At 44.9% G+C, this 144,179-nt stretch overlaps 2 protein-coding genes across 15 annotated transcripts; both read left to right on the plus strand.

Annotated features, from left to right (window-relative positions):
- The first annotated feature begins 43,878 nt into the window (after positions 1–43,878).
- On the plus strand, positions 43,879–104,986 carry INTS6L (integrator complex subunit 6 like). 14 transcript variants are annotated; one of them, XM_085006702.1, is made up of 19 exons: positions 43,890–43,925; positions 44,341–44,426; positions 44,567–44,644; positions 71,736–71,885; positions 72,698–72,787; positions 73,461–73,644; positions 73,907–74,035; positions 77,159–77,322; positions 80,662–80,814; positions 85,228–85,360; positions 91,049–91,143; positions 92,162–92,272; positions 94,475–94,693; positions 95,749–95,872; positions 97,536–97,678; positions 99,428–99,530; positions 102,123–102,497; positions 103,527–103,620; positions 104,019–104,986. In XM_085006702.1, exons 1-19 carry the CDS (start codon positions 43,910–43,912, stop codon positions 104,125–104,127), a joined length of 2,556 nt encoding a protein of 851 aa, XP_084862828.1. In that variant the 5' UTR covers positions 43,890–43,909; the 3' UTR covers positions 104,128–104,986. The 14 variants fall into 14 exon arrangements, with proteins under 14 accessions (XP_084862831.1, XP_084862828.1, XP_084862827.1 ...); XM_085006701.1 differs by lacking the exon at positions 92,162–92,272 and having other exon boundaries at positions 99,428–99,662; XM_085006704.1 differs by lacking the exon at positions 92,162–92,272.
- A 16,529-nt stretch (positions 104,987–121,515) lies between these two features.
- On the plus strand, positions 121,516–127,545 carry LOC100157667 (integrator complex subunit 6-like). The gene is made up of 5 exons (XM_085006709.1): positions 121,516–121,838; positions 123,497–123,599; positions 125,752–126,126; positions 126,494–126,587; positions 127,253–127,545. The coding sequence occupies exons 1-5, from the start codon at positions 121,605–121,607 to the stop codon at positions 127,350–127,352; spliced, it is 906 nt and encodes a 301-aa protein (XP_084862835.1). The 5' UTR covers positions 121,516–121,604; the 3' UTR covers positions 127,353–127,545.
- Positions 127,546–144,179: the final 16,634 nt, after the last annotated feature.

The following is a 144,179-nucleotide window of genomic DNA, read 5'->3' on the forward strand; positions in this document are numbered from 1 at the left end:
GGATCCTTAACCCACTGATCAAGGCCAGGGATCGAACCCGCAACCTCATGGTTCCTAGCTGGATTCGCTAGCCACTGAGCCATGATGGGAACTACTCTCTGTGGCTTTTTAAGGATATTATTTCTGTGGCTTTCTTTCAAATCTTTATTAGAAACATGTTTTCATTTCTGGAATCACATTGCATGTAGGACTTGCATGCCACATCCCACTCCATGTTTTAAAGTAAAATGTCAGCTTGTTAAAAAACACGTCCATATAGTTGTGAGTATATTCTCAAATCTGTTCTGGTCCATTGCTCTCTAAATCTACCTTTATGCCAATACCACCCTGCCTGGATTATTATGATGCTCTACTAAGTCTTTTTTTTTTGTTTTTTTTTTTTTTTTTTTTTTTGGTCTTTTTGCTATTTCTTTGGGCCGCTCCCGCGGCATATGGAGGTTCCCAGGCTAGGGGTCGAATAGGAGCCACAGCCACTGGCCTACGCCAGAGCCACAGCAACGTGGGATCCGAGCCGCGTCTGAAACCTACACCACAGCTCATGGCAACGCCGGATCGTTAACCCACTGAGCAAGGGCAGGGACCGAACCCGCAACCTCATGGTTCCTAGTCGGATTCGTTAACCACTGCGCCACGACGGGAACTCCTCTACTAAGTCTTAAAATGAGAGTAAGTCCTGCAACTTTGTTCTATTTTCTTTTTAGGGCCACACCCAAGGCATATGGAGGTTCCCGGGCTAAGGGTTGAATGGGTGCAGCCAGCCTACACCACAGCCACAGAGGATCTGAGCCACACCTGCAACTTATGCTGCAGCTTGTGGCAATGCTGGATCCTTAACCCAGTGAGTGAGGCCAAGGATCAAACCCACATCATCATGGATACTAGTCTGTTGCATTTCTGCTGTACACAATGGGAACTCCTGGAGGCTGGATTTAACTCTAGCCGTGAATGGGGGATGATGGGAAAGAAAGAGTTTTAGGAACGTGATGGGTTAAATGAAAGGTTATACTGATCTTGAGAAGTGAGAAATTCACCCAGCTTGAGACAGGAAAGGCAGTAACAAATTTTAAAACGTGTTGCGACCCTGCTATGCCACCTTTGTCACAAAACACTCTCATTCCTGAGCAGAGTGAGCAGAGTAACTTGGCACTACCTTTCTGGAGGGGGTCAAACCCCTAGGGCATGCATACACTTTGGCCCACTTGCAGGAGGCTAAGGTATGCAATTGATCATGACTGCGCCACAGCATTTATCCACAATGACATCTGTTACTGCATCACTGATAAAAGAACAAAAACAAATAAAGACAACAAAAGCAAATGAAACCCAGCAACAACCCCAAACTCAAATCTCCAACCAAGAGTTCCCGTCATGGCACAGGGAAAACGGATCTGACTAGGAACCATGAGGATGTGGGTTCCATCCCTGGCCTTGCTCAGCGGGTTAAGGATCCGGTGTTGCCATGAGCTGTGTTGTAGGTCGCAGATACAGCTCAGATCCCACGTTGCTGTGGCTGTGGCTGTTGTGTAGGCTGGCGGCTGCAGCTCCGATTAGCTCCCTAGCCTGGGAACCTCCATATGTCGTGGGTGCGGCCCTAAAAAACAAACAAAAGCTCTAACCAAACAACAACAAAGGAAGACACGGAGAGGTAGTAAGGTGCCAGGCATTTCTGCACCGTTCTTGTCAGTTGCACCCCCTCTACCCCCAGAGGCAGGGCTCCGGGACCAAGCCCCTGTCTCAGGTCCTTGCCTCTAAACCCATGACGTGCTTCCTTACCAAGGTCCTCCAGAACTGGGGTCATTCCGGGTCCCCATTCTTACCCTCTCCTCTGCACTATTCCTCACCACCGTCTTTTTTTTTTTGTCTTTTTAGGGCTGAGCGGCATACAGAGGTTCCCAGGCTAGGGGACTAATCGGAGCTGTAGCCTGTAGCTGCTGGCCTATATCAAAGCCACAGCAACGCGGGATCCAAGCCGTGTCTGCGACCTACACCACAGCTCATGGCAACACCAGATTCTTAACCCACTGAGCGAGGCCAGGGATCGAACCTGCAACCTCTTGATTCCTAGTCACATTCGTTAACCACTGAGCCATGACAGGAACTCCATCCTCACTGCCATCCTTGCTAGAAACCGTCTTTGCAGCCTAATGGGGAAAAGTTAGAAGGGTAGGCATTTGGCATGGTGATGTCCTAAGCTGGTGGGAGTTCAAGGCTAGGAAACCAGTTTCTGGCAAAGACTAAGGTGAGCAGTGTGGGGACTGCTACCCAAGTTTTTGGACATGTGAGCACCAATTACTTCTGCTTCTGCCAAAGCTGTCAGGCAGGGCAACTGCTGCATGCAATAAACATTTCAGCTTTGTTCCTTCTAAAGACCATGTTAAAATATAATGGACACACCAAAATACTTTTTTAAAATTACGCCCAATAAAACGATTTTATTTTTAATTTTTAAATTGAAGTATTATTGATTTACAACATTCATTTTAGATGTGCAATCTACTGCTTCAATATTTTTAAAGATTATACTCCAGTTAGAGTTATTATAAAATATTGGCTATATTCCTTGTGCCATACAATATATCCTTGCTGCTTGTTTATCTTATGCATAATAGTTTGGATCTCAATCTCTACGCCCACCTTCCGCCTTCCCCCTCCCCACTGGGAAACACTAGTTTGGTCTCTATGTCTGCACACACAGGGACATTCTCTTTTTTTCTTCCGTATTTCTTTTTTTTTTAAATTTTATTGCAGTCTAGTTGACTTTCAAAGGCATGCTAATTTCAGGCATATAGCAAAGTAAATGTTATACACATACATATATCTGTTCCTTTTCAGATTCTTTTCCCACTCAGGTTATTACACCGTATTGAGCAGATTTCCCTGTGGTGTACAGTAGGTCCTTGTTACCCATTTATTTTATGTATAGGCGTGTGTATATGTCAATCCCCTAATTTATCCCTCCTTCCGACATTCCCCCTTTGGTAATCCTAAGTTTGGTTTCAAAATCTACAAAAACGCTCTTACATAGGAAGCCTTCGTTTCTTGATTCCTGATCCCAGAACCACTCCCACCGAGGCTGGGAGCGCTTGAAGTAGCTCTTGTCCTGGGCCGCGCCGGCCTGGGTAAAACAAGGAGTAGGGTTTCATGGTGGTTGTGGTGTGTCCTGACCCAGGACTGCAGGAATGGATTCCTCTGCAAAGTCCCGGCGAGGGCTGGCCCTGTACACTTACCTGGAGTCTCCATTCACATTTGCAATGCAACGCTCTACCAGCAGATGGCGATGAGGAGCAAAGAAAACAAATCCCACGCCCTCTTCCGGGATTTTAGCCAATGAAATCTGAATATCTTGAGTCCTGAAGGGGCGGCTAGGGCCGGTGGGGGAGCCTTCTGCCTGGTGTAAGGTATGTATATTTTTTCTCAGCGTGACGTGGGTATGGATCAGGGGAGGAGCACCCTATGTTTTGAAATGGCTTAAAGCTTTTCTGGACAAGACTTGCTGAAGAGGAATGATTTATGTTAAAGCACTGCTGAGAACATTTCCAAAGTTCAAGTCCATGCATGGGTCCAGTCGTGGCAGTAAGAAAGATGGCTGGCAAAATTGGAATGTTCGTGATTTTTTTCCTATACCTTTCCTGGCCGTAATAAGATGTCTCATGTACAGTATCCATGCATGTAAAGATGTGTTACTCTGCTGGGAAGGAAGGCAACGGGCCTTATACTTGTGAGATTAGCCAGGGTGGTTTGTTACTAGCCACCTACGCCTGCTGATCAGCATAAGAAGCCTTCATCTGTCCAGGGAGGTTTTAAGAAATGGAGGACTTCTCTGGTGGCTCAGCAGATTAAGGATCCGGTGTTGTCACTGCAGCAGCTCGGGTCACTGCTGTGATGCGAGTTTGATCTCTGGCCCAGGGAACTTTCACATGCCGTGGGTGCAGCCAAAAACAGAAGACAAACAAATGAAAAAGTATTGAAGCTAAAGCCTAGGATATCTTAGGGCGTCCTGCTGGATTTCCGCACACGCAGCAGCATGGGACTGGGGACACGAAGTGTTCAGAATTCTTTGTGTCCCTTGAAGTCTGTCAGGTTATTGGAATAACAGGGAAGCGCCTGCTGGAATCTCCACGGTCCCTGGGTGAAGCTGAGGAACAATGCTTGCTTAACTCGAGTAATTTCTCCAGGACTTGGTCAATTACGTGGGGTCACTTAATCGGGGAGGGGGGAAGGTAATAAGCACTAGGCTGAAAAAGAAACGCTTTCCTCACCAGCTGGCCACTCTCCAACAACTACCAAGAACGGAAGACTTCTGGTTTCTGTGGATGCCAGAAGATATTTGTGAAAAGTAACTCCATTAGCACAAAGCCCCTTAATTGTCCAGGATTAAGGGTGTTGGTTCTGAACCGGGGCCTTGGCAGGAAAAAGGGCAGGCCCAGGAGAAGTAGAGCAAGAATCAGGAGTCTGGGAACAGGTTAGCTGGGTCCTGAGCTCTGGTTCCATCCCAGGCTGCGGGTTTCATCTGAGGCTCAGGATCCTCTTCCAAGATCTCGGGTGGTTAAGAGAATTCCTTTCCTTGTGGTTTTATGGCCTTCTTGCTGGCTGTCAGCTGGGGGTGACTCTCAGCTCCTAGAGGCTGTCCACGGTTTCCTTGCCAAGTGGCCTATTTTTTTAAAAAACAGAGAAATACACAAGGCTGGGACGGTGATGGGAAGTCCAGAATGGTAGGGCGAGGACCTCCATAAACCTGCTTCTCCATAAAAGCAACGGATCGCTGGCAGAAATCGTCAAAGTCCAGTTGTTCAGAGGTCTGGAAAGTAACCAAAGGATTGCAACATTCTGAGATGCTTTTATTCTAGCAAAACTGCTGAATCTCAGAAGAACAGTAAGAACAGCAGGGTTGATGGTTTTTTAACTTGGATTATTCCCATCCCCTTCTCTCCAGCTTCATGGGAGCCTTAAAATCCAGCAGCCTCGGAGTTCCCATCGTGGCGCAGTGGTTAACGAATCCGACTAGGAACCATGAGGTTGCGGGTTCGGTCCCTGCCCTTGCTCAGTGGGTTAACGATCCGGCGTTGCCGTGAGCTGTGGTGTAGGTTGCAGACGCGGCTCGGATCCCGCGTTGCTGTGGCTCTGGCGTAGGCCGGTGGCTACAGCTAGATTCAACCCCTAGCCTGGGAACCTCCATATGCCGCGGGAGCGGCCCAAGAAATAGCAACAACAACAACAAAAAAGACAAAAGACAAAAAAAAAAAAAAAAAAAAAAATCCAGCAGCCTCGAAACGGCAAGAGCTCTGAAAACCACCAACCTGAAAGATGGACCCAAAAGGAAAAAGAGCCCCAATGGAAACAGCCCAGATGTCCTTCCATGAATGGCGATTAGCTGAGTGCGGAGTGAAATTTGAGAAACTTTTGCTTTTTACTTTAGAGCACTTCTATACGATTGCATTGTTACAAGAGTGTTACTTGAAAAATAAATAAGAGTAATAAAGACAAACCAGAGGAAGAGTTCCTGACAATGCTCTAATGATGGAGGGACGATAGCTGGAAATCGTACAGAACTATTCATTGCTATGTCTTTTTTTTTTCCCCACTGTACAGCAAGGGGATCAAGTTATCTTTACATGTATACATCACAATTACATTTTTTCCCCCACCCTTTGTTCTGTTGCAACATGAGTATCTAGATTTTTTTTTTTGTCTTTTTGCCATTTCCTGGGCTGCACCCACAGCATGTGGAGGTTCCCAGGCTAGGGGTCCAATCAGAGCTATAGCTGTCGGCCTACACCCCAGCCACAGTAACGTGGGATCCGAGCCGCGTCTGCGACCTACCTCACAGCTCACGGCAACGCTGGATCCTTAACCCCCTGAGCAAGGCCAGGGATCAAACACAAGACCTCATGGTTCCTGGTCGGATTCGTTAACCACTGAGCCACGACAGGAACTCTGGCTATGTCTAATTTAAAACCTATATAAAACATTGATGTTCTTTTTATCTGATGTGCCATCTTTTTTTTTTTTTTGTCTTTTTGCCTTTTCTAGGGCCACACCTGCAGCATAAGGAGGTTCCCAGGCTAGGGGTCTAACCGGAGCTGTAGCCACCGGCCTACACCACAGCCACAGTAACGTGGGATCCGAGCCGCGTCTGCGACCTACACCACAGCTCAGGGCAACGCCGGATCGTCAACCCACTAAGCAAGGGCAGGGATCAAACCCGCAACCTCATGGTTTCTAGTCGGATTTGTTAACCACTGCGCCACAACAGGAACTCCTGATGTGCCATCTTTAACATTTCATTTTCATGAAAGCCAAAGAATGTTTCTAAGGGCTTTTATAGACCTGCATTTGACCTTTGGTTCCTGTTTCTACTTTCCCCATAAGGTTCTAAGTTCATCAACTGTAAATTCTCTGACCATGATGGTTTTTTAAAGATGTCACCATAGCAATGGGGAGAAACAATGGCCCAGGGCTTTATCTTGCAAGCTTAGTTTACTATTGACTACTCTTTGTTAAAATAACTATGAGTTAACTCAGCTATAATCTAGAAAGCTAACCCAAAGCCATCACAAGCAGCTTTTTGTCCCCAAGTTAAAGTCCGACCTGTGGCCTGAAAGTGGTTTTGACCGTGCAGGATAATACATCCTGTACCCAAGAAGCACATTAGCAGGAACCCTTTAGGTAGCTGCCTGCCATGACAACATCCCCGCAATTCCTCAGGAGGCCCTCTAGGTGAAGGAGCCTGGGAAAAAGATCTGCCATGAAAAACACCCCTCACCTTCCACTCCAGACACAACACTCATCCGCGTTCTATTGAGACGAAGAAATAACCCGTAGGTGAGTTTTGCGCAAATGACCCTCACGAGCATGTAGCATTTTGAATTTCAGGTTTAAAATTGTATTTATGTTTCCACAACTCGGAAAAGCCTAACTTAGACGCTAATTCGAACCAAGTAAGATGTCACTAAGCCGATCACCTATAGGGAGTCCCCACCTGGGACCCCGTGGTGCCTCACACCACGTAGAGTAGATTTTGATGTCTCAGTTGCTGTCTTGGAGTGTTCGCATTTGGATGAGATGCTAGAGAGGAAACAGCAGGAACTGGAATGGTGCTTAGAGCTGCAGCCAGAAATTCGCTGTCCTAGTAAGAGAAATAGATGCTTTAATCCCTCCGGTGGAGACAGCAGAATTGATCAGAGGGAAACGAGAAGATCCTGCTGGGGGGGGGGGGGTGCAGCTTTATCACGGGATCAGAAAAACCTCGGAGTCAGTCTATGCAGAAGATAACCATAGGGGCTCACCTGTCGGCGCAACACTGAAGGCTGTATTTATGGAGAATTAAACTTCTGACATCATTGATGACATCTACAGGAATAGTCTCCTCTATAGACCGGTGGGAATGGTCCACTGCTTTTGGGAAGCAGTTTTCAAAGATTTAGTAAAAGCCATGAAGCTCTTTGTACTCTCTGACCTAGCAATTCCCATCTTGGACGCGCCTCTAAGGAGATGCTCCAAACGATGGACAATTCATGGGACACAGATGGTCATCAAGGTGCCACGGATCTTACCGGCATATGAAAAAAGGATGCATCAAGTATGCAAAACAGCTGATGTTGGCTGTCATCTAACCCCTCCCCCCCTTGCCGGGCCCCCGCCGGCAGATGCTCTTGAACGTGATGTCACCATCTCACGGGCGTCATGAGATACGGAATCCCTGCCACACAATATCCATTTAGAAAGGGGAAGGGAGAGACCACCCTTGGTGGTCCCCAAACTGTCACCCATGTCATGTTCTGCTGGAGAGGAGAGGCAGAGGCTCTTCACTCTGATGAAGGAGTGAGTTTCTTGGGTGGCTTTTCGGCTGTCCCTGGTTTCTGCTCTCTGGCAAGATTAACCTCGTCCATATTCGTCGTGGACGTATCTGAGCAAGGCCTGGGGAAGGAGTCCCCTTCTGGGATGCAGCAGTCCGCTTCCTGGTGGTAGGCCACGTGCATGGTGGGGTTGGCACTCGCAGGTCCTTGATGCTGAGACTGGAAGTTTCTCCAGCAAGAGGACCCCTTTACCCATTTAAGAGGTTAGACATCTCTTTGCTTCTGGTTAATTCTATAGACTGATGCCTGCAGCAGACAGTTACCAAACACTGGATTCCAGACTGGGTGGTTTTGTCGCTTAGCATTAATCCACGTCACTAAGCCCATTCCCTTGTCTCTGAGTTTAATGACCGCCTTGGTTTCTGCTTTAGGCTAAAATGAAACAACACGTGGGAAGGAGAGGCTCCGGGAGGACAACTGGTATCTTTCCCAGGCAGGGACTGTCCAGCCTACAGTGTTTCTGAAAAGCTGAGAGGATCAGGCTTTGGCTCCTCCAGGGTCTCTGCCTTCGCTGGCCCTGCCTGAAAATTTTAATGGCTGTGTTCTTGTGATGAGTTCAGCTGAATGGACGTCAAGTAACGCTGGATTGTGAGGTGGGGGTGGAGGGGTGAACGTTTTCCATACTTTATTTTTGGTCTTTTGATGTCTATCTGTGCTTCTTTTTTTTTTTTTTTTTGTCTTTTTGCTATTTCTTGGGCCGCTCCCGCGGCATATGGAGGTTCCCAGGCTAGGGGTTGAATCGGAGCTGTAGCCACCGGCCTACGCCAGAGCCACAGCAACGCGGGATCCGAGCCGTGTCTGCAACCTACACCACAGCCCACGGCAACGCCGGATCGTCAACCCACTGAGCAAGGGCAGAGACCGAACCCGCAACCTCATGGTTCCTAGTCGGATTCGTTAACCACTGCGCCACGACGGGAACTCCTATCTGTGCTTCTTATGCCCCCATATTTGGGTGATTTGAAAGTGTCAGTGCCCTTCAGGCAATGCCCACTGGGAGCACAGCTGAAGTCCAACAAGTTGGGGTCATTACTCATTGCAGTGAGGAAGAACCAGCACCGCGGGGGAGCAATGAGGTGTTTCAGTATAAGAAGCGCGATGGAGTTCTTCCAAGAATGTAACACTGAAGGGTCAGGGGGCCAGAAAGTGATATGACCAAGAAAGAAACTGAAGGATTGGATCTTGCTATTCAGGCTGAATAAGAAGTCAAAATTACATGAAAGATTGGAGTGCCCGTCGTGGCGCAGTGGTTAACAAATCCGACTAGGAATCATGAGGTTGCAGGTTCGATCCCTGGCCTCGCTCCGTGGGTTGAGGATCCGGTGTTGCCATGAGCTGTGGTGTAGGTTGCAGACTCAGCTTGGATCCCGCGTTGCTGTGGCTGTGATGTAGGCCGGTGGCTACAGCTCCAATTCAACCCCTAGCCTGGGAACCTCCATATGCTGCGTGAGCGGCTCTATAAAAGGCAAAAAGACAAAAAAAAAATTGTATGAAAGATAATTTTGAGAGTTGGGGAGAAGAGGACAGCAGTCAATAGTGTCCAATAGGGGGATGACCGGAAAGAAACAGACTGAATTTTGTCACGACTATACTAATTGAATGACGGGGGCAGAAGCCAGATTGCAGTAGTTGAGGAGTGAACAGGAGAGTAAGATGGGAAGGCAGCAAGTATAGACAATGCTTTTGAGAAGCACGACCTTGAAGGTAGAAGAAAGGCAGCAGCTAACAATGCAGAGTCAAGGGTGCTGATTATGTTGGTGTTATTTCAATGGGACAGGCTTGAATTTGTTTAAAGGTTGCCGATAAACATTAAGTGGAGAAGGGGTTGAAAATAGAGGGGCCAAGGGAGGAATGGAGGAAAGAGATAGGAGAGGATTCATTCACATGTTTGAGAGGCTACCATTTGCCTCACACTGTGCAGGTCCTGAGGATGCAGTCGTGATCAACACGCAAGGCACAGATGGAGAGACGGCGTGGGCTCCGAAGGAGTGAGCCCTCTTCCTTTGCGACAAGAAGAGAGAGGGCAAAGATGGCTTCTGAGGTGAGGAGGGGGCTGAGTGGCTTGAAACTAGAAAGCTAAGGGACTTCCTGCTTAAAAATGTCCCTTTTCCCCAAAGAGTGGGAAGCAAATGCCTTTTACTATGACTGAGGAGTCAACGTGGGACATGGATAAAAAAGATGATGGTTCATTTTATGAGTCGATTCGGCAGAGCCACACCACCCAGATATTTGGTCAAACACCAGTCTAGATGTTGCCTTGAAGGTATTTCTCAGATGAGAGTAACATCCACACCAGTAGATTTTGTGTAAACAGGTCAGCCTCCTTTGTGTGGGTGGGTCTCCTCAGTTGAAGACCTTTCCGAGCAAAAGACAAATCTTCTGAGGAAGAAGGAATTGTGTCAGTTCAAAGGTATCGAGCCTTTGGACTCAAGCTGCAGCATCACCTCTTCCCTGGGTCCCCAGCTTGCGGGCTTGCCCTGCAGAATTCAGACATGCCAGCCCCCCGAGGGCTGCATAGACAGATATATACATACAGACGTATCCTATGGGTTTGTTTCTCTGGAGGACCCTGACTAAGACAGAGAGAGACTGAGACGGCTGGCTTGGGATGCAGAGAAGACTGCTAGATGGCGTCAAGCCCTGAGTTGGGGTTGGAGACCTTGGTGGATGTGCAGCGGCTGGCACCCCTCCACCTGGTAGTAGGCTTTCATCTAGCAGCACTCAGCAGCCCTCCAGCAAGAAGGCAGGTGCAGTTGGATGGCTTCAGGATGGGAGTTCTCCTGGGGAAGCGGAGCAGAAGTATAAGGGGACACAGAGTTGTTGAATTCTGTACCAGAGGTCTATTCTGGATTGGGAAGGATCTGAAGACAGAAAGAGGAGAATTGAGTAGGAGGACACGGATGGGTGAGGGGACTGCAATCTGGTGAGATTCAAAATCAGACCCAAACAACAACAACAAAGAGGTAGGTTATGGGTTGAATTGGGACCCTCCAATAAAGATACGCTGAAGTCCCAATGTCCAGTACCTCAGAATGGGATCTTATTTATTTACTTATTTATTGCTTTTTAGGGCCGCACCCGCGGCATATGGAGGTTCCCAGGCTAGGGGTCAAGTCGGAGCTACAACTGCCGGCCTACACCACAGCCACAGCAACTCGGGATCTGAGCCTCATCTGCGACCTACACCACAGCTCACGGCAACACCGGATCCTTAACCCACTGAGCAAGGCCAGGGATGGAACCTGCAACCTCATGGTTCCTAACCAGATTCGTTTCCGCTGCACCATGATGGGAACTCCCGGGATCTTGTTTAGAATGAGGATCTTTTTGGGAGTTCCCATGGTGGCTCAGGATGCAGGTTCGATTCCTGGCCTCGCTCAGTGAGGGAAATTTGGGGAAATTTGGACACGAGGGAAGAGGAAATGTAGACACAGAGGAAGAACACGTGAGGAGAGAGGGCTGCAGTGATGCATCCACAAGCCAAGGCATTGCCCAGGATTGCCCGCCGGCGGTTAGTAAGAGGCAAGGAAGGAATTGCTTTGAGGTTTCGGAGGGAGCACAACCCCACCAACACTTTCATTTCAGACTTCTGGCTTCCAGAACTGGGAGACCATAAATTTATGTTATTTTAAGCCCCCCAGTTACAGAGCCCTCGCAAATTAATACTCGCTATTTGGGGCGTAGGGGAGTCCAAGAGCCTGAGTTTTTTAGAGAGTAGATTCTAATTGAGTTCAGACCCCTGAAGCAGGTAGGAAATTTTGAGGGGGTGAATAGAATAATCAGAATAATCAGTTCCCCCCGGAGTTTCTGAAAAATCCAGATTTGTAGAGGTTGATGGCGTGATGTCAGGTAACTGGGGGCTTCACCAGAGGCCACTGGACTCTGTCTTTCCTTCTTTTTTTTCTTTTTTTTTTTTTTGGTTTTTAGGGCTGCACGTGCAGCATATGGAGGTTCCCAGCTCCAATTGGAGCTCTAGCTGCCAGCCTACACCACAGCCACAGCAATGCAGGATCCGAGCTGTGTCTGCAACCTACACCACAGCCCACAGCAATGTTGGATCCTTGACCCACTGAGCGAGACCAGGGATGGAACCTGCATCCTCATGGATCCTACTTGGGTTCGTTACTGCTGAGCCACGACGGGAACTCCTTGATTCTTTCTTATCTCAACCCCAAACCTGCTGGTGGTCCTAGGGTACCCCAGAGAAAGCCAGGGGTTCAGAATGTAGGGCCTCCGCAAGGTAATCATTTGGGGATCCAAAGAGCACTCTCTTGCTTTCCCCAAACATTGCTACAAGGCATTTTGTGCGAAACTGTCATGGCAAACAGACTTGCGGTTCACCATAGGGTAACTTCCTTGGGCCGTCACTAGGCAACAAATCAAGATGGTTCCATCTGTAGCCAATTACATGCTCTCCAGCAAAAGACACTTTCTTTAGGAAGCAAACGGACAAGCTCTGTACAATTCCATACCCACAGCAGAGACGCCTTACTTTGCTCAAAACACTTTCACCGTTTGGAGTTTCTTCAAAACAAAGGCCAAAACTTCAGGCCATATGCTGGGTTATAAGAGCCTCATTATTGTAAGAGGAGTGTCTGGTTTTGTTTGATAAAGCTGGGGTGGCAGGTGACCCATTTCATTGACCTACTTTCAGTCGACATTGAAAGTATCAACTGAAGCCACCTCATGTCAGTTGCAGAGATCTGTCCTTCAAAATTAAAGAAAAATATTACTTTGGGTTTCCTCATATTCAACAACAAATGTCTGTTGGAGGTCAGCTCCAAAACGAACAGGACACAGCTCCTGCCCTCAGTGATACGTGCTACGACCTAGTTGGGGAGACAGTACATGTAAACAGAAAGATAATAATGCAAAGTAGCATAGAGGTGATTTCATTTAATCCTCAGAAGAACCCCACGAGGGATGTACAAGAATAGTGTATTATCTATAGTTATAGCTATTTTACACACGAGGAAATCAAGGCACAGGGAGGCTAAACAAATTGTCTAAGAAAATATAGCTAGTACCTCCAGTATTTGAGTCCAGGTAGTCTGGTTTCAGAGTCCACACTCTTTTTTTTTTTTTTTTTTTTTTTTGCCTTTTCTAGGGACGCTCCTGTGGCATGCGGAGGCTCCCAGGCTAGGGGTCTAATCGCAGCTGTAGCTGCAGGCCTACACCACAGCCACAGCAATGTGGGATCCGAGCCGAGGCTGCGACCTACGCCATGGCTCATGGCAACGCCAGATCCTTAACCCACTGAGCAAGGCCAGGGATTGAACCCAAAACCTCATGGTTCCTAGTCGGATTCGTTAACCACTGAGCCACGACAGGAACTCCCCTGCGCCACGACGGGAACTCCTAGACTCCACACTCTTAAAACTATGCTAGAGTAAAAATGAAGGACTATGGAGTTCCCGTCCTGGTGCAGCAGAAACGAATCCGACTAGGAGCCATGAGGTTGTGGGTTCGATCCCTGGCCTCGCTCAGTGGGTTAAGGATCCAGCATTGCTGTGAACTGTGGTGTAGGCCGGCAGCTGTAGCTCCGATTTGACCCCTAGCCTGGGAACTTCCATATGCTGCGGGTGCGGCCCTAAAAAGCAAAAAAAAAAAAAAAAAAAAAAAAAAAAAAAGTGCAAGATTTATGTACAAGGATGTTTATTGCAGTATTGTTTATAATAGAAAAGATGGAAATGACCCAAATGTCTATTGATAAAGGAACTGACAAAATATACAATAGTGCATTATTTAACAAAAACTAGATAGAGCTACATGTATGAATATGGAAAAATGTCCTGTTGTACAGATCATTGAAGAAAGAAAGTTTAAAAATAGTATGAGTAGGTTGTTTAAAAATTGTTTTGTCAATAAATGTTATTATACATGCAAGAAAAAATATTTGGAGGAATAGATACCAAACTCAACATAGTTATCTTTGAATGGCTGGGACTATGCAATACTTTCACTTTCGAGAATACTCCTACGGTTCTGCAATGTTACAAAATTTTGGAATCAGGAAATGACATTACATTTTTTCCTAGTTAAAAAACAATGTAAAACCTTCCTCTGAGAAAACACATGATAACATTTTTGAGTGAAAGCTAGCTTCTGAGAAAATCTTGGTTTACTCCATAGCTCAGGGAATAGATTTGACAGCTCTTAACTTGACCAACCAAGTGTAACAGAGTGGAGTTTAGCAAAAGGCTCTGAGCAATTAAACCTGCAGAATAATTACCAGCCATCAGAGCTTCTGATGGAACCCAGGCCTTTGCACTGTCGTCTTTGATCTGCTCTCAGGGCCTAATGCTCTAAGCACTTAGTGCTTTGGTGGGGGCAGGGGGTGAGAGCTCAGTTCACATAAGACCACCTTCTTAAAAACCTTCCATGGCTACCAATTGCCTACAGACCAAACCCAACCAAATCCAAACCATTTAACATGGCCTTCAAGGTCCTATGTCACTTCCTAGCCCTAAATTCCCAACCCAGTCAAAGGGCTTATATAGCATAATGCTAAAGAGTTCAGGCTTTAGATCTTTTTTTTTTTTTAAACCACCTTTATTGAAGTGTCATTGATACGCAAAGAACTGAACATATTTAATGTGTACAATTTGATGTTTTATTTTTCAAATAATTAATTCATTATTTTTTATTTTTTGTCTCTTTTTTTTAGGGCCGCACCTGAGGCATACGGAGGTTCCCAGGCTAGGGGTGGAATGGGAGCTGCAGCCGCTGGTCTACACCACAGCCGCAGCAACTCTGGATTCGAGCCATGTCTACAACCTGAACCACAGCTCATGGCAATGACAGATCCTTAACCCATTCATCAAGGCCAGGGATCGAACCCACCTCCTCAAGAATGCTAGTCAGATACCTTTTTTTTTTTTGCTGAGCTATAATGGGAACTCCTCAGGCTTTAGATCTTTAGCCAGATCTAGGATAGAATTTTCTGCCTCATCTCCTTTTCAACAAACCCTAAGCTATTTGTTCTTCAAAGCCAAGTGAACTTGTCCTTTCTCCATGCCCCACCCTTCCCAGATCCCTATCAGAAAGCATTCAGCTGTCTTTCCCTTAAACTCCTGCATAGCTCTGTACTGTGCTTACAGAGTAAGTTTTTTGTAATGCCTCTCTTAAAAAAATGTCAGCCCCATTAAGGTAAGAAGACCTCGCAGTGCACAGCATATTGCTTGCACAAGCCAGGCTGATAGCAAATATTTACGGAATGAATGAATAAATGAATGAATGGATTTCCTTGTTCATCAACCGCCCGGCCCTATTATACCTGCCACCACCAGGTGGCAGTATTCTCCCTTTCAACACACTGCCACACATTAGAGCCTAATAACGTCTTGCAAGTAGAGCAACTTCCAGTTTAAGATAGTTTGGTAGAGATGAAAGTTCTGAACTCAGGGTCAGGTAACTTGGCCTTTTATCTTCAGATCTTCTCCTAAGTAGATATGTGACCTTCAAGTCGGCCCCTTCACTTCCTGGATCTGTTTCTGTGTCTTCAAGATGAAGTAGTAGGATGGGATGATTTGCATAGTCCAGCATTCTATGACTTTCATTCTCTGCAAACTCCAGATAACTAGAGCTATGAGATCCTTGGATAGTTGCCATCATTATTTCTCATTTATTCTAGAATGTTCTTGCGATAACAATATGGTCAGAGGCATTTCCTTATAATCCTCTCCAAACAGTCTTTCCTTGTTTGGATATGATGGGTTACACCAGGACCGGATCTTCCCAAGTCTTTGACTAGGGTTGACCCTCAGGAGGAAACTGGGTAGTGATCCTTAGAAGTGAGAGAAAGAGGTGGATGAGGGGGGAAAACTCAGTTTAAGGGGATCAGCCAAATCCTATATTAGCGGGAAGGAACTCTGAAGTATTTATTTTGAAACTATTTTTCTTCTGTATAAATGTGTTTCAAAAGTCATATTCAGGAAAAGGAGTACTTACTTCTTTTTTTCCTTGTCTTTTTGTCTTTTGTTGTTGTTGTTGTTGCTATTTCTTGGGCCGCTCCCGCGGCATATGGAGGTTCCCAGGCTAGGGGTTGAATCGGAGCTGTAGCCACCGGCCTACGCCAGAGCCACAGCAACGCGGGATCCGAGCCGCGTCTGCAACCTTCACCACAGCTCACGGCAACGCCGGATCGTTAACCCACTGAGCAAGGGCAGGGACCGAACCCGCAACCTCATGGTTCCTAGTCGGATTCGTTAACCACTGCGCCACGACGGGAACTCCCAGGAGTACTTACTTCTTATCACTACTATTGTAGTTCAGCTATCCAAATTTTTTTAAAAACCACAGTTCTGTATCAATACAACACTGCCGCTGCCTTCCCAGTTGGGGAATAGACAGGAGGCCAAGGGAAGTACAGGCCGACATAGGAGGAGAGAGACTCTTATTGTCTAAATTAGGTTTTAAAGGCAAGAAAGGACAAAGGGCTGCCAAGTTTATTTCGAAAAAGATGTACATAAGCAGGGGTTTACATTTACTTAACAGATTTAACGGGCATTGCGTTTAAAGTTTTGATACTTATTATTATTATTTTTTTTTGTCTTTTGTCTTTTTAGGGTCGTGCCCACGGCACATGGAGGTTCCCAGGCTGGGGGTCTAATCGGAGCTGTAGTTGCCGGCCTACACCACCGCCACAGCCACGCCAGATCCAAGCCACATCTGTGACCTACACCACACACCACAGCTCACGGCAACACTGGATCCTAACCCACTGAGTGAGACCAGGGATCGAACCTGCATCCTCATGGATACTGGTCAGGTTCATTACTGATGAGTCACAATGGGATATGTTCTTTTGGTCAAAAGTTGAACTTAGTGTAGAAGTCTGATTCTAGCTCCTGATGAAATTTAGAATAAGGATCTTCTCTAAGAGGGAAGCTGACAAGTGGGGGAAAAATGCTTCCTGGTTACAAAGAACTAAATGTTAGTTTAGGAACTAAACTTCCTTTAAGTTTAAAGCTTAAACTTTAGCTGATTCAATAATCTTAATGCCTCTAAAGAGATAATATCTTCATAGACAACAGCAGGAAAGGATGGGGAGATTTTTTTGGGTACATGTGCAGCATTAAGGGACAGTGGGACTGAATCTCATAATATTTTTTTTCTTTTTTAAATTCTTTTTTCTTGAATCATAATATTAAGTGAAAGAAAAATAGATTTCAATATCTATACACAATATGAGCCATGGTCTTTGTGTGTGTGTGTCTTTTTGTTTTTTTAGGGCTGCACCCACAGCATATGGAGGTTCCCAGGCTAGGGGTCGAATTGGAGCTGTAGCTGCCAGCCTACACCACAGCCTCAGCAATGCGGGATCCAAGCCGAGTGTGCAACCTGCACCACAGTTCACGGCAATGCCAGATCCTTAACCCACTGAGCGAGGGCAGGGATCCAACCTGCATCCTCATGGTTCCTAGCTGGGTTCGTTTCCACTGAGCTGCGATGGGAACTCCCGAGCCCTTGTCTTTAATTGTAGTGCACACACATAGAAAAATGAATGGCAGACGATATAAAAAATATGTTCATGGCAGTTATGACGGCAAGACAGGAAATAAGCAATTTTTGTTTCCTTCTGTATAATTTTCCGTATCTTCTCAATTCTCTTGGGAAATGAATGTCAAGGGCAAGCAACTATGTTCGGACTGGAAATGACAGTTCTGTGGATCCCTGAAGCCCGTCTTGCTGCCCAGCCCCCACAGAGGATCCAGGAAAAAGCCTCCTTGGAGCTGAGCTACTAAGGAGTCACATGTCCCCTAGACTGGCCTGCGTTACGTGTCCGGTGAAAAGAGCTCCTTTGCCGCTTGAGCTTAAAGGAACTTAGGCCAGAAGTAGCCTAAGGTAGGGCTAGTTGTTTCTCCTCTTTGGGTAAGGTCATGGGTGCTTGCTGGGGACAGAAGGCGACTCTGGTCTGTCATGTCCTAACAGACCATGAGATGCAGGGATTAAGGGATAACGCGGCCCCAGTCCTGTTCTAATGAAAATCACTTCACTCCTCCTGGAAAAAGCCCCAGCGCCTAGTGGGGGGGGGGGGACGCATCAGACTTTGAGGACACCCCCAGTGCCTGCAGGGTGCACATGCATGCGCACGCCTGAAATAAAATGTCCACACATAGCACCCTATGATTGGGGCCGGTGGCCTTGGCGTTGACCTCTAAGGTCGCACAGGGCTCCGTGCTCGGGCTTGCATGTGGTTTACTGGTCTGCTAACACTGTCTTGAAATTCTTTTTTTTTTTTTTTATTTTTTTGAAGAATAGTTCCAATGTTGTGTTACTTTCTAGCATCCGGCAGAGAGATTCAGGTACACACAGGCACACGTGTATATTCTTTTTTATATTCTTTTCTATCAGCATTTATTACAGCGTATTGACTACAGTGCCACGTATTCTATAGACCTTGTTGTTTATCTGAAATTCGGAATCATTCGGTTTTTTGAAGCTTGTGCCTCGCAAGTGAAGTCCAATGGAACAGTGGAGCCATGGCCACAAGCAGATGGGACGAGGTCATCGCCATGCGTCCGCTGCTGCCTCTCACTGTCCCTTGGGCATACGGCGTCTGTGATGCCCGTGAGCGCCCCTGGGCCCCGGCTGCTGGGAGTTCAGGCAGATGGAGAGCGGAGCTCAAGGCCGGTGTGCTGCCTCTAGAGCTGAGCAAGGCGGGGGTGAGGTGGGCGCGTGGCAACGGTGACAAAGCAAAGAGGCCCTCCTTTCCTCTCCACCCAGAGCGTGTTTCCAGGGCAGAAAGAATGCACGAGGGCTCTGAGAGCCCTGAAGGCCAAGGAGCCGGATCATAGCCTATTGTGTTCCTTCCTGTATAAGCCAACCTGCTGAAAATGAGGACAGAGAGGGAAAGCGAATGATAAGCCAAGACTTTCCCTCTCCCCCTCGCTTACTCATCAGTAAGCTGAAGCGAGAGTGTTAGGAGAAGGCATGGGTAGGAAAAAGTGAAATAAAAACACTTATATTTGGGAGTTCCTGTCGTGGCGCAGTGGAAACGAATCTGACTAGGAACCATGAGGACGCAGGTTCGATCCCTGGCCTCGCTCAGTGGGTTGAGGATCTGGCATTGCCGTGAGCTGTGGTGTAGGTCACAGATGCGGCTTGGATCCCAGGTTGCTGTGGCTGTGGCGTAGGCCAGCGGCTGTAGCTCTGGTTTGACCCCTAGCCTGGGAATCTCCATATGCCAAGGGTGCGGCCCTAAAAAGCAAAAACAAAACTAAACAAAACAAAAAACCATTTACATTTATTATGTAATTTTGGTGATTTTGCGTGTAAGTTAAATGCTCTTACATTTGCCTTTTACACTGGCCTTGCAAGACATAAAGCTGTAAGGTAAAATTCATGCTAATAATTAAAAACATTTTTTATTTAGGATGGTAAGAAGTAGCAAATAGTAGCAAAAATAATATGATAATTCAAGAGACAGTGGGAGAAGGGAAAAAACTTTATATTTGAATACCTTTTTTTTTTCTTTTTTCTTTTTTTGTCTTTTTGCCTTTTCTAGGGCTGCACCCATGGCATACAGAGCTTCCCAGGCTACGGGTCTAATCAGAGCTATAGCTGCTGGCCTACACCACAGCCACAGCAACGCAGGATCCGAGCTGCGTCTTCGACCTACACCACAGCTCATGGCAATGCCAGATGCTTAACCCACTGAGGGAGGCCAGGGATCGGACCCGCGTCCTCATGGTTCCTAGTCGATTTGTTTCCACTGAGCCACAATGGGAAGTCCCTATATTTGAATACCTTTAACGACAGTTTTTTTCCTGCCTTTTGATCAAGGAGTCTCACGTTTCCATTTTGCTCTGGAAATTCTGTAGCCCGTCCTGCTTATAAGGTGGGAGGCTTTGTGATGCTTTCTGCTGTGGTCTTCTCTGTTTTCCAGTGTGGCTTGTGATCCACTAAGTTGACTGCCTGACCCCGAAAGGTTTGTGATGGGCGCCGGGGAGGATCCTGCCTCGAAGGTAAGAGCGCATGCTCAAACCCCAAACATTTTTCTCCTCAACCAAAGCAAAGGGCCTAACAGCTGGGCCTGGGGTCAGTCAGAGGTGGTACTCTTTCCCCTCGAGGGAGATAATCAAAGGCATCAGAAGAGTCCTGCCAGCACCTTCACAAGACTGCTTGATTAATTATTGCCATGGCTTCTAGAACCAATAAGATGGGTAATTTGGTGCCTCAAGGCCTTATACATGTCTCTTTGATCTTATCTCAGAAGTCTCTGTAATCCATCAAAGTGATGCTTCAATTAAGTGTATCCCAAAGCTATTCCAGGTACCAGGTCAGGAAGTCACCCCCTCTTCTATTTCCCATCTAAAACCATGCATGGGAGTTCCCATCGTGGCTCAGTGGAAATGAATCTGACTAATATCCATGAGGACTCAGGTTTGATCCCTGGCCTCGCTCAGTGGTTAAGGATCCAGTATAGCTGTGGCTGTGGTGTAGGCCGGCAGCTGTAGCTCTGTTTCGACTCCTAGCCTGGGGACTTCCATATGCTGCAGGTGTGGCCTTAAAAAAAAAAAAAAAAAAAAAAGAGACAGGAATTCCTGTTGTGGCGCAGAAGAAACGAATCCAACTAGGAACCATAAGGTTGCGGGTTCGATCCCTGCTCTTGCTCAGTGGGTTAAGGATCTGGCATTGCCACGAGCTGTGTTGTAGGTTGTAGACGAAGCTTGGATCTGATATTGCTGTGGCTGTGATGTAGGCCACCAGCTGTAGCTCCAACTGGACCCCTGGCTCGGTGGTGAGGCCATAAAAAGCAAAAAGAAAAGAAAAAAAAAGAGACAAAAATAAAATCATGCAGGATTCTGTTCCGCCAGTACGGTCCGCAAATATTACCGTCTTGCAGAGGACACTACATTGATTTCACAAAGTCACAAAGTGCGTAATAGGGCTTAGTTAATGATAGCTGTTGCTGTTGTCACCAATTGTATTTTCTTTCCTTTTTTTTTGGTTTGCTTTTTAGGGCCACACCCATGGCATATGGAGCTTTCCAGGCTAGGAGTCTAATCAGAACTACAGCTGCTGGCCTACACCACAGCCACAGCAACATGGGATCTGAGCCACATCTGCGACCTACACCATAGCTCACGGCAACGCAGGATCCTTAACCCACTGAGCAAGGCCAGGGATCAAATCCGCAACCTCATGGTTCCTAGTTGGATTCATTTCCGCTGTGCCACGGTGGGAACTCCTTGACATTTGTATTCTCAACAGAGGAGTTTATCTCCAAAGACATATTCTTTATATAACTTTCATCCTGAGTTGTTCCGTCCAGCCGAAAGGGTCTTTCTGGAGTGTCTGTTCAGGAGTCCTTAATCAGGGGTGACTCTGCCCCACTGCGTGATATTTGGCCGTGTCTGGAGACCTCTTTTGTTGTCACAAGCAGGGGGAGGTGCTACCGACATCTCGAGGGTAGAGGCCAGGGTTGCCGCTAAACATCCTACCACGTACAGTACACCTCCTGTCCACCCACAACAAGGAATTGTGCAAAATGTCGAAAGCCGAGATTGAGAAACTCTCCTCTGGTTGAAGCCTGGACCAGAACCTACAGGAAAGTACATAGATTGTCAACCCTTCCACGATTGGCTTATTCCAGCCCCATCAGTCCTACCTTCCAAAGTTCCCAGAACTATCAGAATACAGGGAGCACGATGTAGTGACAAAGAAGATCCATCAGTATCCGAGAAAGCTATTAAAATACTCCTTTTTTCCCAGCTTTGTATCTACATAATTCCCAATTCTTTTCACATACTGTTACCAAAACAACATATGGCAACCAATTGAACGCAGAAGCGTATATGATAATCTCTCTGTCTTTTATTACACCAGGCATTAAAGAGATGTTCAAAAAGAGAGGTTCAAAAATGCAAAGCAGTGTCACATTTCTCACCAATTTTTGGGGGGGTTTCAGAAAATGTGAGGTTTTGAAAAAAATTCATTTTACCAGTTTTGAGAAATACCTAGACATTATATGAAATTAACATTGCAAATGAGACACAGCCCTCATCACCTACCTGGATTGCTATGGCATCTAGGAATCATCACTCCAGAAGGGAAAATATTCTAAATCAGAATCTAGCTGACTTTGATCATCTGTTTTTGAGGGGTAGACACAACTGGAGTGAGAATATGAAGATTCCTGGAAAATGTGTAACTGGGACTGTTGGAGATAAAAACAGAAAAGTACTCCCATAGAAAAGGTTAAAAGGTTTTACGGAAAGGAATTGATGGAGAGAAGGGTAAGAAGAGGTGGAAATTTGAAGTAGAAAATGATGAGCTAAGGCTGAAAAGGGAAAAGTGAACTGAAGCTGGCTCTTGATCTAGTCATGAAACTGGGGTCAGACGGACAGTTAATGAACGAGAAACCACTCACATTTTCATCAGCAGCCTGATGGGTGAGCAAATTGCAGTGTATTCATATGACGGAATGCTCGTCAGCAACAGAAAGAAGTGGATACACAACATGGGACGTATCTCCACAGTGATGTGATGAGTGAAGAAAGCCAGACACAAAAGAGAATATACAGGCTTTTCAGACATACTTTTGGCGGGCGCTGTGTGGGACCTTGAGGATGAAGCCTAGAAGGTTCCTGCCCAGAAAGCTGCAGGCCAGAAGGCTGCACCTCCTCCACAAGCTCAGAAGGTTCAGAAAGCTCCAGCCCAGAAAGCACCTGCTCCAAAAGCATCTGGCAAGAAAGCCTGAGAGCATAAGAGGCTATTATAAATGTAATAAAAGTTCTTTTTGACATGCAGGCAAATTAAAAAAAAAAAGAGAGAATATACAGTATGACTCCATTTATATAAAGTTTAAGAACAGGCAGAAATAACTGGTGAGATATAATTCAGGACAGTGGGTACCTCTGAGGGGGTAGGGGTTGCCTGGAAGGAGGTACCAGGGGACTTTCTGGAGTTACCTGGGTAAATAGTAACACGGATGGAGATATTTTTCAAAGATCCTAAAACTGTACACGTAAGGATTGAGCCTTTAACTGAATTACATTCAACTTCAATAACATAAAAATAAGTTGGGAGTTGTCATGGTTCAGTGGTTAACGAATCCGACTAGGAACCACAAGGTTTTGGGTTCAATTCCTGGCCTTGCTCAGTAGGTTAAGAATCCGGCGTTGCCGTGAGCTGGGGGGGTTCAATTCCTGGCCTTGCTCAGTAGGTTAAGAATCCGGCGTTGCCGTGAGTTGGGGTGTTGGTCGCAGACACGGCTCGGATCCCGCGTTGCTGTGGCTGTGGTGTAGGCCGGTGGCTACAGCTCCAATTCGACCCCTGGCCTGGGAACCTCCATATGCCTCTGGTGTGACCCTAGAAAAGACAAAAAAAATAAAATAAAAAAATAAAAGCAAACTGGGGCTGATTGAGAGAAGTTTTTATTTAAAAAAATAAAATAAAAAATAAAAATGAGTTGAATCAATCATGCTTTGAACGAATCTGTCACTGATTTCACCTAAGATGCTAGCTTCTTTCCAATTAGGGTTGAAACAAGGCTTGGTCTCGGGCGCTTGAGACCATCTCCCCCCCCCCCACCCCCGCACCCGGAGTACTTCTAGCCTTGCAGGTCTGAGCCCCGTGTCATTCTCAGCATACAGAGAGGGCCAGAGTGGGGAAAAACATCCCAAATCATTTCTTTCTCCCACCTCCACTGTGCCACCTAGCGTACACTAGGAGCCTGCCATGGGGACCCCCTGCTTCCCATCCTGCCCTGCTTTGGTCTACACAGCAGCTGTGTCAGTCAGATCACAAGCCATCCCTCCCACAACCCCACCAACTTTCCACTGGCTTCCCACCACATTCAGGAGGAAACCAAACTTTTTTCCTCTCTCCTGTAAGGCCCTGCATGAATTGCCCCTTTTTAAAAGAACCAGCTTCTCTTTTCATTGATTTTCTGTAATGTTTCTTCTATTTTCAATTTCACTGATTTCTGCTCTTCCATTATTTCCATTCTTCTTGCTTTGGGTTTACTTTGCTCTTCTTTTTCTGGGTTCTTACAGTAGGACTTAAATGATTAATTTGAGACTTTTCTTTTGTTCTAACATAAGCATTTAGTGCCACAAGTTTAGTGCCCCTTTAACATTGTTTTAGCGGAGTTTCAAAAATTATGCATTTTCGGAGTTCCTGCCGTGGCTTGGCGGTAATGAACCCGACTAGTATCCATGAGGACTCGGGTTCAATCCCTGGCCTATCCCTCAGTGGGTTAAGGATCCGGCATTGCCTTGAGCTGTGGTGCAGGTCACAGATGCGGCTTGGATGTGGCCTTACTGTAGCCGAGGCATAGGCTGGTAGCTGCAGCTCTGATTCGACCCCTAGCCTGGGAACTTCCATATGCCATAAAAAGCAGCCCTAAAAAGACAAAAACAAACAAACAAACAAACAAACAAAAAAACAAAACCCAAAACAAAAAATAAAACCCACCAAAAATTATATATTTTCATTTTCATTCAGTTCAATGTATTTTTTAAATTCCTTTGAAACGTCTTTGCTCTATGACTTTATTTAGAAATGTGTTTTGTAGTTTCCCGGGGTTTAAAAATCTTCCTATTATCTTTCTTATTAATTTCTAGTTTTATCCCATTGTGATCAGAGAATACACTCTGTTTGCTTTTTTCAAAAAATGATCTCACAAACTCCATCTTTTATTTAAAATTCAGAGGACTCTACTAGAAATTTCCAAATAGGCTGTGCATCAAAGTTAGGACACTCATATATTGATTTGCATAAATGTAGCACTGATTTGCAAAAGATTCGTCAATGAAGTGAAAAAAATCAACATAAAATGCTATGTTCTAAAGCCATATTCTGTTTGCTTTCTTAAATTCCTTGAGGTTTGCCTTATGGCCCAGAGTACGGTCCATCTTGGTATTATGTTCCATGGGTGTTTCAAAAGAACATGCATTCTGCCATTGTTGGGATAGAGTAGTCTGCGAATGTTGATTACATCTTTTTTGATGGTGTTGAATTCTGTCTTTGCAGATTTTGTGGTTCTATCAATTGTGAGAGAGGAGTGTTGAAATTTCAACTATAATTGTGGCTTTGTCAGTTTTCCCCTTCCAGTTCTATTTTTTTCATTGCTTCACAAATTTTTCGGCTCTGCCATTTGGTGCATACACATTTAGGATTCTTAGTGGATTGGCTCTTTTTTTTTTTTTTTTTTTAAAGGGCCTCACCTACGGCATATGGAGGTTCCCAGGCTAGGGGTCGAATTGGAGCTGCAGCTGCCAGCCTACACCACAGCCACAGCAACGTGGGATCTGAGTTGAGTCTGTGACCTACACCACAGCTCACGGCAACACCAATCCTTAACCCACTGAGCAAGGCCATGGATCAAACCCACGTCCTCTTGGTTCCTAGTTGGGTTCGTTAACCACTGAACCACAAAGGGAACTCCCTGTGGATTGACTCTTTTATCATTATGTAATGATCCTCTATTGCTGCTACTTTTTTTTCTGTTTCATGGTTCCTGCCTTCCTGTAGGTTATTTAAACATTTTTTAGAATTCTATCTTGTTAGCTATAGTGTTTTTAGTGTCTCTATTTGTATATTTTTTTCTAGTGGCTGCTCTAGGTATTTTATTTTGCTTATTACAGTCTGCTGGTAGCATCATTTTACCAGTTCAGATGAGTGTAGAAACTTCATCTCCCTTTCTGTCCCTTTCACTTCCCGCATCTATAATTGTCTTCGATAACTGACAACCAGGTCAAGGTGGTGTTATAGTTTTTGTTTCAATCATCAAACATAATTTCGAAAACACGAAAGGAGACAGAAGTCTTGTATTTACCCATATTTTTTTGTTCATTCTGTTATCCTTCCTTCCTAATCATCTGAGACTCCTTTTATGATTTCCTATCAGTTTATAGAAGTTTCTGTAAACATTCTTTTCAACCGGCATCACATTCTTTTAGCTTATCTTCATCTGAGACTGTCTTGATTTCACCTTCATTCCTGGGAGATATTTTTGCTGAATATAGAATTTGGGACTGTCAGTTCTTGTCTTTCAGCACTTGAAAATGCTGTCTCTTCCTTCTGCCCTCCACGGCTTCTAATGAGAAGCCTGCTGTTATTTGAATTGGTTTTCTCCTATTGCTAAGGTGTCATTTCCTTCTTTTAGATTTCAAGATTTTCCTTTTGTATTTAGTTTTTATGGTGATTTATCTTGGCCTGAATTTCTTTGGATTTATCCTGTATGGGGCTTGTGCAGCTTCTTGGAGTTGTAGCTTCGTTCGTTTTGCCAAAAATGTTTTTGCATTATTTTTAATCCTTTTTCAAACCCTCCCTCTTTCTTCTCTGTTGGGACTCTATTGACATAAATGTTAGATCTTTTGTTACAGTTTCACAGATCTCCATTATACAATTTGTATAAAAGGAAATTTTTATTGCTCTATTTTCAACTTCAATGTTTCTTTCCTCTATCCTGTCCATTCTGCTGATTGGCCGTCACTTGCCTTTATAATTTTTGTTTTTGTATTTTTCAATCCTAAAATTTCAGTTTACTTCTTTTTAATATCTTTCATTTCTTTTCTGGGATTTTCTATTTCTATTTGTTTCAATTGTATCTGCAGTTGCTCCTTGAAGCATTTTTATGACAACTCTAAAAATCTTTGTTGGCTATTTCTAGCATCTCTGTCATCTTGGTGTTGGCATCCACTGACTGTCTTTTTTCATTTTTGGAGATCTTTCTTCCTGGTTCTTTGTGTAACGAGTGACTTTTTTGTTACGGACATTTTCATATGATGTTGTGAGACTTGGGCTCTTCTTTAACCCTTGGGTTTTTAGCTGCTTTCTTCTGGCACTGCCCTGGCAGGGAAGGGGTGACACTGCCTCCTTAGAGGCAGGTGGAGGTGGAAGTCCAGATTCTCTACTTGGCCTCCATTGACCGCTGGGGTGGCTTCTCAGGACCGTTAGGCAGGGATAGTAGTTCTGCCTCCTCACGTGGTCCCCACGGATGACTGCTTGGCTGACAGGGGTTGGAGTGCCTTGTTATTGCTCCTCGAGTGGCCTTTACTGACACTGGGGCGGTGTGGGTGGTGTGGGGTGACCTATTTTCCACTGTGAAGTGGTTAAGTCCTGACTCTTCCCTAGGCCTCCTCGGACTTCACCCCAGCAGGGGGGTCAGGGGACCTACTTACAGCCTTACAGCCTGTTAAGGGTGGAAGCCTAGGTTCTGCACTAAGACCTCACCAGCTTGGGCGGGTTGGGGCCACAGTATTTTCTGTGCGGTTTGGCTGGAGGAGAGCGGTTACTGTCTGAAAGGTTTCTGTCTTGCTAGGTTGCCCCTCTCCTCGTCCTTTGGTTGCCCCTCTCCTCGTCCTTTGGCTAGAGAGAGCGGGCTTTCCCGGAGGCTTTTCTGTCTGTGCCTTTGGCATTTGGGGTCACCAGCTTCACCAGCTGGGATGTGGGAGGCCAAAAGAAACCTGAGACAACTCACCATCGTTTATTTATTTATTTTTATTTTAATTTTATTTTTTTTGTCTTTTTGTTGTTGTTGTTGCTATTTCTTGGGCCGCTCCCGCGGCATATGGAGGTTCCCAGGCTAGGGGTCCAATCGGAGCCGTAGCCACCGGCCTACGCCAGAGCCACAGCAACGCGGGATCCGAGCCGCGTCTGCAACCTACACCACAGCTCTCGGCAACGCCGGATCGTTAACCCACTGAGCAAGGGCAGGGACCGAACCCGCAACCTCATGGTTCCTAGTCGGATTCGTTAACCACTGCGCCACGATGGGAACTCCTCACCATCATTTAGGACCTTGCACCCCTTAGGTTCCTACTCTATCTGCCTTTTTCTCTCCAACTTTCAGTGTCTTCTTGGGTTTGTTATTTTATTAAAATGCCCAGAGATTTTTTTTCCTTTTTTTTAGGGCCACACCCACGGCATATGGTGGTTCCCAGGCCAGGGGTGGAATTGGAGCTGTAGCCGCCGACCTATGCCGCAGCCACAGCCACACCAGATCCAAGCCGCATCTGCAACCTACACTACAGCTCATGGCAAGGCCAGATCCTTATCCCACTGATCGAGGCCAGGGATCGAACCTGCATCCTCATGGATACTAGTGGGATTCATTTCCGCTGCACCGCCACAGGAACTCCAAAATACTCAAAGTTTTTAGCTGTACTTAGTGGGAGGAATAGGGGAAAGCACATCTGCTGCATCTTTCTGGAAACGTGTTTTGATATTCAGAATTTAGGGGATTTCAAGACGATAATTGGATTCACAGTGGTTCTCACACCTGAGTGTGCATCAGAATTGCCTGGAGGGCTGATGAAAGCACAGGTTTCTGAGGGCATCTCCCAGGGCAGACGTGGGGTAGGACTTGAAGATTTGCATTTCTAACAAGTCCCAGACAATAATGCTGGTTCAGGGACCATATTTTAAGACCACTCCCTTAGGGATATCTAGCTTGATTATTCTCAGTTCTGGCTGCCCATTAGAATCACCTGGTAAGCTTAATTAAAAAAAAAATAATGTCCAGTCACCACCTAACTGCTTCCCACCTCTTAAATACTTTTATTCCATTGGTCTGAAGTGAGAACTGGGAATTTGGTAGTTTTAAAAGCTCCCCAGACATGAATGTTCACAGCAGCATTATTCATAATGGCTCCAAAGTGGAAATAACCCACATATGTATCAACTGATGAATGGATAATCAAAATGTGGTATATCCATTAAATGGAATAGTATTCAGCCATGAAAAGGGAATGAAGTACTGATATATGCTGCAACACGAATGAGCCTTGAAAATATTATGTACAGTGAAAGAGATCAGATACAAAGGGCCACAGATTATATGATTCCATATGTCTGAAATATCCATAATGGGCAAATCCCTAGAGCCAGAACTTAGATTCGTTGTTGTCAGGGCTGGTAAGACTGGGAGGAAACGGGGAGTCTCTGTTAATGGCCATGGGATTTCCTTTTGGGGATGATGAAATCTTCTGTGAATAGGCTAACTGCCACTGAATGCTATTTTTTTATAGTCACACCTGTGGCATATGGAATTTTCCAGGTCAGGCACAGCCACAGCAACACAGGATCTGAGCTACATCTGTGACCTACACTGCAGCTTGTGGCAACGCTGGGTCCTTAACCCACTGAGTGAGACCAGGGTCAAACTCGCATCCTCACAGAGACAACATCAGGTCCTTAACCTGCTGAGCCATGACGGGAACTCCTGAATGGTACTTTTTAAAAGAATTAATTTTATGGTGTGTGAATTATATTTCAATAAAAAAAGCCATCCTCCTGGTAATGCCTCACATGTTCCAACAACTGGCAGCCTTATACTTCACATGAAGTTGCAAATGCTGACAGGAGTCACAGAGAGTTTTAGTATCCAGGTAAAGAGTTTGTGTTTATTTCCAAAGATCACAAATTTAGTTTTCTGGGTTTGTCTGATTGGAAGAATCACCTGGGAGTTCCCGGTGTGGCACAGTGCAAATGGATCTGACTAGTATCCACGAGGACCCAGGTTCAATCCCTGGTCTCGCTCAGTGAGTTAAGGATCGGCATTGCTGTGAGCTGTGGTGTAGGTTGCAGACATGGCTCGGATCCTGAGTTGCTGTGGCTGTGGTGTAGGCCGGCGTCTACTGCTCTGATTAGACCCCTAGCCTGGGAACCTCCATATGACATGGGTGTGGCCCTAAAAAGCAAAAACAACAACAACAACAACAACAACAAAATTACGGCTTGTTAGCTTGTTAAAACTACAGAATCCCAGACCCTTCAGTGAAGATTTAGATTCTGGGTTATAATTAGATTCAAGTCTGGGGTGGGGCCTGAAACTCTATTTTTTTTTTGTCTTTTTGCCTTTTCTAGGGCCACGTCCACGGCACATGGAGGTTCCCAGGCTAGGGGTCAAATTGGAGCTGTAGCTTTTGGCCTACACCACAGCCACAGCAATGCAGGAATCGAGCCGTGTCTGCGACCCACACCACAGCTCATAGCAACGCCGGATCCTTAACCCACTGAGCAAGGCCAGGGATTGAACTCTCAACCCCATGGTTCCTGGTCGGGTTCGTTAACCACTGAGCCATGACAAGAACTCCAGAAACTCTATTCTTATAACAATACCTGGAGGGATTCTGATGTTCAAGCAAGTTTGGGAAACACAGTCTTGAGTGATGAGAAGCCACTAAAGGTTTCTTCTCTCTTCACCGAAATGTATGTTATTTTCTAAAATGTCTCATTGTTTCAGTAGCTTATTAGAATAGCACTAATTTAATCAGAATTTGGATTTACTGCAGGTGTTTGCCACAGAGCAATGAAGTGTTTGTGAGGAATGGTCTGTGTATTTGTAAAGTCCATTTGATGTTAAGTCTAATTATGTCTCTGTAGTCAGTTCTGACAGTTAACAGATGATGTCAACTGTAGATTTCTATTTTTTATTAAAGTATAGTTGATTTACAGATTTCTATTTTTTATTAAAGTATAGTTGATTTACAGATTTCTATTTTTTATTAAAGTATAGTTGATTTACAATGTTTCTGCTTTCTCATTTCTACCATTCACATCATTCATGCAGTCTTTCTCCAAACAAAAAATATTCTTCCTTTCTGACAATGTTAGAACAATTTTTTTTTTTTTTTTTTTGCTATTTTAGGGCCGCACCTGCAGCATATGGAGGTTCCCAGGCTAGGGGTTGAATCAGAGCTGCAGCTGCCGGCCTACACCACAGCCACAGCAACGCCAGATCCGAGCTGCATCTGCGACCTACACCACAGCTCATGGCAATGCCGGATCCTTAACCCACTGAGCGAGGCCGGGGATCGAACCTGCGTCCTCATGGATACTAGTCGTGTTTGTTAACTGCTAAGCCATGAAGGGAACTCCCCAATTTTTTAACTATAAAGAAAAAAATTAAAGTTCTCCATAGTCTTGCCTACTTCCCAGAAAGAATTCCTTTTAAAGCTGCGGCGTATATACTTCCAGACAGCTTCTCATACAGACAAAGATGGACTCATGCATGCCTTCTGTCTTTTTCACTGAATTTGGTGAACAATTTCTCAGGTCAGTGCTTTAAGCATCTGCCTTAATGACTGTCCAGTATGTACGTACACACCAACACTGACCTCATCGGTACCCTCTTGAGAGACTTACGTTGTAATCCATTTTGGTGCTAGTGTGATCTTTTGGCCTTTGGAATACAGATTTAAATATTTGAAAAATAGGACCATGAATGTACTAGGAGAAAATACAGAACATTTTTGTAATCATGGATCAGAGAGCTTCTTAAACCACAGCAATAAACCCAGAAGCCGTAAAGAGCATGTCAATCACACTTGACAGCAGAAAAGTTAAAACTTTTAACAGACACCATGAACAAAGTTAAAACACATATCAACAGGTTGGATTAAATAGTTCCAACACACAACAGAATTAAAAGTCAGACTGTATAAAAAGCACATGGAAAGTATTGTGAAATACTCAGAATTCAATAGGAAACTGGATCAAGGCTATGTGTCAATTCATGGGAAGGGAAATAGAAGGGGCCTATAAACTTCAGAAAAGCTGTTCAACTGCATCAATTATTACTATTTTTTTTCTTCTTTGAGCCACACCCATGGCATGTGGAAATTCCCAGGTCAGGGACTGAACCTGTGCCACAGCAGTGACCCAAGTCACAGCAGTGACAACGACGGAGCTTGAACCTACTGAGCCACCAGGGAACTCTCCAATTAAATAAACAGAAATTAAAACAACAGTGCAGAAGTATGTTTGCCTATTAGCTTTGCAAAAATTAAAAATGATTAAGAGTACTCTGTTCGGGCTAGAGCGTGGGAAAATGGACTCGGACACACTGCCGTGACGGTAAAAAGTGGTACACCACATGAGAAGGACAATGCTGCATGCCCTATCAATACATAAATCGTCCACACCTTATGATACAGCGGTTGTATTTTCTTGGACTCTAATCTACAGACATGGCACAAGTACATACAGATATTTGCACAACAGTAGTCATTGCAGCACTGTTTAATAGCAAAATGTAGAAACAACCAAATATTTTTCAATAAGGAAATGGTTAAATAAATGATGGTGCAATACTGTGCAACTTTTAAAATGAAGCAGATCCTCATTATGTGTCATGAAAAGATAACTGGGAAGGAATGTTAGGTAAAGACCAAAATTGCAGAACGATATGTGTCCTGTGATGCTGTGTTTATAAAAAATGTTTCTTAAGTGTATCTATCATATACATATATGTAACATGTAGTTCTGTCTCCCTCTCTGTCTCCCTTTCTCTCTCTCTCTCTCTCACACACACACACCTAGAATACACGCAAACACTCACATTTACCTAGAAAAATGTCTGGAATGTAACATAGCACATTTTAACCGTAATTACCTCTGGTGAGCGAAACATTCACTTTTTTCGGTACACATTTGTACCGTAACAAACCTGAATTTGTTACAATGAAGAAGCAAAGCATTATGTCTCTAAATATATATGTAGAGAGAGTATCTACATTTCGACCGTATCTATATATTCATACATATATTCCAGGTGGAATTATATAATTCATCTAGAAAGTGTGTTTTTGTGAAAGACGACAGTTTCAGAGCAGGGGTGTGAAAATGCTTATAGAGCGGGGCTTTGGTTTCATCGAGAGAGAGACAAGAACCAAGGCAAAGGCGAGATGGCAGAGACGCTGGAGGAAGGAAAATCTATAGGACCTGACAACTAATTATACGTCAGTGGACAGATAAGAGTGAGGTAAAAATAGCTCTGTCACTGAAAGAACTTGGAGATGCCATTAACCTGGGTAGGGAAGCTGGAGGAGCTGATTTTGAAGGGAAAATCATAACTTCAGAGTCTAGACAGATGTAGTAGTTATCTACTGCTCCCAAAGTTGGTGGCTTAAAATAGCAATAATCACGTACACGTGAGTGAAAGAGCCATCAGATGACTCCTGCTCCCGGGATTCAGACGAGGCACGTAGGGAAAGCTGCCCCGGGACGTCCGCCGGGAGCGGGAGTCATCTGATGGCTCTTTCCCTCACGTGTCTGATGACTGATGCTGGTGTCGGCCGGGGGCCTGGCTGGGACTGTCTGCCCGAACACCACCATGTGGCCTTTTCATGTGGCCTGGCTTCCTCACAACATGGTGGCTGAGGTCCAAGAAGAATCCTTCTGACCCGGGGCGGGGGCGGGGGGGGGGATCGATCCAGGGGAAAGCCACGTTGCCTTCTAGGATCTTGCCTTGGGCATCTCCCAGCGGTGCTTCCCCTGCATGCCACGGGCCAGGGCAGGCACAAGCCCCCCCCCCCCCCCCCCCCGTGCGCAGGTTCAAGGGCAGGAAGCATAGACCTCATCTTACAGTGCAAAGAATATTACTAACACTGTAAGAGTGTGTGCGATAAACACAGGTGTGGCTGGCCGCCTTTGGAAAATATCATCTCTCACACTCCATCATATCTTTGTTGTTGTTGTTTTTATTTTTTTTTTTTGTCTTTCTAGGGCGGCTCCCTTGGCGTATGGAGGTTCCCAGGCTAGGGGTCCAATCGGAGCTGTAGCCACTGGCCTACACCAACGCGGGATCCGAGCCGCGTCTGCAACCCACACCACAGCTCATGGCCATGCCGGATCCTTAACCCACTGAGCGAGGCCAGGGATCGAACTCGTGTCCTCATGGTTCCTAGTCGGATTTGTTTCTGCTGCACCACGACGGGAACTCCTGCTTTGCCATTCTAAATGTAGTAGTTTGCATCTGCTAACCCCAAACTCCCCGTCTGTCCCACTCCCTCCCCCTCGCCAACCACAAGTCTGTTCTCTATATCTGAGAGTCTGTTTCTGTTTTGTAGGTAGGTTTCCATCATATCTTAAGGTGAATTCGACTACTGATGGCTCTAATTAATAGATGATCACTTGCAAAGAGATTGGGAGTTAACAAGGACTCCAGGAGTCCCCCACATCTCAGTCTAAAATGAACACGTCATTAAAGGTGAGGAGGCTACATCATTCAGGGTGGGAAGCATGATGTGACGAAGAGTATTTTAGTCTTTAATATAAAAGACTCAATATATAAAGACTTAACAGAAACATTTTAAAGACTCAATTCTTTAACATGGCATACAAAGGTTTCTATGATCTGGTTCTTGCCTAATTCTTAGGTTTAATCGTCCAATTATGCCTTAACTCACACCTTAAATACAAGGTATGTCAAAGTACCAGAGTTTGGAATTCCCATCGTGGCGCAGCGGAAATAAATCCAACTAGGAACCACAAGGACGCGGGTTCGATCCCTGGCCTTGCTCAGTGGGTTAAGGATCCGGCATTGCTGTGAGCTGTGGTGTGGGTCGCAGACGCGGCTCGGATCCTGAGTTGCTGTGGCTGTGGTGTAGGCCAGCGGCTACAGCTCGGATTCGACCCCTAATCTGGGTACCTCCATATGCTGTGGGTGTGGCCCTAAAAGGACAAAAAAAAAAAAAGTACCAGGTCTGCCAAATTTCTAGAAGTTCATCCAACATGCTATCCTAGGTCAGGTTTCCCGGAAGCAGAGCCTGGGATAAAGACACAGGCCCTTGTAATTTACTGGAGGCAAGCTCTCAGGAGGAAGGGGGAGGGAGAGAAGCAGGGGGAGGGCACGGAATGGTTCTCAGCAAGAATGTGGCCTCATTTGGAGTCTAGCTTTGGCCACATCCCTAGAGCTGTGAAGTAGGAATGACACCACGAGGCGATCCCATTCCCAGGCAAGGGGGCTGTGTCACTCAGTCCTTGGCTGCAGGTTGTGGGAAGGGAGGCAGGCATGCCTGGTGCCTAATCTCTGGGCCAAGGCGGCTCTCCCTCCTGAAGGGAATTTTCTGGAGCAGGGGGGCAGCTGTGAGCCTTTAGCAGCCCACATTCACCATAGGGGACCTGGACAGGGCACCGGCAGGGGCCACCACCCACATTCATCTGTTTCAAGGCCTCAGACCCTGGCTCATCCTTTATCCTGAAATCCAACTGCCTCCTTTTCTTCACTGATATCACCTCCTCCAGGAGGCTTTCCCTGATAACATACTGGCTACAGCCTTGAATAAAACCCTGTGCCTCTCCCACTCTAGCTCAGCAGTTACCACATTGTATTGAATGTATCTGCATTTATAACCAGCCTCCCCCGCGAAGGAGAAGCTCAGATGAACAGGAACCATGTCCTGCTCATCTTTTGGCCCCAGGTAGTTAGTGGAGCAGAGCGGGACTAAGGAAACACCTGGGGAAGTGAACACTACGTATGTGACTTCTTCAGCGGCGGGACAGGACCAGCCAGCTCTGCCATCAAGAGCTCTTCCATCCCCATGTAGTAGGGGGAGGGGAATGGAAAACTTGGCAATATATTTGGGACGAATTCTGTGATTTACGACAAACAAACTCGCCATAGAGGTTCTTGCTACACCTAAGTACAAACAGTTCTACTACTGCTCCATTGGAAAGGATATGTTCTAACATGGTTTCAATGCTGTCAATTGAAAAAGAAATAGCCTTAAGAAGGGGAGCGAAAGGAGTTCCTGTTGTGGTGCAGTGGAAACGAATCCGGCTAGGAACCGTGAGGTTGCGAGTTTGATCCCTGGCCTTGCTCAGTGGCGTTGCCGTGAGCTGTGGTGTAGGTGACAGATGCGGCTCGGATCTGGCGTTGCTGTGGCTGTGGTGTAGGCCGGCGGCTACAGCTCCGATTAGACTCCCAGCCTGGGAACCTCCATATGCCACAGGTGCGGCCCTAAAAAGATGAACAAAAAAAAAAGAAAAGGAGAGGCAAGAATGATGGAATCTATGCCTTAGCAGGAACAGAAATGTATCTCTTTTTATCAGCGGAAATAGCATTGGCGCAAGGGCTGCTGAAGAATTTTCCAGAGCACTAATCCTCCCCAGAAGTTAAAAAAGAAACTAGAGGTATGTCAGTGCCATGGGCTAAGATGCAAAGGGCCTAAACCAAGGGCACAGGAGTGAGCTGACTTTGAGAGTCCCTCCAAGGTGAAAACTCACCAGTCCCTGACAGCCGGTGGCTGTGGGGCAGGGGGGCGGAGGCTCCGGGTGGCAGGAGGCAGGGGAGGCCAAGACGGGCTGCGGCGGGCACTGCCTTCCCCGCCGCTCTCCTTGCAGTCACTCCCTGTGGCTCCGCAGGCGCGAGGATGCTCCCGTCCAGCGCGGTTTCCGGACCGTAGGCCAGAGGGCAGGGCGCATGCGCGGTGGCCTCTGGGTCCTGAGGTAGGAGGCGAGCATCACGGAAAATAGGAAAGGAAAAGACGGAGATTCCAAGACCTTCACCCAGAGGTTCCTACGCCCTGGCCGATGACAAGAGTTTACCCAAGCGGCAAAACCCGCTGCGGAGCTGGTCCTGGGGCTGCCCTGGGCCAAGGTACATCACCAGCTAGTTTTCTTTTCAGGCGATGCCACCTCTTAGAGTAACCAGGTTTAAAAATGTCCCTACGCCTTTCTGTGCTTGAGCCCAGGGCAGACGGGAGCAGCTCAGAAGGCTTGTGCTAGGCCTCAGGCTGGGCAGACGCCTGGATCTCTGATGCCCCAGGTTACGTCCTGGGCATGGCCCTCAATTCTCTGGCCATCTTACCCTCGCCATCCCCCCTCACCCGCTCTCCTCCAACCAGGTTTCAGGCAAAATCCATAGTGTCAGTAGGCAGATGACAGCAAACCCAGGTCCCACACAACCCCACGGGGTGGGACGGGTTATCCAAGGCCCATCTTTTGGGGCATAGGAGGGCCGTCTCCAGGCCCGTGGTGCTGCCTGGAGCTGGTGGACCCCCTCTCCGCCTCCTCTCTCTTCCCATCCCTCTGCACCCTGCTGGCGAGCTGCTTCCACGCCCGGCTGCTTCTGATGTGTGTGTGTGTGTGTGGGGGGGGTGCTTTCAGACCCCCCCATACACCCCTCTCTTTCTGGAACTGCAGAGTGGGGGAGGGGCGCTTGGGCTCCCGCATCGGGCAGCTGAGGAACCTGTTTCTTCCCCAGGAAAAATGGGAAGAAAAGTAATAGGCCTTACCTCACTTGAGAAATGAAGGTCTCACGATTCTAGTGTATCCCCCCAAAAAATCTGCTGGAGGGGGCCAGCCTCTCCCCACTCTGAGACTTACTTACTTTTTTCTTATTTGGCCGCCCCGCTGGTATATGGAGCTCCCGGAGCCGGGGACCAGAGACAAGCTGCTCTGGAGACCCAAGCCACAGCGTGGCAACTGCTGTCTCTTAACCCACTGTGCCAGGCCGGGGATCAAACCTGTGTCCCTGCGCTCCCAAGACACTGCAGATCCCTTTGCGCCATTACAGGAACTCCCTGGGACTTATTTTTCTGCTTTGCTCAGCCAGCATCTGCACTTGCCCTCAGACCGACTTTTCAGCCTCTTAAGGTTTCTCCACTGCATTGATCCCATCTGACATATTAGATATTCACATTTCGTTTTTTTTTTTCTTTTCTTTTCACAGCTGCACCTGCAGCATATGGAGGTTCCTGGGCTAGGGGGTCGAATCGGAGCTGCAGCTGCAGGCCTACGCCACAGCCACAGCCACGGGGGATCCTTAACCCACTGAGCGAGGCCAGGGATCGAACCTGAATCCTCATGGATACTAGTCGGGTTCTGAACCCTCTGAGCCACAACAGGAACTCCACGTGTTTAGTTATTCTCTGTCCCCGAGGTGGGGATTTGGGCCTGTCTCATTCACCGATGGCTATCTGGCTCTTGGCACAATGCCCAGCATATAGTAGATGTTTAATAAACGATTGTCAAATGAACCCCCCTCCAGATAGGCATTTTTTCCTCCATCCCCTGTCTCAGCGAGTGGCCACACAACTTCCCCACTGCTTGAGCCAGAATACTGGTCCTCCCCGACTCCTCTTTTCCCAAGCCTTATATTCAATCAACGGGTAAGACTTGACCATCCTACCACCTCATGGTCCCTGGGATCCACATGCTTCTTTCCATCCTTTCATCACCCACTACAGTCTGGCCCATTTAGGTGAAAGAATCAGACACCTAAGTTGTCTTCTGGATTGTGTGTTTTGCCCTCATCTCCCCCATTCTCCATGCCAAAGATAGAATGATATGAGCAGAACATGCTCTGCTGAGAACCACCCAGAGGTTCCTCATTGCTCTCAGGATAAAATTCCGACCCCTCAGCAGGACCAAGCAAGCCTTGCACCACCTGACACCTCTCACCTCTGCAAGCTCATCTCTAGCCGCCTTGCTCCCCATCCTACCCCCCGCCCCCAGCTCCCCTGCACTCTAGCAATACGGAACTTTTTTTTTTTTTTCCATTGGGTTTCTTTCAAAGTTTCTCAGCATTGGACCCACCTCACCATTTCCTGCCTAGAGCACCTGCCCTCCTCCCCTGCACCATTCCTCTCCTCCAGCAACCCTCTCTCACCAGGCTGCTTCCTGCATTTCTTGCAAGCCATCAGGAAACCTTCCCTGTGTGGCCCCCAGACCTCTCTGCCCCCGGGCCAATATACCTTCTTTCCTGTGCTCCCGTAGCACTTGGTATAACATTGCATCCACACTTTTGGTTATTATTTTCCCCACGAGAGTGGAATCAATAAGGGTGTGGACTACATCTAGTCTTGCTTTTATTTAAAGCTTACACAGAGCTTGCTCTGTGCTAAGCACTTCTATAAACTCTGTAAATATTAACTCATTTGATCCTCATAGCAATCCTATGGGGTATTATTGCTATTCCCATTATACAGAGGATGAAGCTGAGGCAGACAGAGGTTACAAAGCTAGTACATAGCAGAGTTGGGATTTGAACCCCCAAATCCAAGATCTTAACTGCAATAATATGCCCTGCCCCCTGTTCACCAATATATTCTCATTGCCTGTCGCATAGAAGGTCCACCCAAGGAATATCTGAATAAAAAAGAATGACTAAATGATGAGTTTCCATTGGGGCTCAGTAGAAACAAACCTGACAAGTACCCATGAGGATGCAGGTTCAGTCCCTGGCCTTGCTCTGTGGGTTAAGGATCGTCGTTGCTGTGAGCTGTGGGGTAGGTCACAGACTTGGCTCGGATCCCGCATTGCTGTGGCTGTGGTGTAGGCTAGTGGCTACAGCTTGGATTCGACCCCTAGCCTGGAAACTTCCAGATGCCGAGGGTACGGCCCTAAAAAGACCAAAACAAACAAACAAACAAACAAAGAACGGCTAAATGAATAAAGAGGGTGGAAATAAAAAAAAGTCCTGGAGTTCCCATCGTGGCTCAATGGTTAAGGAATCCGACTAGGAACCATGAGGTTGTGGGTTCGATCCCTGGCCTTGCTCAGTGGGTTAAGGATGCGGCATTGCCGTGAGCTGTGGTGTAGGTCGCAGATGCGGCTGGGATCCTGCCTTGCTGTGGCTGTGGTGTAGGCCGGCGGCTACAGCTCCGATTAGACCCCTAGCCTGGGAACCTCCATATGCTGCAGAAGCGGCCCTTGAAATGGCAAAAAAAAAGAAAGAAAAAAAAAATCCTTCGCGGGAGCAGTGGGAGGAAAAGCAGTAGCCACAGACGGAGAGAGATTAAGTTTAGGAGGCAGAGAAGTTGAAAGCAGATAGTCCACGGGGTAAGAAAGACGCCAGAAGTGGCAGGTGATGAAAGGCAAGGTGGCGGGGCAGGGGGAGCTCAGAAAGGCAAGTGACAAATAGCTCTGCAGTTGACAAAGGAAAATATAGAACAGACCACTGGATTTGGCCAGGAGCTGGCCCCTGGGATCTCAGAGCGGTTTGCACAGAGCGCTTGGGAGCAGAACTGATTGAGGGGGCTTGAGCAGGGAGCGGGCGGTGGGGACACAGCAGCGGTACTGCACTCCCCTCGGAACCAGGAGCGGCGAATTCGGGAGAGGGTTGTGTTCAGGTTCAGTAAGGTCTTTTCGTCAAGATGGGGTGATTAGGGCCTGCTTAAAGGCAAGAGGTAGCCCACGTTCGGCGAGTGAGAAGTCAAACCAGCCCTCACCAAAACAGTCTGCTGTATGCTGGTGACCACGCCAGGCCGGCCACACGCAACGTAAACACGGGCACAGTAGGCTAACTTCTGTCGCAAAGGGAATGGGAACGGAGGCCAAGGGAGCCGTGCGTGGGAGGAACGCCTTCCTGAGAGATTGCTGGTAATCTCGGACCTGAGGTAGAAAGTTCTGGAAGGGGGGAGGACGGTGCAGGATTAAAGTGAATTGGTTGAGAGGCTACAGTATGTCAGAGAAGAGCACATAAAGTGTAGAGACATGGAGAGAAGAAACTATTTTCGAAAGCTTAGGAGTTTCAGGAGTTCCCGTCAGGGCTCAGTGGTTAACGAATCCGACTAGAAACCATGGGGTTGCGGGTTCAATCCCTGGTCTTGCTCAGTGGGTTAGGGATCCGGCATTGCCGTGAGCTGGGGTGTAGGTCACAGATGTGGCTGGGATCCCGAGTTGCTGTGGCCCTGACCTAGGCCGGCAGCTACAGCTCCGATTGGACCCCTAGCCTGGGAACCTCCATATGCCACAGGTGCAGCCCTAGAAATGGCAAAAAGACAAAAAGACAAAAAAAAAAAAAAAAAAGTTTAGGAGTCTCAGAGTTCCCTGGTGGCCCAGTGGTTAAGGACTCAGCATTGTCACTACTGCGGCTTGGGTTCGATCCCTGGCCTGGGAACTTCTGCATGCTGCGGGCATGGCAAAACAAACCAACAAACAAGGAGTTCCCATCGTGGCTCAGTGCTAACGAACTTGACTAGTATCCATGAGGGTGTGGGTTCGATCCCTGGCCTCCCTCAGTGGGTTAAGGATTTGGCTGTTGTGTAGGTCACAGATGCAGCTCCAGTGTGACCCCTAGCCTGGGAATTTCCATATGCTGTGGGTGCAGGCCTAAAAAGCAAGCAAACAAACAAACAAACAAAAAGAATTACCTGCCCTGTTAGGAAAAAATACATTAAAAAGGCATTCGCATTTGAGGGAAATGCATCCCAAGGGCCTGCGTGTCCTCAACCTCTGGAGCACGGGGTGACAGATCATTTGCCCTTGCCTAGTATTTTCTCGGTAACTCTTTCAATAGTATTCACCTTGGGATATTTTTTCTTTTGGAAAATTTGTAATTTGCATTTAGAATACTTTGTAATTTGTACTTTGTACTTTTTAACAAAGCTCCTTTTCTGATTGTAAAAGTAAGGCACACCCACTGTGGAAAAGTTACGGGAAAAGTATAAAGAAGATTTTTAAATGTCTTAAATACTGCCTGTGAACTGGGGCCTATCTCAGTCCATATGCATATTTATGATATATAATATACATAATATATAAATATATATTTATGTTTATAATTACAAATCTTGATTGTTTATTTATATAAATAAATATATGTTTGTTTCTATATATTGAAGTATGTAAGGACTGTGATATGTCCCCGTTCACATATGTGTGTGTGTGTGTGCAAAGCTCCTGACAGGAAATCTTGTATTGCTTCACCAAAGATAGTCTAAGCAAGCAGTCAACCCCATGCATGGGATCTGCTGGGCTGATAATTCTATATTATGATTGGGAGCTGATGTCGACAAAAACTGTGCAGGAGGCCAAGTTTGTTTCCGGCACGCCCACCTAATGCTCGGCAGAATTCTTAGATGGCCCCGTGATCTCTGCTGCGTGGTGTTGCCTCCTCCTGTGTAATCTCTCCCGGAGCGTGGTGAGATCTGCGACTTGCTTCTAGTCAATAGGATATGGTAAGGTGACGGATGGCAAGCTCGTGATTAAATGATGTTATAGATGGCTCCATCTTCACAGACTGGAGGGAGTGGTTCCCCTGCTGGCCCTGAAGAAGCCAACGGCCTACTGTGAACAGCCTACAGTGGGAGGCCTCCCCCAGCAGATGGCCACAAGGAGATGAATTCTGGGAGCATCCATTCAGGATTCAGGATTCAGCTTCATCTTGGAAGCCGATTCTTTTTCAGATGAAAACACAGCCTGTCTTTTGTGTTGTTGTTGTTTAATGGTTTCCTTTGCTGTGCAAAAGCTTCTAAGTTTGATTAGGTCCCATCGGTTTATTTTTATTTGTATTTCTATTGCCTTGGGAGACTGACCTAAGAATAAAATAATGCCATTTGCAGCAACATGGAAGGAACTAGAGATTCTCATACTAAGGTCAGAAAGGGAAAGACAAATGCCATATGATATCATTTATATCTGGAATCTAATATATGGCACAAATGAACCTATCTACAGAAAAGAAACAAACTCATGGACATGGAGAACAGACTTGTGGTTGCCAAGGGGGAGGAGGAGGGAGTGGGATGGACTGGGGATCTGGGGTTAGTAGATGCAACTTGCATTTGGATGGAGAAGCAATGAGGTCCTGCTGCAGAGCACAGGGAACGACATCCAATCGCTTGTGATGGAGCATAATGGAAAATATTATGAGAAAAGTGTATGCATATGTATAATTGGGTCACTTTGCTGTCCAGCAGAAATTGACAGAACATTGTAAATCAACTATAATTAAAAAAAAAAAAAAAAAACCCAGAGCTTGGCTGACACCTTGATGGCAGTCTTGGGGGACTGAGCAGAGAATCGAGCTAACCATGCCCGGACCCCTGACTCACGGCAACTGTGAGGTAACCAATGTGTATGTTGCTCTAATGGCTGGATTTGTGGTAACTGGTTACACAGCAGGAGAAAAGGAACACACTGGCCATCGCCGGTCCTGTGCTTTTAGCCGCCTAGCCCTTGCTGGCATTGCCCTTCTCTCATAGTATTTGTATCAGAATGGAAATGGGGGCTTAGAGTGTCTTCTTCATCCATTTATTCCTACCAGACGGGCCTGCTTTGGGCCAGGCACATGTCCACCTCTGGCTGAATTTCGGTTCACATCATTCCTTTCAATCCAGAACCCCTCCCTTCCTGCTTAGTGCCTCATCCAGGAACCCTCCTGAACGTCTCGATCTTTGGTCCAGTGCTTGCACTGCATTTTTTATTTGCATCACTTGTTTGTCCCGGATTCAAATATTGCTGTATGGCCTCTTCTGAAATCTTATTTTTACAGAAATGTTATTGAATTTATATATTATATATTATATTACAGGGAACACATCAAGTGAAGTTGTGAACTCATTCAGGATTCCACATTGTGTATAACATACTGCTAGGAATACACAGGTCTTTCTTTTTTATTTATGGCCTGGCCCACGGCATGTGGAAGTTTGGAGCCAGAGATTGAACCTGTGCCGCAACAGTAACCAGAGCTACAGCAGTGACAACGCTGGATCCTCAACCTGTTGAGCCACCAGGGAGCTCCCACGCCCTTATTTAAAGTTGATGTTACTTGAAGCAGTCAGCCAAGCGGGGTGGGCCACTTATTGAGCCTCTCCCTAGAGCCAGATCTGAGAACATCCCTCAGTGTTGGCCTCGTCTCGCTGAGCTGCACTTTCCCTTACTGAAAATTGAATATAATGGCATCTATCACAATTATTTCAAAGACTAAATGAGAGTAAGGTGGGTGGCTGACACTTCATAGGTGCTTAATAAATGAGTCGAATCAGAATCCAGTGCGACAAACCTTCCATGTGTAAAGACCGTGCAGACCAATTATTGCAGGCAGGCCAATACTTCAAAGTGCTCAATGAAACCGAAGAAGTATGTGCACACAAAAGGCCAGTTTAGGTAACCGTGTCTAAGTTTTCGTTTCCTTTCTAAGTAGATATATGTGGAATGCAGGGCCAGAAACCGACTTAGAAATACTGACCGCGAGTGGAGTGGGATATGAAGGAACGCGAGTAGAAGTTTGCTGCTTCTCGAAAGCACGGGCAGGATTGATCGATTGCAGTTACCAAAGCGTTTTCTGGGCTGCCTGTCCAAGCCTCGGTTTCTGTACTTCTGCACAACTGTTGCTCAAATTCACTCTTCCTTTCGAATTATCGTCTTTGAAGAAGAGCAAGAGAAAAATCCATTCAAACCACCCTAAGTGTCCTAACAGCTTCCAAGTCCTTTAAAGGAGGGTCCTTAACATTTCCCCTTACCCCCTGCCTGGGTTCAAACTTCAACTCCCAGGGTTCGCCCAAACCCCTCCCCTTGCCCTGTCATCTAATGAATATGCAAATACCACATAATTGGCAGCCAATGGCGTGGGTTCTGGTCACATGGTACCCGTGGTAGGTGAGCGGACAGAAGTTGTGTGTCGGTGAACAGAGACAGCTCTCAGTCTGGGGCGAGCGCTTCAGTGAGCGTGGATGCTTGGGCAGTAGTCCCTGCGGCGGCGGCGGCGGCAGCGGCGGCGGCAGCAGTAGTGGTGGCAGAAGAGAGGAAGGGGGAGGGCCCCGAGGGCTACACACGCTCACACTTTCAAGTTCCCCCGGAGGGAGAGGAGGTGGGGCTGCAGAAAAGAGGAGGCCAGGAGCAGTTCCATCCGTCCCGTCCCGTCTCCCCCTCTTCCTCTTGCTCCCTGCACCCTGGCTCTGCAAGAGTTGAGGGTTCGGGTGGCAGTACGCGGCAGTGAGGGCAAGAGGGCCAGGAGAGTGGGGAGCGGAGCCAGGGGTGCGGGGGAAGATGCCCATCCTGCTGTTCCTCATAGACACGTCCGCCTCTATGAACCAGCGCACTGACCTGGGCACCTCCTATTTGGACATTGCCAAAGGCGCTGTGGAGTTATTCTTGAAGGTAAAGGGAGGGGAGGGGAGCGATGGAGAGAGTTCCCGAGGGATGGGGGGGGGGTGGATTTAGATGCTTCTGTAACGTTGCTATCGCCCCCTCCTCCCTCCTTCCCTTCGCGGCCCCCTCCGTCATCCCTCGTCCCGCAGCTGCGCGCCCGGGACCCGGCCAGCCGCGGAGACAGGTACATGCTGGTCACCTACGACGAACCCCCGTACTGCATCAAGGTAAAGGGGCCATCCAGGGGGTGGGCCGGGCGGGAAGCGGGAGCTGGTCGGCCTGACCAGCCGAGCCCTCCTGCCCCCGCCCGAGGCGGTCCTGCGTCGCCCGGCGGGGCGGGCGGGGCGGAGTGGGGGCGAGGGCGGGAGGAGTGGTGCCTCCGCGGCTTCGGAGGAGCCGCGGCGCCGGGGGTCGGGGAGGAGGGCGGGGGAAGGGCGGTCCCGGGCAGAAAGCGCCGGGGAGCCCGGCCGGTGGCGGCGACGGGCGCAGCCGCCTCGGAAGATGGCGGACATTTTGCTTTTGTATGAGCCGGAGAGGGAGACCGAGGGCGCTGCTGAGATGGAAAGGAGGGAGGGGAGGGAGGAGAGGGGAAGGAGGGCCCGGAGGGAGGCTGCGGGCGGGCCCGCCCCTTCGGGGCGCACGGAGAGCGGCGGCAGCCGAGGGGCCGGGCGGAGCCGGCGACTCCGCCCCGAGGTGCGGCGGACTCCGCGCGCGGGTTTTCCTGGAGTCCCGGCTCCTCCCCCGCCCCCCTCCGGCCCTCCCGCCCTCCGCCGCGGCTCCTCCCCCGCTGGAGCCCAGGCTCCTCCCCTGCCCCTCCCCTCCCGCCCTCCGCCGCGGCTCCTCCCCCGGCCCCTCCTCCCCCCTCCCGCCCTCCGCCGCGGCTCCTCCCCCCCTCCTTCCTCCCGCTCCCCTCCCCTTCCTGCTGAGAGCGTGGCAGAGCCGGCCGCCGGCCTTCAGAGATTAGACTCCTGCTTTTGCGCTTCTGTGGTCGCTAACCCACCCCACCCAATGGAAAATCCGTCCGCGGAGCCAGCCTCCCAACCCCCGACCGGGAGAAACTCTTTTCACTTCTCCTCCAGAATGAGTCCGGTTAAGCCCGGCTCTGTTACCTTAGCTACTGTTAGTGTCTCATTGGCGATTCCACCCGAGCCGCGACGGGGCGGGGCGGGGAGATGCCGAGTCGCAACCCACCGGGACAGAGCTTTTTAGGGACCTGGCCTACCTATTTACATCAGACATTGGGTTTGTGTTAGTCACCTAGGGATTTGTCCAGGGAAAAGAAAGGAAGGAAGGGAAGGACTTGGCTGCGTGCTAGTAAAAGAGTCAGATTCGATGACTTGATCTGCAGGGGTCTGACCTACAAGAGGGAAGTAGGGGGGACTTCATCTCTGTGGGGTAGTTAATTTACGTTCCTAATGGCGAGGAGATAAAGGACTGCTTTGCTTGCAGTAGCCCCATAAAGCAGAACTCAGACTATTAAATCAACCTGCACAAGTGTCCTGCTTGCATATTGAAATTTTAAAAATATATTACCATAATCCGCGACGTCTTTTGCTAGATGCCGTCCTTCAGAATGATCTTAATAGTGCCGCGGAGGCGCTGGAAGTGTTGTAATCCGTTTTAGCCGAGTGAAGTGCTTAAAATAATGGAACCTACCAAACTGAATAGTTGGCTAAAGAGAGCGTTCCTTCAGAAGTAAAACCAAAGAGAGGCTTTACTTTTGTAACTCGTAGCTTCAGTTAACAGTTTGATTAGTAGGTTCCCCTTAAAACCGTTCTGGTTTCTCTGGTTTGTTTTCAGTTTTTGATTTATCTAGTTAGAAAAAAAAATGGAGCAAGGAGACATCTTTAAGAATGCCATAAGCTTTTTAAACATGTCAGTTTCCTACAGGGTGTGACCATTTTTTTTTTTCCCACATAGAAAAGCAGATGTTTGTCCATCCTAAGTCTGAAAGTCTACACCCTTTGAGGACTAAGACAGATAAGAACCCACCGTTTGTAGTGTGGCCATTTGAAATCCTCTTTAGTTTGAAGTAGTAAAAAGAATATACTACAAAGCAGCGTGCTTTGTTTTTTTTCTTTAAAGGAATAAATTATTTAACATTTTCCTGAATGCTAAGACTAGTCGTTGAAAAACGACTTTTGATCTATAAAACTTTCATGGAAATATTTACAGCCATCTAATCATTGCAGCTTTCTACCTAGCATTGTCATCGTAGTGTACACACTACTTTCAGTTCTGCCTTTTCCACCTATTTTGTTCTATGAATTATTCCGTGTTGCCACATAGTCCTCATACTTAAAATTTTTAGTGGCCGTGCAGCTTATCCATGGTATTTTTTGAGGCTCCAGATAGTTCTGTGAAGAGAGGGGAAAAGTTGGATTTTGTTTTTAGTGGAAATTTTATCTGGTAGCTCTTTTTATCTAGCCATCTTGTATACCACATTTTTTCCTAAAGTAAAAAACATTCCTCCAAGTTGAGTTTGATCTTTTTTTTTCCCCTTATGCAGCACAGGTATGGGAAGATACTTTGTATCATACTTTTGATTAAAATCATTAGTTATCTTCTTATTTGCTCTTTGTGCTTTTCCAAAGTCATTCAGGTTTTTTCATTTTAATCTTACATGCTAACTACCTGTGTCAGGAAATGGTTCCCAATCTTAATGATATTCGTGTCATTTTGCTCTCTGTACCCGAATTGCTAATGATATGCCATATTTTCGTAGCATTTTCTTTCTCTTGCGCCTCTCTCAGTCCCTTCCTCCTGCCCACCCCAACCCTCCCCTCAGCATGTGGTAACTATTTGTTCTTTTGCGTTTAGGAGCTAGCCATTTTGGAAGGTCTGAAATTTTAGAACATCTGGTGAATTTTTCTTAAAATTTAGTCTAATCTTTCACTTGCTAATAGCTGGGAGCCATAAATGTCTGTTTTCTGTCACACTGATTATCAAATAGGTCTTTATTTGATTGTCAGCAGGCGTCTTAGTTCCTACTTAAAACTGCATTCTTCACTAGGAGCCTGAGGTCCTTTCAGCAAAGTGATGTTAGATAGGGTTTTATTTGTAACTTACTCCTCTGCAGAATAACATGAAGTGCATTTTTCAGTTCTCTACGGTTAGAGGGCCATTGTTTATCTCTTCTCAAAGTAACTGCTTACTTATTTCTCAGGGTCTTGGTTATATCCGACTCTAAACGCTGCAAAACCAAAATTTTTTTTCTCCCTAGTAGACGATTCAGTTCTATTGGTGTTGTAACAGGCTCGAGCTGTGCATTTGGTTGGGAGGTTTTTTTTTTTTTTTTTTTTTTTTTTTTTTTTTTTTTTTTCCTAATAGGCGTGGAACAATTCCCAGTATATCCACTTACAAGCTCGGACAATAAATCTTGTTGTGAAAAGTTACGGGGACTGGAATTTTTCACTCAAGTGTACTGTGGAGTATGTGAATACAGTATTTAACCCAGGACTTAGTAGCTTCTTGCTGCATACCCCTTAGGACATGGCTCTGTGCGCTTTTAAAATTAGTCATACCTGTTATTTGCAGTCAGCTTGACATGGATGGAATTAAGTTTGATTTTGGGGAACCATATACAAAGCATACAAAAATGCAAGTATTTTGTGCTACATATGTTTCAAGTGTGGCTCTGAAGACAGGTTTTATACATAGTGTCACAAGTGTTAACACTACATTTATACAATGGTATCTTTAGTGTACACAGCTAGGAGAAGCTGTTAAATATTTTAAAATTTCCAGTGTATCCTTATGAGACTAATACATGGTTTTTTGTGGGTTTTTTTTTTTTTTTGGTATAATAGTTCTTAGTAGTTTTGGCCGAGGTTCTGCTGTCTTGTGTGTTTTGTTTTGCTATGAGTCATAATTTCCTTTTATTCAGTGAATAGCAGAGGTAAGCTTGTCACTACTACTAACTTTGAGCAAGTTAAGGGCACCAAGAAGAAAGTGAGCCACGAGGCTGGATATATAATAAGATTCACAATAGTTTGATGTTTGAAGCTACTTTCTTAAAATTATTTCTTTTTTATTGAAGGAAAACTTTTGAAGAAAAACATAAAAATTCATTTTCCCACAAAAATTTTTTCTGGGAAAAATTCATTTCCCCAAAAATAGCCAAAACACATGTGTAAATTGTGGCCTTTTTAAAAAAAAAAATAAATAGGAAGGGGTGTTTCAAAGAAATATCCCAAGTCTGTAATTGGAAACAGAGAGCATTTGAAAAAGTGAAAATTTCCCTTGAGAGTTACTTTTTTTTTTTTTGCTTTTTATGGCCACTCCCACGGCATATGGAGGTTCCCAGGCTAGGGGTCAAATCAGAGCTATAGCTGCCGGCCTACACCACAGCCACAGCAATGCTGGATCCTCAACCCACTGATCGAGGCCAGGGATCGAACCCGAAACCTCATGGTTCCTAGTCAGATTCATTTCGGCTGAGCCACGATGGGAGTTCCAAGAGTTGCTTTTTCACATCCTGCAGTCATCCTTGCTTACTGCTGTCGGCCTGCTTTTGTCCACATGTGTCAGCAAAAGGCAGCATTTTGGCTTACCGATTTAGGAAGCAAACCTATGGTTTTTTTTAAATGATCTGTATCTCAAACATTTATTGGTGTTTTAACTAAGGCTTTTTTCATATGTCCAAGAGTATATTTTATGTGCCTTATTTGGAAAATAAGTGACTTCTAGGGGAGCCTTTCATTGTGGTTGGAAGAAGGGAAAGTGCTTCCGGGGGGAAACAGTAGCAACGTGGCCTGTGACAACAGCCTGAGGCAAAGGACATGGCATTGAAAACGCAAAACGCCACAAACATGGTGCATCAGCCTTTATGATTAATTGTTTCCCCCCTGAACTTTCTTGTTTTTCACCTTCCTCGCTGGCCATTTGAAGCATGTGATCGATGATAGTTAACTGGAAATTTTAAAAAGGAAAAGAAATCATCAGCAAAATGAAAAAGGCAACCTGCTGAATGGGAGAAAATCTTTGCAAATTTTATCTGATAAGGGTTAATATCCAAAATATAGAAAGAACTCATATAACTCAATAGCAAAACCCCCAAAAAAAATCCGATTAAAAAATGAGCAGAGGATCTGAATAGACATTTTTTCAAAGAAGACATACAGACGGCCAACAGGTACATGAAAAGATGCTCAGCGTCGCTAATCAGCAGGGAAATGCAAATTAAACCACACTGAAATATCCCCTCACACCTGTTAGAATAGCTATTTTTAAAAAAGACAAGAAATAGTAAGTGTCGGTGAGGCCGTGGAGAAAAGCGACCCCTCATGCTCTGTTGGTGGGAATGGAAATTGCTGCAGCCACTATGGAAAACCGTGTGGAGGCTCCTCAAAAAATTAAAGAATAGGACTCACATGTGACATAACAACTCCACTTCTGAGTATTTATCTGAAGAAAATGAAAATGATAACCCTACCTAAGTAACTAATTTTATCTGTAACGATAAACCTACCCCCGTGTTCATTACAACTTGTTTACAATAGCCAAGATATGGAAATAACCTAGGTATCCATTGATGTATAAATGGATAAAGGAAATGTAGTGTATACATACATACAATGGAATATTATACAGCTGTAAAAAGAAGGAAATCTTACTTGTTGTGACGACATGGATGCACCTCAAGGGCATTATGGCAAGTGAAATAGACAGAGAAAGACAAATACCACATGATCTTATGTGTGGACTCTAAAACCAAACCAAATCCAGACAGGCACATATATACCGAGAACAGTTTGGGGGTTGCCAGAGGTGGGGATTGGAGGCTGGGCAAAGTGGACAAAGGTACAAACCTCCAGGTATAAAATAAATAAGTCATGGGATGAAATGTACAGTATGATGACTATAGTTAATAACATGATATTGTATATTTCAAAATTGAAAGAGTAAATGTTTAAAGTTCTCATCATAAGAAAAAAGAAAAAAAATGTTGTGACTGTGTGTGGTAGTGGATGTTAACTAGACTTATTGTGGTGATCGTTTTGCAGTATATACAAATATCAAATCATGATGTTGAACACCTGAAACTAATACAGTGTTATCTCTCAGTTATACATAACATACATGAAAAACAAATGCTTACAGACTTTTATCCAACCGATGGCTTAAATATAGTTTACTGGGAAGAATTTTAGGAATGAGGTCCTTCTTTTTTTTTTTTTTTTTTTCCCTTCTTTTTAGGGCCTCACCCGCGGCATAAGGAGGTTCCCAGGCTAGGGGTCAAATCGGAGCTACAGCTGCCGGCCTACAACACAGCCACTGCAATGCGGGATCCGAGCCTCGTCTGCGACCTACACCACAGCTCACGGCAGTGCCGGATCCTTAACTCACTGAGCGAGGCCAGGGATCAAACCTGCATCCTCATGGACACTAGTCGGGTTTGTTACCGCTGAGCCACAGTGGGAACTCCTGGGAATAAGGTCCTTTGATTGCGCTTTTCTTTTATATAAGTAAGAGTGGAAGATGGAGGAATTAGCACTTTAATGAAAGCTTACACAGATAACCCTCCAGTGGTCAAATATACGCCACTATATTTATCTGCACTTTTGTTTGTTTTGCAGTGAATAAAATATTCCTTATTTTTAAAAAAAGGAAAGATTAAATAGTTTGCATCTACCAACCCCAAACTCCCTGTCCATCCCACCCCATCCCCTCCCCCTCGGCAACCTCATGTCTGTTCTCTATGTCTGTGAGTCTGTTTCTGTTTTGTAGATAGGTTCATTTGGTCATATTTTAGATTCCACATATAAGTGATATCAAAGTATTTCTCTTTCTCTTTCTGACTTACTTCACTTAGTAGGATAATCTCTAGTTGCATCCATGTTGCCGCAAATGGCATTATTTTGTTCTTTTTATGGCTGAGTAATATTCCATTGCATATATGTGCCACATCTCCTTAATCCATTCGTCTTTCAGTGGAAATTTAGGTTGTTTTCATGTCTTGGCTACTGTGAATAGTGCTATTACATTTAGAATGGATAAGCAATGAGGTCCTACTGTACAGTTTAGGGAACTAGATCCAATCTCTTGGGACAGGACATGATGGAAGATAGTATGAGAAAAAGAATGTATATATATGTATGCCTGGGTCACTATGCTATATAGCAGAAATGGGCCCAACATTGTAAATCAATTATACTTTAATAAATTACAAACTTTAAAAGAAGAAAGAAAAGGAAAGAGTTATTGAGAGAAGACTGGGTCTCTGGGCAAGGGAGAAACTGCTGTTTTCAGGCCAGGCATCAGCTGGAGGATGCCTGGGCAGTGCTGAGAAGACGATGGGCTCCTGTCTGTTCTGTATCTTAAACCCCTCTTGTGTGCATTCCTTCCTCTTTGCTCTTCCCTTGTTTCAACGTTTATCATTCCTCGCCTGGCCCATTGCTGCAGCACCCACTCACTTGGCCTCCCAACTTTTGGTCTTGCTTTCCACTTCACCCTCATTGTCACTGGACTGGTCTTTTTTTTTTTTTTTTTTTTAAATGGCTGTACCCACAGCATATGGAAGTTCCCCGGGCCAGGCATTGAATCCCAGCCGCAGCTGCAAGCTTTAACTCACTGCCCCAGGATGGGGATCAAACTCGTGTCTCCACAGTGAGCCACTGCAGTCAGATTTTTTTTTTTCCCCACTGTACAGCAAGGGGGTCAGGTTATCCTTACATGTATACATTACAATTACATTTTTTCCCCCACCCTTTGTTCTGTTGCAACATGAGTATCTAGACAAAGTTCTCAATGCTACTCAGCAGGATCTCCTTGTAAATCTACTCTTTTTTTTTTTTTTTGTCTTTTGTCTTTTGTCTTTTCTTTTTGTTGTTGTTGTTGTTGTTATTGTTGCTATTTCTTGGGCCGCTCCCGCGGCATATGGAGGTTCCCAGGCTAGGGGTTGAATCGGAGCTGTAGCCACCGGCCTACGCCAGAGCCGCAGCAACGCGGGATCCGAGCCGTGTCTGCAACCTCCACCACAGCTCACGGCAACGCCGGATCGTCAACCCACTGAGCAAGGGCAGGGATCGAACCTGCAACCTCATGGTTCCTAGTCGGATTCGTTAACCACTGCGCCACGACGGGAACTCCCATAAATCTATTCTAAGTTGCGTCTGATAAGCCCAAGCTCCCGATCCCTCCCACTCCCTCCCCCTCCCATCAGGCAGCCACAAGTCTCTTCTCCAAGTCCATGATTTTCTTTTCTGAGGAGATGTTCATTTGTGCTGGATATTAGATTCCAGTTATAAGTGATATCATATGGTATTTGTCTTTGTCTTTCTGGCTCATTTCACTCCGTATGAGGTTCTCTAGTTCCATCCATGTTGCTGCAAATGGCATTATGTCATTCTTTTTTTATGGCTGAGTAGTATTCCATTGTGTATATATACCACATCTTCCGAATCCAATCATCTGTTGATGGACATTTGGGTTGTTTCCATGTCCTGGCTATTGTGAATAGTGCTGCATGCAGTCAGATTCTTAAGCTACTGCACCACAGCAGGAACTCCTAGATTGATCATTCTTAAGGCCAAATACAAAGTCATTCCCCTACTGAAAAGTCTCCGATGGCTCCCCATTATATTTCAGAATAAAATCCAAACTCCTTAGCCTGGCCTGCCCAACAGTGGCTCTCCACTGTCTTCTCCTGGACTTCGGGCTCCAGCCACAATAAGTACTTAGCCATCTTCTCTAAACTCATCACGCCTCTTGCTTCTGTGCCATTGCGTATGATGTTCCCTCTGCCTGGGACACACTGGTTGGCCTGACGTGCCTCAGCCCTTCATTTTACATTGGCAAAAGCCATCCTGTCCCTCTGCCCAGCCCTACTGCAAACAGTGTCACAACTCCCACTCTGAGCCCTTAACACTCTGTCCAGAACTTAACTCTGGCAATTAGTACATCATATGGTGATTAGCAGGTTCATCTAGGTCTCCCTAATGTGAGGTCTTTGGGGACTCATGTTTGCACCCCCACCCCGCACCTAAAGGAGTGCCTGGATTTTAGTAGGTGCTCAATAAATAGAAGATTTCAAGCAGTATGTAAGTGTGAAAACTCTCCAGCCCCCCTCCCCCATTTCCACCACTTTCCCCAGCAAGCAATCACTTTAACAATTTGATGTGTTTAATGTTTGTTACAGTGGGTGTTTTCACGTAGGTTCAGGTTTATAATGTGGTAGAATTGTATTTTTACAAGGCTAATATATATGTGTCCCTCCTTTTTTGTTTATTGAATTATAACTGATATATAGTGAAATATATCCGTCTTAACGACTTGATGTATTTTTATTTATTTTTTTTGTCCTTTGTCTTTTTTTGTTGTTGTTGTTGTTGTTGCTATTTCTTGGGCCGCTCCCGCGGCATATGGAGGTTCCCAGGCTAGGGGTCGAATCGGAGCTGTAGCCACCGGCCTACGCCAGAGCCACAGCAACGCGGGATCCGAGCCGCGTCTGCAACCTACACCACAGCTCACGGCAACGCCGGATCCTTAACCCACTGAGCAAGGGCAGGGACCGAACCCGCAACCTCATGGTTCCTAGTCGGATTCGTTAACCACTGCGCCACGACGGGAACTCCCTTGATGTATTTTTAAATATTTACGGCTAAGATACAGAATGTTTCCATTAACCCAGAAAATGCCTCTTGCTTCATCCTCAATCCCTTCATCCCCTGAAGGTAGCTGTTGGTCTGACTTTGATTACCGTTGTAGTGATGTGATAAAAGTGATGCGATGTTTCTGGAAGATCAGTCTGACGTTGTGTCACTACTCCAGCCATCTAGGTTTTCATATATGGTATGTTCATTGAGCACCCTCCCTGGGCCAGACTTTGTTACAGGGGTCTAAGGTGACACAATCAAAGACTTGGCCCAAGGGGAGATTGGAATAGTAACAGATGTGGACCTGGTCATCAAGGGTCTTGAGAATTGGCATTGGGAAAAGGTGACTGGAGCATAAGTAAGATATAGGAGACATCAAGAACAGTGGACTCATGTGTTTTGTTTTTGGTTTTTTTGTCTTTTTAGGGCCGCACCTGCGGCATATGGAAGTTCCCAGGCTAGGGGTCGAATTGGAGCTGCAGCTGCTGGCCTACACCACAGCCACAGCCACAGCCACGCGGGATCCGAGCCTTGTCTGCAACCTACACCACAGCTCATGGCAATGCTGAATCCTTAACCCACCGAACAGGGCCAGGGATTGAACCTAGGCCCTCATGGATTCTCGTCTGGTTTGTTACCACTGAGCCACGATGGGAACTCCAAGAACGGTGTTACCTTAACCAAGCAGCGGATCAGAGGTGAGGGCGGGAGGATGCACAAGACACAGTGATAATTCACTTTATCCAGTCGAGATTGCAGTTCGTTGAGGCTGGATAGCCAAACGGCATTGAAACCCACAAGCCGGAGTTTGCGCATTTCTCCGAGATGAAGAGCCACGAGGTGGAGTTGAGGAGAACTAGGGTGAGGCGTGAAGTCGGTGAGCTTGTTTGGTTCTTAGGCGGAAGCGTGCGTTGACGTGGGCTGGGGACAGGGCGGAGTGCGCTGCGGGGAGCTCTCGAAGTGTAGTTGAAGCTGCCAGGCTTTGCATTCGTGCTGACCATTTGATGGCCTTTGACCTCGAGGTTGGGGTGGAGGAAGGAGGCATGGCAGAAGGGCAGGGCACGCATGAGGGAAGGACAAATAGTGTCCTTTTCCAGTTGGTCTGTGCTTCCCGACGCTAAGTAGAGCTGCTCCGAAGACAGAGGGCTGTTTCACTGAGCGCTCCGCCGCCGCCGCCGCTGCCGCCGCCGCAGCTGTTCCGCGTCTCAGGGAGAAACCTGCTTCCCAGGGAGGGCAGAATGGGGGACCCGCTGCTCTGTGGGGGAGGGAGGGGGCGGGGATGAAGAAGGGAACCAACTGGTTTAATTTAAATACTTAAATGAAAAACTGTTTGTAAGCAGGTCTTCGGCTCCCTTTTACAGGGAGTGTGGATGAGAGATGCAGGCGGTCCCTTTGTGTGCCTATTGGAAGCTTGGAACACATGATCTCCTGGATACAATGTTCTAAATGGTGATTAGGTTCCCAGACCTTCCTCCCCAGGAAAGCCTATTTAACCCTTAATGTCACTTAGCCACAGAACTATTGTTTGCTATTGTTTCTACCGGGAAATGGATTTGGGTTTCCAAGGTGATTTGTGAAAAGCACATCCTTTCCCCGCTTCTTCCTCCAACTCCAGGTGGACGAGTGGTCCCAGAGAGGGGTGGGGACACTGGGAGAGCTCCAGCCGAGAGGGTGAAGGGCTGAGGTGGCAGTGAGGGTGGGCAGGCTCTCCAAACCAGTCATTCATACGGTAGATTGGCTGTATTTGCACCTCAGTACAGCAGTCACTGGCCACGTGTGGTTACTGAACCCTTGAATCGGTGGCTAGTTTGCATCCATAAGTGTCAATGAAATGCGGGAGTTTGAAGATTTCATACCAAAACTATATGAAATATCTCATTAACGACTTTCATATTGTGTACAAGTTTAAAGAACATGGTTGGTATATTTTTTTAAATTAAATATATTGTGAATCTCACTTGCTTCTATTTTTTTTACCGTGGCTACTGGAGCATGCACAATGATGTCTGTGGCTTGCACTGTATTTCTATTAGACGGCAATGCTGGTCTGCGTTTTTCCTTAAGATGTTTATGATGTTCATATCCTAGAATTTGTTTCTGAAGGTGGATCCTCTCTCTCAGCGTTCTGTTCAAAATGAATGTCGCCATAATGGAGTCATTTGTGCCTGAAAGGTTATCGTACAGTTCAGAGTTGATGGGTTGATAACCCTTGGCCCTAGGGCAAAAATATGAAAGCATCCCATTCTTGTTTGTGTTGAAAGCCAGTTTGGTTGCTTAGACTTTTGGATGCAGTTGGTGATACAACTGGTTGGGTTAGAAGGTTTTTTTCCTGGGCTCAGTGCTATATATTATATAAATATATAGTTATATATATACATAGTTATATAATATATATATATATATGAGAACACCTAATGTACCTATAGTCATTCAGAATTCTGTTTGTAGTATATGCTCATCAGTGGCACAAAGTGTTCCAGGCTTTTAGTGTTATTAGAAATATTAAAAAAAAAAAGAAATATGTAGCATATCCCTTATTAGATTTACGTAGCTACTTGGCCCAAGAATTCCCAGGAACTGTATTCTCATCAAGAAAAGTAGGATAAAGGATAAATTCTTTAGCTTGGCATAGTGGAAAACCTAAGAAACAAAGAGGGGTTTGTATCGCTGCTCTTATCCGAGGCTTTCTTGAGGTTCCCTGGCAAAGCCCTCATCTTCTATCATGGGAAGTCATCAGCAGCGCTAAAAGGAGGGGGAGGTCCAAGCGGAGCCATGGGAGGGCTCCCATGATGATTGCTTTCTCGAAGCTCAGTCTCCCAAGGAGGGTTACAGGAATGACAATGTTATTTTTTGTTACTGTCATGGCTTCCACTGAAGGAATAAGTGCCAATGTCTAATTCTGGGCCTGGGCGAGTGTGCAGATAGACTGATGCGTAGCATGTATACAATGTGGAACCATTTTATTGCCCCAGGTTGGGATCCTCTGAAACCTATCTTGTAGGCAAAAGTGTTATCTGGCTTTTACAGATAAGATTCAACTTATACCTACTTCTTTGTAATAATGAGCAATAATATAATAGCCTTCTAATAATAGCAGCTGACATTTATTGAGTAATGCTTATGTACGGGGCAGTGTGCCAATGAATGTACAGAGCTTATTTCATTTCTCTTCCCAACCAGCCTACATCATAGGGACAATTATTATCCCCACTTAATAAGATAAGGAAACCAGGGCCCAGAGAGGTAAAGTAACACAGCCTGACTAGTAACCCAGGCCTGTCTTAAATGATCAGCCCCTTCACATTTCCTATCAGTCCTCTTTGCTACCACCAATCATGGAAGAACATTCCTTTTGATAACTTCCCAGCGGTATTTTCTCATTATGGTATATATCCTGGAATCATGGTTTTTAGACAGAATTATGCTCTTATTTCTTGTTGCTTTAATATAACAGTGTCTGATATTGGAGCAAGCACTCAATGAATGAAAAGCATTACTGTCAGTCTTCCCGTTTTTATTACTTCTCAGACTCTCGGTGGCTGAATATCATGGCGCACTGGTTTGTGAAACACTTTGGCCTTTGATGGCCCACAGTTAGGCCCCCTACTCAGGGAAAGAGATGGAGTTGTTGGGACTCAGTTGATGGAGCTCGAGATGGCGTGTCCGTGTTGGGGAGTAGAGGTGGAGGACGGGGGCCGAGGCCGGGCAGGCCCTGTAGGGAGAACAGTAGACTTGAGAAAGCAACCTGGTGGCCTTTGGCTAGCTATCTCATGGTCTCCAGAAACTGATATGCCAGCTGCACTCCATTTGTCAGTCTCTTGGCAAATGCTCTTCTTGCAGGGAAAAGAAAGACCCTCAGTGTCCTAAACAGTAGGCCCCTAGTTTCCTGTAATCCACAACCTCTGGGCGAGGCGGAGGTGGTTTTGTCAGAGGCCCGAATGCACCCTACCGCCTAAGCAGAGTTTTGGGTACAAGCCTGTGTGCCTGGCGGCGCTCCTCATGTCACTCTCATCTACTCTCCTTAAGCCACGTCCCTGCCAGGGCCAGAAAGCCTCCCCCCCGCCCCCCGCCCCTTGCTGCTTCGTTAGGCTGGTAAGGCACGAATTTCAGAGGACTGGAGGTGCTGCCAACTTAGCCCCTGGGGTCTGAACCAGAGAAAAGTTACATCAGGACTGTTGTGCTGATGTGCCAGATGTTCGGAGAAAAAGTCAAGTTCTGTATCTTCAACCATATGTGCCTGATTCATGGCACTTGCTCTCTTGTTGGTTATATCCTGCCCCGTGGGTCAAATGGTTCGGTAAACTTAGTACCAAGAGCCAAACTCTGGGCTCGAATGTTATTGAACCAAAGATTGGAAACGTTTGTCTGTGCGAGGGGGGTGGGTAGTTCAAATGAGGAAAGTAGAGACAGTTTCTTAGGGTCTTGGGGTTTTTCATATAGCTACTTGGGCTCATTTACTAGTGTTTGTTCTTTTTGTCCTCGCCTGTATTTGAGCGCGTTAATGCTCTTTCCTTCCAGAAACGTATCCCCTCCTCCGCTGGGTCGCTCTGCCCTCTCTGATGATTCTCTCACCCTGTCTCCCACATTCTCTCCCGGGGTAATGCCTCCCTCCTCGCTTGTGGTTTCAGATCTTCCTTCCCCTCTCCACCTTGCGCATCTCAGCCAGGCTCCGCTGGCTGGGCCACAGGGCATGTCCGCTTGCCTCTCTTGCCGTCAGCATGTCAGACAGACCCCCTTATGGCTGTGAAACCGCCTCACCTCTCTTTCATAAGTCCCGTCTTTTTGTCACTCACGATTGCAAGGGGGGCATTATTCAGCTTTGATCCTGTCCTTCCATCTTCTTTGAAGGCTCCTCCCTTTGAAATGTCACTTACATATCACTTTTCGCTGCCATCACTTTAGTCACAGGTCCTGACGTCTACGCTGTGGCCACTCTCAGCCGTCTTTTTTTTTTTTTCTTTTTAGGGCCGCACCTGCGGCCTATGGAAGTTCCCAGGCTAGGGGTCTAATCAGAGCTGCAGCTGCCGGCCTACGCCACTGCTACAGCAGCACATGATCCTTAACCCACTGATTGAGGCCAGGGATCGAACCCGCATCCTCATGGATTAAGTCAGGTTTCTTAATCCACTGAGCCACAATGGGAACTCCTATCACAGCTTTCTTATGTAGTCTCCCCAGTGCCTCCCGGATTCCTACCTTCTACCCACACCTATCGCTAACTTTCTAAAGAAGCTGGTTTCATCCTGTCACTCCACTCCTCGCATGTCTTCAAAGACTCCTCAACGCCCATGGAATCAAGACAAAATTGCTCAGTCTGCCGTGCGGAGCTCTCCGGGCGGGATCTGCTCCATGTGTCCGTATAGATATATTTTCCATCATTTTCCCCCCGGAGCCCTGCACTTCAGTCAGGCCTCTCTCTTCTGCCCCCAGAGGTCGTCTCCCCGTTCCTGATGCCAACCCTTAGCGCATCAGCCAGAGGGAGGAGAGGTGCAGCCCGGGGAGGAGCCTGGGGGAGGCGAGCAAAGGAGCTGCAGGCAGCCCAGTAAAGGGCATGACTTGAGGAAGAGGATGTGACCCCTAAGGTGCTTTAAACGCGGTTGTAATGCTAAGAAGTTGCAGAAGGGAGGGGGAGCGAGCTGGATGGAGGCTGACCTTTCGTGGGTGATCAGCCTAAACCAAACCGAGATGTTTTGATTTAAATTGGCCTCAAGTTGCCTGGAAGCCCAGCCGTTTAATCGGAAGCCCCAGTCTCTCCCTCTCTGCATGCGTCTCTGGAATGGAGCCCACGTCACTGGCCTGTGGAAGATGAGATTCTAGGGAGACTCTCTGGGCGTGAACGGAGCCATGATGTTGAAAAGTTGGGGGTCCCTCCTGTCGTATGGCTTGTAGGAGAAGGTGGAAGATGTTTGGCATAAAGTGCTCCTTTTTCTCAGAAGCTTACGCATGGGTAGAGATGTTGTCAACTGCATCTCAGAGTGATGTTTTTGAGCCGTGTGTGTTAGAGTCTTCCTAAGTACTTTAATAAAAATGCGATTTGAAAAAATCGTAGTATAACCTATCCCGTAGATCACACCACCCATGTAAGTCTGGCAAGCTGTGTGGCTCTGGGCTGGCGGGCAGAGACCAGCGCTCTTGCCACAGTCTGCTGCGGATTAGGTAGACACATGGCCCTGGGCAAGTCACCTAACCTTTTAAGGTGTCAGTTTTCTTATCTGTAAAATGAAGGGATTAGACTAAATTATTTCCACTATTCCTTCCAAAAGGTCCAAGAGAGAATTTTATAACTGAAAGGCAGGAAGGAAGTGGAATAATTCAATCAGGGTGCTTTCAAAATTGACTTAAATTTTAGAAAATGTTTAGTTCCTGTAAGAGGCTAATGTGCTGTATCGCATACCCACCAATTAAATCGGTCTCTCCATCTTACTGGTAAATGTCACTTCATCCTATTGGAGTCATTTCTATTTGCTGCTGACAGTTTAATGTTCAGGACAGATTCCAAACTCTGAAGAGTTTGGAACTGGGAGTTTGGTGAAGAGATAGACTAACTTTGTATTTCTTGTTGGGATTTTTAACAACGAGTGTGTGGTACTTTTATAATGTAAAAAACAGCTCATAAAAATTTTTGAGAGAATTTTAAAAAAGGATTAGTTTGGAGGAAAGAGATGCCATAAAATCTTTAGAAAGTAAGGAATGGCTATTCTGCTTTCTCCTCCATTCAGTGAAATTTTGCAGATAGTTTAGACTAATTTGGGTAGCTTAGTCTCACTCCCGTCCTTGTGTATTTTTCCAAGGCCATTTTTGTTGATTCTTTTTTTTTTTTCTTTTTTTTTGTCTTTTGTCTTTTTGTTGTTGTTCTTGTTGTTGTTGCTATTTCTTGGGCCGCTCCCACGGCATGTGGAGGTTCCCAGGCTAGGGGTTGAATCGGAGCTGTAGCCACCGGCCTACGCCAGAGCCACAGCAACGCGGGATCCGAGCCGCGTCTTTGACCTACACCACAGCTCACGGCAACGCCGGATCATTAACCCACTGAGCAAGGGCAGGGACCGAACCCGAAACCTCATGGTTCCTAGTCGGATTCGTTAACCACTGCGCCACAATGGGAACTCCCATTTTTGTAGATTCTTAGTTTGTGTATGTGTTCATAAAAATGTCTCCTATCAGAACCCCAAATCTAAACAATTGAGCATGTGATCTGCACAACAGCATTTTTTGCTTGATTGGTTGGTTGGTTGGTTTTGTTTTTGTTTTTCTGATAATGGGTATTGGCCAATAAGTACAGTTGAAATAGACTGGGAGTGAAAGAGGAAACTTAACATTTATATCTGACCGAGTTTGGTAAATTTTTTGCAACTGTATGGTGTTTTTCTTTCAGTAACTGTTCAGTTGACTCTTGGACAGAGGAGAAAAGTTTGGTTTCTACATGTTAGCATCCTCTGGTGAAGATCAAATTTCTTTTGATGATATGCTTTCTTTTCACGTGAACTCTGAGAGGTGTGCTACTTCATAATTTTATCCTAATTCCCTGGGGTAAGAATTGAAAAGCTGTCAATGAAATTTTGCAGATATTTTAGACTAATCCTTATGCTTGTTAATCTGCTTTTATAAAAAAGTCATACTAGGTATCTTAACGAGATCAGTAGTGCAAAACTGACTGTGAGGGTAGAATCAAACTGAATCATTTTTTTGCTTGGTTTACTTAAAAATACGTAGTCATGAGAGTCTTAAACCATCTGCTGAAAAAAACAATTCAGCCGGCCACAGACTGTCAAGTAAGATTCCACAGTATATTAGGGGGTCAATTTCTAAGAACCTCTTTTAAAAAGTAGAAGACTCAAGTAAGCTAGATTTCTTTTATGTGGTCTTGGCTGGGAGTGTTTCCTGAAGCTTGTGCATGACAATTGGTGGATGGAACCACAGAATGATGGCATTCGGAGTTCCTGGGAGAGAACTGATGTCATCAAATAAAATGGACTTTGAGCATCTTAGGAAGATCAGGATGCTAAGGGCCCCTGGGGAAGTAACTCTGACAAAAAGGAATCCAAGAGAACTATTCTTAAAACAAGTAATGTTGTAAGGAAAAAACCCGATATTAGTACACATAAAACGCAGAATAATAGAGTGTCTCCTCTGGCCTTGGAGGTGTATCAATACCTTGAGTCAAGTGAGAAAACCACAAAATAGTGAAACCAGGCCAAATTGCTGTAGAGAATTAAGGGGAAAAAAGCATCAGATAGAGCCGGAAAATCTAATGCCAGAAGTCTTAAAAAGTTGATGCATTTAGAATGGATAAGCAGTGAAATCCTGCTGTGTAGCACAGGGAACTATATCCAGTCTCTTGGGATAGAATATGATGGAAGATAGTGTGAGAAAAAGAAGGTATATATGTGTATGACTGGGTCACTTTGCTGTACGTTGGAAACGGACACAACACTGTAAATCAACTCTACTCAAATAAATATTAATCCCCCCCCCCAAAAAAAAGTTGTGGCTCAGCAGGTTAAGGATCCGGCATTGTCACTGCCGTGACTCTGATAACTGCTATGGCACGGGTTCAATTCCTGGCCTGGGCAACTTCCACATGCCGCAGGTGTAGCAAAAAAAAAAAAAAAAGAAAAAAAAGTCGGTACAAGAAGCAAGACAATTCTATACTTTCAATGATGTAGCATCTTTCTAATGTGTATTTCGGCGCACTAGCTATAAACACAATTTTAAAAGACATTTGGATATGTTACAGTGATTCATCTTTACAGGGTTCTGCTTACCTAAGAGGGCAGGTAAACCTTGTTTTTATAGCTATCAGAATTGGAGTCCATCTTAGTTCTGAGAAGACAATTCTCAAAGTTTAAGACTTAACTCACACAAATATTCTATCTAAGGCTAAGGACAAAGACCAAGGAAAGTCATTTGTCTCCGCAGGAGACAGAGTTGATTGGAAAAGCAGGGCTTCTTATTTTTCATGTCATCCTGTCCCACTGGTCAGTTTGCCAACACAAGAACAGTGTGTGATGACGAACATGATAGAATGTTACGTTGGAGAAGAAAAGCAAAGTTGATTGAAAAATCCCATTGAAATTGATTTATTCAAATCATCTGGGCCGTTGCAGCAGAGCAGGGTTCTCCCAAACTGGTGGAGAGCAGATGGAAAAAGGAAAATAGTTTATCTTTCACCAAGAGGAATGATGGCCCTGCTAAATTTAGGCTCTTCGGCTTTTACTTGCAACATCTGGGAAAATACTCAAATCTGTTAATCCTCTCGTTTGTAACCACCGAGAAGAAGAGCCCAAGGTGCAGGGTAGCCCTCGATAGCGGTTCAGACGAAGGGCAGATATGGCCAGGCTGATTTGACTTCCTTGAATAAAGGATCAAAAAAGTCTTGTCAAGGAGAGGGAAACAGTGTGCGTTTCCCCTCTGGGATCCAGCGAGGCTTTTTTTTTTTTTTTTTTCCTTTCTGTCTTTTGTCTTTTTTAGGGCCACACTCGCAGCATTTGGAGGTTCCCAGGCTAGGGGTTGAATAGGAGCTGCAGCTGCCAGCCTACACCACAGCCACAGCAACGCCAGATCCTTAACCCACTGAGCGGTGCCCGGGATTGAACTCACGTCCTCGTGGATCCTAGTCGGTTTCATTAACCCCTGAGCCATGATAAGAACTCCCAGTGAGGCTTTTTATTCATGGTAAAGGGCTTGCTAACAAGCTAGGGAGCCTTGGACTGAACTGAACTCCTCTTCAGGGAAGGGTCCAAATAGGCTTTGAGGCGTATGTGCCCAAAACGGGTTGTGCAGTGGCTCAGCACCCAGGCAGAGGGACAGAGCACGTGGTGCCCTTCCAGGGAGAGGCTCTCGCTGCTGTGCGAGCGAGCCTGCTTTGCTCACAATCTGGAATCTGGAAGGATGATTTTTGCTCTTAGAAAAAGGTTCCCCGCCATTCCCTTTCAGTAGCTAGCCCCCTGGAGAATTGGAAGTATTCAACCGTTTTTTGATTTAAAAACATTCAATTTACATGTTTTTTTAAGGGGCACTACTCTTGTGGAAAGTTAAACGCAGCTGCCCTACCAAAATGTTTTTCAGTTACCTTGGATGATGAAATTAATACCATGGTCATTAAATCTGCACTGTATACTAAGTCTAATACTCATATAAATCATTTATATTTTGGAAAAGGATTACAAATGACCTTTAGAGATAGAGCAGGGTGTTCCAGAAAGGGCTCTAACACCACTCCCACATCCCCTTCAAGGACAGTTGATCTGTTTTTATCTCTTTGACTTGTTTATACTTCCTGGCAAGATTCCTTGGAGGAAAAGTTTTTTCCATTAAAAAATAAAATAAAATAAAATAGAAAATCAATGAATCAGAGAAACAGTCCTGCCGAATGGGCTGCAGTTCAGGAAGGACATGTATTAGGATGCTGAAATTTGGGGGAGCCCTACCTTTCCCTCCTCCATGAAAACCAGTGGAGAAAAAAACACAGGAGCCAGCCGGAGTTCCAGGTAACAGCTTCACTCCTGAGAAAAGCTAGACCAGAGGATATAGCCTAGGTGCATGTTCATAAAGTTTCCAAATAGCTCACGTGTTGACAGACCTCCACTCTAGGCCTATTGTAGGGCTGAACCTATCCTATTAGTACCATACGTCAGAGAACATTCCAGATAAGAAGATGGAAATACGGGTGCAGAGGGTAGTAGAAAATATTTCCTATTTAGGCTTTGGGGAATTTATTTCACTTGGGGGAATAAATGGCAAGTGGGCTGGTCAGTAGAGCTACGGGGAGAGCCCAAGTCATTGACAGACTGAAAGTCCCATTCTCTTTCTGCTGATATTCCAAGACATTTTGAGTTGACTATACAAATTTAAACCAGGCCTGAATTACCATATTTATTAATATATGAGGCCTTTTCTTTCTGTGCATCGGATTTTTTTTTTTTTTTGGTCTTTTTGTCTTTTTAGGGCTGTACCCATGGCATGTGGTGGTTCCCAGGCTAGGGGTCGAAGCAGAGATGTAGCTGCTGGCCTACACCACAGCCACAGCAATGTGGGATACGAGCCGCATCTGCGACCTATGCCACAGTTCACGGCAACACTGGATCCTTAACCCACGGAGTGAGGCCAGGGATGGAACCCGCAACCTCCTAGTTCCTAGTCGGATTCATTAACCACTGAGCCACAACGGGAATGCCACATTGGATTTATATAAAGGATTGATACAAGGCTTGGAATTAGAGGATGTGAGAACTAGAAGGGAGCTTAGAGTTGGTTTTCAGCTTTTTCATTGCCTCGATGAGGAAACAGCCTCAGTAAGGGATAAACGACTAACTCTGGACCACTTGCTTCGCTAGATCATTAGAGCCAGGATTAGACCAAGGTCTTTCAAGTCCTAATTCCCTGCTCCCACACGCAGTTGGTCTGCATTTTGACATCTGGGAAAGCAGGCTTCAATTAAATGAAATTTGGAAATGTCATTAGACTTATGAACGTTTAATTTAAGCTAACATAACAAGACATGTCTATGAGTCAAATATGTGGAATCGATGGAAGAATCTCTAGTATAGTGGTTTACATTGCTGGGTTCTAAGTTAGGCTACCTGGGTTCAAATCCTGGCTGTGCCATTTACTAGTTGTTGTGACCTGGACAGGTTGCTTATCCTCTCTGAGCCTCAGTGTGCTCACCTATAAAATGGAGATAATAATAGCACCTACTTCCTGGGGTGGTGATGAGGCTCAGATGAGAAGGGTACATATGAAATGCTTTCTTTAGCACAGTGAGTTCCTGACACATAGGTACTGATTAATATTATCTGTGATTATTATGTATCGTCGTCATCATTATCATATTTTACTTCTGGGAGACTTTGAAATCTTGACCTGTGAAGACAGTAAACTCTTAGTTTAGGGAGTTCCCTTGTGGCGCAGCAGGTTAAGGGCCTGGCTTTGTCACTGCAGCAGCTCGGGTTACTGCTGTGGTGCAGGTTCGGTCCATGGCCTGGAAACTTCCTCATTCTGTGGGTGTGGCCAGAAAACCCCAAACCACCCAACCAACCAACCAAACAAACCTCTTAGTTTAAGATTTCACCTACCCCAGGTTACTCCTTTGTCCTAAACCTCTGTTCTTTAGTTCTCTCGGGATGGAAGTTTTCTAACTATCTTCTACCCTCTCTCCTTTAGGCCTATAGTCTCTTTGTCACCAAGCCCTAGCTTAGTGGTTTAAAATGTTTCTCTGAGTTCCCTGGTAGCTCAGTGGATCAAGGATCCCGTGTTGTCACTGCAGTAGTTGGGGTCGCTGCTGTGGCACAGGTTGGATCCCTGGCCTGGGAACTTCCACATGCGGTGAGCATGGCCCCCAAATAAATAAATAAATAATTTAAAAAATGATTCTCAATTAACCCCTTCCTCTTCATTTCTCTCCTAACCCGGGCCCTGATTCCCTCAAGCCTGGATGACTCTTCACACCTCTGAGCTCCTTTTTCCTGACTACAGCTTCTCTAGCCTATAACTCACTGCCAGGCTGACCTTTCTGAGACCCTGCTTCGATCCCGTTACCCCTCTGCCTCGAAATCTGTAATGAGCCTCTTTTCTGTCTAAGCAAGGCCCAAGCAAGCTCTCCTGCCTGACCTGCAGCTCCCTCGAGATCATCCCTGTCCAATAGCTGTATGCTGCCAGCCACACACAACAGTCACAACTGTCCAATAGCTACATTAACAAGTAAAAGGAAACAGGTGAAGCCTTTAGTATCCTAACTGAAAACATTCAACACATTATCATTTCAACATGTAATCAATATAAAGGTAAATAATGAGATATTGTCATTCTTTCTTGTTGTTCTAAGTCCTCAAAATGCCATGTATGTTTTATTTACATCACATCTCAGGTCAGACGTGCCATGTTTCAGTGGCTCAGTAGCCCCGGGCTGCTGCGTGAGATACGGCGCCGTCGGACCGGGCCTCTAGCGAGCCACCATCACCCTCCCAAAGAAGACATACCCCGTCTTACTTCCTCCTGGTTTGTTAAAATACGGGAACACCATGCCTCTTTGATAGGGTGTCTTAGGCAAATGTGAAACGTGGAAGTGCTTTGCCACAAAGCTCCATAAAAATGTGTGGAAGTTGTTATCAGGAGTCAAGGTTTTGCTGACATGAGACTAAGACATCTTTGGAAAAATCTGAAAGCAGAGACTGTATTAAAAAGGTCATTGGGCGTTCCCGCTGTGACACAGTGTGTTAAGGATGTGGTGTTGTCTCTGCAGTGCCTCAGGTCACTGCTGTGGCCCAGGTTCCCGGCACAGGCATGGCTCACAGCTGTGGCTTATATCTGATCCCTGGCCTGAGAATGTCCATATGCTGCGAGTGCAGCCAAAAAATCTCCAAAAAACAAACTTTCCCCCACTAGCTCTAAAGAATAATACTAGTAATTTTTTTTTTTTTTGCTTTTTAGGGCCACACTCGCAGCATATGGAAGTTCCTGGGGGTCGAATCAGAGCTATAGCTGCAGGCCTACGCCACAGTCACAGCAACGCAGGGTCTTAGCCACGTCTGCAACCTACACCACAGGTTACAGCAACCCCGGATCCTTAACCCACTGAGTGAGGCCTGGGATCAAACCCGCATCCTCATGGATACTAGTTGGGTTCGTTAACCACTGAGCCACGATGGGAACTCCCTCTTTCTCTTTTTTTTTTTTTCAGATTTCTTTTTTGGCCCATGCCCACAACATGTGGAAGTTCCACAGCCAGGTAATGAACTCATGCCACAGCAGCGACCCAAGCCACAGCAGTGACAATGCCAGATCCTTAAGTGCTAGGCCACCAAGGAAGTCCCAGTTTAGTGTTTCTCTTGAAGGAGCTAGACTGCTACCAAGAAGTTTATTGCTTTGGGTAGCAAATGTAGCCCATACACTTTGTAGTACTGAGGCAGCAGTAGCATTTACATTTCTTGTGTTGTCAAATTTATTGCAAAGGATTGGGACTGACCTAAACACAGACTGCCGGGGATTCAGGTGCAGCAATGACTTGTAAAATGTCTTTTCATTCTTATAAAGAAACATTTAAAGGAGTTCCTGTCGTGGCAGAGCGGAAGCGAATCCACCTAGGAACCATGAGGTTTCGGGTTTGATCCCTGGCCTTGCCCAGTGGGTTAAGGATCTGGTATTGCTGTGGCTGTGCTGTAGGCTGGCAGCTGCAGCTCCGATTGGACCCCTAGCCTGGGAACCTCCATATGCTGTGGGTGCGGCCCTAAAAAGCCAAAAAAAAAAAAAAAAAAAAAAACAGAAAGGAAAAGAAAAAGAAACTTTTAAAGAGCATTTATTCTGACACGTTGAGCAGTAACAATTAGGACCCATTGTTTTGAATACTGATGAGTTATAAGGTGCTTGCTTGAGTGTAAGCAGATCTTATCCCAGCCCTTTACCAGATCAAGTCGTTCACTCCTTTTTCCTTAGTCATGGCTTGAACTATCTCGTGCCTCTCAGGAGTCCAACACTCGCTGCAGATATAACTCTTAAGTTTACAGTGTAGGAGTTAGACTGCTAAATAAAGTCACTGTGAAAAAAAAAAAGCAACTTTGTAAAGCGGCTTCTGGGTGAAGGACCCCACCATTCACAGGTTTGCTGAAGCCAGAAAACTCAACCTCATGTATGGCTTTTTCTCCCTCACCCATCCCCCTAATTAGCTACTAAATCCTTCTGCCTCCACCTCTGAAATACCTTTCATCTGCAGCCTCCTCTCCGTCCCCACTGCCCTCGCTCAGGCTTTCATCACTTTTCTCATAAGCTATTGCAACATTCTCCCAAACCAGTTTCCCCACCTCAAGCTTCAGCTTCCCCTCCACCCCTCAATTTATTCTCCTACTCCCAGCAGAAGGATCTTGCTAAAATACAGATCTGATCATGCCACTCCCCTAATTAAAAACCTCAAGGTATTCCCAGGGCCAACAGAGAACATCCAGACTGCTGAACGCAATGTCCAAAGCACTTGACAGTCCAGGCCCAGCTTGTCAACTTTGCCTCCTGCCACAGACCCAGAGCAATGACAATCAGATGACTTGCGGTGCTCCGGGAAGCCCTAACCTTTTATAGCCTCTCTGTTCTCTTTCCCAGGCCTGCCCTCTCCACTGCTCACGTCAGTGCGGGGAGTCCCACGATCTTCCCCTCGTGCCACCGGATAGCTTCAAACGCCCCGTCTTCTGTGACGAGCCCTCCCTAACCCCCTGGTCGTTTGCTCTTTCAGTCTCCACAACGGCATTCCTTAGTCCTTTGCGGCACGAACCCCTCAAGGGCTAATTCCTCTCTCTATCTCCGGCATGTGGTATTCTGCCCAGCATAGCATCGCTGGTCCATAAAAATTAGTTGAATAAGTACAGGGGAGAATTGATGCTGTCCCTCTCGGCTGTGTGCCTTTCCCTTCCCCGCCAAAGAAGAAAGCTAAGTTTTGAATTCAGTGTGGTTTGTGATCACCTGCTGATATTTCTAGGTATTTGATGAGGATGCTTTAAATCGTAATCCTTCCTTTTAACTAGAGTTTAGTTTGTCTGGTTCGGTATGGTTTTCCTTGGGCCACAAGGAATTAGTCTTTTTGCTTTTGAGGGCCGCACCTTGTTCTCAATTTTATGATAAAAACATTGTCTTTCACTATTACCTATGATATAAGGACAGGGTTTTTTGTTGATAATCTCTCAAGTTGATGTAACTCCTAACTTTGTGGGTGTTTTTATTTTATTTTATTTTGTTTGTCTTTTTGCCTTTTCTAGGGCTGTTCCCACGGCATATGGAGGTTCCCAGGCTAGGGGTCGAGTCGGAGCTCCAGCTACCGGCGTCCACCACAGCCACAGCTACGCCGGATCCAAGCCGTGTCTTCCACCTACACCACAGCTCACGGCAACGCCAGATCCTCAACCCACTGAGCAAGGCCAGGGATCGAGCCTGCAACCTCATGGTCCTTAGTTGGATTCGTTTCTGCTGCGCCACGACGGGAACTCACAAGGAATTATTCTCATGCTCTACTTTGCCCAGGTACTAAAAGTCATGGGTACAATCTGGCGAAAGAAATACGTGGACAGGTTTTACCTTTAGATCCTTTGACTTATAGGATATGTTAGGAAAAGCTAAGCACCTTTTCAACGTCACAGTATCCCAGACTATTGGACCAGAGCGGGTCTTAACTGGGTCCCCTGCACCTTGTAGTTATGGAGGTTGCGTACTGCTCGAGTCCAGGGGGCGCCATTCTCATGGGTCATGATGTGACTAGCTCTCCAGAGTTGTATGGTGCTCGCCTTGCACAGTGTCCCTGTTTATCTAATCTTCATTTTCAGATGATGAAACTTAAGTCTTAAGAGCCACCAGTTTTACTCAAGGTCACACAGATTCTTCAAAGTAGCCGCTTTTCTGACTCTCAGTCCTTCTGACCCAAATGGCTTCAGGAGACTATGAAACTAGACAAGATAGTGTTTGCTGGAGTTCCCGTTGTGGTGCAGTGGTTAATGAATCCAACTAGGATCCATGAGGATGCAGGTTCGATACCTGGCCTTACTCAGTGGGTTAAGGATCCGGCGTGGCCGTGAGCTGTGGTGTAGGTTGCAGACATGGCTTGAATCTGGCGTTGCTGTGGCTGTGGCGTAGGCCGGCAGCTGCAGCTCCCATTTGACCCCTAGCCTGGGAACCACCATGTGCCGCGGGTGCAGCCCTCAAAAGACAAAAAAAAAAAAAAAAAAAAGAAGAAGAAAAGGAAAGATAGTGTTTGCTCTTGCTGTATGGATAATGGTCTTTAGCTAAGTTGGAAATGTAAGTCATTTCATTTAGCGCTGCTTTATTCACGCCGGCTTCCCACCTCCAGCCGTGCCGCTCTGCTTGGCCGTCAGCATGTTACACGGCTGCCCTCAGGGTTCCCAAGACTCCGGTGGCTCTTTGTCCCACCAAGTTGCCAATCTGCGCTCTCTGCTGTCGCCCTTGCTGGCCTACTCCTCTGTGATCTGCATCAGCTGCCACTTTCTTTTGCCCTTTCTTCTTGGCGTTTTGTGCTGCTTTGTTTTTATAGCCATTGCTGGCCAGTCAATGGGATCCTTCCCTTCTCTTCTCCCAACCATTCAACCAGAGCATATTGGCTGTTGACTTTGGGTCTTTGGTTCTTTGCCGCTGTTCATCGCTGCCGAGGGTGCCCCGGCCACGCTGCCTCATCGTCAAAACTTGTTTGTTTCTTTTATGTCTCCCCCATCGTAGATTTGGGGTTTTCTGAATGCTTGAGGATGCCAGAAGGGTGGTCTCCCTATACTCTTGTTTAAAATGAAAGTATTGTTTGGGAGGAAGAATCTTGGTTAGAAAAGTTCACGTAGCTCACGCACTCAGTAGCTAGTTGTCTCTGTCAAGGACATTGACCATAACAAAATGTACTCCTTCCTCTCCCCCTTACTCCGTGCTCATCATCAGTGTCAAACGAAGGTAAATACTGAGGTGCTTGGGTTAGGTTTGATTGAGCCTGAATAGAAACCTAGACTTCTTGAGCCAAAGCCCTCGAGCTGTAATGGACTGAATGCATTGTTTGCATCTTTGCTCTTGATCATTAATCTTTCTTAAACTGTTTGCTTGCTTTGGTTCCACTTGATCAGTCAAGATATAGACTAGAAATAGGTTAAGGAGGTATTAATTTGTTAGAGGTTTGATACTTGTTATTGAGTGGTTGTTTGCACTTTATATATTGTTCATTGTATAATTGGGAATTTCTTTGTAAATGTTTGGTTTTCAGGCTGGTTGGAAGGAAAATCACGCAACATTCATGAGTGAACTAAAAAATCTTCAGGCTTCTGGACTGACTACTCTTGGTCAGGCTCTAAGATCCTCATTTGATTTGTTAAATCTCAATAGATTAATATCTGGAATAGACAATTATGGACAGGTAAAAAAAATTTTGAGTGAGTACAGCTAATTTATTTTGGTGACTTGGGGTAAGAACTTTAAATTGGGCATGGTTACCAAGTTTTCTGCTACTTTTCAGAACTTCCAAAAGGAGGTCCATTTATCTTTTAAATACATACTTTAATAAACATCCTTTTGGGGGAGTCTTTTATGTGGCTTGATGATAAAATAGTTAAATTGCCTACCCATCAGATCATCAGATATAATGGGATGAATGAATTGCTGAGAAATAGTGGAACAAGACAATCGAAGAGAAACTTCCAGAGTGTCCTTAACTCCTCTGCCCCGCCCGATTCAATGAAAAAGCTCTAGTGTAAGAAGAAGGCAGAATAGCATTTGCTGCTGCTACCATTTCACTTTTCTACTATAAAAACTCTGCTCACAATAACCAGAGTCACTGTCCAGGTCGCAGAGCATAAGTCACTAATGTCCCCCTCTGTGTCAAGATTTTGACTCAGGTGAATGGATTCACGGGTGTGGATGCTGCTGCCATTATAATCTCTTTAATGTCTTTCTTTTATGATGACTTGGAAAGCAGAGGGAGAAGGGGCTTTGGGTGTTACGAGATTGGGGAGTTCCTGGATTATAAGGATTCCTCAGTTTATTCTGAATGTCACCTCTTCAGGGATTGTTATTTTGATTCCCACCCACTTCAGTCCCTAATCTTTTCCTTCTTATTTATCCAGGCAAATTTTATCACACACTTGAGAGATCCCTGGCAAGGCAAATGTAAAAGTTGAAATACAATGTTATTGCTTTACCCGACTCTAATACTTTTTAAATGTATTTTAGGGGAGAAATCCATTTTTTTTAGAACCATCTATTTTAATTACCATCACAGATGGAAACAAGTTAACAAGTACTGCTGGTGTTCAAGAAGAGGTGAGATTTCACTTTTTAAAATTTCGTTTAAATGACAGAGAACATGAAGCTATTTCTGTGGGCGGCATACGTTTCCAGTTAAGAATAAGTTTGATTGGAATTCCCTGGTGGCTCAGCGGGTTAAGGATCTGGCGTTGTCACTGCTGGGGCTTGGGTCTCTGCTATGGTGCAGGTTTAATCCCTGGCCTGGGAACTCCCGCATGTTGTGGGTGAGGCCAAAAAAAAAAAAAAAAAGAGTAAGTTTGATCAAGCCTTCCATTTTGGTAAAGCTTGAAAGACCACCTCATTGTACTGAGTATATCAAAAAAGTGAATCTTGGAGTTCCCGTCGTGGCGCAGTGGTTAACGAATCCGACTAGGAACCATAAGGTTGCGGGTTCGGTCCCTGCCCTTGCTCAGTGGGTTAATGATCCGGCGTTGCCGTGAGCTGTGGTGTAGGTCGCAGACGCGGCTCGGATCCCGTGTTGCTGTGGCTCTGGCGTAGGCCAGTGGCTACAGCTCCGATTCAACCCCTAGCCTGGGAATCTCCATATGCCGCGAGAGCGGCCAAAGAAATAGCAAAAAGACAAAAAGACAAAAAAAAAAAAAAAAAAAAGTGAATCTTTTGTCTCTTTACCTTTTTCTGTTTTTCAGTGGGTTGTTATGATAAAACTTTTCAAATTTTGCCTTATCAGCTCCATCTGCCTTTGAATTCTCCTCTGCCTGGAAGTGAACTAACCAAAGAACCTTTTCGTTGGGATCAAAGGTTATTTGCCCTGGTGTTGCGTTTGCCTGGATTGGCTTCTACTGAACCCGAGCAGCTAGGGAGTGTACCCACTGATGAATCTGCCATCACACAGATGTGCGAAGTCACAGGAGGTATCGGCGATATTTACTATTTCTCCTTCTTTTTGAAAAAGAAAATATATTCAGTGTTTCTACAGGAAGCACTCAGGGCCTTTACTTGTTTCCCTTCCAAATCTTTTGACTCTGCTGCTTTAGCTCATCATCAGTGTGATGTTTGCTGCCAGTGTAGCTGGGATTATTTCACGTTGTATTTTAGGATTTCGAATATGCTGGTATTGTTAAGTAGTATTTTATTTGATCAAACTTGCACTGTTTGTTTTTCCTTCTGGTACAGGTCGCTCCTACTGTGTTAGAACACAACGAATGTTGAATCAATGCTTAGAATCCTTAGTTCAAAAAGTTCAGAGTGGTGTTGTGATTAACTTTGAAAAAACAGGACCAGATCCACTTCCTATTGGAGAAGGTACAGTACAGACGTTTTGTTTTGTTTTTTTTTAATCTGTAAGTGTTCTATAGGAGAACGTTCTGAGATTGAGACGACGTTAAAGTAATCATAGCAGATGCCGCCTTCACTAGCCACGAGCTCACACACATCCCCCCAAACCATCCCATTCATGCATTGGCTGTGGAGATGTGTCAGGCGGCCAGATTCTAGCTTTAATTCAACATCGAATCTTCCTGAGGAAATTCTTCCTTTTTCCCTACGCATTTCATATTCCTGGTCCCAGTCTTGAGATGACACTGAATCATTCCCCTCTCAATTCATGAAAAAGCTTAACTACAGAGTGCCACTTAACTAGCCATCTGGTCTTGGTCTAGTGAGAGCCAAATGTGCCAGGCTATCTGTGTGACATCCATGTTTGTTACCACGCACCAGGCAGAGATTGTGAATGTTTATCCAGGCACTGCTCATATTCCTTTTTTTTTTTTTTTTTGTCTGTTTAGGGCCACAGCCGCGGCACATGGAGGTTCCCAGGCTAGGGGTTGAATCAGAGCTACAGCTGCCGGCCTACACCACAGCCACAGCAACACCAGATCCAAGCCGCATCTTTGACCTACACCACAGCTCCCAGCAACACCAGATCTTTCACCCACTGAGCGAGGCCAGGGATTGAACCCATGACCTCATGGTTCCTTGGATTCGTTTCTGCTGCACCACAGCGGGGACTCTGGGACTGCTCATAGCCTATAAGATTCTTTCCCAGTATTTTCTTGGCCACTTTTTAACTGCAGAACCTCATCTTTCTTTCAGATGAGATTTTACAGAAAGTTCAACCTCTCAAAATATGAAAGCCGAGCTGCTTTTGTGTCGAGAAGGGAAATCATAGCCCATTGCAGGGCTTCCTCAGAGCACCGTTCTGGGCTCTGGCTTCTCCTCAGGTCCGTCCGTTCACACTCGTGTGTGCCTAGCCTCCCTCATCACCACAGTGTCTGACTGTCTGATCTGATCCATGAATTTAATTGCTGTGCCCACGGTTAGTGGTAGCTGCCTGGAGAAGCAAAGGGGGCGCATGCAAGAGGCAGAAAGACCCACATTTCCTGTGGTTCCTGACCTTTCGGCTATTTCGTTTCCGGGACCCTTGGAGAAGCTACTGGAACAATAGGGGCCCGCCTCCCTAGACGGGTGGACCCAGGCAACGCATACACACATAATTTTGTATTTAATTCCCATAGTTTTTGGACTCTAATTTAAAAACACCTGCCACAGAAAACTGAGGCCTCATGGCCTACTTTAAAGTAATGAAATTAATTGTAAAGCAACGACAGGTTATATTGCTAACGGCTGACCGCTCAATCCATAATTCTGTGTTCCTTGCGTTTATGTGAACGGGGAACTTTCATACTGAAAACCAATTGGCGTCACGTAACAAGCGCCGCTATTGTTTCTAGCTCCATTTCCCTTTTGTCCAAAGTTCTTAACCTTTGAGATTCTGATGACAGCTAAGCACTCTCTCCTGAGAAAAGGCCGTCAGAAGGCTTCTCTTGGTCTCCTGAAGCCATTACATGTATTCTCTCGAGCTCCACACACCTCAGTAAATCTGGTCGAAAGTAATTCCCCGTTTAGGAGTTCCCAGTGCGGCGAAGCGGAAACGAACCCAACTCGTATCCATGAGGATGGGGGTTCGATCCCTGGCCTCACTCAGTGCGTCAGGGATCTGGTGTTGGTGTGGCTGTGGTGGTGGCCAGCAGCTGTAGCTCTGATTCGACCCTAGCCTGGGAACCTCCAAATGCCGCGGGCATGGCCCTAAACAGACAAAATAAATAAATAAAATAATAATAATCACTTGTTTAAAGTAACGCTTAAATAAGCAAATCAAATATGTAATTTACAAAATAAGACTCAAATAATTAACACATATCTTTTACAAATGTAATTTAGACTAATGAATTGCGTTAAAAGTTATGTAACTCTGCCTTGCCCTGTTTGGGGAGGGCAAATGCAATATGCTAGTTTAAATAATTAAAATGCTTTCGGGCTATATTATTCAGCATTATACGATGCCCAGTTCCCATGGAATTTTAGTAGTGGATGGGGACACGGTGATGAATTAGTCCCCATAAATACGAAACGTTTGCTTCGCTTTCCCTCCCCAGCTACGTGCCCTGATTGTTTTGTCAGCATTTCTTCTGCCTTGGAGTGATTCTGCCTCTGTGGTCATCGGGTTTAACTGTTTAGTTAAGAATACTTGTTTTCATCCAATTGGAAATAGAACGAAAGTCTAAATGGGATTTATGACCTATTTTGTCAAATTCCCAAAATGTAAAACTATACCAGGGAATGGATAATTTTACACGCCCAATTTGGAAAAATAACTGTAGTGCATTAATATGTTTAAATTTTGTGTCCAAATTTCAGAAAATTTAAAACTAACTTTGTAACAGTTTTCCACATAACTATGTATTTCAGTTGTAGTTAAGAATGAGGGGGGTTGGAGTTCTCGTCGTGGCTCAATGGTTAACTAACCTGACTAGTATCCATGAGGACACGTGTTCAATCCCTGGGCTTGCTCAGTGAGTTAAGGATCCGGCGTTGCCATGAGCTGTGGTGTAGGTCGCAGATGCAGCTCGGATCCCATGTTGCTGTGGCTGTGGTGTAGGCCAGTGGCTGCAGCTCTGATTCAACCCGTAGTCTGGGAACCTCTGTATGCTGCGGGTGTGGCCCTAAAAAGACAAAAGACAAAAGACAAAAGACAAAAAAAAAAAAAAAGAATGAGGGGATGGTTCTGGTGTGGCTCAGTGGATTAAGGATCCAGTGTTGCCACAGCTGTGGTGCAGGCTGCAGCTGTGGCGTGGATTTGATCCCAGCCCGGGAAACTTCTACATGCTGTGGTTGTGGCCAAAAAAAAAAAAAAAAAAAAAAAAAGAGGGGGGGCGAGGTGTTGGCCTGGAGGGGAAGGGGAATGAAGAGTGTTGCAAGAGAGAACATTCAGAAATCCTAGTAGAATCACTTGTTTCTTCCATTTTTCATGAATCACTGTTTTTGGTTTTGTTTTCTGTTTTGCTTTTAGCTGGAAAATCTGTACAAGAAATCAGCAGCTGTAAAAAGGCATCCACACCTTAAGTTTGTCTTTTGTTTAACTTTTAGATGGACTTATGGACTCATCCAGGCCAAGCAATTCATTGGCTTCTCAACCATGGCATAGTTGTCATAAGCTGATTTACGTACGACCCAACTCTAAAACCGGTGTTCCTGTTGGACACTGGCCAATTCCAGAATCTTTTTGGCCAGATCAGAATTTACCTTCACTAGTAAGTCTCGTAAAACAAAACGGTAGATGTCATTCTGGATTTTCAATGTGCTGATTACAGAGAACCTTTTACGCTTGGAGGCTTGTGAGCCCTGTCTTCAGTCTCTTACTGGAAAGTCTTAGCTTCTAACCTTTCTGTTTTGTCATTCTTTCAGTTGCCTTTGCCCCTTGAACTGCCCTCTTCAGATGTTAAAGCACTGTTCTTTTTGATGCAGTTGTAATCTGACTTGGTTTTTATTTCAGAGCTGCTGATTTGATTTACACGGTAAACACAACGTCTAAAAAGCGCTGGCATTGATTTTCATGTACATCCTCAGGAAATTAGAACCTGGTTCGCACCTTGTGTAGGTTCTAGAAACACATTCAAAGCAGGTTTCATTCTCCTTTCTCCAAGGGAGTCGTTAGACACCTAGTGGGACTTTGTGGGCCTGCTTTCCGTAATCAGTGGACTTGGCAATGCGCCTTTCAATGATGGGTAATTAAGCAATATTTCAAAAATGATTTCTAAGCAAGGATTTGTCTTTTTGGTCACTGCATTTGGTAGAGGATTTGATATTGTAGTTGCTCCTAGCACCAGATGAATTGGCTTGGGAGGAAGGGGCAGTGTCTCTTAATAAAGGGAACAGTGTGAAAACCACTTTCCCTTTCTTTCTTTTTTTCTTCTTTTGTCCTTTTAGGGCTGCACCCGAGGCACATGGAGGTTCCCAGGCTAGGGGCCTAATTGGAGCTGTAGCTGCCAGCCTACACCACAGCCACAGCAAGGACGGGTCTGAGCCACAACTGTGACTCACAGCACAGCTCATGGCAATGCCGGATCCTTAACCCACTGAGTGGGGCCAGGGTTTGAACCCACGTCCTCATGGATACTGGTTTGGTTGTTGCCGCTGAGCCACATCGGAAAGTCCCAGTCTAAGTTTTAGACATTTTCGATGCATTTTCTCCTGGATTACTCTTTTGAGGCTCCTGCATTTTTTTTCAGAAATGGCCATGCAGGGCCTGAATGTGCGAGCGAAGGGCCATTTTCAGCCCCTGCCGTGGGTGAGGTTCCTCTCCTGCTCCTCCCCTCAGGGCACTCAGGTCGCGCACTTGTCAAACCTCCGGGCCCAGTGACTCTTGGCCCCCTTCAAACCCCAGAGTGAGGGTTTTAGGTACAAATTGACTTCACTATTGCTAGCAGCAGGGTTTCACTCATATCTTTATAGATTTCAATCTAATAAGCCAGAAATATTTCGCAAGTTTTGATTAAAATTAAAATCAGGAAAAACTGGAATAGAGGACTTGCCAGGAAACTTACAGGTAGCCATGTTACCATTCCTTCAGCTTTTAAAAAATTATGTTCACTTTTATGCTTATCTGTTTATTTTTTATGGCCACACTAGCGGCATATGGAAGCTCCCTCCCCACAGCTGCAGCAACGCAGGAGCCTTTAACCCACGGAGCTGGGCAACATGGAACCCATACCTCTGCAGCGGCCCCAGCTGCTGCAGTCTGCTTCTTAACACTCTGTGCCATAGTGAGAACGCCTATTAATTTTGATTTTATATTGGAGTATAGATGATTCACAACGTTGTGTTAGTTTCAGGTGTGCAGCAGAGTGATTCAGTGTTGTATATATGGATATACATATCCATTCTTTTTTCAGATTCTTATCCCATATAAATTATTACAGAGGACTGAAAGCACATTGGAAGGCTATTTTTCTCAGCTCTCGAAATGTCTTCTAGGTTTGTAAACCATGGAGGCAGATGAGCATATTTATCCCCCCCCCCTTTTGTCTTTTTAGGGCTGCACCTGTGGCATATGGAGGTTCTCAGGCTAGGGGTTCGATCCGAGCTGTAGCCACCTACACCACAGCTGCAGGATCTGAGCCACATCTGTGACCTACACCACAGCTCACGGCAACGCCAGATCCCTGACCCACCGAGCGAGGCCAGGGATCAAACCCGCATCCTCATGGTTACCAGTCGGGTTCGTTTCCTCTGTGCCACCACGGGAACTTGGCAAGTTTATCCATTTTATAAAGGAAACAGATGTTTTGCCAAATCCCCATCAGCCTTACAGATCTCTCAGAAAGAGTGGGTGGGGCCATGTCTCACTCTGGGCCCTGGGGCTGGTCCTATCTCCTTCTCTCTCCATTTGCCTTTGCTGCCACCATCTCCTTCTCTGATGCTCTGCATTCCCACAAGCGAAAGCTGTTAGTAAAATGGGCTGCTCCATCAATCTCCTCTGGTACCCCCGGCACACAGACCTTTCAGCCCAGCCCAAAGCACCCCAGCTCTAGCCGTCCAAGTGTGTGGGTGTGAGAAATGCTGTAAAAATTCAGCTGCAAAGAAAATTTCAATCGAGCCCTGGAGTGATGGGCTTTTTTTTTTTTTTTTTTGTCTTTTAGGGTCATAGCCTTGGCATATGGAGGTTCCCAGGCTAGGGGTCCAATCAGAACTGTAGCTGCTGGCCTTCGCCTCAGCCTCAGCAACACTGGATCTGGGCCACGTCTGCGACCTACACCACAGCTCGCAGCAATGCCGAGGCCAGGGATCGAACCTGCATCCTCATGGATGCTAGTTGGGTTTGCTAACCACTGAGCCACGATGGGAACTCCCTTTAAAGGTTTTCATCTTGCTTATTAGTGGCTCCAGCTTTGTCATTACCTCATTAGAAAGCTTCATGGATGTCTTCTTCCCCTGTAGTATCTGGACTGTCTAGAACCTCCAGGTACAAAGGAGCAAGGGTAGTCCTTGGAGGTCCTCCTTGGAGGTGGAAAAGCAGATCTCAATTTCAGGGTTCTTTTTGTTTGTTTGTTTGTTTTAGGGCTGCACCCATGGCATATGGAAGTTCCCTGGCTAGGGGTCGAATGGGATCTGTAGCCACAGGCCTACGCCACAGCCACAGCAACACCAGATCCAGGCCACATCTGTGACCTACACCATAGCTCATGGCAACACTGGATCCTTAACCCACTGATGGAGGCCAAGGATCGAACCCAAATCCTCATGGAAACTACATGGAGTCCTTAACCCACTGAGGCACAACGGGAACTCCTTAATGACTTCTTACCCATAGGTAAAGCGGTTGTATTTTTTTTTTACTTCACAGAAACTGTAGTTCAAACGTTGGAACTTACCGTTCCTCTTCCCAATACCAAGTAGACTCTAGAGAGAAGTAATCTGAGTCTCATCCCCGCATGGAAGCCATTGGTGATGCGTAGATATCAAGGGCTGTCTTTCTCAAAGCAGTAGTCTGTATCTCAGCGATGGTTTGACAAAACACGAAAGGGTGGCAGAACTGTCATACATGTAAAGTCTCTTGATAACAGACTGTGTTTCCCCCTCTTGTCTTTTAGCCTCCGCGAACCTCTCATCCTGTCGTGAGGTTCTCTTGCGTAGATTGTGAGCCAATGGTAATAGACAAACTTCCCTTTGACAAATATGAACTTGAACCTTCACCCTTAACTCAGTACATCCTGGAACGAAAGTCTCCCCATACCTGCTGGCAGGTACGTATGCTTCCTTGTTAGCCAAATGCCTGTTACCACTCTGAGGTCTGGGAGTCATTGAGCTGAGACTGTTAGTAATGTTTCTCACAAATGATATCAAATAAGCAACAAGGCCAAGCAAATAGTTTCAGACTGACATGAATCACTAGCTGACTGTACATTGCCATTTAAGGACGTATAATCTGGGGAAACCTATGTATTTGAAGATTTGGAGGACTCCCCGGAAGCCTATCCAGGTACCCCAGGTTAAGAATCCTTAAACTAAAGGATTGCTTCTTCTTCTTTTTGTCTTTTTAGGGTTGCAGCCATGGCACATGAAGGTTCCCAGGCTAGGGGTCCAGTGGGAGCTGTAGCTGCCAGCCTACACCAGAGCCACAGCAACACAGGATCGGAGCCTCGTCTGTGACCTACCCCACAGCTCACAGCAATGCCAGATACTTAACCCACTGGGCGAGGCCGGGGGTTGAACCCACGTCCTCATGGATCCTAGTTGGGTTCATTAACCACTGAGCCATGACGGGAACTCCCAAGCTAAACGATTTCTATTCAGCAATGGCTTCTGCAACAAGAGCAGTGTTCTCCGCCCTTGTTGTGAACTTAACAGATTGGAAGTACAAGACATTTTTGACCAAACCCCATAAGCCTGAAATGACTTTTTGTATCAGTGCAATGTAGTCAGACTCTTCTTCCTGCAGTCCAAGCCACGCTGGTGTGTATAGTGTGGATTTTACTTGCATGAGGCAAATCCTCAGGCAAATGCAGAGACGCTGGCTCTTCCAACAGTTAGACGTTAGCCAGAAGGACTTGCTATTTGTTGATCGACTCACTTTCGGGCTTTAATTTGTAAAAATCCAGACATGGCAGTCACAGCCTTTGTATTTGGATATAATAAGGAAGTCCTGCACGGTAAGAGTGTTTGTTCTATTTCCAAACTCCAGGACAACATAGCAGTAATTGTTAGATTCTAGTTATGTAAGGAGCGCTTGGAGTCTGCCATCTGCTTCATCCTAACACGTGAAGTCATTGCTACTAGTTGTCTTTAAGATACTTGAATTCTCCAAAGATGCTAAAACTGGGTAGAAAAAAAGGAACAGGCATAAAGCAAGGATGTAAGAGTGCAAGAAACAGAATGAGCTCATACACACACACACACACACAGAATATATTAATATATAATATTGAGCGAAAGAATTCAGGCATAAAAGAGCACATATCATATGATTCGACTCTATAGAGTTCAAAAAGAGGTAAAACTGCCTCACTCTGCTAAAAGTCAGGATAATGGTTTCTCTTGGGAATGCAGAGTAGTGACCAGAAGAAAGACAGGAGGGAGTTTTTGTCAGATTCTACTTCTTGATCTGGGTGCTGAGGACACATGTGCATTTATTTTTTGAACATTCGTTGAGCTGTATACTTAGAATTCATGCACTTTTTTGAATGTGTTTATGTTTCAGAAAGATACACCAAAAATGTGCTAGAAATGTGGAGATAAGGATAATAGAATGCTAAGTTAAAATCAAGGCAGGCAGCTCGAAGTTATAAATTAAAAACATTTTTGCCATAAAAGCAAATAAAATTATCCTTTTTCCCTAAAATAGACCTTCTTTTCTATAAAGTGCACTCGTTGTAAATCTTCTCTGAAGGGACTTAAGAAATCCTGTCCTCTCTCCCTGTACCATCCCTCAAATATGCTAGGCTTTTCTCTTGCACCTTTGCTTTAATGCGATGAATTTAATGGGAGTTAAAAAGAACCAGGAGCCAGAGAATTCGGCAAAATCATAACAGAGACTGGATTCTATAGGAGTTCCCGTCGTGGCACAGTGGAAACAAATCCGACTAGGAACCACGAGATTGGGGGTTTGATCCCTGGCCTTGCTCAGGGGGTTAAGGATCCGGCGTTCCCGTGAGCTGTGGTGTAGGTTGCAGACACGGCTCGGATCCCACGTTGCTGTGGCTGTGGTGTAGGCCTGTGGCTACAGCTCCGATTAGACCCCTAGCCTGGAAACCTCCATATGCCATGGGAGCGGCCCTAGAAAAGGCCGCTTGGAGTTCCCGTCATGGCTCAGTAGTTAACGAATCTGACAAGGAACCATGAGGTTTCGGGTTCAATCCCTGGCCTTGCTCAGTGGGTTAAGGATCTGGCATTGTTGTGAGCTGTGGTGTAGGTTGCAGACTCGGCTTGGATCCCGAGTTGCTGTGGCTCTGGCGTAGGCCGGTGGCTACAGCTGCAATTGGACCCCTAGCCTGGGAACCTCCATATGCCGTGGGTATGGCCCTAGAAAAGACAAAAAAAAAAAAAAAAAAAAAAAAAACCAGAAAAAAACAGGAGCCAGGGAATTCAGCAAAATCATAACAGAGACTGGATTCTAACCTTAGTTCTGCCACCAACTAAGTGGTCTTGGACCAGATAATTTCTCTAGACTAAAAGGTCTCTAATGATAGTCCCTTTGACCCCCTAATTCTATGAATCCGCAGGTGATAAGGAATTTGGAAAAGCTCAGTGGGCTGATGGGAATGAAGGAAATATGAAGGCGAGGAAGGACAAGGGCAGAAAGACAGGTCTTGGGAAAAGAACAACAACCAGTGCTTTTCCTGGTTTTGGGGAAACCATAGGTCTGACCCTTGCTGGCTGTAACTTTTTTTAAAATCCTTTATGATGATTTTTTTCCCCTTTTCTATCATATACACTTAGGAAATAGGGTGAAATCCAGTATGTTTTGTTAGAATCATCTGTTTCTATTAAGGTTCAAAGACATAGTAGATGAGTAATGTTTCAGCACAGCTCATTGTTTTGTGGAGTCACATTACATAGGAAAGATTTATTTTAGCTCTGCCTCTACTTAGCAGGAGTTTAGTGAACTGGTAGGTGATATTGCTAATTGCCAAGAATTAGCAACGTAGGTGGGTTCTGTTAACGTCAGGGTTTGGTTTATTGTCTTCTGCTGAGGGACTTTGGAAAAAGGTAAAGATCTAGGTCCCTAAAATTATGTACTGATGGAGTTCCCGTCGTGGCGCAGTGGTTAACGAATCCGACTAGGAACCATGAGGTTGCGGGTTCGGTCCCTGCCCTTGCTCAGTGGGTTGACGATCCGGCGTTGCCGTGAGCTGTGGTGTAGGTTGCAGACGCGGCTCGGATCCCGCCTTGCTGTGGCTGTGGTGTAGGCCGGTGGCTACCGCTCCGATTGGACCCCTAGCCTGGGAACCTCCATATGCCGCGGGAGTGGCCTAAGAAATGGCAAAAAGACAAAAAAAAAAATTATGTACTGATGCCCTGATTGGGGCTAGAGAGTGAACATGGAACACAGAGAAAACATGGCAGCTAGAGGACTCCAGAATAGCCTATCGAGTGTACGGGACCTGGCAATGTAATATATATCAACTCAGGAGTACCAATAAGGAATGAGATGATAGTCATATGGAATAGAGATTGCTTTCATTTTTATCGAATGTTTGCTCTATCAGCATAATTTACAAGAGAAAATGCCTTCCAGATTGAACCGAAGCATCTCCTTGCTCAATATATATTGCCTCCAAATAATTAGCACCAGGGTCTAGCTTATAATAGGTTTCTCAATAAATATTTACCGGATGAAAAATGAATAAACGGGTAGGGAAATGGAGCATCAAAGGGAAGTAGAGCAAGACTCAATAGTAGTACACAGGAGGAGTGTTAGCATAATCCTTTAGATGGGCTTTATTTTTTTATTTTTATTTTTTTGTCTTTTTGCCTTTTCTAGGGCTGCTCCTGCAGCATATGGAGGGTCCCAGGCTAGGGGTCTAATCAGAGCTGTAGCCACCGGCCTACACCACAGCCACAGCAACTTGGGATCCGAGCCACGTCTGCAACCTACACCACAGCTCACGGCAACGCCGGATCCTTAACCTACTGAGCACGGCCAGGGATCGAACCCAAAACCTCATGGTTCCTAGTCAGATTCGTTAACCACTGAGCCACAACGGGAACTCCCATAAATGGGCTTTTTTTTTTTGGAATTGCCCTCTTCAGGCACAGGGGCCTCGTGCCGTTTTCCTAACCGTCTCCACTCTGGTCACCACTTGTTCTTTCAAGTAGTCAATTTGCTTTAATGGCCGGTGTCACTTAGTGGTATTTCAGCCTTATTTTCCATTGTGCTAACTGGGTAAATATTTGGCTATTGCTGATGCAGCCTGTGGTCTCTGGATGGTTATTGCGTAGTACAGTTTCATTTCTTAACATCCTTTATAAAAGCACTGCAATCTGAACATTCGTATTTAGTGTGAGATGTTATGACATAACCATAATGAAAGTGCTCTTCCCATTGTAAAATCACAGTTAAATTGTGCTTGAGATGTCGGTGCGGAATGTTGCTATGAGTTTGGTTTTACATCAAATCCTTGTGGTCATAACCGTACATCACTTCATGCGCTTCTCAGGTGTTTGTTACCAGCAGTGGAAAATACAATGAACTTGGATATCCATTTGGTTACTTAAAAGCCAGTACGACTTTAACTTGTGTAAACCTCTTTGTGATGCCCTACAACTACCCAGTTTTACTCCCTCTTTTAGGTAAGTCCAGTGTGTGCCATTTAATTTTTAAAATACGATAGAAGAGAAAAATGGACCATGAACTAAGCATTTGAAATGTAGTCAGAGGAATGGATGTTGGGCTATATAAAAGTCTAAAAACTGACTTGAAAGGATAGAATTCGTCTGCTGTTTTCTGTTTTGTTCATTTTCCTTTGTTGTTTTTACATCAAACAGAAGAAACCCTTAGCCTCTGCAGTGTGATTTTTGTGCTGCTCTTTTTTTTTTTTTCTTTTGTCTTTTTAGGGCTGCACCCGTGGCATATGGAGGTTCCCAGGCTATGGATCCAATCCGAGCTGTAGCCGCTGGCCTACACCACAGCCACAGCCACGCCAGACCTGAGCCACATCTGCGACCTACAGCACAGCTCACGGCAACGCCGGATCCTTAACCCAGTGAACGAGGCCAGAACCCGCAACCTCATGGTTCCTAGTCAGATTCATTTCTGCTGCGCCACGACAGGAACTCCCCTGTGCTGCTCTTTACGTTGCACGACCCAATACTGCCACCCCTTTTCTCTCCAGTTTTAAGTGCACTTGACTTTTGGTAGCCTCATTTGGATCCCCCAAATACCACTGATCGGGATTAACACTTTAAGAATCTGATAGTTTTCTTCAGAAAATAGAGTTTCTGTGGGGCTCTTGGCTTGCAGTAAGTTCCTCCACAAAAGAATATGAGATGTTCTTAAGGCATCTGTTTTAGGCAGGGTGGCACGTAAAGGAAATAGGTGCAAGAGTGAATTCCGCAATGACTGCAGTCATAGAAGCTGTGGTTTCCATGGCAAAATTCTAAAAGGAACAACTCCAGAAGCAGTTATGCAGACATCACTGAAAATGTGTGTAGAGATTTTTTTTCTCATTTAAAGAGCCACATCTGTTTAGGGTAACATAGGGCCATGTGGTACCCTTCTAGTTGTAAAGTTGTGAACATTTTTAGTTGGTGATTTTTGCAAAAAAGTCAAACCTTTACAAAGTTTTAACATAGTCATTCATTAAAAGCATACAATTTTCAGGGCTACAAATATTATATATATTAAATGTGCTATAAAAGCAATTCTTTAATATGTTGCAAGTTAAGAAGGCTAAGAGTGGGTCATGATAAATGGCTGTTTTGTGTAGCCTGTTACAGTTCTTAGCCCCATCTATAAATATCCTACACAGCTCAGGGCAATGCCAGATCCTTAACCCACTGAGCGAGGCTAGGGATCGAACCTGAATCCTCATGGATTCTAGTCGGATTTGTTTCCGCTGCGCCACACCGGGAACTCCTCCTTGGTCATTTTTTTGAGGGGAGTCTGCTCCACCCTGTTTAGAGCATCACTGTCCCTTGGCAAACATCCAAAGCCAGAAGGTTCTGAACTAGCACTCTCAACACTTCCACCACTACTTCATGTCTGGCTTGTGTGGCCTCCATAGTGATTAGCAGTCTGGACTGCAGCACATAGCTGCCCTGAGATGAATCCTGGCTCTGCTGTTTGCAAGTTTTTCCCCCTTGGATGAAGATACTTAACCTCTCTGTGCCTCAGCTATTTCATCTGTAAAGTGAGGATAATGATAGCACCTACCTCAGAGGGATTTAGTTGGGATTAAATGAATTAATACACTTACATCGCATAGAATTCACCTGGCAAACAGTAAGTGCTCAATAATACTATCAGTGTTATTATTAGTGTTGTCATTATTAATATCACTGTTATCTCAGTAGCTCCGCAAGGCACTGCTATTCCATATGAAGGATGTAATGTAAAGATGGGGCAGTTATGCAGAGTCTTAGTAGGAAGGAAAAGTATTAGTAAAAAGTCATCAAGTTGAGTCATACACACTTTATAGTGTCTGGAACATCACTATTGTACTGTGTAGTGCAGGAACTGTCTCTGGGGTTGACCCCTGCTTCCTCTTCACAAATTCAATTATTTCCATCAAAAGTTTAATTATTTAAGCACTAAAATTTACCAGGGATGGGGAATTCCCATCGTGGCGCAGAGGAAACGAATCTCACTGGGAACCATGAGGTTGAGGGTTCGATCCCTGGCCTCGATCAGTGGGTTAAGGATCCGAGCAGCGCAGCTTGGATCTGGCATTGCTGTGGCTGTGGTGTAGGCTGACAGCTGTAGCTCCCACTTGACCCCTAGCCTGGGAACCTCCATATGCCGCGGCGGGTGCGGCCCTAGAAAAGGCAAAAAGACAAAAAAAAAAAAAAAATTACTAGGGATGGATAAGTGAGGCTTGATTATATCAATGAGCTACCATAAGAATCTTGTCAATAGTCAGTCGTCACTGCCAGATTATTGCAATTGGCAAGTTCCTCTTAATCAGGAAATTAGGAAATTATTTCTTTCTATTAAAGTTCAGTAATTCCAGAAATTAAGGCATTTGTAGCAATTTTTTTCTTTTCTTAATATACCACATTCAATCATTTTTTAAAAAAATTTAGAACTGGGGACTTGGTTGAAAAATAAAGTCCAACAGAGTTCCTGTGGTGGCTCAGCAGGTTAAGAACCCGACATAGTGTCGGTGAGGATGCGGGTTCGATCCCTGGCCTTTCGAAGTGGGTTAAGGATCAGTGTTGCCACAAGCAGCAGTGTAGGCCGGCAGCTACAGCTCCAATTCAGCCCCTGGTTCGGGAACTTCCATATGCTGCAGGTGCAGCTGTAAAAAAACAAACCAAACCAAAACAAAACCAAACAACCGCTTATCTCCATATTAAGACCAATTATCATCAGGAGGAGGAAAAGAGACTAATCGGAAGAAGATACTTTGATGTGTATTTATCGCTATATAGCTGCGCTTCACAGTTTGCACTATTTATGATTTTGCATAGGGGTTTGACGTGCATCATCTGGTTGCGCAGAACCAGCCTTGTGCTAAGGCAGCTCATTTTATAGATGAGATGGAGGCGCAGAAGGCCAAGTGATGTCTCGAAGCTCTCTGAGCTTGAACTCAGGGAGCCCCTGTCTTTCTTCTTTTGGAAGCAGGACATGGGGAGAGATGAGCTGGAAAAGAAAATACCTCTCGTTGTTGAGTCTGGGCGGTGCCCTTTTCCTCTCGCTCCTCTCCCTCGTGGGTGACGGAATCCTTGATGACACCTTCGCTTCACCCGCCCGGAGACTGCATGCCACCGGAAACCCAATACCACCGAGATCATTTTCTGAGCCGCAGAGATAGCGACTAAAGCAGTGTCACCCGAACTGCTCTCTACCCTAAATCTAGACGGGAAGATTTTCTTTCCTCCTCTCGCCCCCGTTAAAAAATAAATCCGACCCGAAATCATTAGACTAAATTAGCTCCTGGGCAGAATCGTCGCAATTGGCATTGTTAGCATATTAAGACTATTATTGACTCTCATTATCTAATCTATTTATATCTCAATGTCGCTTCGGTCTGGTGGTATTTAAATTTGTCAGTTAGTTTCCCAAAGCTGCCTAATTCCCCACAGACTTCACACAAAGACGCGGTATAACAGGATATTTCCATGGTCTGTCCTTCCTTCCTGAATGGCCTTTAAAGGCCTGCGTGCTGCAAGGAGCCAGAAATCTCTTCAGATCTTTTTTCCTTTGTTCCTTCTACACGGTACCAAAAGAACAAAAGACCTACATTTTATGACTTTGTAAATTCATTTAAATTAGTTTCAGCAGGAGCGAATAGCTTATTATAGCCGTAAAAGGAGGAAAATATGTAGTGGCCTTTCTTAACCAAAGTAATTCAGAATTTCAAAGAATAGCCCTATTGGTAGAGAAATTATGCATATGTCATTGGGGTGGATTCCCCCCCCCAAATAAAGCACTTGTTTTTTGGATAAAAGCCAATAAAACCTGAAGAAACAATATAGAGGATGAATTTATACTATTTTTGGTATTTATAGTAAGTGTGGCAGATTCACGTTTGTTGATGTATGCGAATATCAATTTTGAAGTAGTATATTAAAACTGTTTTCCTTACCCTCGGAAGGAAATAGATGTTTTAGAGACATTCTTTTCTTTCTCTCTTTCTTTCTCTCTTTCTTTCTCTCTTTCTTTCTTTCTTTCTCTCTTTCTTCTTTCTTTCTTTCTTTCTTTCTCTCTCTCTTCTTTCTTTCTCTTTCTTTCTTTCTTTCTTTCTTTCTTTCTTTCTTTCTTTCTTTCTTTCTTTCTTTTGTCTTTTTAGGGCCACACTCGCAGCATATGGAGGTTCCCAGGCTAGGGGTTGAATAGGAGCTGCAGCTGCCAGCCTACAACACAGCCACAGCAAGTCAGGATCCAAGCCAAGTGTGCAATCTACACCACAGCTCGCGGCAACACCAGATCCTTAACCCACTGAGCAAGGGCAGGGATTGAACCTGCGTCCTCATGGATGCTAGTCAGATTCATTTCCGCTGAGCCACGGTGGGAACTCCCTAGAAATTTTTGTGTAGTGTATAGAATGCATTTAGATTATTGAAATAATTAAATTTGAGTGTGAAAAGATCGGGGATATCTGCTTATTTAAGGAAAATATCTTTAGTTGTAGTAACGATGCACACGGTATTCAACAACCTATTTAGTCGCACAAAATTTTAAACTTCAAGCTACATCTCTACTTGCTTTTACTCGGGCTATCACCCAGTTGTTAACTAATGTTTGAGAGACCTAGAGTTTGGCTTAAAATGCCTGACTACTGAAATCCAGGAAATGAAGAGGGGGGAAATATGGATAGACAAAAATATACACTGATTACGGAGAGTTCAAAACATAATTTAGAGCTTGCCATTATTAGCTAGACATTATTGAGGTATAATTGACGTAGTCTTTTAGTTTCAGGTGTTTAACATAATGATTCAGTATTTGTGTATATTGCAAAATGATCACCAAAATAAATCTAGTTAACATCAATCACCATGCATAGTTCCAATTTTTTTTCTGATGATAAGAAATATTAAGCTCTACTCTCTTAATAACTTTCAAATATGCAATACAGTGTAGTTAACTGTATAATCCCAATGCTGTACCTTACGTCCCCATGACTTATTTATCTTATAACTGGAAGTCGGTACCATTTGACCCCCTTCGCCCATTTCACCCACCCTCCCAAGCCCCCAGGTCTGGCAACCACCAATCTGTTCTCTGTATCAATGAGTTTTCTTTGTTGTTGTAATTTTTGTTTTATTTTATTTTTTGCTTTTTAGGGCCGCACCTGTGGCATATGGAGGGTCCCAGGCTAGGGGTCGAATCGGAGCTACAGCTGCTGGCCTACACCACAGCCACAGCAACGCCAGATCCTTAACCCACTGAGCAAAGTCAGGGATCAAACCCGCATCCTCCTGGTTCCTAGTTGGATTCGTTTCCACTGTGCCATGATGGGAACACCTGTCATTGTTGTTTTAACATTTTTTATTTCCATAAAGGAAATAGTCCATCAACCAATGGCCATGGATTCCTTCTCAGATGAGATCAGAGTGTTTTAATGTTACATTTCATGTAGCTTCACAGATTAAAGATGACTATGTAACCTGAGAATTTCATTTCCTAGAAAACTATATACTTGGGTACATAGTACCCAAAAAGATCAATCAAAAAAAACTGCAATGAAAGGTTCATCTAATGTAACTGAAACTGGAAATTTCTAAGAAATTATATAATAGGTGTGGATTGCTTGAGTTAGATCTTGGAATTCAAGCCTGAAAAAATGTAATGTTTTATTGGATTTTCTCTTGCAGATGATTTGTTTAAAGTTCACAAGCTTAAGCCAAATTTGAAGTGGCGACAGGCTTTTGACAGCTACTTAAAAACTCTGCCTCCATACTACTTATTAGTATGTATTTCTGTGTATGTATGTACTAACTGCATCAGTGATGATTCTTGTCACAAGAAATGTCAATGAACCAAAAAGCTCACCCTTGAAATTAAATAGTTTTTTTAAATTTGTAAATTCGGGTTGCCATTGTCTTCTCAGATTATATGTTAAGTGCTTGAAGACGTCATGGCGGCACAAAAGAAAATCGTTTATTTCCTTTCACTGCCATGGTTCTCCTTATAAAACACATCTATGTTTCTCTTATAAAAACTAACCTTATGCAATTAGAATTTTGGAATTGAAGAAAAATAAGTCTGGATTCATGTATTATTTCAACTTCCCCTTTTTAACTCTAGAAATTCGCATTATGGTATTTTCCTCTGGGTGGGGGCGGGATGGGGGGCCCTGAAGATGTTATATTTACTTATTGCTTGTTAAATGTATCCTAGATGCAGCAAGAAGTCGGGGCACTGGTTTGGGCGGGGGGGAGGAATCCAAAAAGAGTGAAAAGTTACTAGGTGTCATTTGGATTTTTATAATTTGAGAAAAATATTCATGACTATATTAAACTAGTCATATAATCTACATCAAGATTACCAAAATCATTTCAGAGGTGGATGTGGTAAACTTTAAGCCAAGTTTCTAGAGGTGAAAAGGCAGACTCTTAAGTGGTACCCTTGGTGTCACTGGGAAGAGAAATTGGGGTGTGTTGGTATTTACCATGGCAGGAATGGGGTGCACAACAAAATGCAATGTGAAATGATTTTATGACTTGGGAATGAAGACTGAAAGCAATTGGCCTGTTTGCATTTGCTGTTACTTGCTCTTCTTATCCCACTCTCTTCTGATTTTTTTACTTTCTGCTCCTTACTTCTCTGCTATTTTCATTGCCACTTTTTAATGTTCCATGTTTGGTTTTATGTGCAGCACCTTGACTTCTAAGAAATGAATCATGTCCCTTTGCCCCTTATAACTGAACTTTGAGTATTTTAAGATTTATTCTATTCTTACTGTTGTGTATTTTGTTTCCTTATAGCCATTAAAGAAAGCACTAAGGATGATGGGAGCTCCAAATCTGATATCAGATAATTTAGATTGTGGACTTAGTTACAGTGTTATCTCTTACCTTAAAAAACTCAGCCAACAGGTAGTATTGGTAAAAACAAACAAACAAAAATCCTTTGCCCTCAGAAGTGCATTTCCTTATTCTTTAGTGTAATTGTAATTTTCAAATTAAATGTGTATATATTTCTACACTTTATGGATTAGTAATAATGTGATTCTCTATGGCTTCTAGCTTCACCATTAAACCGCAGTTAAGGGTCTGTCAGTATCATTGGATGCTGTGCCATTTCTCCTTTTGCTTGCCAGTTTGTTCTACCCACAAGCTGGTTGATATTTGTGGCCTAAGAGGGGCAGAGGCTTAGTAGCATTATCTCGTGGGTCACATTTTGTCTTATCCTCAACCTAGTTTCTCCTCAAACCTCATTGGGCTAGAACATCCCCCCTTTTTTAGGTCAGCACACCGAGGTGTGGTGTGATTAAATGACTTGCCTGAAATCAGTTTTTAGGCAATAAAGATCAGTATGCTTTTTCGTGGAGGGGGGAGATGAGACCAGTGTATCTCACACTGGAGGGTGATAGGCCCTCCGTCTGTTCCTTTATACCCCCACCTCATTTACCATTATTCACCTTGTCCCTTGCCTGCCCCTCTCTATTAGTACCTCATCCTCCACTCACCCCTACTTATCATACTTCTCACCTCTACCTAGCCCATTCTTGCAGGGTGGAAATGTTTGAGAACTACTGAGTTAGAGTTTTACCGCCATACCTATGTGTTATGTTATATGACAAATTAATGCAGCAGCTTTACTTTCTTCGTATGCACAAATGTATTCCCAGGTAGGGAATAGAAGTAGCATGTGCGCTGACAATAATGCTTCGAGTTGGATATGTTTCAAAGTTGGGCCTTTAGAAAACCGAGAGTAGCAGGCAAAAAAGTGTCAGATTTTTGACACTAAAGAATCACAATGACTCCACAATTTGGGATGCTGACACACCTTGCTAGGAACTGGCCAAAACTTAATCATAGTCTGGAGTTTATCAGCTCCTACCAGTCCAGTGTGCTCATAAATGCAAAAGAAAGTAAAGGCGAACCCTGATTTCTGGTCCGCCAAGTGCCCCTTAACCCCTTTTCTTCTCTGCTCAGAGATTTTGGTTGTTGTTAATGTTTTGTTTTGGTTATTTATGTATTTATTTTTTGATCTATTGATTTGTATATTTTTATTTGATCTTTACCTTAGGCCTTTAAGGCTGTGTCAGCAGGGTATGGCCAGAAGGAAGAATAGTGAACAGTGTTGAACCTCATGCAAGTTCTGGGACCTTCTGGGACCTTCTGGGACACATTGCATGTAGAGTTTTATAGATGAGATTTCAGGACCATTTATGGAAACAGACCCTTCATTTGCCCTTATGCCTTAGTTCATGAATTAAATGTTTAAAAAGAAAATAAACACAGTTAATACCAATAATTAGGGAAAATTAATGAATATCTCTGATCGAACCAGAAAAAATTCAAAATTGACTTGGGCTTACTGGACATTGGTGGAATGCCACCTTTTAGAGAAGGAGAAAAGATCATTACTAATTTGTACTAGCTCTAATTACTAATTTAATTACTAATTTAATAACTCTATGACATCAGTGTTCTTTGAACCATCTCAGATGTATGTAAATCACAAAATATGCCCAATATATTGCTACAATACATTCTCAAGTAATGTGTCTATTAATAGGATTTTTTTTGTTCTAAGTAAGAAACCTATCGAGTACATGTTACAAATTATTTACTTGGTAATACTTGTTAAATTAAGCATTACCTTTTCGGGGGGTGGCCCGATATTAGAAATAAACAGTGTGCATTTTTTTTCAGATATAATGCCAATCTATGTAATCTGAATTTTAGCACTAGCATACTTTTATAAATACTCTTTATGTCTGGGTCCAAAATGAATATGTTGACTTAGTTTAGATTTTACCGTAACAAAATATGATTTTTAAATGTCTATGGATGTAATTCTTACCCATGGTTTTCATTCTCTCCATGAGTCAATCATAATTTTGAAACTAGATACGAGAAAAAAACATAGTTATTTGTCTTTCTAGCCCCCTCTCTCTGTTTGCTGTGGTAGTACAGAGAAGCACAGGAAAATGTTTAATTATCTGTTTTTCTGTGATTTGCAATTGAAATTTGTTCAATGGGGTTCTTGAAGCATTACCTTTCTTAGGTAGTAAAAATGACAGTTATACTAAAAATCTTTTCATAACATACTATGTACTTTCATTTTAGACCAAACTAGAATCAGAACGAATACTAGCATCAGTGGGGAAGAAACCTCCCCAGGAAATTGGAATCAAAGTGAAAAATCATTCTGGAGACGGTGTGTCCTTGACTCACAATAAAAATTTTAGAAAACTATTGAAAGAAATCATAGGGGAAAGTGCACCGAGACTGACAGAACTGAATACCAAAGAATTTGCTGGCTTCCAAGTAGGGCTCTTAAACAAGGTAAGTTGTGACACAAATAGCTTGTATGTGTTTGAACTTGTCTGAGACATTTATGTCTTTCATATTTACTCTAGTTTTGAGACAATTACGATCCTGTTTTGGACATCATAGCTATTAATGGACCAGTTGCGGATTGGCAACAGATGCCGATAAGGAATTAAATGTACGTGATGTATTTGGGGAGTTAGGTCTGTGAAAGATAAAGGAGGAAGCAGGGAGAGCCTTCAGATCCCTGGCAGAACATTTAGTGTCCGTGCAGCCATTTGGTCCACGCTAAAAAGTCCTTGAAATTTGGTCCAATCCAAAAAATATTCATGAGTGTATCTGGTTCATGCCAGCGGTTCTGGACAGGACCACATATCAAGGACCTTTTGGTCTGGACCAGCTGTCTCCGTGGACATTTGGGACAGGACCAGATGTCTGTTAACATCCAGAAGGTTCTGCGGAGCTAGCACTGTGAGAGGGTGGAGGAAGGAAGGAGGAATGCCGCAGACATTGGATAGCTTCTAGAAAGTCTTGGCCAGCCCAACAGGGACCTCTGGCACCTCCATTTCCCACAGAGGAGGCCCTCGCTGGGCAGACCTGGCCAGGCCCCAACCCCCCGGCCACTCTCAGTCGCTGGCCGGGGGCAGCCTGGGGAGGGCGTGGCCTCGGCTCCAATGCAGCAGCAGCTCCCGAAGGTCCTGCAGCAGGGGGTGCTCGGCTCATCACACCCCTTGGAGCCTCAGCCATTGCTTCCTGGATGGCCATCCCAGCAGCTCACCTCCACGGCTGCCCGGGGAAGCGCCTGGTACAAGCAGCGGGCCGGCAAGGCGGCCCCAGGCGCAAACCTCGGGACCTGGTGTTTTCAGTGACGCCCTTGACAGAGGGAACCCCCGGCGGCTGTAGTACTCTGTGGCTGTACTCGCGTGCAGAGCAAGGCCAGCAAAGGCCACCTTCCCGCTGTGTGAGCTGTAATGAATAGCCCTCTCGTCACTAAGATTCTAAGAGGATTAAAAATTACATTTCTCTATTCAAAGCCTCAGGAGTAACTGAGATTGTTTCATCTCAAATAGGATTTGAAACCTCAGACATACAGAAATGCTTATGATATTCCACGTAGAGGTCTTTTAGACCAGTTAACCAGAATGCGATCCAATCTGCTGAAAACACACAAGTCTATTGTCGGACAAGATGAAGGTAAGTGAACAAGGGAGTATGTTTGCTGATTAGGAAAGTGTCAAGCCGGACTTACACAAAGACGTTTGTTACCTAAGAGTACATTATTTCGTCATACTCTTCCCTGAATCCCTTCCTCTACCCATGTACAAGTTTACTGTTTTGGGGTTTAAGGGGAAGGGTGCTTTAATCAGCACATACATTACTTTTTTTGCCTTTTTTTTTCCTAGGGCCACACCTGCGGCATATGGAGGTTCCCAGGCTAGGGGCTGAACTGCAGCTGTAGCCGCCGGCCTACACCACAGCCACAACAATGCAGGATACAAGGCGCGTCTGCGACCTACACCACAGCTCACGGCAGCACCAGATCCTTAACCCTCTGAGCCGATCCTTAACCCACTGAGTGAGGCCAGGGATCAAGAGGCCGGGGATCAAACTCTCATCTTCAGGGATACTAGTTGGGTTCTTAACCCACCGAGCCACAACGGGAACTCCAAATCAGCACATATATTACATTATACATGCTTTAGCGCTTGTAAGTCTCAAAACAGCCCCATGAAATTGATGTTGGGTTTTTTTTTGTTTTGTCTTTTGTGATTTTAGGGCCGCACCCACAGCATATGGAGGTTCCCAGGCTAGGGGCTGACTCGGAACTATAGCTGCTGGCCTATGCCACAGCCACAGCAACGTGGCATCTGAGCTGCATCTGTGACCTACACCAAAGCTCATGGCAATGCCAGATCCTCAACCCACTGAACAAGGCCAGGGATCAAACCTGTATCCTCATGGGTACTAGTCAGGTTTGTTAACCACTGAGCCACGATGGGAACTCTGATTGATGCTGTTTTTATGTCCATTTTATGGACCCTGGAACTGAGAGTAAGCATTTTAGCAGTTTGTTTGCCCAGGTTTAGTGAGTTGGAAAGTGGCAGAACCTAAGTCTATTAGATTTTGGAATTGCTCACCCCAACACTATACCACACAGCTTACAGTGATGTGTTAAATTCACATTCCTCATTTACATGAAAGAATGAACCGGATACGTTGTCCGGTATAATTCCTGATGGTGCGAAAGTCCCCTCTGCTCTGTTTTGTTCATTTTATTATTTTTTTAATTTTAAAAATTTATTTATTTATTTATTTTCATTTTGTTCATTTTAAACAGGGTTGTTTGTCCATTAAAATGAGTACACCTTAGCCAAGCCAACCTCCTGTATTTATATGCCAGGGTTTTATTGGTGGTGGTGGGGGATGGGGAGGGGAAAGGGCTTTTCTAGGAAGATAGCCTATAGATTTAATCAGATTTTCCAAGAGGATGAGTCCCACTAAGCAAAGTTCTCTGGGGGATACGAGAAAACCGTGGAGCCTGGGCTCTTCAAAACACAGAACACAGAGGGTGCTCTGAGCTGGCAGGGTGGTCTGAGGAATGTCAGCCCATTCTCAAACCTGGTATGACAAGTAAAGGAATTGTTCTTGGCCTAGTGATTTGAGCTTATAGGCAGTAGTGATGGTAGACTGAGTACTGAGGAGGATGAAGAGAGATGATTTTAGGACCTAGGATCCCAGATTTTAGACGAGGGGTTGCCAAGATACACAATGCTAAGCCAGACTGTGACCGCCTCTTCCTAAAAAGACCATACTCTGCAGCTGTCCAGCACCTGTTTCTTTCCTGGTGATTTTACAGATTCCCTTCATAGTGTTCCAGTCGCACAAATGGGGAACTACCAGGAATATCTAAAGACATTGGCTTCTCCACTTCGAGAGATCGATCCAGATCAACCAAAAAGACTACACACTTTTGGAAATCCATTTAAACAAGATAAGAAGGTGGGATATCTATTTCCATGTCTGCCTAAATCGTGATATGCTTGCTATCATTCCTTTCGTCACGGCAAGATATATATAAATCAGAGGTTCTCCTCTTTCTTTGCTTCCTTCCTTCCTTCCTTCCTTCCTTCCTTTCTTCTTTCTTTCTTTCTCTTTTCTAGGGCCACACCTGTGGCATATGGAGGTTCCCAGGCTAGGGGTCCAATCGGAGCTGTAGCTGCCAGCCTACACCACAGCCACAGCAAGGCAGGGTCCAAGCCACATCCACGACCTACACCACAGCTCACGGCAATGCTGGATCCTCAACCCACTGAGCGAGGCCAAGGAACGAACCCGCAACCTCATGGTTCCTAGTCGGATTCATTAACCACTGCGCCAAGACAGGAACTCCAATACTCATAACTCTTTTGCAGATGAGCATTACTATCTGCCCTATAATAGGAAGAAATCAAGGCTCCCAGTGCTCAGATGACTCACCCCAAGTGACACAGTTGATAAGGGTCAGGATTTAATGCCCCATTTTCCAGCTCCACAGTCTCTATTTGTTCCCACCTCCACAACCAAGTTATCTAATATCAAGGCCACCATTATTTCCTCTGTTTACATCGTTCAGATTTCTAATGGTCTATCTAGACAGTGCTGAAATGGTCCTCTTAAAATATGAAGTACTAGGTGATGTCACTTTATTGAATTGTCCTACCAGAGATATAAATGCAAGAGGTGTATATGTGTGTGTGGGGGGGGCTCTATTTCTGTGTATATGATGTGAGAGCTACTCTGACTTGACCATATACGTGTGTAGATGTAGGGGGATTGTATTTGTGTTCATGGAGGAGACCATGCGACAATGACTTCTGTAACAAAATGAGACTGAAAGATCTACTTTGCCCAAATCCTCAATTGTTTCTGCATCTTTGTGTGTCTTGGTTTCCTCATTTGTAGCACTGGAGATAACTATGACACCTAACTGGTAGAGCCGTGTGGAGTATTGCGTTAGCACACGTACGCCGTTTTGAACATTACCTGACACGGGGCACGTGCGCGATGAATGTGTTTTCCCCTTTCTGTACTGTTTTGCTTTGGGAAATGCTTTGGAAAAGTCATTGATCATGGTTTTATTCACATACTGGGAGTGCATATTCTTGGGTTATCCTTGAATGAGACCAGCTAGCTCTTAGTTAACCTTCTATACTGCGGCTCTCATCTTTTATCGATTCCCAAGGGTGAAAAGCCCCAGCCCTCGTTTCTGTCCAGCACCAAGGCAGACATGTTTGAATGTCTGTGAGGCTGCTTTTGGGGGAATGGCATTTCCCGTCTACCTGCCCTTCCCCACTTACATGCAGTGCTCTGTACAGTGATGATCGATATTTCTTAATGATGAGTTTAAAGCACAAAAGCACACCAAGGAGAATTAGTTCCCTTACCAAGTGTTGATGCAAAATGGTTTGTGCTTCTTTAGAAAGGTAATGGGGTTTATTCCCCTTTTGGTTGATAAGAGTTGCTCATTCCCCAGGCTTCCTGGTTAATCATGATTGTGTTATGTTTGACCTTGGACATGACCTTACATTTTGGTTCCCTGCTTATTCCTGGATTAAAACTGAGTAGCATTTTCTGTGAACCGTCTGAGTGGGGCACTGCAAACCTTTGGCCCATCATTAGGATCTAGGTTGCTGATGTCATGCATGATCGTATATGCATATGAAGAGTGCCTGTTGTCTTTAACAGAATATGTTTATTGATGTTTTTTAGGGAATGATGATTGATGAAGCAGATGAGTTTGTAGCAGGGCCACAAAACAAAGTGAAACGTCCTGGAGAACCCAGCAGTCCTTTGTCATCTAAGAGAAGGCGGAGTATGTCCCTGCTGTTGAGGAAACCACAAACACCACCTACTGTAACTAACCATGTGGGCGGAAAGGGACCACCCTCAGCCTCGTGGTTCCCATCTTATCCAAACCTCATAAAACCCACCCTTGTACATACAGGTATAGAGTAGTGGTTGTGATTTCCTTATGGCTCCTAGAGGACTAAGACACTAAACAGTTTTCTTTTCCTTTGTACTCATTTCTCTTGACGTCAGGTTTTGTTCATTAAGTAAACCATTATTATATCATCGATGGGGTAGGTACGAAGGGCCCTGTTGGGGGGGCAGAGACCCTGTTTCAAGGATCTCAATCTGCATGGGGAGGAAGAAGGGGGAAGATCCCTGTTGACATGGCCATGAATACAAGATGGAGAAATGGAGAGAGATGGCCGTGTCTGCTTGGCCAGGGCTGCGCACATCAGGGTGATAAAGTGGGCTCCCGAAGCAGCAGGAGCACATGGGCTGGAGAAGAGGATGGGGCTGCCCGTGCTCTCCCTGTCTGCATCTCTCCATGCTCTAAGCCGGTGCAGGCTGGCCGGGCCTTCTCCGCTGAAACAGGTCCCTCAAGGTCCTCAGGGTTGCCATCTCTTCCTAGTGTCCTTTGACCGTGGTTCACTCCCTCCACTGTGGAAACTTATTTGGGTCCCCAGACACCACAAACTCTGGGTCCTCTTTTGCCTTTGACAGTGGCTCCTTTTCATCCTCTTTTTGCTGGTTTCATGCTTACTTTCCTGCCTCTAAATAGTATAGAAACCCAAAGCTTGGGCCTAGACCCGTTCCTCCTCACTGTCCTTTATCCCTAGGCCATGCTATGCAGTCTCAGGGCTTTAGATAAGATTACACTTCAGCGGCTCATGTCTAACTCTAGACTACCTCTGGCTCTGAACTCCAGACTCAAATTTAACCATGGACATGGTGTCTCCACTTAGCTGTTGGACTAAAACACATAAAACTCAATAGGCATCACGTGTTTCAGCTCAACCCCCAACCTTCCCTCTCTCTAAAGCAGCTCTGCTGGCACCTTCCCCAGTGTGTTCAGTGGCGCCATCCAGCCAGGCGGTGGCAAAGCTCTAACAGCCATCAGTCTCCAGGTGTACTGGTTGGGAGAGTGGAGAAGTACCAGACTGCAGTGTTTGCAGAACTCCACGCTGTGCGTGATGCCAACATTACTGATGGCCCGCTCTTAGCAGGAGGTCACTGAAGCCGATCAGGAAGAGGTGGACACGATCCACTCTCCTGGGCAGTTGTGCTCCGGCACCTGCACGCCCTGATGTGATTATTTACCCGGTGATCCAGGTGGAAAAACTTACACCCACCATGGTTTCTCTTTTCATTTTCTCTCACTTCCATCCCTTGGCAAGTCCAGGCAACTTGATGCGCAATATAAGTCCCGCATCCCACCACTGCTCTCCATTCCGCTAGTCTTCGCTGCCAGCACCTGCCCCCAGGCTACTGCAGTGGCTTCTTATCTGATCTCCCTGCATCCCCTCTTCTCATCGAACCCATTTTCTGTCGCATAGCCAGAGCAGTCATGTCAGCACGGGAATCAGATGGCACCATGTCCATCCTGCAAGCCCACCGTCACCTTCCCCAGGCACTCAGGACAGAGTCTGAACTCCTGACTACAGTCTACCAGCTCTGCTCGCCCTGGCCCCGCCACCCTCTCCTAGCACGAGTCCCCCTTGCTCTCTCGGCCCCTGTCCTTGGCTCTCTGATCCCGGCTCCTCCACTCCTGGGCTCCCACGCTGGCCTTTCCCGCAGCCCGGACCTCTTCCTCTGCCTGGGCCCAGGCCGGCTCTCCCCGCTCCAGGCTCTGCCCACAGGACACGTCCTCAGAGGGCGCTGGCCGCCCTCGCGGTCACCGAGGCCCGCGTCCTGCCCTCTGTCCCCCGGCCCCGCGTGCTTCTTCCCTCAGACGAACGAACCCAGGCTGGAATTGCGGGCTTGGGTCACGGGACACTTGCTGCCTGGCGTCCCCGTGAGAATGAACGTCCCCCCAGGGCAAGGGCTGCTTCTGTGTGTCCTGCCGGCTGCCGCCCCGCAGCTCCTGGCACGGTGCCCGGCCCGGAGCAGGATGAGCCCCTGGAGGAGAGGTGCCAGGGCCGGAGCACCAGGAAGTGCGCTTTTCTGCGCCAGGAAAGATGCGGGAGAGGCCCCCGGGGCGATGGAGGACCTAAAGAGCCTCCAGACCTAAGGGCCGCCTCCTCGGGCTCCTCAGAACGTCTGCGGTAGGAGGAGGGAGCCTGAGCGCGGCCCGTATAGAGCGTGGCATTTTATAGGTAAATTCCAGAAATTTCATGACGCCACGTGAGACTTGCTGCTTTTCAGCTCGTAAAGCCCAAGCTGCAGCCAAACCCTCCGCGCCGCCGGGGATCTGAGAATGTCTGCTCGTCTCCGCCCTTTCTTGGTCTCCATTTGTATTCGTGGCGCCGCCGTAGAGAGAAGGCCGCGCTCTTGTCGCGTCGCCTTCGCGAGCCCGCTTCGAGGGCTCTCCGAAACAATGTCCTCAGAACTGAGGAGCCCCGGGATCTGTGGGGTCGCTCGGCCGCCTCACAGCGCAACGTCCGCCTTTGCTTTCCAGATGTTCCCGTCGCTCCCGAGCGCCCTGAGGAGAAGCTGGAAAATGGTCGCCTCTCGCCGGACGCCTTCTTGTCCAAACCTGCTGCGCCGGAGCTTTTGAATGTGGCCGGAGACGCCGTCCCGCCCGGCCAGTTCGAGTCTCTGGCTGATGGTTTCACGGACCTAAGGAAAGACCATCTAACTCACAAGGCCGCCTGCAATGCGCTCCTGGGAGGAGCCCCAAACTGCAGTGTCCCTGTAGACGATCAAAAAGCCCCGACGCCCTCTGCCTTGGAACCTGGGCCAAATACTTTGCAAATAACTCCTGCCATGGCCCAGGGAATCAATGCTGATATAAAACACCAGTTAATGAAGGAAGTTCGAAAATTTGGACGACGTAAGTAGTGAAAGAACATCCACCACTAATGTCATGTGAGGTCCCTTTCATGATACGAAGGCTCCCAGGCTAGGGGTCAAATCGGATCCGCAGCAGTCGGTCTACTGCCGCAGCTCAGGCCCCCGCTAGATCCTTAACCCACGGAGGCAGGCCAGGGATCGAACCCATGTCCTCCGGGATACTCGCTGGGCTCTTAACCCGCTGAGCCACGATGGCAGCTCCTCATTTTATGATTCGCAATAGACTCAAGGTATCTCTTGAGGTGCATTTTGGGGAAGTATTGGGTTTTCACATAATTGAAAATGATGCCTTTGCTTTACCTAAAAACACCCCGTACACCTTTCTCTCCACCCCCGCCCCAGCTTATCCTAACAGTTTCCTTTCGCTGTTGTAACAAGTTAGCACAAACTTTGTGGCTCAAAACTGTATTATGTCATAGCTATCGTTGTGGAAGGCAGATCTGCAGTGCTTTTCCCTGAGCCAAAGTGGAGGTGTTGGCTGGCTAGCGTTCCTTCTAGAGGCTCTAGGGAGGATGTTTCCTTGCCTTTTTCCAGCTTGTAGAAGCTGCCTGTCTGTATTCCTCAGCTGGTGGCCCCTTCCTCTATTTTCGAGCCAGCTGTTCTAGTCCCTTCTCTCCTCTCTAAGCTCTGCTGCCATCCTTGTATCTTTTCTCTATGGCCTCCTTGTCATAATGATGTTTGTGAGTACGCTGGGTCTGCATGCATAAACTTGGATAATCTCCCTGTCTCAAGATCCGTAAGTTAATCACGTCTGCAGAGTAAAGTGTCATTTGCCATATAAGGTAACATGTTCACAGGTTCCCAGAATTAGGACATGGACAACCTTGGGGGCCATTTCTCAGACAAGAGTTTCCCTAGCAGATATATGCAGATGTTTTGATTTGAGTGCTGAAAATACAAACTGTACCTAACTTACCACACATGAAGAATGATTTCTGAGGATGTGTGAAGGCTGAATTTTAGTTTTCTATCCATATTTTTAAAAACACTACTTTTTAAATATCTTCAGGGTATGAAAGAATTTTCGTTTTGCTTGAAGGAGTGCAAGGACCTCTTGCAGTCAAGAAACAATTTGTTGAATTTACCATCAAGGAAGCTGCAAGGTAGGTATAAGGGGGAACTCTTCATTGTGGCTTTTTTCTCTTTTAAGCAGTAGGGCCCACTGGAAGACAGGCAGAGGAACTGGTACTGCCTTGCGTTTCTAAGCCCTGGCCCTGCCTCACAGTTACACCTGTCTCCAGAGGCATTTAGATTGATATTATCTGAGTCCAACTCACTCATCTGAGTCTATGGAACCTTCTAGACTCTTCACAGTTGGAGGTGGGCTTGTGCACTCAGTTGGCACTGTTGGTATTGGCTAAGCCCTATCTTTACATGAAGATACATTTTCTATTTCCCACTTAGATTGTCAGTTCCACTTTGTACCCTGAACAGTGCCTTACACGTCATAAGTGCTTTAAGGACCTTTTGGTTAATAAAATTTCTTTTTATTTATTCTTAGGTTCAAAAGACGAGTCTTAATTCAGTACCTTGAGAAGGTACTAGAAAAAATAGAATCACATCACCTTCTCCTCAACGTCAATCACATCAACAGCAGATCATCATGTTAATGCAAAGAGCAAGGAGAAAAAAAGAACAAGCTTTCTGTGCTGCAGGCTGGAGCAGGATATTGTTGAATATCCTAGAATATTTTAGTCAAGGGAACTGCCTTCCAGAGGCTAAGAAAAAGCAGTGGAGCTTTTTGGCATATGATTCTCTGGCAGTAAAAGCTGGCTTTTGCCCCATGCGTTTTCTTGGAAGGTATTAATTTGTAGTTTTGTGGTTCCTTTTCCCAAGTGAGGAAGGTGATGTGATTCATCCAGCAGGTGAAATTCAGTCAACACTGTCGCCCCTACCACACTTTTTGGGATAAGGGTTCACTCTTGAACTTGGCTGTCCTGGGCATTTCCAGAGTGACTTGGTGCTCTTAAATGGTGTCCTTTCGAAAGAATAGGTGTTCAGATTCCAACTAGTTATCTTGTGTGTGCTGAACAAAGTTTTCAACAATTCCTAGTTGTGCCTTTTCAAACATGCAATATTCAGGACAGTTTGGATCCAAGAGCAAGAAAGCTGCTATTCAGGTAACTTATCTCGCCGTGGGAGGGGCAGGGAGAGTCAGTAAACAATCTACCTCCAACTTTCTTCTATTTTGTCTAGAGACATTGCAAAGTGCACCTGAGGCTGCCCCAGGCCCTGACGTTTGTTCTCGTATGTGACAACAGAGAATCTTCAGGTGGACTTAGGCATTCTGTGCTTCAGAAGCACTAAAAGAAAAAAATAGTGTATATATTTCCTTTAATGTTTATACAAAGGTTTATATGGAGCAGTATTGTGATGTTTGTATTCATTTGCAAAAAAAATTAAGTGTACAAAGAGATTTTGACTTTGCATATATAAAATAAATCATTTTATTGATTTTTCACAAGTTCATTAACGCTCAAGAAACTTCTTGCTTTCTCTTTCTTGTGATTTGTTATTCCTTTTGGGGGAAAGAAAAAAGTGCACCCTGGGTTAAGATGTTAGTGTAAGGACTTAAACGTCAAAACGTCACTCGTAGAACTGAAGGATATTGGTGAAAATGGTGGGGTAGCGTACTCTCGGGGTTAGCCCCTCTCCAGAAATACTGAAAACACTGGTAAAAATGAGCAGAATCAAGTTGGTTGGAACTCTGGAAGACAGAGGTTTACAGCAACCGAGGGAATGTTGAGTCATGAGGAAAGCCATTGAAATTGCGTTTGTCTGTTTCAACCTGTCTAGAGGGCTCCCTGAAGGACTGACCCAAGGGGATTGATTTTTTTTTCTTTTTTCTAAAAGTATAGTTGATTTACAGTGTTGTACCAATTTCTGCTGAACAGCAAAGTGACCCAGTCATGTATATATTCCCTCTCTTGTATTATCTTCCGTCATGTTCTATCACAAGTGATTAAATATAGTTCCCTGTGCCGTACAGTAGGGCCTCCTTGCTTATCCATTCTAAACGTCATAGTTTGCATCTACCAACCCCAAACTTCTCATCCATCCCACTCCCTGCCCCCTTCCCCTTGGCAACCACAAGTCTGTTCTCCATGTCTGTGAGTCTCTTTCTGTTCTGTAGATAGGTTCATTTTGCCATATTTTAGATTCCACATACAAGTGATATCATATGGTATTTGTCTTTCTCTTTCTGACTTAGTATAGAATCTCTAGTTGCATCCATGTTGTTGCAAATGGCATTATTTCATTCTTTTTATGGCTGAGTAGTATTCCACTGTATATGTGTGCCACGTCTTCTTAATCCATTCATCTGTTGATGGACATTTAGGTTGTTTCTATGTCTTGGCTATTGTTAATAGTGCTGCTATGGGTGCATGTTATCTTTCTGAATTATAGTTTTGTCCAGACATATGCCCAGGAGTGGGCTTGCTGGATCATATGGTAGTTCTATTTTTAGTTGTTTGGGGGAACTTCCATACCTTTTTCTACAGTGATTGTACCAATTTACATTCCCACCAACAGTGTAGGAGGGTTTCCTTTTCTCCACATCCTCTCCAGCATTTGCTATTTGCAGGGATTTATTGCTTTGCTTTCGCCTAACTCCAAACTCTCTTAGGGCAGAGAAGCAGCTATCTGAAGGGTGTTCCTCAAAAACATTGAAAGGCAAGAGACTTACCTGCCAATGCCCATGGCAAACAACATGCCAAAATCCAAGAAAGAAAAACTGAGGTGTGAGATTCTTTGAAACATAAGGGCTTTGAAATGCTCCCATATATACCTGGGTATCTGGAAAACCATGTGTATGCCCAGGGCAGGACTCAGTCAGAAAAGACTGGAGAAGACCATTAGACTTCACCTCTGGCTAATCTTTAGACTCAGCCCAATAAATGGCTAGAACAACGAATCAGAAGATCAATAAGTAAGTAGATGACTTGAAAGACACTATAAACCAATTAGGTCTAATAGACACCTATAAAACAGCCCACACTGGAGTTCCCCTTGTGGCTCAGTGGTTAGAAACCCGACTAGCATCCATGAGGATGCCGGTTCAATCCCTGGCTTTGCTCAGTGGGTTAAGGATCCAGCATTGCTCTGAGCTGTGCTGTAGGTTGCAGACATGGCTTGGATTCTATATTGCTGTGGCTGTGGTGTAGGCTGGCAGCTGCAACTCCAATTGGACCCCTAGCCTGGGAACTTCCATATGCTGCATGTGCAGCCCTAAAAACTAAAAAACAAAACAAAAAACAGCCCACATCAAAATAGCAGAGTATATATTCTTCTCAAATACTCATGGCAACTAAGATTGACCATATATTAAGCCACAATCCAAGTCTCAATACATTTTATAAAATTGAAATCATACAAAGGATCTTCTTTGCCATAGTAGAGTCAAACTAGAAATCAGTAACAAGTTAGATTCTCACCTCATAGCATATAAACAATTAACTAAAAAGGAATCAATACTTAACTGTAAGAGTTAAAACCACAAAATCCTTAGAAGGAAACTTTGGAGTAATACCTCATGATCTTAGATTTAGCAATAGTTTTTTAAACAAGAAACCAAACACATAAAGCAACAAAAGAAAAATGTAAATAATTTGGCTTTGACTTACAGATTATTTGACTTCAAAATTAAAAGCTCTTGTGCCTCAAAGGACTCTGTCATGAGTGTGAAAGGAGAGCCCATAGGATGGGGGGAAATATTTGCAAAGCACACATCTGATAAGTGTCTAGTATCCATGATATAAAAAGAATTCTTTCAACTCAAAAACAAAAAGACAATCTAAGAAAAAAATAGGCAAAGACCTTGAAAAGACGTATCTCTAAAAGTATATACAAATGGCCAATGAGCACAAGAAATGATGCTCGATATCATTAGTCATTAGGGAAGTGCAAATCCAACCCACAATGAGATAACACTTCGCACCTGCAACGATGGTCATAAAAAGAAAAAGAACAAGGGTTGAGGATATAGAGAGACTGAATGGAGTACTTACATGCTACAGCATGGATGAATATTGAAAGCATGATGCTGGAGTTCCTGCTGTGGTGCAATGGGATCAGCAGCCTCTTGGAGTGCTGGATCGCAGGTTCAATCCCTGGCCCAACACAGTGGGTTAAGGATCTGGCGTTGCCACAGCTGTGACCTAGGCCATGACTGTGGCTCGGATCTGATCCCTGACCTGGGAACTCCATGTGCCGCAGGGCGGCCAAAAAATGAAAAAGAAAGCAAGCAAGAAAGCATGATGCTAAGTGAAAGAAGCCAGACACAACAGGACACATATTGTAAGATTCCCTTTGTATGAAATATCAGGAAATGGCAAATCCATAGAGACAGAAAGTAGGTAAGTGGTTATAAGGGGCTGGGAAGGGGGGAAATGGAATGACTGCTGATGACATTTCTTTTTAGAATAGTAAAACAATTCTAGAACCAGCTAGTTCTGCGATGGTTGCACAACATTGTAAATGTACTTTATGTCACTGGGATTTTTTTTTTTTTTTTTGCTCTTTAGGGCCGCACCTGCGGCATATGGAGGTTCCCAGGTTAGGGGGGTCGAATCGGAGCTGTAGCTGCCGGTGTACACCACAGCCACAGCAACGCAGGATCCAAGCCACATCTGCAACCTACACCACAGTTTACAGCAACGCCCGATTCTTAACCCACTGAGCGATGCCAGGGATTGAACTTGCATCCTCATGGATACCAGTTGGATTCATTTCCGCTGAGCCATGACAGGAACTCCCTGGGATGTAGATTTTTAAATGGTACATTTTAGGTATAATTAACAGTAACAACAAGATGCTCCAAAGAGACCCAGCTGCCATCTGAAGCCACTTGATGCCACATGGAGCAGAATGATTGCCAGTATCTGCCCTGCTCACATTCCTTCCATACAAAATTATGAGATGTAATAATTTTTTTTTTAATTACTTCCTCCTGGTTTCCGGTTCCCCATGCAAAGAGCTTGGGAATCATCACTGTCACAACAAGTAAAAAGCTGAACAGACTGAAAAATCAACAATTCCTGGATCCATAAGAGCAGGAAGATGTAGTGTAAAGCCCCAATATTGGTGAGACAGACAAATAACAGGGAGTCATGGCTTCTTGGAGCAGAGATTCATGACCAAAAACCAGCATGAGAACCAGTGTTGGGGTTGGAAAACCTGAACTATAATTGACAAATTGCTAGATGCTCAGTGTGAACCAGTCTGGGATTTAAAAACTCCAGCTTTTGGTTTTCAAGATGTCAGTCCTTCCCAGCTTGATCTATAGAGTCAATGCAATACCAATCAAAATCCCAGCAAGGTGGAATTCCCGTTGTGGCTCAGCAGGTTAAGAACCCGACTAGTATCCATGAAGATTTGGGTTTGATCCCTGACCTCACTCAGTGGGTTAAGAATCTGGCATTGCCGTGAGATGTGGTGTAGGTCACAGACACAGCTTGGATCCAGCATTGCTGTGGCTGTGGTGTAGACCAGCAGCTGCAGTTCTAATTCAACTCCTAGCCTGGGAAATTCTGTATGCCATGGGTGTGGCTCAAAAAAAAAAAAAATCCCAGCAAGTTATCTTGTGGATACCAATAAACTGATTCTAAAGGTTATATGGAAAATAAAAAGATTCAGAATAGCCCACACTACACTGAAGGAAAAGAACAAAGGTGGAGGACTGATGCCACGTGACTTCAAGACTTATAAAGCTACAGTAACCAAGAAAGTGTGGTATTGACAAAAGAATGGACAGGTCAATGGAATGAAATAGAGAAGTCAGAAATAGACCCACATAGAATTGTCAATTGCTCTTTAACAATGGAGCAAAAGCAATGCAATGGAACCAAGATAGTCTTTTCAACAAATAGTCCTGGAAAAACTGGACATCCACAAGCAGCCAAAACAAAACAAAATGAATTAGACACAGACCTTACGCCCTTCACGAAAACTAACATGAAATAGATCAGAGACCTGGATGTAAAAATGCGAAACTATAAAATTCCTGGAAGATAACATAAGAGAAAAGCTAGAGGACCTCGGGTATGGCAAATACGTTTTAGATACAATCCCAGAGGCTCAATCCATGAAAGAAAAATTGACAAGCTGCACTTCACTGAAGTTGAAAATTCTGCTCTGCAAAAGAAAATGTCAAGAGAATGGGAAGTCAAGTCACAGATTGGGAGAAAAATTTTGCAAAAGACATATGCGATAAAGCACTATTCTCCAAAATATACAAAGAAGCTCTTAAAACCCAGCAATACAAAAAAACCAAACTGACTACAAAATGGGCCAAAGCAACGGAGACCTGCTGTATAGCACAGAGAACTCAATCCAATATTTTATTTATTTATTTATTTATTTATTTATTTATTGTCTTTTTGCCTTTTCTAGGGCCACACCTGCGGCACATGGAAGTTCCCAGGCTAGGGGTCTAGTTGGAGCTACAGCTGCCGACCTACACCACAGCCACAGCAACGCAGGATCTGAGCCTCGTCTTTGACCTACACCACAGCTCACGGCAATGCCGGATCCTTAACCCACTGAGTGAGGCCAGGGATCGAACCCACAATCTCATGGTTCCTAGTCGGATTCGTTAACCACTGAGCCATGACGGGAACTCCTCAACCCAATATTCTTTGATAATCTATATGGGAAAAGATTCTGAAAAAGAATGGGCTGTGTATATGTCTAACTGAATCACTTTGTTGTACAGCAGAAATATCACTGCATTGTAAATCAACTATTATTCAGTAAAACTTTACAAAATGAAAAAAACAAAAACAAAGAAATGGACCAAAGATAACAGTCATCTCACCAAAGATGATAAAGGGATAGCAAACCAGCATATTCTGTGGACAAGATGTTGCCCATCATATCATCAAGGAAATGCAAATTAAAACAACAGTGAGATGCTACTACACTCTGATCACAATGCCCAAAGTCCAGGACACTGACACTACCAAATATTGTTGAGGATTGTGGAGCAATAGGAATTCTCATGGCCTGTGCGAACACAAAATGATACAGCCACTTTGGAAGACAGTTTGGCAGTTTCTTACAAGACGAAACATACTTTTGCTACAGAACCCAGCAATCTCTCGCCTTGATATTTAGCCAAAGAAGTTGAACTTATGGTCACACAAACACTTGCACGTGGGTGTTTATAGCAACTTTAAATCACCCAAACTTGGAAGCACCCACAAGGTCCTTCAGCAGATGAATAGATAAAGAAACGGGTACATCCAGACAATGGAAGATCTCTTGGCGCTTAGGAGACGCGAGCTGGCAAGCCATGAAAAGACAGATGAACCTTAAGTGCATATTCCTAAGTGAAAGAAGCCAGTACGAGACGACACGACCAGATGCTGTGTGATTCCAGCTACATGCCATTTTGGAAAAGGTAAAACTATGGAGACAATGAAAAGCCCAATGGATGCTGGAGGTTGGAGGGATTGAGGGGGGATAGATAGGGGGAGCACAGAGGGTGTTCAGGGCAGTGAAAATACTCTGTATGATACCATAATGATGATTACATGACATTGTACATTTATCCAAACCCATAGAATGAACCACACCAAGAGTAAATCCTGGCGTTCCCGTCGTGGCTCAGTGGTTAACGAATCCGACTAGGAACCATGAGGTTGCGGGTTCAATCCCTGGCCTCACTCAGTGGGTCAAGGATCCGGCGTTGCCGTGAGATGTGGTGTAGGTCGCTGATGTGGCTTGGATCCCGAGTTGCTGTGGCTGTGGTGTAGGTCGGTGGCTATAGCTCCGGTTGGACCCCTAGCCTGGGAACCTCCATATGCCGCAAGTGCGGCCCTCAAAAGACAAAAAAAAAAAAAAAAAAAAAAAAAAAAAGAGTGAACCCTAATGTAAACTACAGGCTCTGGGTGACTATAGCGTTAATGCAGCTTCATCAGTTGTAACAAACATATCTCCTCTCATGGGGGAGGCTGCTAATGACCGAGGCTGTGTATGCGAGGGGGCGGGGATATGTGGGAAATCTCGGTCCCCTCTCAATTTGCTGTGAGCCCAAAATACAAAGTCTAAAGAAACTCACTGCAATAGACTGAATGTTAGCGTGTCCCCAAAACTCAAGTTGAAATTCTGAATCCCGATGAGATGTATTAGAAGTGGGCCTCTAGAGTTCCCATCATGGCTCGAATCTGACTAGTATCCATGAAGACACAGGTTTGATCCTTGGCCTTGCTTAGTGGGTTAAGGATCCAGCACTGCCGTGAGCTATGGTGTAGGTCGCAGACGAGGCTCAGATCGTGACTGTGGCTGTGGCCGGCTCTGGCTACACCCTGAGCCTGGGAACCTCCATATGCCATGGGTGAGGCCCTAAAACGACCAATAAAAAAAAGAAAAGAAAAGAGAGAGAGAGAGAGAAGTGGGGCCTTTTGGATGTGATTAGGTTGTGAGGGTGAAGTCCTCGTGAGTGGGATTAGTGCCCTTATAAAAGAGACCCAGAGAGCTCCCGCGTGCTCTTCCATGTGAAGATACGAGTCAGCAGTCTGTCATCTGGAATAGAGTTCTCACCAGAAGTCAACTGTGCTGGCTCCCCAATCTCAGACCCCCACCCTCCAGAACTGTGAGAAATAAATTTCTGTTGTTTTTAAGCCACTGGCTCTATGGTATTCTGTTATAGCAGCTGGAACTGATTGAGACACTTACAATCCAATCATGGTATTTGATTATGCTTGATGTGGAAATGTTGAACTGAACAAGGAAATTGTAAAAGATAGAAATTAGGAGTTACTGGAGTTCCCTTGTGGCACAGTGGGTTAAGGATCCAGTGTTGTTGTTGCAGCGGCTTGGGTCACTGCTGTAGCGCGGGTTTGATCCCTGGCCCAGGAACTTCCGCGTGCCAAGGCTGTGGGGAAAAAAAATGAGTTCCTATTCACAATGTATCAGCAGAGAGAAAACTATCAAATTCTAGAAGTCAACGAGAGAAAATGCTGTTGTTGCTGCTGCTGCTGTCACAGAAAACTGGCCTTACTTAAGTGATTATGACATGTGGTTAGGAAGCCTCTGTAAAGGTGCTGTCACCTCAATCGAGGTGGGGAGGAAAAAGCACAGACTAAAACCCACAAACATGATCTGGAACCCCATCAAGACAGACAAATATATCTCCATTCTTGTCACCTCTAATCTTGGTGACAAGGGTGCCTGTAGAAACCAGGGCCCTGCTTCCTGGAACTAGCTGTAAACATCTGGTCCGAAAGACAGAGAGACCGAGGGAGAGTCCAGGGGAAGGCAGAGACGTTGCAGGCCCCGCTGCTGCTTCATACCAGGAAGAGGATGTGCAGGTCAGCAGCCATGGGTCAGAGCCACCAAACGGGGGCTGCCTCTCCTCCACCACAGTCTCTCATCTCCCAGAATCTCCCCGTGGCACCCTCTGACCGGAAACGAGCAGGAAGTGGAAGTGTCTGTAGTGCGAATCACCCATCAAGGGCACACATCACACCAGGCACCTCTTGTCATCTTGGCACCTATGAACATCTCTTTAAACAATCCTTAGACAATAACCGAGTCATAAATCTGCCTAATCTGATGCATCCCTCCCACCCACAACCAAGAAAACACTAACCCTTCTCTGAAAGAGGGCACGAAGCCTTATCTTTTCGTCTTGCTCATTTGTTTTTACCTGATTCACAACCCCATTTAATATCCTGTATCTTTTTTTTTTTTTTTTGCTTTTTAGGGCCATACCTGCAGCATATGGAGGTTCCCAGGCTAGGGGTCGAATCAGCGCTGCAGCTGCCGGCCTACACCACAGCCACAGCAACATGGGATCCGAGCCACATCTGCGACCTACACCACAGCGCACAGCAAGGCTAGGGATTGAAACTGCATCCTCATGGATACTAATCGAGTTCATAACTCACTGAGCCACAGTGGGAACTCCAATATCCTGTACCTTAAATCCCGAAAAATATAGTTACTAACACATCTTGTGTTAGAAGATGAGAGGATGTCAAAACCAAAATTAAGTGGTTAATATATATGTGAATTAATTCATACAAAAATCAAGCCATACTCATAGTCATTACACTCCTCAATTTTGCATGTGGTTATTACGGTCCTGCGGTTTACTTCCACTGCACATGCTCTTAGCCTCACAAGCTTTTCCCCTGGTGACTCTCCTTCTCCTCCTGATGGGGTTGACACAACCTTTCACTCCTGAGGTTCAATCATTAGCAGTCCCGAAGGAATTAGGGTGGGGTAGTTTCCACCGACTTATTTTTCATTTATTTATGGCTGGCCTGCAGCATGTGGAGGTTCGCAGGCCAGGGATTGACCATGAGCCACAGCAGTGACAACGCTGAATCTTTAACCACCAGGCCACCAGGGAACTCCTCCACTGACTTTATTTTTATTTTTTATTTTTTAAAATGATTTTTATTTTTTCCATCCTTCATTGACTTTTATCAGTGGACTTGGGAGTGCTGAGAAGTGTCCTACAGGAGCTCCTGCAGCGTTGAACGGAAGGGGTGAAGGTGGGCGTCTTTGTCTTGTTTTTGATCTTACAAGGGATCCTTTCAATTTTTCACAAAGGAATAGCTCTGTATGCTGTACATTTCTGGTGTAAAATCTTAAATGCTGTCGAATCTTTCTTTATGTACAGTTGTTGCATTTCATCCCATATGTTTTCTTCATTCTTTAGGATTACCATATGATTTTATTCTTTTACTCTTTTAATAAAAAGCTATAGTTATGTTGCCTGTAAGCTCCAAATTCACCTTTTTGTCCTGCTCTGAAAAAAAAGGTCCTTACATTTTTTCCCCTCGTGGCAGTTGTTCCTGAAGTTTACCTCCAGATGGCGCCAGAGACAGTGAAAGGGGAAAGTTTGGCTTTCTGCTTCTGAGTTGCTGGCACAGCGGGCTTCCCCTGGCCCTGAAGATTCTCCAGCATCAGCCTCTGTACCTCGCCTGGCTTCTCCAGGGCGGGCTGGTGCAGGGCAGTATGGCCAGCACCAGTCCATGGCCGGCAGCTTCCTTTACAGCTCCCTGGGGCAATAAGAGTGCTTCTGGTGAAACACCTGTGTACGACACTGCCAGTCATTCAAAGGAAGATTTCTAGAAACTTCCAGGGGGCAGAATTCCAGAAAGTTCCACCGGTGTGGCAGCGCTACAACTTCACTGACAATTCTGTGAGTTTCTGCCAGGCTCCTCCAGCCAGATGAGAATTTCAGCACTGAGCGTGGGGATACTTTGCCTTGGGCAGAAAAGTACCCCTTGTGTGTGTTGCTCGAGTATTTTATTTCAGTCCTGTAGTGAGGTGCTGTCTCTACGGCACTGCTAGCTCAGCTATGTTTTGGAAGAGACTTTTCCCACCGTGAATTACCTCAGCCCTGGGCCAAGGGACTTTGCCTTGGATGCTTCATCTCTAATTTCAGAGGGTGGCACCATGAAAATTCTTTGCCATACATTGAGTCACAGCTGGGTCTCTCCAACAAGGTCTAGGCTTCAACCCTTGAGGGAGTGGTTCCTTGTATGCTCGATCTCGGCGTGAGGAGAAATTTCTTTGGTCCTCCATCCCCGACTCTTCCTGGGAGATGGTCCTTACATTGTTGCACTACCCCCACCCACAGGGGGATGGGTCCTGGCTCTGTCTCATAGACTCTGTGGGCTGGGGCTATGTCTGAGATGCTCCATCTCAGCCCTAGGAGGGAACTTTCCACAAGCGTTCTCTTTCTCTCAGTCCTGAGGTATGATACGTTCTTGGGGGCTCAGTCTTGGCCTTGGGGAGGGAGACTAACCCTTGGATGCTTGGATGCACTGTAGAGGGCTCAGTGATGTTGGGGTGCTTTCCTTCGTTGCTCCACGGCAGCCATGAAGTGGCGCAGCAGCTACCATGGATGCTCTGTCTCTGCCCAGGAGTAGGAAATGACTGGTTTTCCTTTGGGTGCTGTGTCTCAGGCCTGCGGGGGACCCTGCCTTGGGTGCTCCTCACAGTAATGTTGGGTGGGGAGGGTGTTTGCTTCCCAACCTCTGCTTGGGTTGGGAACTCTCTCTTGGGTGGTCCGTCTCAGTCCTGCAGGTGGTACTTTTCCTAGGACCCTCTGTCTCAGTTGCTCAAGGGAGACCCTCTTCCTCGGTTGCCGTGTACCAGCTCTGGGGGTGGAGTTCTCCTTCCAGTGCTTTCTCTCAGACCCAAGGGCTCTTCTTTGGATGCTTCGTATCAGCTCTGTAATGAGGGAATTTTTCCTTGGAGGTTCTATCTCACCCCCAGGGGTGGGGGTTGGAGGGATCTTCTCTGGGTGTTCTGTCACAAATTTATGAGGTCAGAGTTCCAGTAGGTTCTGACGCTATGGTACCGAAACGCCTTCTGCACCACTCAGTGATTCACACCTGGACTTTGCCATCAAAGCTACGTCCCAGCTTGGGGAGAGTGACGTGGGGACATTGTGTCTCAGCCTGGGAGGAGTCCTCGTTCTTGCAGGCTCTATATCATGTTCCAGAGCATGGATTTCCCGCAAATTCCACGGGTGTGAGACTATAAGCCCTCTCTGCCATTCTGTGAGCCACAGCTGGGCTTCTCCAACGTGGCCTGGATTTCTGCCCACGGTTTGGAGGGGAGTGACTATTTTTCTAGTGGTGGAGGGGCTCTTCCTTGGGTGCTCTGTCTTCCATTTGAGGTGGGAGGACATTTCTTTGGGTGCTCTGTCTTCCATTTGAGGTGGGAGGACATTTCTTTGGGTGCTACATGTCAGTACTGCAAGAGTGGCTTCTTCCTTGATTGCTCTCTCTCAGAGAGGGGGGAGAATTTTCTTTGGATGTTCTATCGAAACTTGAGGCTGGCTCTTCTTTGGCAGCTCTCTCTCAGCTGTGGGAAGAGTCACATCAGTGGCCACTTTCTTTTAGTCCTGGAGCGGGATGCTTCTTCTTCGTTGCTCTGTATCAGCTCCTCAGTGCGGAGATATAGCCTTGGGAGCTCTGCCTCCGCCCTGGGTGCACCATTTCAGCTGTGGCGGGCTACCTCATTCGGAGGTTCTATGTCAGTCTAGGATAATGGCTCATCATTAGTGTGCTTTGTATTAGTTTTGGGATGGAAGCTCTCTCTGTGGCTCTCTTTCTCAGTCCTAGCAGACGACTTTACCCTTGGGACTCTATCTCAGCCCTGTTAGCTACAGATCTTTCCTTGGATTTGCAATTGCAAACCCCAGGTGGTTTGTCTCTAGTACTCTGTTTCAGCATTGCTGGAATTTCTCTCCACTCTGAGGAATAGGACTTTCCTTGAGTGCTCTATCCCCTGGAGAGGATTCTTCTTTTGTGTTCTCTGACTCTACCCTGCAAGGATCTTGCTTGGCGCTGTCTTAACATGGATGGGGTAGGGTGGTGGAGAAGGGTACTTCCAGTGCTCCCTCTTCTTCCAGGAGGGGGTCGAAGTCTTCTTTGGGTGCTCTAACTCATCCACGGAGAGGGCTCTTCTTTGGGTCTCTATCTTAGCGCTTTGGGAAAGACTCTTCTGTAGGAGATCTCAGATCTCCTTGGTGCTGGGGCAGAGGGGAGGGGCTTCGCCTTGGATGCTTTATCTCAGCCTGAGCAGAAGTCTTCCTGGGGTGCTACTCTCATCTCTGAGCAGGAGAGTCTTCCTTGTGGGAATCTAATTCAGTCCTTGGGGCGTTCTGCCTTGAGTGCCTTAAATCAGCCAAGGAGGGGAAGGTGGTTTTTCCTTGAATGTTTGTTCCCAGCAATGGCTGGTGGATGGGAGTGAGGGGATGGACTTGCTTGGGTGCTGTGATAAATGACCATAGACTTGGGTGGCTTATCAACAACAGAAATCTATTTTGTACAGTTCTGAAGGCTGGAAGTTTGAGATCACGGTGCCAGCAAAGACAGGTTCTGGTGAGAGCTCTCTACCAAGTGTGACTCTTCCTTTTATCCTCACAAGATGGAAGGAGAGCTAGCTAGCTTTTTGGCCTCTTCTTAAAATGGCATTAATTCTACCCCCATGAGGGTGAAGCTCTCATGACTTAATTACCTCCCAAAGACGCCACCTCCAAACACCATCACACTGGGATCAGAGTTTCAATATTTAGATTTTGGGGAGTGGGCACATTCAGTTCATTGCAGGCTCTTTTTCAGCTTTGAGGATAGAGGCTGGTCTTTATATCTCCTTTTTCTATATTTAGAGTTCTCTTGATGTCTTACTAGCCAATTTCTTCTTATTCTATTCTCCCCTTATAGTCAATAATTTCTTTATCATAAACATTCACTGTTCAAACTACGGTGTGGTTTCTCTCTCTTGATTCAAAACAGTATGAAACAGAGTTGGTGCTGTAAGCAGTCCCTAAAGTAGACCCTTGGGATGAGGTTGGGGGACTTACTTGGTTATGCCTCTGGGCTTGAGTACCGTGTTCTGCTTCTTGCTAATGGGAAATGGGATGAAAGTACACCATGGCTTGAAATGACATCACAATTTGTAAAATTGTCATGATGGATGATTGCCATAAAGTGCCAGCTAAAGTACTGGGGAGCTAATGTATCCAAATGGTTCCAGCAATGCATGAGCGTTCCACTTGCATCACATCCTCACAGACATATGGTATAGTCTGTCTTTAATTTTAGCTATTCCGGTGGGTGTTTAATGAAATATCATCATGGCTTTAATTTGCATTTCTTTGATGATTAAATAAGTTGCAGCACCTATTTATATGTTTAATAGCCATTTGGATATGTCCTTATGACGTACCTTTTAAGGCATTTCATCCATATTTGGGTTATCTTTTTCTTATCAATTTGTAGGAGCTCTGAATTCAACTCCTTGACTCATGAATATCTTCTATGAGTCTCTAGTTTACTCTTTCACTCTCTTAATAGTGTCTTTGGATGAAGAGAAGTTGTTTTTTTAATTAAATCCAGTTCATCGATCTTGGGTTTTTTGTATTCTGTTTAAAAACCTACACCCCCCCCAAAAAATCATGAAGATGATATTCCAAATTATCTTCTAGATCTTTGACCCCTATAAAATACATTATTGTGTATGCAGTGAAATAAAGGTCAAGTTTCATATTTCCAACATGGTTATCTAGTGGACTTATTAAAAATATAATTATTTCTGCACAGATATGCAGTAAACTTTTTATGATAGGGATTGTATTACATCTATAAATCAATCCTGAGTGTATTGCCAACCTAACAATAACAAGTTTTCCAATCCATGAACATGAGAAGTCATTCCATTTATGCCTTCTTTAAATTTTTCCAGTAATGTGTAATTTTAGAGTACATGTTTTGGACTTCTTTTAATAAATTTGTTCACAACTATCCTGTCTTTAAATGCCATTGTGAAGGAGATTTTTTAAAACTAGATTTTCTGATTGGTTATTGCTAGTGTAGAAAAACAATTGATTTTTGTATATTGCCCTTGTATCCTGCAACTTTGCTGAACTTATTCATTAGTTTGGATGTATTTTTAGTGGATTCCTTAGGGATCTCTGTGTACAACATCATGTTATATGCAAATAGTGATAGTAACGATTCTTCCGTTCCGTGATATTGGGGCTGATTTTCCCTGCTAGAACTTCCAGTACAATATTGAAGAGAAGTATTGAGAACAGACATCTTTTCCTTGTTTCCAGTGAAGGAGGAAGCGTACAGTCTTTCATATCATAGTTCACATATTTCCTACCAATGTTAAGTCTGGGGTTTTTGTAGATGCCTGTTATCAGGTTGAGGAAGTACTTTTCTGTCCGAGTTTGTTGGTATTTTCATCATGAAAAGATTTTGATTTTGTCAAATGCTTTTTCTGTATCTATTGACATGGTCAGATGATTTTTTTTCTTGTCCGTTCTTCTGTTAATACGATGTATTACATTAATTAATTATAAACCAACTTTTCATTCATGGGATAAATCCTTTTTGATCTTGGTGTATAATCCTTTTCACATGTAGCTGAATTTTGTTTGTCAATGTTGTGTTGAAGATTTTTTCATTTGTATTCATGAAGGATATTGGCCTATAGTTATTTTTCTTGTGATGTCTTTGTCTAGCTTTGGGACAGGTAACACCGGCCTTACAGAATGAGCAAGTGTTCCTTTCTCTTTTTTTTTCTTTTCTTTTCTTTCTTTCTTTTTTTTTGAAGACACTGCTAAGGATTGGTATTTTTTCTTTCTTAAATATCTGATAAAATTTACATGTGAAGCCACTTCATCTGGGTTTGTATTTGTGGGAAGATTTTAAATTTCTAATTTAATCCCTTTCTCAGTATAGTTCTATTTAGTTTTTTTTTTTTTTTTTTTTTTGGACTTTTTGCTATTTCTTGGGCCGCTCCCGCGGCATATGGAGGTTCCCAGGCTAGGGGTTGAATCAGAGCTGTAGCCACCGGCCTACGCCAGAGCCACAGCAACGCGTGATCCGAGCCGCGTCTGCAACCTGCACCACAGCTCACGGCAACGCCGGATCGTCAACCCACTGAGCAAGGGCAGGGACCGAACCCGCAACCTCATGGTTCCTAGTCGGATTCGTTAACCACTGCGCCACGACGGGAACTCCCTATTTAGATTTTTTTACTTCTTGAGTCAGTTCAGTAATTGGTGTCTTCCAGGAATTTTTCAATTTTATCTAAACTATCTAATTTTTTTACATTAAGTTGTTCATAATGTAATCCTTCTAATTTCTGTAAGATCAGTATTGGTGCTTTCACTTTCCTTCCTAAGTTTGATAATTTGGGCATTTCTTTCTTTTTTCCTTAGCCAGTCAAGCTAAAGATCTGCTGATTTTTTTTATCTTCTCAGTGAACCAACTTTTGATTTCATTGGTTTTCCTCATGATTTTTCTGTTTTATAGTTTAGTGATTTTTCCACTCTAATCTTCTCAGTTTCCTTCCTTCTGCTTACTTTTATTAAATATACAAATTTAAAACTTATGGGGTAAAAAAATTATTTGCTTCATTTAAAGTAGGATTCAGAACTTCACACATAAAAATGTTTATGGCAAAGTCATTTAGACCACTTAACAAGAGATTTCATCTGCTAAAAAAAGACAAGATTTTGTTTAGGACATTTGTTGATTATGAAAATATCAAGTCTAGCTTGCATTAAGGTTTTTATTGTGTGAGTAGGTTATTTTGTAATACTTTAGCATTTAGAATGTCCACTTTTTCTGAGTGCCCACATCTACCCAGATCCAAGTTTATTTTGCTCAAGCTCAAGGGTGTGTGTGTGTGTGTGTGTGTGTGTGTGTGTGTGTGCTTTAATCAGCACACACACTACCCTCTTTTTTAAATTTAGTTTTTATTTTATATTGGAGTATAATTGATTTACAATGTCTGTTCATTTCAGGTATATAGCAAAGTGATTCAGTGATACATATACATATATCCATTCTTTTTCAGATTCTTTTCACATATTGGTTATTACAGAATATTGAGTAAAGATCCTGAATATGCAATGGAGAGAAGACAGTCTCTTCAATAAGTGGTGCTGGGGAAACTAGACAGCTACATGTAAAGGCTACATGTACATCTAACACTATACGCAAAAATAAATGGATTAAAGAGCTAAATGTTAGACCGGATACTATAAAACTCTTAGAGGAAAACAGGCAGAACACACTTTGACATAAATCCCAGCAATATCTTTTTGGATCCACCTCCTAGAGTAATGAAAATAAAACCAAAAATAGGAGTTCCCATCCTGGCACAGTGGTTAACAAATCCGACTAGGAACCATGAGGTTGCGGGTTCGATCCCTGCCCTTGCTCAGTGGGTTAACAATTCGGCGTTGCCGTGAGCTGTGGTGTAGGTCGCAGATGCGGAACGGATCCCGTGTTGCTGTGGCTCTGGCGTAGGCCGGTGGCTACAGCTCCGATTCAGCCCCTAGCCTGGGAACCTCCATATGCCGCGAGAGGGGCCCAATAAATGGCAAAAACGAAAACAAAAACAAAAACAAACCAAAAATAAATAAATAGTACCTAATTAAACTTAAAAGCTTTTGCACAGCAAAGGAAACTGTAAACAAAATGAAAAAACAACCCACAGAATGGGGAAAGTTTCAGCAAGGGAGTTGATTCTAGATCTTAGAACATGCTCTAGATCCTAGATGTGAGATTCTAAACTCTGTTGAGTGCCATGGTACATGTTGCCAAGACAGACTATGAACATGTCCTCCTTAGAGGACCGTACGTTTGAGCGCTACAGTAGCAGTGTCTTTTCCAGTGATCTTCCACTTTGCCAGCAGCGTGCTCTGCTCACGCAAATAGTTAACTATGAGGAATACCTGCGGACATTGGCTTCTCCACCGCAAGAGATGAATCCAGGTCAAACTCAAAGGGTTTATACTTTTAGCTATCTGTCTAAAAGTGCTAAGAAGGTAGGGTAACTATTTCCATTTCTACCCAATTTATGATATTCTTCTTTTAATATTTTTAAAATTGTTTATATATATATAGATAATAGTTGATCTACAATGTTGTGCCAATTTCTGCTGTACAGCAAAGTGACCCATTCATACATACATATACATTCCCTTTCTTATATTATTTTCCATCATGGTAAACTGAGATATTTATAGTATAATTATTTTCTTCTTCAAAGGAAAAATCTTATGCTTCTATTTTTTTTTTAAATAAAACATGACCCGGGGATTCTTGTGTAAACAGAAAGTGGACGTCTCCTGATCCAAAAAAGTGTTGGCTGAACAGAAATAATCGTTGTTATTTATTGGACTAGGGTCTGGTGTTCTAAGTGATCACATTCAGTGCTCACAACTGTTCTGTAGATAAGTATTACTCTCTGTCCTTTAACAAAAAGAAATAAAGGCACAGGACATGCAACCATCTCTTCTGTAACAAAACTAGACCAAAAGTCATTCCACTTTATCCCCAAGTGCTTCAATTAATTGCCATTTTTCTTAATTTTCAATGCCTTGGTTTCCTTATTTTCAGCAATGGAGATAATAATCATACCTAACTCATAGGTCTTGGTGAAGTCTTGAGTAACACCTGTAAAGTGTTTTAAACAGTACCTGGTGGAGTTCCTGTGGTGGCGCAGTGGTTAACAAATCCGACTAGGAACTATGAGGTTGCAGGTTCGATTCCTGGCCTTGCTCAGTAGGTTAAGGATCCAGTGTTGCTGTGGCTGTGGTGTAGGCCGGCAGCTACAGCTCCCATTAGACCCCTAGCCTGGGAACCTCCATGTGCTGCAGGAGCGGCCCAAGAAAAGACAAAAAGACAAACAAACAAACAAACAAACAAACAAAAAACCCACAAAAAAAACCCAGTACCTGGTGTAGAATAAATGTTCAATGAAAATGTTTTCACCTATTCTGGGCTCTTCTTTTATGGGAAATGCAAACTGTTTGGAAAAATTTTTATGACAAAATTATTCATATAATGCAGAGACATATTCTTGGGTTATTCTTTAATGAAAACAACTCTGCACTAATCTATTATACCCTTCAATTTCATGTTTTATCTGCCGCCAACACTGAAAAGCAGTGCCTACACCTGCCCACCTCCAAAGGTGACATATTTGAATCTCCATAAGGTTAGGGGTGGGGAGATGTGTATTTTCAATCTCTTCTACCTTTCACTATTGACATGTATCACTTAATAAAGTGTTAATCAGTATGTTAATATGATTAAAGGACAAAATGACGAAAAAAAAAAAAGCTATTTCCTCCCTTAACAAGGGCTGGAGCAAAATGGTGTGTATTTTTCCAAAGAGACCCCGGTGTGTTTATCACTTTGGTTAATGAGAAGCACTCATTCTGCAGCATTCTTAGTAATCAGGGTTGTACCATGTTTGGGTTTGTACAACACTTTGTATTTTACCTTCTCCTTATTTCACTTAGACTAGATTAAAATCGGATGTGTTTTCTGAAAACAGAGTGTGTGTTGAGCGATGGTAAATCTTTGGTCCATGATGAAAGCTTTTTTAATGATATAAAATGCATGGCCATATGAAGACAGTAATTTTCCAGTGATTGAATTTTGTCTTTAACGGAATATGTCCACTGATGTTTTTCAGCAAACAAAGAATGATGAAGCAGGTCCATTCGCAGCAGGCCTTCAAAAACAAATGAAACATTCTGGAAAGTCCAAGAGCCACTCATCATCTAAGAGAAGGCAAAGTATGTCACTGTGGCTAAGCAAACAGGAAGAGGGGGGACCCCATCTCTAGGGCTAAGCCATGTCCGAGGAAGTTGATAGTTATGTCCTTGAAGGCTGGACAGATATGAGCATGTTTTCAAGTAGAGGGGCAAGGCTTTATTTAGGTGCAAGGCTTCTGAGTGGCTTCAAGAATTAGAAAGATGGAGCAGGTTCCTGAGGCAGAAGGAGGTGACGGGTTCAACAAGAGGATGGGTCTGCTCACATTCTGCCTGTCTTCCCACCCTGCTCATGCTCTAACCCAGTGTAGTCTGGCTCCAGCCTACTGTATGCCAATAAAACAGTTAGCATCAAGGCCACTAGTGTCGGCTGCACTTTGGTATTAATTCCTCAGCAGTATATGATACAGTTGTTCACTCCTTCTTCCATGGAAAACTTTTAGGGTCTCAGATAGCACATTTTCCCAGATTCCTTGCTCCCTTATTAATGATATTTTCTTTCTCCCTTTTCTAATTTTTTCTCTTCTTTCCCACCTTTAAGTATTGCAGGGACCCAAAGATGGATCTTAAACCCCTTTCTCTTCAATCCAGTATCTCTCTAGGGGGTCACATGCAGTCCTACAGCTTTAAATATGATTCCCACTCTAAGAACACTCACCTTTATGCCTCTAGACCACAACTTGCTCCTGAACTTCAGACTCACATAAACATAAAAGTGTAACTACCTGCTGTCCACAGATATGGGAGGTATAAGGAGGTTTAGGAGCCCCAATAGTTAGTTTGTACATATCCATAGTATAAGTGGTCCAACTATAGCCTGGGTCAACTTCCAATGTGAAGTCACTGAACCAGAGTGAGGAAAAGTTGGCCACACTCCATTTTTGAAAGTCATTGCCTAACACCTGCGCACACTTGTTACTTTTATCTACCCAGTAGTTCAGGCTAAAACACTCAGAGCCACTCATGCTTTCTCTTATTATTCTTTGATTATTCTCTGACTTCCCACCCCTTGGCAAGTCCAGGCAACTTGATGCCCAATATAAGTCCCGCATCCCACCACTGCTCTCCATTCCGCTAGTCTTTGCTGCCAGCACCTGCCCCCAGGCTACTGCAGTGGCTTCTTATCTGATCTCCCTGCACCCCATCTTCTCATCGAACCCATTTTCTGTCGCATAGCCAGAGCAGTCATGTCAGCACGGGAATCAGATGGCACCATGTCCATCCTGCAAGCCCACCGTCACCTTCCCCAGGCACTCAGGACAGAGTCTGAACTCCTGACTACAGTCTACCAGCTCTGCTCGCCCTGGCCCCTCCACCCTCTCCTAGCACGAGTCCCCCTTGCTCTCTCGGCCCCTGTCCTTGGCTCTCTGATCCCGGCTCCTCCACTCCTGGGCTCCCACGCTGGCCTTTCCCGCAGCCCGGACCTCTTCCTCTGCCTGGGCCCAGGCCGGCTCTCCCCGCTCCAGGCTCTGCCCACAGGACACGTCCTCAGAGGGCGCTGGCCGCCCTCGTGGTCCACCGAGGCCCGCGTCCTGCCCTCTGTCCCCCGGCCCCGCGTGCTTCTTCCCTCAGACGAACGAACCCAGGCTGGAATTGCGGGCTTGGGTCACGGGACACTTGCTGCCTGGCGTCCCCGTGAGAATGAACGTCCCCCCAGGGCAAGGGCTGCTTCTGTGTGTCCTGCCGGCTGCCGCCCCGCAGCTCCTGGCACGGTGCCCGGCCCGGAGGAGGATGAGCCCCTGGAGGAGAGGTGCCAGGGCCGGAGCACCAGGAAGTGCGCTTTTCTGCGCCAGGAAAGATGCGGGAGAGGCCCCCGGGCTGACAGGGACTCTGGCGATGGAGTGTGACTGTCAGACACGTTGACATCAAGGAGACTCTCAGCTTTTCCGCTTGTGAAGGGCGTTGAGGAGACAGTGAATCAGGAGCGTTGGGAGCCCGTGAATGTCTGCTTCCTAGCCGGACTGTCCAACCACGTTTCTGCCGTCATCGATAGGGCCACGAGAGAAAAGGTGGCTTATTGCATGCTCTTTTCTATTTGTGGGATCGATATTTCCACTTGGTACATCCTTCCACTTTATGAAATAATTTTCTTCAAAATTGCCAAGCACAGGGATGCCACTGTGGGGGTGATAAAATGAATCTAACTCACAGCTCAATCTCTTCATTTGGTTCCCAGATGCTGTGGTCACTCACAATGTCCATGACAAGAGGATGGAAGATAATCAACCCCCACCTGGTGGTTTCTTGTCAAAATCGGCTGTGCCAGGACTTATGAATGTGGCAGGAGACACTGTTCCGCCTGATCAGTTGGATTCTCTGCCTGATGACTTTGCTAGTCTCAGAGAAGATCACCGAATTCACAAACCTGGGAGTAATGCACTTAAAAGAGGAAGCAGAAACCTCAGTGTCTCCGTAGGTGGCCCAAAAGTCAGCGCAGTGTCTGCGACAGGAACTGTGCCACATACATTGCAAATAAGTCCTGCCATGGCACAAAAAATTAACAGTGATATAAAATATCAATTAATGAAGGAAGTTCGGAAGTTTGGGCGAAGTAAGTAGTGAAAGAATGTTTATTAATAAAACCATGGGAAGTCTCTCTTATTTTGTGGTTTAGATTAAATTGAGCCTACCTCTTGAACTCATCCTTTGGCTGAGTTGGGTTGTTACATAATTTAGGATCATTTTTCGTTAATATGTCTAAATACACCTCTTAACCTTTTTAATTTTGCTTGCTTAATATTTACAGTAATTTCCTTGTAGAAATATGCAGGCATTGTTGTTTAAGCATTCAAAAAGCAAACGCTATGTAATGTTCTCATCCGTAAAGAATCGTTACTGACGTAGCAGATGCACTAAGATTGAGTTCTATACAATCCTCATCTCTTTAGAAATACTGATTTTTTTTTAAATATCTTCAGAGTATGAAAGAATTTTCACTTTGCTTGAAGAAGTACAAGGCTCTCTTGCAGTCAAGAAACAATATGTTGAATTTACCATCAAGGAAGCCGCAAGGTGAGTGTGAAAAAGAACTCTCTAATTTTTTTTGGTCTTTTGGTCTTTTTTTTTTTTTGTCTTTTTAGGGCCACACTCACAGCATATGGAGGTTCCTAGGCTAGGGGTCCAATCAGAGCTGTAGCCGCCGGCCTATGCCACAGCCACAGCAATGCAGGATCTGAGCCACATCTGTGACCTACACCACAGCTCATGGCAATACCGGATCCTTAACCCACTGAGAGAGGCCAGGGAGGGAACCTGCGTTCTCATGGATGCTAGTCGGGTTCGTTAACCGGAGCCACAGTGGGAACTCCAGAACTCTCTAATATTTTAAAATGCAGTTGTTCCCAATGCTGAACAAAGGCAGGAACAAACCTTGCCTTGTTTTCTCCAACCCCTGGCCCTCAATTACAGCTCATGCTACTTCGTAGACTTTTAGATTGATATTATTTTAGTCTAACATTCTTTCAATCTCATGGAGGCCTCTAAGCTCAGCTTAGTCTGGGATGAGCCTGAGCCCTCACATGACACTCTTGGCATTTTGCTAAACCATATCTTTCCATTAGGATATACTTTCTAATCCCATGTAGATTAAAAGCTCTATTTTGTATCCACTGCTATGTCTTACACATCGTAGATGCTTTAGACATCTTCTGGTTAATCAAATGCCTCTTTATTTTTAGGTTTAAAAAAAGAGTCTTAATTCAGCAACTTGAGAAGGTCCTAGAAAAATTAGAATCTGCTCACCTTTGCCACAAAGTTGATCACAAGAAAAGCAGATAATTGTATTCTTGCAAAGACCAATGAGAAACAAGGACACATTTATCATGCCACATGATGGAACGAGATGTTGCTGAAGCTTCCTAAGATGTTGTAGTCAAGAGAATTGCTAAGAAGAAAGAGCAGTGGAACCTTTCAATTTTATAATTCTCTGTCAGTAAAAGCTGGGGTTTTGCCCTAAGAATTTCCAGTAAAAGTACAGCTTTTTTGTTTCTTTGTTTGTTCTCTTACCTGAGGAGGTGGATGTTATTAGCTCATCAAGCTAAGTAATATTACAGTCCATCAGCAGGTCACATGGTGGTAGCTGGCATTTATAACTGCCTTCTTTCACTACCCATTTCTTTCTTTCTTTCTTTCTTTTTTTTTTTTTTTTTGGTCTTTTGTCTTTTTAGGGCCACACCCGCAGCATGTGGAGGTTCCCAGGCTAGGGGTCGAATCAGAGCTGTAGCCACTGGCCTACACCAGAGCCACAGCAACGCGGGATCCAAGCCGTGTTTGCAACCTACACCACAGCTCACGGCAATGCCGGATCCTTAACCCACTGAGCAAGGCCAGGGATCGAACCTGCAACCTCATGTTTCCCAGTTGGATTCGTTAATCACTGCGCCACAATGGGAACTCCCACTACCCATGTCTTATTCCCTTTGCCCTGAGACATGGTTCTTTGCCATATAGGATGATCAGACCTTAATTGCTGAGGAGTCTGCGCCTTTAGATGTCTTGCCTTTAATGGGTTGTAATTTTCCACAAACTTGAATCAGGAGGCATGAGAGTAGTAAGCTCTCTAGCCATGCTGGATATGCTCCTTCTTAGCCCCTTGGGTAGTGGGAACCCAAATTCCCTTTGACTGTCAGGTTCCATCACTCCAGCCCGTATGGGACTCCTTTCTTCATCTCTCCATTGAGAAGGATGAAAGGACCAAAATGGCAGTTTCAATTCCATTTCAATGGCATCTCTATTGTGTTCCTTGATGAGAACATTTCTCCCTTTGGAACTAAGATCTCTAGTTCAGTAAAACTTGAAGAAATAGGGATGGGAAGCATTTTAGGGATAAGTAGTGAGAGGAGACACATCCATTTCCACCCCTTGATTTTTTTGTTTTTTGTGTGTTTTTTTAGGGCCGCACCTGCGGCATATGGAGGCTCCCAGGCGAGGAGCTGAATCAGAGCTGCAGCTGCCGGCCTACACCACAGCCACAGCAGTGCCAGAGCCACAGCAACACCAGATCTGAGCCTCGTCTGCGACTTGCACCACAGCTCACAGCAATGCCGGATCTCCAACCCACTGAGTGAGGCCAGGGATCGAACCTGCAACTTCATGGTTCCTAGTCAGATTCATTTCCACTGCGCCATGATAGAAACTCCATTTGTTTTTTCACCCCTTGATTTCAAGACCTGCGAGTCCTGATTATGGGAGAAAAGAAACAAACTATGTTGGATACTGATATATAGCAAGTACTGCTTTCTAGAAGTAATTACTTCTGACGTAATCTCCATCCCTGCCACTTTGGCCACTTTGGCCTTGAGCCCACTGAGTACGACACAAATACTGAGGAAAGTGATGGATTTATATGTAGGTAGTGGATACCTTATTCATCAGATTAGTAGTTTTATTAGTGGTTTTATTTTAATTTAAAAAAAGTTTTCAATATACACAATGGAATACTACTCAGCCATAAAAAATAATAAAATAATGCCATTTGAAGAAACATGGATGGAACTAGAGACTCTCATATTAAGTGAAGTAAGTCAGAAAGAGAAAGACAAAAACCATATGATATCACTTATATGTGGAATCTAAAATATGGCACAAGTGAACGTATCTAGAGAACAGAAACAGAGTCAGGGACAGAGAGAACAGACTTGTGGTCGGCCAAGGGGAGGGGGAGGGAGGAGGGATGGACTGGGAGTTTGGGGTTAGTAGATGCAAGCCATTACATTTAGAAAGGATAAGCAATGAGGTCCTGCTGTATAGCATAGGGAACTCTATCCAGTCACTTGGGATAGAACATGACAGAACATATGAGAAAAAGAATGTATATATATGTATAACTGGGTGACTTTGCTGTACAGCAGAAATTGACAGAACATTTTATTTTGTTTTATCTTTTTAAGGCTGCGCCCATGGCATATGGAGGTTCCAAGGTTAGGGGTTGAATCGGAGCTGTAGTTGCTGGCCTTCATCACAGCCGCAGCAACAGCAACATCAGATCCAAGCCATAGCTGGATCAGCAACGCTGGATCCTTAACCCACTGAGCAAGGCCAGGAATGAACCTGTGTCCTCATGGATGCTAGTCATATTCGTTTCCTCTGAGCCATGACGGGAATTCCAATTTTTAAAGACAGAACATTTTATTTTATTTTATTTTATTTTATTTTTTGTCTTTTTGCCATTTCTTGGGCCGCTCCTGCGGCATATGGAGGTTCCCAGGCTAGAGGTCGAATCGGAGCTGTAGCCACCAGCCTACGCCAGAGCCACAGCAACTTGGGATCCGAGCCGCGTCTGCAACCTACACCACAGCTCACGGCAACGCCGGATCGTCAACCCACTGAGCAAGGGCAGGGACCGAACCCACAACCTCATGGTTCCTAGTCGGATTCGTTAACCACTGTGCCACGACGGGAACTCCTTTTTTTCTTTTAAATAGATTTTTTTTTCCCACTGTACAGCAAGGGGGTCAGGTTATCCTTACATGTATACATTGCAATTACAGTTTTTTCCCCCACCCTTTCTTCTGTTGCAACATGAGTATCTAGACATAGTTCTCAATGCTATTCAGCAGGATCTCCTTGTAAATCTATTCTAGGTTGTGTCTGATAAGCCCAGGCTCCCGATCCCTCCCACTCCCTCCCCCTCCCATCAGGCAACCACAAGTCTCTTCTCCAAGTCCATGATTTTCTTTTCTGAGGAGATGTTCATTTGTGCTGGATATTAGATTCCAGTTATAAGTGATATCATATGGTATTTGCCTTTGTCTTTCTGGCTCATTTCACTCAGGATGAGATTCTCTAGTTCCATCCATGTTGCTGCAAATGGCATTATGTCATCCTTTTTTATGGCTGAGTAGAGACAGAACATTTTAAATCAACTGTAATTTAAAAAAAGAAAAAGAAAAAAATCAATCAATTAAAAAAAAATAGAACTACCATGCGATCCAGCAATTCCACTCCTGGGTATATAGCAGGAAAAAAATGAAAACACTAATTTTAAAAGATATATGCATCCCAATGTTCATAGCAGCACTGTTTATAGTAGCCAAGACATTGAGAGAACCTAAATGTCCATCAACAGAGGAATGGATAAAGATGTGGTACATATATACAATGGAATATTACTCAGCCATAAAAAAGAATGAAATAATGCCATTTGGAGCAACATGGATGCAACTAGAGATTCTCATACTAAGTGAAGTAAGAAAGAGAAAGACAAATACCGTATGATACCGCTTATATGTGGAATCTAAAGTATGATACAAATAAACTTATTTACGAAACAGAAATAGACTCACATATACAATAAACAAAGTCGTGGTTACCAAAGGGGAAAGGGAGGGAGGAGGGGAAAAATTAGGATTTTGGGATTAATGTATACATAGTACTATATGTAAAGTAGATAAACAACAAGTACTTATTGTATAGCACAGGGAACCATTTTCAATATCTTGTTATTATCACCACATTCTAACCAACTGAGCTAACCAGACAGCTTGTACTCAATGTCTTATAACAACCTATAACGGAAAAGAATCTGGAAAAGAATAAATATATGTATGTATAACTGAATCACTTCGCTGAAACTAGCATAATATTGTAAATCGACTATACTTCAGTGAAAAAGAAAGGCTATATTACACACACACACACACACACACACACACACACACACACACACAAACTTTGGGAGTTCCCTGGTGGCTCGGTGGGCTAAGAATCTGGTGTTGTCACTGCTATTCTCAGGGCTTGTCCATAATCAGTCTGAGAGCTCACCTTGTGGGAACAGTCCTGTTCACTACGTGAAGGTACAAGTCAGGAATCCTATAGATTTATATAAATATGTTGTGTATATGCTGCGGAAACCGAAAAAAACGTGGCAATGGAAGGAGACAAACAGCACTCAGAGATATGGAAAAGCAAGGTTTATTCAGCACCGGTGTGGGCTCGGAGGAGTCACCTCCAGAGTCTGAGCACCAGGTCTTTGTTCTCAGTAACTTTTATACACTGCAAGGTCTTGATTTTCCCATGTAAGCATCCTGGACCTCCCCCATCCCCAAGCAGACAGTGTTCCTCCCTAAGAAACTGAGCAAGCAAGGTTACAGAAGTGGAACTGATAAGCAGTGCTGGGTACATGATTAGCAGGGCTGCTGGCTTGGACAGAGGGCACACAGTTGTTACATTATTACAAGAAGGGTGGTATAGCGAGGAGCATAGCTGGAAAGGCTTTCAGCTGCCTTCTTAGCCAAGGGGGGGTTGTTCTTTAGTTAAAACTCTATTTCATATATACATACAAATATACGCTGTATTATATAGAAAGGGAAACAGTGGTAATCTTGTCTTGCTTTGATTCTACCTGGACTACTCCTAACGCGTCTCTACTAGGAATAATGTGCATAGTCGATTTCTGGTAGACTCCTGTCTTAACAAATCATTTTAATTATCCCTCATGAATAATTCCTGCATTTTATCAAGACGTTTTCTGCATCAATGAGGAGGATCACATAGCCTTTCCCCTTTTCTGTTCAAATAATAGTGTCCCAGTGTTGATTTCTTCCCTCTCATCTCCAAAGTCACCCTTTTGGCCTGATCTGTGCAAGTGGTTCTGGTTCCTTTGTTTTGTTTCTGCGGGCTGTGAACACCGACGGCGGCCTGTAGAGGGCGCCAGAGGCTGTGCAGGGGGAAGCTGGTCCCGGGGTTCTGGGCGTGGCCTGGGGCCGCGGCCCCTCTAGGCTGCAGTGTCTCCAGTGCCTGGCCGCTGTAAAGGGCACGTGACAGCCGCGTGGTGAAGGGCACGTGACAGCCGCATGGTGAAGGGCACGTGACAGCCGCGTGGTGAAGGGCACGTGACAGCCGCGTGGGTGCCCCTGTTGCTTCCCTCAGGCCCTCTTGGCAGCAACACATCAGCTTCTGGTGAGACACTTCCTGGTGTAGTTCCCTCCCAGGCACCCTAGAGGGCGTATTTCTGGCAACGTCCCAGGGCATATTCCAGAAAGTTCCACGTGTGAGGCCCAACGCGTTTACCGTTATTTTGTAGGTTGCCTCCAGGCTCCTCCAGGTAAGGTCAGGCTTCTTTTCCCTGGGCGGGGTGGGGTGGGGGGCTCCCTCTGCCCAGGGTTTCTCTGTCCCAGGTGCAGCCCTTTCTGGGGGATCCCTCAGCTCTAGGGAGACGCTGCCTCGGGGGCTGGTCACTGCTCGGGGAGTCCGATCCTCGGGCGCCATAGCTCGGCCGTGTCGTGTGGGGGACAGGTCGCCCCTGGTGCCCCAGCTCAGGTCTGGGAGGGTTCCCGTGTGGTTCTCCCTAGGCTGGTAAGGGGATGCTTCTGTGGGGGCTCATCGCAGGCTCGGGGACAGAGGTGCTTCTTGAGGTCTGTCCCAGCCCTGAGAGGGGACGTTTTTCGGGTGTGTTACCCCAGGGTTGCGGGTCCCTCTCGCCTTGGGGACGGCGTTCTGCCTCCACCTCCGAGAGCCTCTCCTCGGATGCCCAGTTCAGCTTACAGGGCGCTTGTCCTTGGACCCTCTGGCTCTGCTCTGATGGGGCGGCTTTTGTTTGTGATCCGCTCGTGCTGGTGGGGACTCTGTGGGAGCGCTGGCCTTGCCCTGTGAGGACTTAGCATGGCTGCTGTCACAACCGAGGAGGGTGCTGTTCCTAGGATGCTCTGAGACTGGGGTGGACTGCTTCCATGGGGGCTCCGGCTCAGCCATCTGGAGAGAGAAATGTACCCTGGGTGCCTTCTCAGCACGGGCGGGGAGGGTTGAGCTCTTTCTTGGAGTTCCCTCTGCGATCAGGGCCAGCTGAGACTGTTCCTTGGAGAGTTGGCCCCTGTCCAAAGCAGAGATTCTGTCTCGAGTGCTCTTTCTTAGCCCGAGGTGAGGCCGTTTTCTTGGGCATTTGCCTCGCTTGTGTAGGAGTGGCTCCTCGTTGTTGGGTCCTCTAGCTTAGTGGTGGCTGGGGACTCTCCTTTGGGTTCTGTGTCCACCTTAGGAGGCCGATTCTTCTTGGTGGGGTCTGTTTCAGCTTTGGGGGGGACGGCGTCGTTGGGTTCTCTAACTCATATTTGTGGTGTTAATTGTCTGCTCCGTCTCAGCCCTAGGGTAGTGAGGTACTTTGCCTAGATTTCTGTTTGTTTGTTTTTTCCTTTTTCTTTTAGTTACATAATTTTACCGATCTTTAAAATAAAACGTTTTCCTATTGAGAAAAAAAAGTAAACTTGGTAATTATGGACAGAAAATAATATAACATCTCACACCTTGTTATCTTTTAGCGGTTTTTTTTTTAACCTCTGCTCCTTTTTTTTCCTTTTTCACGTTGAAGTATAGTTGTACAATATTATATAAGTTAATAGGTATACAGTCGTCATTCACAATTTTTAAAGGTCATACTGGATTTATAGTTATTATAGCATATTGGCTATATTCCCTGTGTTGTACAATATATCCTTGTAGTTTATTTTATACATAATAGTTGGTACCTCTTAACCTCCTACCCCTGTATTGCTACTCTGCTCTTTTCTCTACCCACTGTTGACCACTGGTTTGTATTCTATATCAATGAGTCTCTTTTTGTTGTTGTTATAGTCACTAGTTTGTTGTACTTTTTAGATTCCCCATATGTGATCTCATACAGTATTTGTCTTTCTCTGACTTATTTCACTTAGCATAATACCCTGAAAGTCCATCCATCCATATATATATATGTAGCATTTGCTTTATCCAGTCATCTGTTGATGGACACTTGTGTTGCTTCCATACCTTGGCAGTTGTAAATTATCCTACTATGAATACCACGTACATGTATCTTTTCAAATTAATTTTTGGTTCTTTTGGATATACCTAGGAGTGGAATTTCTGGGCTTTTATCAGTTTTGTTTTTTTTAATGTGCAAATATATACTTTTTGCCTCAAATTGAGATTATACTATATAAGAGTTTGCTGCATTTTTTTCTAATTTATGTCAGAAGCCTTTTCTCTAGTTAATAAATGTCATTCTAAAACTTGTCTTTGGAGTTCCCGTCGTGACGCAGTGGTTAACGAATCCGACTAGGAACCATGAGGTTGTGGGTTTGATCCCTGGCCTTTCTCAGTGGGTTAAGGATCCAGCATTGCCGTGAGCTGTGGTGTAGGTCGCAGACGTGGCACGCGGCTCAGATCTGGCGTTGCTGTGGCTCTGGCTTAGGCCGGCGGCTACAGCTCGGATTAGACTCCTAGCCTGGGAACCTCCATATGCCGCAGGAAGTGGCCCTAGAAAAGGCAAAAAAGACTAAATAAATAAAACTTGTCTTTTAGTAGTCGCAAAATATTTGATCATATAGCTATATATGGGATTTTTAACCACTTCTGTGTTGTTGAGCATTCGATTTGTGATTTTTTAATTTTATCAATCTTTATACATAATATAATATTTATATGTAAGCATTTACAAATTCATTTCTATAAATTAGTAGAAATAGTATTGCATAGGAACAAATCATGAAAGATTCACCTCCAGAAAAATTACAGCAACCTTAGAAGTTTGTGCAAAGGTGCATTTTCTTGTTATCTTGTCCATAATAATTCCTGGTTATTATTTTAACACTTATAGGGAAAGTTGTGTTGTCTTGACTTACTTTTAACTTCTTTCCTTATTTTCTGTATTAGGTTTATTTCATTCCAAATATCTAAACAGGCCCTGGTTAACCAAAGCAAAAAAGAATTTTTAAGAAGAATATTGGGGAGTTCCCGTCGTGGTGCAGTGGTTAACGAATCCAACTAGGAACCATGAGGGTGCGGGTTCAATCCCTGCCCTTGCTCAGTGGGTTAAGGATCCAGCGTTGCCGTGAGCTGTGGTGTAGGTTGCAGACGCGGCTCGGATCCCGCATTGCTGTGGTTCTGGCGTAGGCCGGTGGCTACAGCTCCGATTAGACCCCTACCTAGCCTGGGAATTTCCATATGCTGCGGGAGCGGCCCAAGAAATGGCAAAAAGACCAAAAAAAAAAAAAAAAAGAATATTGGTTAGCTTGGAGTTCCATTGTGGTGCAGCGGAAACGAATCTGACCAGGAACCATGAGGTTTTGGGTTCGATCCCTGGCCTTTCTCAGTGGGTTAAGGATCCAGCGTTGCCGTGAGCTGTGGTGTAGGACGCAGACATGGCTCACATCTGGCATTGCTGTGGCTGTGGTGTAGGCCTGCAGCTGTAGCGCTGGTTCGACCCTGAGCCTGGGAACCTCCATATGTGTGGGTGCAGCCCTAAAAAGCAAAAAAAAAAAAAAAAAAAAAAAAAAAGAATATTGGTTAGCTTGCAACAAGCTAGGGGGAAAATTTACAGTGAACATTAAAGATATGGAGTATATGTTCCAATTCACTAAAGAAATAACAATAGGCAACCAATATATGGGGATATGCATTTTGTTCACTAATGAGTTTGATGTCTGTTGTTTTGTTCTATTGTTATCTTTTGGAGGTACATGTCTTCTCCCCACCAAAGGTCTTACTAAAACTGTTGCCACTCCTGACACAAACTAGGGCAGTGCACATTCTGCAGAGAGGTCAAGGTCGGTTGCTCAAACAGCAGCACCTTAGAGAAACTCTTCATTAATTCATGCTCCCTATAGCTCCAAGAATGACTTTATTTCAACTAAAAGCAGATCACTCAATTGTATTTTCTTGATTTCTTTATCTCAGCCTTAAGAGAGTTTGATCTAACCTTTCAACTATGTCCTTGAGCTTCTAAGTAGAAATCCGGGTTCTGCAAGCAGTAAATGAGCGATTCTGTTGGACCGCCCACTCACAAACACTTACTATACAGGCAGTCTTTCATTTCAGCCACTCTGGTGGGTGTGCAGTGACTTCTCATTATGTCTAAACTTGCATTTCTCTGCTGATCAATGAAGTTGAGCACCTTTTAGATATGGATTGGCCGTTTGAGTAGGTTTTTTCTTTTGCCCTTATTTTAGTAGGATGTTTGTAATTTTTAAATTGATTTATGTTTCTGCATATATTCTGGATTCCACTGATTTTGGGGGGGGAAGAAAAATATATCCAATTATATATATAAATATATACAAGTATTTATATACATTATTTATATTATTATATTATATATGGAATATTAGTAATTACTTATGTAATTGTTTATCCAATTTATATATCTATAAAATTTTGAGTAACTTCTATATATCTGTTCTGCTTTTTCACTCTCTTAATACTGTCTCTTTTTGATAAACAAGTTTCAAATTTAACTATATCTAATTTGTGCTTTCCCCCCCTGCTTTTTAGGGCCGAATGTGCAGCATTTGGAAGTTCCCAGGCTAGGGTTTGAATCGGAGCTGCACCTGCCTGCCTACATCACAGCCACAGCAATGCAGGATCCGAGCTGCATCTTCGACCTACACCACAGCTCAAGGCAATGCCGGATCCTTAACCCACTGAGTGAGGCCAGGGATTGAACCCTCATCCTCATGGATACTAGCTGGGTTCATTACCGCTGAGCCACAGCAGGAACTTTTGGTGAGTGCTTTTTAAAATCCCCTTTTTAAAAAAGTTTTTGACTACCTTAAAGCTATGAAGATAATATCCTAAATTTTTTACCAGGTCTCCCATTTTTGTGGAATGGTATGAGGTGAGAAGCAAGATTTATTTTTTCCTGTGTACATATCAAGTGGATTTATTTTAAGTGCTATCTTTTCCACAGTGATTTGCAGGGGCCCTTGTGTCATAAATCCAGCTGTCCTCCATATTTCCAGATCTGTTTCTAGAGTCTCTGTCCTCTTCCATTGATGCGTTTGTCTATCCTTGCTCCATTACCACACTGTTTTAATTAGAGTACTTTTGTAGTAAAGCTTCAAATCCGGTAGTGTGTGTCTTCCAACTTTGTTCTTTTTCTTAAAGACCGTCTTGGCTATTCAGAGCCCTTGAATTTCCACACACTTTGTACTATCAACTTGTCAGTTTTCACAAAAATGTAACATGGTAGGATTCCAAATAGTATTAGTAGAGATCATTTTGGGAAGAATTGACAATAATGATTCCTTTTTTCCTTCCTTTTTCGCCTGCAGTTGCAGCATATAGAAGTTCCCAGGCCAGGGATCAAAAGCAAGCTGCAGCTGTGACCTATACCACAGCTGAGGCAACAGTGGATCCTTAATCCACTACACCAGGCCAGGGATCTAACCTGTGCCAATGCAGAGACAATGGCAGATCCTTAACCTGCTGCACCACAGTGGGAGCTCCAATAATGAGCCTTAATAATGATCCATGCAAAAAGTGTTTCTCTCCATTTACTGAAGTCTTTCCTTTCTTTCAGTGATATTTTATAGTTTTTGTGTTGTGCTCTAGCAATATTTCCTTAGATTTAGAGATTGGATGTTTTTGATACCATTTTCAATGGCGTTTACATTTCATATTCTAGGAGTTCCCACTATGGCAGGGTGGGTTAAGAATCCAACTGCGGTGGCTTGGGTCACTGCGGAGATGTGGGTTCGATCCCTGGCCTGGCGTAGTGGGTTAAGGATCTAGTGTTGTCACAACTGCGGTCACAGCAGCAGCTTGGATTCAGTCTTTGGCCTGGGCACTTCCATATGCCACAAGTGCAGCCATAATTAAATAAATTTATTTCATGTTCAAATTATTTGTTGCTATATATATATATATATATATGAGAATAGAAAAGTGGTAATAATAACCACAGTCATTTTTATTATAATGAGTTGAATAAATTCACTTATTCTAATAATTTTATATTCATGTGTGTATTCTCTGTAATGCCATCTGTTAATGATGACAGTTTTCCTTTTTCCTTTCCAAACTTTACAACCATTACAATTTCCAAGTGTTGCTGCACTTTTTAGAACCATCAGTAAGTTATTGAATGGATAATGGACATCCTTTTTTTTTCAAACACAGGGAGAAAATGTTTGATATTTCACTGTTAAGTGTAACATTTGCTATAGATTTTTTTTGATAGGTACACTTTATCAGATTAAGTAAATTGTCTTCTATGCTAAATTGCTGATAATTTTTATCATGAATAGGTGTTGAAATTTAACCCATCTATAAAAGTGATCATAAGGTTTTCCCTTGGTTGGTGGTGGTGGTTGTTGTTAAGTGGTGCATTACATTGAGTTTTGAATTTTAAACCAATCTTGACTTCCTGCAGTATACCTTATCAAGACAGGCTGTATATCCTTTTCATATACTATTGTATTAATCTTTGGTTTAGGATTGTTGAGTCTAAGTTCAGAAGGTATATTAATATAAAGGCCTATAGTTTTCCTTTCTTCAAATGTCCCTGTGAGGAGTTCCTGTTGTGGTGCAGTGGGTTTGACTGCAGTCACTCGAGTTGCTGCAGAGGTGTGGGTTCAGTTCCCAGCCTGGTGCAGTGGATGAAGGTCAACTGTGGCAAAGGTCACAGCTGTGGCTTGGAGGTCAATTCCTGGCCCAGGAATTCCTATATGCTGCAGTGCAGCAAAAAAAAAAAAAAAAAAAAAAAAAAAAAAAAAAAAAAAAAAGTCCTTGTGAGATGTTATCAGGTTTGTATTGGTCTTCTAAAATGAGAACAAAGAAATATAAATTGGATTAAATTAAGTTGCTTTTCCTGAAAAGGTAGTTGTTGAGGTATAATAAATACTGCACCATGATTAAAACCCAGTGATTCAAATTCTTGGTTGTATATACATAGGAAAACTGCGGTTTTCTGATTGTTGGATTTTTGTTGCACATTGAATGTGTTTACTGATGTTTCTCAAGAAATGATGTGTGACAAAGCAGAGGAGTTTGCTGTAGGGCCTGAAAACCAAATGGAATTTTGTGGAGAACCCAAGAGTCCTTCCTCATTTAAGGAAAAGCTGAATATGGACCTGCTGCCGGTGAAGCAGGAAGAAGAGGTAGAATTCTATCCTGGGGACTCATGCATGTCCATGGAAGATGGTGAGAATGACAGTTCTCACCTCCTCTTCATGATCTGATCCAGCAGAGTCTGACTCCTCCACTGTACTGGAGCCGTTCTCATCACGTTTGGGCCGAGGTTGCCACTAATTTCTCAGCCGTATTGGACACAGGTGTTCATTTCCTCCTGCGTGGAAACCGTCTTGGATTCCCATACTTTATGATCTGCTGGTTTTCTTCTAATCTTGGTCACCACCTTTTATGCTTTTTTCTGCTTTCCCTTGTCATTTTCCCTATAAAAATTCATGAATCCCACCATTTTTCTCTATCCCTATAGTCAGAGTTGACATGATCTTTCAGCAAGATGATGCAGTAGTTTCTTATTTGATCTGATTCCCATTCTTGCTGGGGTCTGACCCTCACTGTGTAACCCTGCAGCCAGAGCAGTCATGTCAGCACGGGAATCAGATGGCGCCATGTCCATCCTGCAAGCCCACCGTCACCTTCCCCGGGCACTCAGGACAGAGTCTGAACTCCTGACTACAGTCTACCAGCTCTGCTCGCCCTGGCCCCTCCACCCTCTCCTAGCACGAGTCCCCCTTGCTCTCTCGGCCCCTGTCCTTGGCTCTCTGATCCCGGCTCCTCCACTCCTGGGCTCCCACGCTGGCCTTTCCCGCAGCCCGGACCTCTTCCTCTGCCTGGGCCCAGGCCGGCTCTCCCCGCTCCAGGCTCTGCCCACAGGACACGTCCTCAGAGGGCGCTGGCCGCCCTCGTGGTCCACCGAGGCCCGCGTCCTGCCCTCTGTCCCCCGGCCCCGCGTGCTTCTTCCCTCAGACGAACGAACCCAGGCTGGAATTGCGGGCTTAGGTCACGGGACACTTGCTGCCTGGCGTCCCCGTGAGAATGAACGTCCCCCCAGGGCAAGGGCTGCTTCTGTGTGTCCTGCCGGCTGCCGCCCCGCAGCTCCTGGCACGGTGCCCGGCCCGGAGGAGGATGAGCCCCTGGAGGAGAGGTGCCAGGGCCGGAGCACCAGGAAGTGCGCTTTTCTGCGCCAGGAAAGATGCGGGAGAGGCCCCCGGGCTGACAGGGACTCTGGCGATGGAGTGTGACTGTCAGACACGTTGACATCAAGGAGACTCTCAGCTTTTCCGCTTGTGAAGGGCGTTGAGGAGACAGTGAATCAGGAGCGTTGGGAGCCCGTGAATGTCTGCTTCCTAGCCGGACTGTCCAACCACGTTTCTGCCGTCATCGATAGGGCTACGAGAGAAAGAGGCAGTGGTTGTATGATCTTTCCTGAGCTCGGCTTGTCACATCCGAGATTCCCACCAGGTACCTCCTTTTGCTTTATGAAATCCAGAATTCCTTAGAAACCGAGGGCCACATAGATATCCCTGTGGGGATGATGAAGTGCAGAGATCTTGTGGCGCAAACTCCGTCCTAGGTTTCCAGAAGCTCCTGTCATTCACTGTATCCCAAGTGTAAGGGAGGGGAGGTGGTCACTCCTCACCCGACAGCTTCTTGTCCACATCTGTTCCAGCAGGGCTTATGAATAGGGCAGGGGGTGCTGTTCCATCCGACCAGTTGGATTCTTTGATGACGTAAGCAGCCTCAGCAAAGATGGGCTGACCCAAATGCTGGCAGTAATGCACTTGCAGGAGCCATCATTACCGCTGTCTCTCTGCAGATGACCCCGAAGCTGTAGCCGTGGCTGCCCTGGGAATGATGCCGGCTACATCGTCATTACGTCTGGAGGAGATCAATGCTGATCTAAAACATCAATTAATGAAGGAAATTCGACGGTTTGGACGCCGTAAGTAGTGTAACAATTTCCATTAAAAAAACAAACACAGAGGAGTTCCCGTCATGGCGCAGCGTAAAGGAATCCAACTAGGAACCATGAGGTGGTGGGTTCGATCTCTAGCTCAGTGGGTTAAGGATCCAGCGTTTGCTGTGGCTGTGGTGTAGGCTGGAGGCTACAGCTCTGATTGGACCCCTAGCCTGGGAACTTCCATATGCCATGGGTATGGCCCTGAAGAACAGCAAAAAAGACAAAAAAACAAACACAAAAAACCATGAAAAATCTCTCTCATTCTATGGTTTACAATAGATTCAACCTAAGTCTTCCAGTTCATTCATCTCCAGCATTGAGTTTTCACATAATTTATGATAGCTCCTTTTTATTTTGACTGAAATGTCCCATTACATGTTTTTTGAATTATTTTAATTTTTTACTTGGTTGTTGTTTGCAAGAATTCCATCGGTAGACACGTTCAGGTGTCTTGATTTAAACATTTCAAAAAATACTCTAACATTCTATCAGTTGAATATTTGTTGAGGTAGCAGACACACCAAGATTGAGTTGTACCTCTTCTGTTCATACTCGAGAAATACTGAAGAGTTTTTTAAAAAATATCTCTAGAATATGAAAATATCTTCAGATTGCTTCAAGGAGTGCAAGGACCACCAGAAGTGAGGAGACAATTTGTTGAATTTACCATCAGGGAAGCAGCAAGGTGGGTGTCAAGAGGAACTTTCCTTTTTTTTTTTGACAGCTGGGCGCAGTGCTGGGCTGAGGGGTGGGTACAGGTCTTGTCTTGTGTTTCTCAAACCCTGCTACTTCAATGAGAGTTACTGTCTCCATAGTTATTTAGGTTGCTATTTTCGGAGTGTATCTCATTCTTCCAAGCTCAAGGGGACTTTGGCTCACACCAGAGTTTGATTGGACTTTGAGTCTTGATTGACACTCTTTGTGTTTGATGGTTTGTCTCTTACCGTCAGGGTCTATCTGCTGTTCCCAAGTGGATTGTAAGTCCCTCTTTCTATCCCTCACAGTGCCTCCCATGTCATTGATTCATAGGTATCTTCATTAATGTCATGTGTCTTCATTTTCAGATTTAAAAGAAAAGACTTAATTAATCGCCTTGAGATGATGCTAGAAAAAAATGAAATATGACTACTTTCTCAACAAAGATTATCACACTCCAAGCATATAATTCAGTTATCTCAACAGTCAATGAGAAAGAACCAGAGCGCTGTTTTCTAGAATGAAATGTAGTGTTGTTGAAGCCTCCTAGCATGTATTAATTAAGAGAATTGCCTTCCGGAGGCTGTGGAAAAGCAGTGGGGCTTCTTAATGTTATTAATTTCTGTTAGTAAAAGCTGGGCTTTTGCCCTGAGAATTCATTTGAATGGATAATTTGTGCGTGTTTTTTCCCACCTGACATGACATGGTATTAACACATCAGGTTACTTACAGTCCTAATCTCTACAGCAGGTCACATGGTTGTAACTGGTTTATAACTGCATCCTTTACTATTCATGTCTTATTCCCTTTGCCCTGAGACTGCACCTCAGCTGGTCTTGGTGCTTGGCCTAGGGAGTGGGGTGCCTCAGTCCTCCATTCCTGAAGGATCTGGACCAGTAGATGTTCCGCCTGATTGCGAGTGTGCTAATTTCCCATATACGTTCATCTCAAAACATGGGAGTATTAGGAGAGTCTCATAGACATTCTCCACATACTTCTCCTTAGTCATTTATAGTAGTAAAACCCAGTTCCTTTTGATAGTCAGCGTCCATCACCCCAGCTAGCACAGAAACCCCCTTCATGCCTGTTGAATAAGAGAGAAGAGCAATCCAAAGTGGCCAACTGGCAGTCTCGACTTCCATTTCAATGAGTCATTGTTGGGTCACCTGTTTGAGAAATTTCTCCATCTGGAAGGAAAACCTCCAGTCTGGCAGAGCTTAACGTCATAGAGACAGGCAGCAAACTTTTGCTACTGGATACGTAGCAGGTCTTGGGTTATGTTGCCCCAGCTCCAAAAGAACTGACACCAAGCTGGAACTATAACTCAGACTTCAAAGAATCACCACACTATTTATTATGCTAGCCAATTCGGGACGATAGGGAACATCAGACAACCAGTGAAATCCCCTAGTGTAAGCCCATTGCTGTACTTCCTTTCCCGTAAGGCGAGTTTCATGCTTAGACGTGTTATATAGCATGGAATACCACGATGGTGGATATGGCGTTTTTAAGACTGCAAATACTGGTTTCCCAAAACAACTCTGGATGGAAAGAAAATCCGTATCTGGAATAATTGTCTATTTGAGTAAGAACAAAGCATTGCCACTTCAATTACAGAATCAGACCCAAGTAATTACCTTGCCATTGGAAGCTGACTGACCGCTCTGGGGTACAGTGCCATGTTGGTGGCTCAGTGTTGGTGTGGGGCAGGTCAGTTACGCAGTTGGCCGTGGATGTAGTGAGATGGTCCTGGGGAATGGAAGTTAATGCTGCTGAGCCCACCAGTAACTTCCATCTCTGCCACAGTGACCATGATACTCCATGACCACTTTGAAGGACATGTGTGGTGGGGGTGGGGGGGGCGAGGAACTTAGAGAGGCTTTATCTGAGAGACAGCGAGAAAATGGAGACCACGGCCCTGCATCCTGAAGAAACTAGAGCTGCCAGTAGCCCGAATGAGTTTGGAAGCAGTTTTTTTCTCTGAGTCTCTACTTAATGACCCAGAATGGTCAACGCCTTGACTTTAATTTTTGTGAGACTCTAAGCAGGGAAACCAGTGGAGCCTGCCATGGCTTCTGACCTAAAGAACTGCTTGTTAATACATTTGTGTTGTTTGAAGCTGCTAAATTCGGGTGAATTTGTTTCCCATCAGTAAGAAACTAAACTAGATGGTGCACGGCTATTATGAAGTCATAACGGGAAATCAAGCATGATGTTTTTCTTTTCCAGTCATC

This window comes from Sus scrofa, chromosome X (genome assembly GCF_054392235.1).
Source record: "Sus scrofa isolate SSC_HxYL_T2T_F1_AM1 chromosome X, Sscrofa_HxYL_maternal_Yorkshire_Landrace_v2.0, whole genome shotgun sequence".
NCBI classification, from domain to species: domain Eukaryota; kingdom Metazoa; phylum Chordata; class Mammalia; order Artiodactyla; family Suidae; genus Sus; species Sus scrofa.

Coding starts and splice junctions, on each gene's coding strand:
- INTS6L (XM_013991007.3), top strand. CDS start 44,316: ATGCCCATCCTGCTGTTCCTCATAGACACGTCCGCCTCTATGAACCAG. Junction 94,694..95,748: donor AAGTAGGGCTCTTAAACAAG/GTAAGTTGTGAC, acceptor CATCTCAAATAG/GATTTGAAACCTCAGACATA. Junction 97,679..99,427: donor CATTTAAACAAGATAAGAAG/GTGGGATATCTA, acceptor GATGTTTTTTAG/GGAATGATGATTGATGAAGC.
- LOC100157667 (XM_085006709.1), top strand. CDS start 121,605: ATGTTGCCAAGACAGACTATGAACATGTCCTCCTTAGAGGACCGTACG. Junction 121,839..123,496: donor TGTCTAAAAGTGCTAAGAAG/GTAGGGTAACTA, acceptor GATGTTTTTCAG/CAAACAAAGAATGATGAAGC. Junction 126,588..127,252: donor ACCATCAAGGAAGCCGCAAG/GTGAGTGTGAAA, acceptor CTTTATTTTTAG/GTTTAAAAAAAGAGTCTTAA.